The 124445-nt window shown below is 32.0% G+C and overlaps 2 protein-coding genes across 15 annotated transcripts; both read left to right on the forward strand.

The window, feature by feature from the left end:
- The first annotated feature begins 10477 nt into the window (after positions 1-10477).
- Positions 10478-90657, forward strand: LOC143046249 (uncharacterized). Of its 14 annotated transcripts, XR_012969108.1 has the most exons (28): positions 10479-11014; positions 14114-14195; positions 30074-30099; positions 34979-35014; positions 37462-37485; positions 38686-38721; positions 39294-39362; positions 40268-40339; positions 40648-40677; positions 43084-43209; positions 52378-52404; positions 53258-53284; positions 57609-57680; positions 58364-58480; positions 59491-59553; positions 59918-60007; positions 63476-63529; positions 66020-66052; positions 66495-66530; positions 66794-66829; positions 68422-68466; positions 69186-69248; positions 72105-72182; positions 73663-73716; positions 73928-74005; positions 76036-76103; positions 85863-88670; positions 88724-90657. XR_012969108.1 is itself a non-coding variant. In XM_076219300.1 (27 exons), the coding sequence occupies exons 1-26, from the start codon at positions 10751-10753 to the stop codon at positions 76087-76089; spliced, it is 1692 nt and encodes a 563-aa protein (XP_076075415.1). In that variant the 5' UTR covers positions 10478-10750; the 3' UTR covers positions 76090-76100; positions 85861-90657. The 14 variants fall into 14 exon arrangements, 13 of the variants coding, with proteins under 13 accessions (XP_076075415.1, XP_076075414.1, XP_076075422.1 ...); XM_076219300.1 differs by having other exon boundaries at positions 10478-11014; positions 76036-76100; positions 85861-90657; XM_076219299.1 differs by having other exon boundaries at positions 85863-90657.
- Positions 90658-94205: 3548 nt separating this feature from the next.
- On the forward strand, positions 94206-97019 carry LOC143046250 (DNA damage-inducible transcript 4-like protein). Its single transcript, XM_076219313.1, has 2 exons — positions 94206-94516; positions 96289-97019. Exons 1-2 carry the CDS (start codon positions 94348-94350, stop codon positions 96762-96764), a joined length of 645 nt encoding a protein of 214 aa, XP_076075428.1. The 5' UTR covers positions 94206-94347; the 3' UTR covers positions 96765-97019.
- The last annotated feature ends 27426 nt before the right edge of the window (positions 97020-124445 follow it).

Here is a 124445-nt window from a genome sequence, read left to right on the forward strand (position 1 = left end):
GTTCAGCAAGAACACCAATAGTTGTCATTGTACACGAAGAACACCAATAGTATACACCTATTGACTTGGTGTGAGGGTAATAGCAAGTTTGTTGTCCCTGAGATACCAACTATTGCTCGATGCGAAGCTGAGGGCAATAGTTGGTATGCGAATGGACAACAAACTTGCTATTACTTGCACAACCAGTCATTAGGTGTTTTATTATACTGAACAAATCAACTTTATAAAAAGTTTACATAAATCATCTGAAAGAAAAGAAAAATGTAACATAAACATGCACATGATGAACTATATTTTTTTTTATAGTTTTGGTTGTATTTATAAATATTTCATTTACTTTAATCAAGAGTCAAGACTAGGAAAAACTCCCATGCATAAAATAAATTCTACTAGACTAGCTAAAGTACTGTACACAGACCCATATAATACAATTTACTATATTTTATTAGTTAGATCTTTTAAAAATTCTTCGTAAAGATTTTCTCATTCTTTTTTGTTATTGCTTCTGGTAAGTGATATATTAATTTTAAACTAGAACAGACACAAACAGATTTTAGAATAATACGATATCATATTGATGTTGCCAAGCGCAAAAATTCAAGTGAAAAAGTTAGTGACATCATTACTGTCCAATGAAAAATAAGTATGAAAAAGTACAGGAAATATGTTGATGAAACTATTAACCGAGGTAACAGTCTTTGAAACTATTAACTGGCAAATAGTTACTTTCATTACTTTTTGTATAGAAAAAACATACTGAGGTATAATAATATTTATTGTTCACCAAGAACACACCAAAAGTTGTCATTGTACACCAAGAACATCAATAGTTGTCATTGTACACCAAGAACACCAATAGTTGTCATTGTACACCAAGAATACTAATAGTAGTCATTGTACACCAAGAACATCAATAGTTGTCATTGTACACCAAGAACACCAATAGTTGTCATTGTACACCAAGAATACTAATAGTAGTCATTATACACAAAGAATACAAATAGTTGTCATTGTAAATAAAGAACACCAATGGTTGTCATTGTACATCAAGAACATCAATAGTAGTTGTCGTTGTACACCAACAACACTAATAGTTGTCATTGTACACTAAGAACACCAATAGTATACATTCTTTACCAAGGACACAACAAAAGTTGTCATTGTACACCAAGAACAACAAAAGTTGTCATTGTACACCAAGAACACAAATAGTTGTCATTGTACACTAAGAACACCAACAGTTGTCATTGTACATCAAGTGAACAAATAATTGTCATTGTACAACAAGAACACCAATAGTTGATATTGTACATAAGAAACACCAATAGTTGCCATTGTTCATCAAGAACACCAATAGTTGTCATTGTGCGTCAAGAACACCAATAGTTTACATTCTTTACCAAGGACACAACAAAAGTTGTCATTGTACACCAAGAACAACAAAAGTTGTCATTGTACACCAAGAACACAAATAGTTGTCATTGTACACTAAGAACACCAACAGTTGTCATTGTACATCAAGTGAACAAATAATTGTCATTGTACAACAAGAACACCAATAGTTGATATTGTACATAAGAAACACCAATAGTTGCCATTGTTCATCAAGAACACCAATAGTTGTCATTGTGCGTCAAGAACACCAATAGTTATCATTGTACACTAAAAACACTAATAGTTGTCATTGTACACCAAGAACACCAATAATTGTCATTGTTCACCATTAACACCAATAGTTGTCATTGTACACTAAAACACCATAAGTTGTCATTGTGCACCAAGAACACCAATATTTAAAATTGTACACTAAAAACACCAATAGTTGTCATTGTACACCAAGAACACCCATAGTTATCATTGTACACCAATAGTTGTCATTGTACATCAAGAACACCAATAGTTGGCATTGTACATTAAAAACACCAATAGTTATCATTGTGCACCAAAAACACCAATAGAAGTCATTGTACACTAAAACAGCAATAGTTGATATTGTGCTCCAAGAACACCAATAGTTATCATTGTACACTAAAAACACCATTAGTTGTCATTGTATACCAAGAACACCAATAGTTGTCATTGTGCACCAAGAACACCAATAGTTATCATTGTACACCATTAACACCAATAGTTGTCATTGCACACTAAAAACAGTAGTAGTTGTCATTGTTCACCAAGAACACCAATAGTCATCATTGTACACTGAAAACACGAATAGTTGTCATTGTACACAATGAACACCAATAGTTATCATTGTACACCAAGAATACTAATAGTAGTCAATATACACAAAGAATACAAATAGTTGTCATTGTAAAAAAAGAACACCAATGGTTGTCATTGTACATCAAGAACATCAATAGTAATTGTCATTGTACACCAACAACACTAATAGTTGTCATTTTACACTAAGAACTCCAATAGTATTCATTCTTTACCAGGAACACACCAAAATTTGTCATTGTACAACAAGAACAACAATAGTTGTCATTGTACAACAAGAACACCAATAGTTGTCATTGTACACTCAGAACACCAATAGTTGTCATTGTACATCAAGTGCACAAATAGTTGTCATTGTACAACAAGAACATAAATAGTATATATTGTACATCAAAAACACCAATAGTTGTCATTGTTCATCAAGAACACCAATAGTTGTCATTGTACGTCAAGAACACAATAGTTATAATTGTACACTAAAAACACTAATAGTTGTCATTTTACACCATTAACACCAATAGTTGTCATTGTACACTAAAACACCAATAGTTGTCATTGTGCGTCAAGAACACAATAGTTATCATTGTACACTAAAAACACTAATAATTGTCATTGTACACCATTAACACCAATAGTTGTCATTGTACACTAAAACACCAATAGTTGTCATTGTACACTAAAACACCAATAGTTGTCATTGTACATTTAAACACCAATAGTTGTCATTGTGCACCAAGAACACCAATATTTATCATTGTACATTAAAACACCAATAGTTGTCATTGTACACCAACACACCAATAGTTATCATTGTACACCAAGAACACCAATAGTTGTCATTGTACCTCAAGAACACCAATAGTTGGCATTGTACATTAAAAGCACCAATAGTTATCATGGTGCACCAAGAACACCAATAGTGGTCATTGTACACTATATAACGACAATAGTTGTTATTGTGCACCAAGAACACCAATAATTGTCATTGTACACCAAGAACACCAATAGTTGTCATTGTACACTTAAAACACCAATAGTTGCCATTGTGCACCAAGAACACCAATAGTCATCATTGTTTTCATCAAGAACACCAATAGTTGTCATTGTACACTAAAAACACCAATACTTGTCATTGTACACCAAGAACACCAATAGTTGTCATTGTACACTAAAAACACCAATAGTTGTCATTGTACATAAAGAACACCAATAGTTGGCATTGTACACCAAGAACACCAATAGTTGGCATTGCACACTAAAAACACCAATAGTTGGCTTTTAACACCAAGAACACCAATAGTTGTCATTGTACACCATTAACACCAATAGTTGTCATTGTACACTAAAACACCAATAGTTGTGATTGTGCACCAAGAACACCAATATTTAAAATTGTACACTAAAAACACCAATAGTTGTCATTGTACACCAAGAACAACAATAGTTGTCATTATACATCAAGAACACCAATAGTTGTCATTGTTCATCAAGAACAACAATAGTTGGCATTGTACACTAAGACACTTAAAACACCAATAGTTGTCATTGTACATCAAGTGCACAAATAGTTGTCATTGTACATCAAGAACACAAATATTTTTCATTGTTCACCAAGAACACCAATTGTTGTCAGTGTACACCAAAAACACCAATAGTTGACACCAATAGTTATCATTGTACACTAAAAACATCAACAGTTGTCATTGTACACCAAGAACACCAATAGTTTTCATTGTACACCAAGAACACCAATAGTTTTCATTTGATACCAAGAACACCAATAGTTGTCATTGTGCACCAAGAAAACACCAATAGTTATCATTGTACACTAAAAACACCATTAGTTGTCATTGTACACCAAGAACACCAATAGTTGTCATTGTACACTAAAAATACCAATAGTTGTCATTGTACACCAAGAACACCAATAGTTGTCATTGTACACTAAAAACACCAATAGTTGTCATTGTGCACTAAGAGCACCAATAGTTGTCATTGTACACTAAAACACCATTAGTTGTCATTGTACACCAAGAACACCAATAGTTGTCATTGTACACTAAAAACACCAATAGTTGTCATTGTGCACTAAGAGCACCAATAGTTATCATTGTACACTATAAAACACCAATAGTTGTCACTGTGCACCAAGAACACCAATAGTTGCCATTGTGCACTCAGCACACCAATAGTATTCATTGTACACCAAGAACGCCAATAGTTGTCATTGTACACCAAGAACACCAATAGTTATCATTGTAAACAAAGAACACCAATAGTTATCATTGTAAACAAAGAACACCAATAGTTGTCATTGTAAACTAAGAACACCAATGATTGTCATAGTACGCCAATAACACTATATAAAATAACACATATCTGAGAGGGTGATAGAGCAGATTGTTACCCCGAGAAAACATTGTCAACCGCGGCGAAGCCAAGGTTGGCAATGCTTTTTCAATGGGTACCAATCTGCTCTATCACCCTCTTAGCTATGTGTTATTTAATTTATTATACTGAATGTCCTATCATTATTGTCTTTTACAGATTACTTTTATGTTAAAAGTAGTTTCTATGACGTCACGTACATAACTATGGCAAGCCGTTCTCGTCAAAACTATGTTTAAACCATTTTTCGAGAAATTTACACACTGAGAATTACAAAAAAACACACTGAGATTTAAAAACTTGAAAACACACACTGAGAATTAAAAATTACACACTGAGAATTAAAAATTACACACTGAGATTTCATAAAGACGCACTGAGATTACAAAAATGAAAAACACACACTGAGAATTGAAAATTACACACTGAGAATTGAAAATTACACACTGAGAATTGAAAATAACACACTGAGATTTCAAAAAGACACACTGAGAATAAATAAACTGAAAAACACACACTGAGAATTGTTAATTACACACTGAGATTTCAAAAATACACACTGAGATTAATATGCAAATTACTAATGAATATTCATGAGATGAATAATTCAACAGATTAATATCTTGATCTCAAAAACTCTTGTCATTATAGTGAAATGCGATTCCTTCAACCAATTAACATTCGTAATAAATTTCATGACTTAACATCGCTCATATTCACAAGTTTGTTGCCTATAATTCATATCATTACTACCAGTGTATCGGGACTTAAAACCGTTTTAGCATGGGTCCCTTTTAAAAAGTCTTCCAACTGTTACCCTGATTTCGCAAGTTAATCTTTTATATTTTTGTTACGTTTATATGCTATTATAGACACTAGAGTAAAAACTTCACGGCATTATTTGTTTTTCAGTGCAAATTGTTCCAAGTTTTCTTATAATTTTAATATAAAGTTTTCACCATTTGGTATAAATATTTTGTAATAAGAATAAGCGGGTATTTTTCTTGTCCTTGTATTTCTAAAGTTTTTTTATGAATAATTTGGAACCAAATCGAAGGACTAACGAGTTCTGTCCCCTAGTTGCTTTAAGCTTGTAATAGATTCAGATTAAGTATGCTAATTAGATATGTGCGCATAAAAAGTGCGCACAAATCTCAGTGTGTCATTTTAAATTCTCAGTGTGTAATTTCAAATTCTCAGTGTGTGTTTTCAATTTATTTATTCTCAGTGTGTCTTTTTGAATTCTCAGTGTGTTATTTTCAATTCTCAGTGTGTAATTTTCAATTCTCAGTGTGTAATTTTCAATTCTCAGTGTGTGTTTTTCATTTTTGTAATCTCAGTGCGTCGTTATGAAATCTCAGTGTGTAATTTTTAATTCTCAGTGTGTAATTTTTAATTCTCAGTGTGTGTTTTGAAGTTTTTAAATCTCAGTGTGTTTTTTTATAATTCTCAGTGTGTAAATTTCTCGAAAAATGGTTTAAACATAGTTTTGACGAGAACGGCTTGCCATACATAACAACGTTACGGGTATAAGAAGAAAAAAAAAAGTCAAGCAAGATGTTTTATTATTTTTATTTTAACATTCAAATAATAAAATCTGAGCCAACACGTAGAAATTAAGCATTGTATTTAAAAACTTAATGTAAGTTCCATTCATTGTCCTTTAAATTATCGATTTCTGATTTGTCTCACTCTGGACGAGAGGGTAACATTCAAAAAAATTGTCACCCTCTCAGTCATGTGATCGAGTAAATTAACACCCTCGTATTAGCCAATCAAAATATGGTATTCTAACGTTAAGTATAATAAAATAAGTTGTTATTGTGTACCAAAATCATCAATAGTTGTCATTGTACAACAAGAACACCAATAGTTGTCATTGTGCACTAAGAACACTAATAGTTGTCATTGTACACTAAGAATACCAATAGTTGTCATAGTACATCAATAAAAACATTAGTTGTCATTGTGTACCAAGAACATAAATAGTTGTCATTGTACACCAAGAAAACGGATAGTAGTTGTCATTGTATACCAAGAACACCAATAGTTGTCATTGTACATCAAGAACACATCAATAGTTGTCAATGTACAATAAGAACACCAATAGTTGTCATTGTACATCAATAGCACCAATAGTTGTCAGTGTGTACCAAGAACACCAATAGTTGTCATTGTACACCAAGAACACCAATAGTTGTCATTGTACATCAATAGCACCAATAGTTGTCATTGTACCCTAAGAACACAATTAGATGTCACACTACGAACAAAATTAGTTGCCTTTTCCCACTAAGAACGCAATTGGTTGTCAACATGCACAATTACATACCATTGCACACTTAAAAACGTAAGTTACAATTACATACCATTGCACACTTAAAAACGTAAGTTACAATTACATACCATTGCACACTTAAACACGTAAGTTAACATTAGTTGTTTACACCCATCCATTCTAAGTACGACACTATAGTTTCCAAAGATAAATCAACTAATAAATATATATATATAATACTTAAAGAAAAAATAGAAAAATGGAATGAGTTCTATTCTCGGAGTCTCATTTCACATGATGATGATCAACACAAGTTTCTGGCATTCTTATTGTAGCTTAATCTTGAAGTTTCCATTATGATGTAAATAACGTATTCCAAGACGATTCTGAAGCTGTTCTATGTCCAACACTCAAGCGTGACAACATTGTGTGCCATTAGACATGTAGGCAATAGATGGATTAATAACAAAAGAATAATACATGTATATATCATTATGCATATTTTTTTCAAAGTAACATAAGTAAATTATTTATCGCCATGTTTGATATGTGATTTAGTTGTCTTCCAAAACTAAGTTTATTAGTTCCCATCATTAGTTGCCATCACCGGCATTCTATAATTACTTTATTATTCCTTTAGGACAACATAAGATGTCCTTACACCATGTTAAATACTACATACGTTGCCATGTTGTAGTAGATCATTAGTTGTCATCAAATCCTGAGGTTGATATAAGCAGTTCATTGGATTTTTTTGATAAATAAAAAAAAGGAAATTGACGTTTCAATGAACATAGTTGTGGTGTATAGTTGTTTCGCTGGCAATCATACAACATCTCCTTATTTTTATGTAGATCTAGACGTTTATCAAATGTTTTGTTGTTTTCAAATTAGTAATTATATTTCAAACAAAATACTTATGTATGATAATAATGTTTTATATAAAAACCACAATGACATCTATTGGCACAGTACGTATTACCACAAATTGAAAAACAGATTTATATTTGAATGATGGTCGATGTAGGCGAGAAGCTGAGGACAAACAGTACATTTGTTATTGGAAACAAGTTTAATCCTTTTTACAGTCCTATTTTGAGAGATAAGGGACACCTCATCAAATCATATAAAAGTCTTTTGCCATAACCTTTATTTCCCAACTACGGAATGTTCTTATTTTTTGAAATAAAAACATAAATGGTACCAATCTGTCTGCATCAGATGCGCATTTCGACAACCAATCATCATGCGGCTAGAGGCCAAATTTGAAAATCCAAAGCTTATCAAAATGATGAAGAGCTATAAAACAAAAAGGATAAAAAAAAAGTATAGCCAAAGTCGGGCATAGCTTTGCATGAGGGAGATACATTACATAATTTTAAATGATTTCAAAAATGTTGTAACAGCAGTCTACTGGCATGTTGATACCCTCGGGGACTAACAGTCCAACAGCATTGGCCTCGACCCAGTGGTAGTAATAACATAAAAAGTAAAATCACAAAAATACTGAACTTAGCGGAAAATCAATTCGGAAAGTCCATAATCACATTGCAAAATCAAATAACAAAACGCATCAAATACGAATGGACAAGAACTGTATAGTAGTAACATAAACGGTACTATTTTTCAGCACCAATCTTTCAGATCTCCCTTGAACTAACATTTAGGTTGTTGTATGTAGATCAATTTAGTTATTTATTTATTGATTTAATTAATTAGTTACCTATTTATCTATTAATTTTAACCATGCTAGTAGCAGTACCATAGCGGATGTTTTGTACCATGCTAGTAACAGTACCATAGCGGATGTTTTGTAACATGCTCCATTGACAATATATAAGTGGGCTGATATCTGATATGATAAATGGCGTTTAGGCAAACGGATAATAGATTAGTGATACAAACAAAATGAAAGATGTGGAATAACTACAGAAAAAGGATGAATGAAAACAAATTAGTCGTCATGTAGATGCATTTAACAGTACCAACTGAACTGTATGTTAATCCCATCACTTAGGCTTGTAAATCCTCAGTCTTGGCAGCTATTACCGCCAATAGCTGACGTAAGAATGACATAATATAGTAAAAAAATCAATGATATTTATTGCTTTTGTAGGTTTTTTTTATATATGTATCATTACTTTTCTTTTTCCTGTATGACACTACTTTCCTCGATATTTGTATTCTCGAGGAGAGATGTCGTCCTCTGACCTAGTCTTGGTGGTTCCTGAGGGTGGTTCAACGGTGTTCCATTTTGGACAGTGATTAATCGGTAACCATGTTAACACATTTTTGGCACTTTGTAACGGAGACATCGTCCTCTGAAATCAATTTTTTGTCCGTGTTTGTTGTTCAACAGTGCTTCATTTCGGACAGTGCTCTATCGGTGTTTTTGTCCGTCTTAGAACTAGTCTTGGCCGTTCAACATTGTTTAAATGTTAGCCAAAGTTCTCTGGGTTCCCATGTTAGCAATTTTTTAACACTTGTTGTAACGGTTCTAAGAACATCTCTCGTCAGATATGATTACGTTGGAAGGTTCAATCACCATGATAGACAATGTCGGTACATTATCTATTTGTATGTACTGGTCATTAGTGTAATGGCTTGACATCACAACAACATACTGTACTAATGAAAACAAGGCACAAACATATTTATATACATAATTATAGGTTTAAATGAGGATTCTGCATGCTTTATGATCAATCATCCTGGTATAAAACGATCAACGAACAAATACTGTTCGTTAGACAGAAAAAAAAGTATGATTGCTATTCATTGAAGTTTGAATGACATTATGTAAAAACATGATTTAGAGCATAAAATATAAAAACAATCATCCTGATATGAAACGATCAACGAAGATATACTGTTCGTAAGACGGGAAAAAAAGTATGACAGTTTTCCATGATTGCTGCTCATTGAAGTTTGAATGTAAAAACATGATTGAGTATAAAATATAAAAACACACCTGTAAATCCCTTAACATTTATCAGCATACCGTGTAAATCAGATAACTTAATTTGTTTTATAGAAGCTGCATACTTTTCTATAGAATTATAGCTGTATTTTGATAGCTTTCCGAGATTGTGATTTTCAAAAAAAAAATTCTGACCAGTCACGTTGGAAAAAAACCGGCTTCCAGCTCTTGTAGTTTTAAACCTCAAGTATGGTATAAGTAAGACTTACGTTGTTGTCATTGGTTTTTCGATCTAAAATAATAAATTCTCTTGTAGGTTTTTATTAATGTGTCTGTGTCTATGTCTTTTTAACAGTTCTCGCACCATTCAGTTCAAATATTTGTCACAGACGCTGTATAAGTTAACTAAGAATCAGTCATTGAACTATCATATTCATTTATATTTTATGAAAACTTATTTATTTGAAATCAGTTTTATACTTTCTTCTGTAAAGGATTCTGTTGAACCTTTTCGTATCTATACTGTATAAAATTTTGATCTCCCGACACCCATGCAGCAAATCGTCTGCTGTCAATATACTCGTATAAAACTTTGATCTCAACACACCCATGCGGTAGTCGTTGATGTAAATACTGTGGTATTATAGTGTGATGATGGATCTTAATAGCAAATAAATAGACGTGACATTTATTCATTTAATGCACATTTTAGTGAAATAAATTATTCCGATTAGTGGCGATATGATATACATAATGATGTATATTGCGTATCTCCTGCACGCGACTTAACCATCGTCTGCAGATAAAGTTTTGTACCATAATCCAACTGCCTCGCTTCACTTGTTAGTATTTGTTAGAGTCATTCACACGTGGGGTGCTATTGTAGTGTTATAGATATGAGTTAAAACGCAGATTTTATTCTATTTTGTTAGGAATTTATAATGGAAAAACATGCACAATTCCTTCAAGGAAGTGTGAAAAAGAAATCCGGTGGCAGGATTAAATGTACTTTGTGGATAGTAGCCACTGTTGCCACCAGTTTTGTAATTGTTTTACTTGGATTTTTAGTATGGTCATTAGTTTCATATCATCAACATGTTGTTAATCTAAATTCTAGAGTGGAATATTTAGAAAATGAATTCTCAAACTATAAAAATGAAATAAATGTGATAGTAGAAAGACAAGTAGAGGAATTATTAAATAAGGTAAGTAATGAAATTAAAAAGGCTATCAAAATGGGATACATTTTTCATTTAAAAAAAAAATCTGAAGATGAAGAACTGATACTCTTATCATAAGTTTATGCCGAATATTGAAGTAATCAAAGGATATACAACCATTTTTGTTTATACTACACGACTAAGTACTGTTACGAGACTTATATAGATATGAGGCCTATTTGAGAAAAAATGTTTACTTAATAAAACGACTAAATAAGTAACTTATATCAATCCTGTCTATTGATTGATTGATTGTTACGACCAGTGGCAAATATTTGTGTCTTTTACATGAAAACAACACTTTATAAATTTAGAACGACTGAATCGGTTTACTGGATGAAACCGTCATCTGGACCCATCATCGGGAACGACTGAATCGGTTTACTGGATGAAACCGTCATCTGGATCCATCATCGGGAACGATTAGAACGACTGAATCGGTTTACTGGATGAAACCGTCATCTGGATCCATCATCGGGAACGATTAAATAAACCGTCATCTGGACCCATCATCGGGAACGATTAGAACGACTGAATCGGTTTACTGGATGAAACCGTCATCTGGACCCATCATCGGGAACGACTGAATCGGTTTACTGGATGAAACCGTCATCTGGATCCATCATCGGGAACGATTAGAACGACTGAATCGGTTTACTGGATGAAACCGTCATCTGGATCCATCATCGGGAACGATTAAATAAACCGTCATCTGGACCCATCATCGGGAACGACTGAATCGGTTTACTGGATGAAACCGTCATCTGGACCCATCATCGGGAACGACTGAATCGGTTTACTGGATGAAACCGTCATCTGGATCCATCATCGGGAACGATTAGAACGACTGAATCGGTTTACTGGATGAAACCGTCATCTGGACCCATCATCGGGAACGACTGAATCGGTTTACTGGATGAAACCGTCATCTGGATCCATCATCGGGAACGATTAGAACGACTGAATCGGTTTACTGGATGAAACCGTCATCTGGATCCATCATCGGGAACGATTAAATAAACCGTCATCTGGACCCATCATCGGGAACGATTAAATATAAAGATTAGAACGACTGAATCGGTTTACTGGATGAAACCGTCATCTGGACCCATCATCGGGAACGATTAAATATAAAGATTAGAACGACTGAATCGGTTTACTGGATGAAACCGTCATCTGGACCCATCATCGGGAACGATTAAATAAACCGTCATCTGGACCCATCATCGGGAACGATTAAATATAAAGATTAGAACGACTGAATCGGTTTACTGGATGAAACCGTCATCTGGACCCATCATCGGGAACGATTAAATAAACCGTCATCTGGACCCATCATCGGGAACGATTAAATATAAAGATTAGAACGACTGAATCGGTTTACTGGATGAAACCGTCATCTGGACCCATCATCGGGAACGATTAAATATAAAGATTAGAACGACTGAATCGGTTTACTGGATGAAACCGTCATCTGGACCCATCATCGGGAACGATTAAATATAAAGATTAGAACGACTGAATCGGTTTACTGGATGAAACCGTCATCTGGACCCATCATCGGGAACGATTAAATATAAAGATTAGAAAGACTGAATCGGTTTACTGGATGAAACCGTCATCTGGACCCATCATCGGGAACGATTAAATAAAAATTTAAAAACCATACATGTGTAAATACTTGAATAACTTGCTAGTCAACTGTATGAAAGGGACAAACAAAAAGTAGCCAAATTCATCTAAAATCAACTCTGCGATAGTTGGAAACTTATTCTTAAATAATTTATGAAATCATTAACAATTTTGGGGTTATCAGGTTACTCACTTCGATTTTTTGTAGACAAATTTCTATATCACATGATATTTCTTTGGAAAAACCCGTTACTGACCAGTTAGTTTCAGATAAGCATAGGAAGACTCACAGTGGAACAGTAGGCCCACGGCAACATACATAAATACATATTAACTTTATTTCCTTCTGATCATTAGATTTTGCAACATACAACGCACAACTTTCTTTACTGGTTATTTCTTCGTATACCAACAAGATGAACAACAAACAATGAGAGCGACTTTACATTAAAATATTGCCCATTTCTTAGTTCTTCGTAGAAGATTTGTCTCGCGTACTTTTGATGCCATTTGATCGATAGAGATGTTTGATTAAGGACATTAACATTATCTATACAGGACTTGAAGGGTTACAAAGTCAGTATACGAACACTTTGCTGACGGTGTTTGTCCGTAAAAGTCAGCAGCCGTTATTTATTGAGGTGACAATTTATTTTATTTATTTTGGGTTTTCCTAAGAAGATTTATTGGAAGCGAGTAGGAGTTTGTTTTTTTAAATTTAAGGAAAGAATATATAGTATTAGTTGTGTATTTGCTGTCTCATTATGAATGCGCCAATGTCATAAAGTAATTTCATGAAATGAATTTATCCTGTAGTTAGAATTGGCGCACTACGTTTGCGCGCATTTGGGGATTTAAATGTTTTACGTTTGCGCGCATTCATTTTACAGGTAATCTCAGGTAAAAATATAAATAAAAATTATATTAAATTATTAATGACTATATATTTTTTTTGTATATTCATAACGGATATGACTATCAATTATTAATTAATAATTTTGAAAATAGTTTGTTAGTTCAAGTTATGTATTATTCATATTGAATTCTAAAACCAGGTATAAACTCCGCTATAGCTTTAGGTCAAGTTACAATTAATGGGCTATGTCACAGATTTTCTTAAAATTTTGCATACACCTTTTACTTGTTGAAATATATATCTGACAATCGAAAAAACATGCGGCTTTATCTCTTTTTTCCCCTGTCTTAGGAGACTTAGACTAACTGAAGGGGTACTGATACTTGTAAATAATTGAACAAATTAATAAATGAATAAATATTATTACCTGTATTTTACCTGAGTTTACATGTCAAAAAAAATAAGTTATCAATGTAATCAAAAGCTGCGCGCAAACGTAATGATTTTTGCGCGCAAATGTAATGGCAATGCGCGCAAACGTAATGCACCGGTTAGAATCTGTTCAGTTAATCGGTGATCTTTTTTTTCTTTTCCAGAAATTAAAACATGTAGGATATTTACCTAACAGTGAAGAATATGATCGGGTCAAACGTCAGAGTAATTGTATTTGTCCGCCAGGTAAGATATTCTGACTACATTTCCCCAGGTTATAGCTTCTCGTTTTACAACATATTTAAATTCCAGGGTGATAATACGCCTTTGTAATTGTGGGTTTGTATTGAATACATAGAAATTGAGGGCATGGGAAAGCTATTCATACTGCGGGAGGAAAACTACTTTATATACAAAACTAATTATTTCTAGTTTCAGTTTTCAGTACTTGACGATGTAATGTTTACAAACTATATGTAAATTATTTCATTTGATTGATATACTGACGATAGTTTACGGTTTCCCTTATGTTTATGGATATTTGATAATGACAGGCTATAATTGCTATAGAATAGAAAACCACTCTCCCACAAAGCAAGATGTAACACAATACCAGTAAACATTCAACTTCAACGTAAACAAACCATATCTATCATAACGTTTGGGGAGATAAAATTCGGTCCTGGCCCTACATTCAGGCCCAATAAGCGCATTGGTTTGTTGGTTGCTTAAACTTTGATTAATAAGAGTTGTTTATGAGTATTCAGGACTGACTCCAATAAATCATTGAGAAGAGGAACTTTTTTGTACTCCACTCGCAAAAATTGGAATAAAGTATTGGTTTATATTGTGCGAGAATTAACTTATCTGTGGGGTATGCGAACAAAGTTCCTTTCTCAATTTCTTGACCCGTCACGCTATCTGAATATGTGTACTTGAAAATCAATTCTTGGTCTCAACGCCCTTCAGTCCTTAGAAGAAAAATCATCCCTACTAATACGTATATTTTGATTTTTTTAAATAGCAGAAAATAATCGGTATAGATCTTTACTGAGATGTGCAAATTTTGAGAGAAGAATGTAACTCATTTGTAAGACTTTAAATGGAAATAAAAAATAAAATAAACATTATCTTATTTTTACGTTAGTTATTTTAAAAACACAGAGTACATATTCTGTGATTCAGTTTTCTCTTTTTTCCATACTTCTATTATTTTCTATAATGAGATAACTCTCATTATGTAACTTTTATAAAGAGGTGTGTAGTGAATTAACATACATGGTTTACGTTTACAAATTGTGACTTGGGTGGATAGTTCTCTCATTGGCACTGATACCGCATCTTCTTATATTTACGCATTTTGCTTTTAGCCAGAAAACGTTTCTTATTACCGCATTTTTCCTTCCAATTTTTGAAAACAGATTACAAGAGCTCTATTCTCATACTTTTTCATGAAGCTCTTTAGATTTCTTTTCATCTCACAAAATCAGGTTTTCCATGTATTATCTATACAAAATGTTATAATTTTACACAGCCTTTAGTATGAAGAAAAGCCCCAAGACCCATGCTTTTTGTTTTGAAGGCTTGTGTATTTGATAGATTATTGTTTGGGAATGTCAATATTTTCTTCTGGACTGCAATTTCAATTATGTGTCGCATGTCCTCTTTTGGTATTATTTTTTATATTATTTGTTTCGATATGCAGATGTCTATTTTTTTTAAAGAGTTCATCTCTTGGCCCTTTTCGTATTACTGTTTCTTACGGTATATGGACAATTTTATAGTATTTAGCTTTCAGTATTTTTGTGGATGTCCTTCATATACTAGTACACTGTATAGTTTTTAATTCTAAAAACGCATAATTATATGCGAAGTTCGTTTTCTTCAACATTTCGGAATTCTTTACTATCTATAGTATATATTCAGTGAGTACTTTTAAGTAACTTTGTAATCATTATTAGATATATTTACGATTAGTTATCTAACTAATCGAAAGATCCCGTCTTTTTATTTCCTAGTAAACACAAGTTAGTTCCTGTGACTTATACAGATTTTCAGAAGTATATTAAGGAGTTTATTAGTAAGATAGGCAGGAATCCACGACTATTTTCTACCCATAGTTTCCGCCGAGGGAGTGCGACGTTTGCCTTTGAATCTAAGGTGCCTGCAGAGTTAATACAAGTTCATGGTGATTGGGCAAGTGATGCCTATAAATTATATCTTCAATTTTCTATCCTGGGCATTGAATACAAATATAAGTAACCATTCAAATAATTCTAGAATGGATCCTTTAAGAATAAAAAGAAGAATATGTATAGCCAATTAGACAAACCTCAACTGTAAACCAAATGATGTAGAAGATAAGTAAACGTACGACCTTCAACAATAAGTCTTTAACAAGCTTTAAAGGTATCGACATGACAACTGTAAAACATTTCAAACCACAAAACTGATGGTCTGTATACATCAAAACAATAAGCGAAAAACAAATATGATACACATCAACAAACGACAACTAATGCACATGCAACATCTGGTGGGTGGGTGGGGGGGGGGGGGGGTGTTTGCGGACGCCCATTACAACTCTTCAATAACATAGAATAGTAGTGTAGCAAACCTAATGAACTCATGACTTTATACTTGTTCTGAAGATTTCAATAGAAAAACAAAGGATATGGGTCATCCATCCAGCGCATGCCGAGTAAAAAAACCCATATAAAGCAAAGGAACAGCGCTTATATTGGTGTTCTTCATCTCAAAGTGATAGTAGTGAGGCCTTCAACACGAAGCAAAAATAACCAAACACTCTCATCTCACTGCATGTTTACGACAGCCCCTAGCACCGGTTTGAGTTGATTTTTTTGCAAAAATAATTTTGATTGACTTTGTTAGATGTAACACTACCTAATCGGGCCAGCTCAAAAAGAACATCCGGGAAAGTAGTACATATTCAAAACCAAATAGTTCCTACGCATAAGAGTATAAATCTTAAACTATGTACATGTAGTAGAAAAAGAAGCGTTTTCTACAAATGAATGCAATTTGTCTACTATAAGATAGACAACATATGATCTGTGATAGGCTATCTATACAGGGATGTTTAATGATCAAATCTGACTTTGAAAAATGAGCTTGCCAATGTTCAACAGCTCTGTGATAAAAATCAGATGCAATAACATCTATCTCATTCAGTTTGAATTTCAATTCTGTCCAAAAATACTAATTTCCCGTTTACAAAAACATATAAAATGGAATTATATTCATAATGAAAAATCGACGAATCAAATTGAATTGATTGCAGTATCTATTTGCGAAATTATAATTAAACTTCTGGAAGATATCCTCGGAATAACTAATGTACAATTATTGTGGTGAGAGTAGGATGTAGTGTGAAGGGAGAGACAAGAAAAGTCATTAACTTCAAACAAATCAAACACCACATCCCTCCCCCTAATGAAAATAAAAACTGTATTTCATGCAGCAATATCCTTACATATTGTTTTCCAGGATTTAAAGATGTTTTTTGGGTATTTTTTTTCTCAGTGATTTTCAAATTTTCACGAAAAAAGTTTAGGTAAACCTAAACGTTTGGTCTCTTTTTTATGAATGTATGTGCGTTATAATTTGGAATTATTCTTATATATGAGATAGCGCATGTCATACAATACGGCGGTCATCGCATCACTAAGCATATGTAAACTGTATTATTGAATACAATTACAATTTGGAGTATGTTTAGGCATTCCCAGCGGATTGATAAAACTTAAGAGAAATGGGAGAATTTATCATTTTAATATCCATGATGCTTGTATCTTTAAAAATCAGATCGGTTTCATTTTTTTTTTCGTAGTTTTTTTTCCCCGAAGAATGGTCATCGCACTTTAGTGATCGGAAAATGAATTGACGTCATTATACCGATTTTTGATTGTATTTGTAACAGTTAATAAATTTGACTTGGTATTAAGTATACTGACTTATAAAACGTTGATTAATCTCCAACAGATGGATCTAAACATCTGCCATGTGCTGTATCTAGTCTATCTTAACTTTCTTACATTTGCCAAATTTTTGTTTCAGTGATATGAAATCTTATAATATTCTGGTTTTTACTTAATACTATCGAAATCGTTCACTTTTCTAAATTAAAGTTATTTGCTTCTTTTAACATGAATCTAGTTTAAGAGTTCATGATTATTTGAAAACACTCGTAGAACAAAATGTCTCGGACTTTGGCCCTTTTATTTTTTGGATGATCTGCTTTGCTTCTTCCTTTTATATGGTATATCTTCAAAGTTACTTTTACTCGATTGTATAGAATATACAGTGGAATATACGGTCCTTCAACCTCTCAAAATTATTTCAAACATCATTGGTATGTGTTCGATTCTTATCTAATCCGAAAATGTTGCATTTTTTATCCTTCAATATAAAGTTCTTTGTTTCATTTCATTCTTTAAAAATTAAACAACTTACCGAAAAAATTAAAAAATGAGAATATTTTTACAAACTCCCGTATATATTATTAGGTCTTGGATAAGAAAACTGGACGCTCATAAAAGTTCTTAGTCAGGGTTCTTATAAAGATTAAATGCAAACGATTTACCATGTAATTATTTTCTCTGTATCCTTTCAAACTCTGACAGTTGACATTTTATTTTGAATATGTTAAGCTAAGAATTGCAATACGCTTTATTGCAATTGGACACAAAACGTAAACGCCACTGTCTTGTCCTGCGTGTTTTAAGATGTACCAGTCTTTGAACTTGATCTTTTGACTCTTACAGATAACTTAATTGTGAACAATGTAATTATATATACTCGAATGTTACGGACAAATGGGTCTTCGAGTGTCTTTCCATATCCTCGATGCAACCATTCTTAAGTATTTTTATATCTGCCACCCATGGAGTCGAACTATTTCGAAATTAGAAAAACACGTATGTCTGACTTTTTAAAAAGTGCACAATGAATCGATTGGTTAATCTTCGGATTAGTTGAAAAAAGCCCTTTGACGACCTCTTTTTAAACACAAAACGTTATTTTTTGGTGTGAATTATTAGTGCACAGTTCAAGATTTGTAGGTTTTCCGTAGACGGTGAAGCCATCTGGTCTTTGATACAATTACAAATGTTGTTATCCAGTATTCGGTGTATTTGACTGTAAATTAAGCATCTTTACTACACACCTTTGAAGTGAAATAAAATATAATTCGGGTTTTACACTTTCACATGTGTTACGGGAATTTATATCCGTTTCAATGCTGTCATAATTAAGCATATATATACATGCGTATTCTACATGCTCTTGTACTTTCTGAATTTGATTGCAACAAACACAACCAGGTTGATTGACTTAAATTCGAATGAAATAGTAACTCTTAGTTCACTCATAATAGGCGAACTGTATGCAAGTCGTTTCCTGTATGACTAGTGACTTTTAAAAAATGAAGGGTGTAAGCATATAAACAAGTGCTGCAAGTAGATATAGGAAGATGTGGTGTGAGTGCCAATGAGACAACTCTCCATCCAAATAACAATTTAAAAAAAGTAAACCATTATAGGTCAATGTACGGCCTTCAACACGGAGCCTTGGCTCACACGGAACAACAAGCTATAAAGGGTCCCAAAATTACTAGTGTAAAACCATTCAAACGGGAAAACCAACGGTCTAATCTATATAAAAAAACTAGAAACGAGAAACACGTATAAATTACATAAACAAACGACAACTACTGTACATCAGATTCCTGACTTAGGACAGGTGCAAACATCTGCAGCGGGATTAAACGTTTTAATGGATCCAAACCTTCTCCCTTTTTCTGAAACAATAGTATAACATCACAACATATAAAAACACACGATAAAATATCAATTGGCAGGCCTAACTCAGTCAAAAAACGTAAATTAATACACTATGAACGAATAAATTTAATTAAAAAATTAAAGTTCACCAAATAACACCCGCCCCTTTCAAATTCCATGATTTGTGGGAAACCTTAATAAAAAGCAAAATTGGAGGTACACACTCGGCTGCACAACGGCATTGTATATATTTCATAAATGATAAAGGTTCTGCGGAAATGTCATTAAATCACAATATAGGAGTATTTAGCGTATCCAAATGAGAACTATATGGTGTGCAGATATGTAGAATTCAATGTCATCCCAAAGTAAACCCCAAAAATCATTCAGATAAAGAAACGAAAATGTACATCGTATAAGTAAGATTCTATAAAAAGTGGAACAAAATTATGTCAAGCAGTTTAGGAGCACTGAGTTCCTAATAGAAAAGTTGAACCGTAAGAAGGACGAACAAACCAACTCCCTGACCACTATACTTGGGCACCTTTAGACAGAAGGACGAACAAACCAACTCCCTGACCACTATACTTGGGCACCTTTAGACAGAAGGACGAACAAACCAACTCCCTGACCACTATACTTGGGCCACTTTAGACAGAGGGACGAACAAACCAACTCCCTGACCACTATACTTGGGCACCTTTAGACAGAAGGACGAACAAACCAACTCCCTGACCACTATACTTGGGCCACTTTAGACAGAGGGTTATGCTAGGAAATATAGTATGAGTGTATATGAATAATAGAACAATATACTATAGTACAAGAACACGGAAATTTGGACTTTACCCATAATCGCTTAATTATAATTCTTTTACACTTTATTAGAATATAAAAACGCATGTAACTTAATAGTAGTCCTCCATGGATTTTGTACTGTGCACCTTGATCAGACTATATTGTCTGCAATTTGAATATATTATATGTATATGTAATGTAAAGCCTTTAATGTGGAAGCTTTCATAAACAAACAATCCGAAGTGAAATAATAATGGTTATTTGTGTGTCCTGGATATCAAAATTCTACAATAACCCATGCCAATACACCTCTTTATAGTCAACTTTTAGTTTTCTTGGTTTAAAAAAAAATCATTTCCAACAAAGATCGTCACTTCCGATCTTTACTCTGTTATGGCTGAAGTTTTACAGTTGCTTCTGATAGAAGTATTTTTATCAGCTATGTACATTGCTACTAATTGACTTTACAGTTCAGTAAACCGTACAAAGTTTCCAAAGACACAAAGTTCAGAATTTAGGTATACGACAGACTCTCGAGACTGCTCAGTGGCATCCAAATAAAAATAGATAAAAGGCAAAAGGAGCATTTGGATATTGCATTGGTTATTAGCTGATTATGAACGCGAGGCTATTGCTCACATCCTATTTTGTCATCTGTGAGATGTTATAATCGGGATTCTTTCATGCTCAATTTGTAGTTTGAAAATAAACATTACCGGTCATGGATATCGGTATGTACCTCATTATCAACTACCATAACAAATATTTCATGCACTGACAGCCAATTGTTAACCTGTCCTAAAATGGCATCGCCTGATAGCACACCTGCATAAGTCAATTCAAGGTGCAAGGTACTTTTTTTTTATATTCGCCCCACCTAATAGTACAACTGTATGAGTCAATTCACAGTGCACGGTACTTTTTTTATATTCGCCCCGCCTAATAGTACAACTGTATGAGTCAATTCACGGTGCACGGTACTTTTTTTTTATAAATGCACCGCCTAATAGCACGCCTGTAAAAGTCTGTTAAATCTACACAGTATAAAATCAATGTAGTGCGAATATTCAGATTTATGTGCATTTTATTTACCCATGAAGTATTTCAGAATTTAGAATAATTTCCAAATATTGTGCAATAAAATAATCAGCGTTACAGGAACCTTACAGAAACATTTTATTACATTTTTTTTCTCGGTTTTCCTTATCCTTTCAATCATTGATCATTCATAGCTATAATTCTATAGCATGCTAAACTAACCTAAGCATGTAAACTAAACAAAGTATGCAGAAGTTGTAAAATTAATAAATATAAAATGTTCAGTGTTCATTCCACTATCGATATAGTCGGTGATTTCCTCCTCATCAAGGAAGCATCAAGTCGTAGGAACATTAAAAGATAATGTCTGGCTGGTGTGAACAAGATAAACACCGATTATTGTCTAATTTATTTTTTATTTAAACCATGTAGCTAAGAGATACGTGAATTAACTTCTGCACCCAGTGTCAGTTCGATAGATCTAAGAGATGCACCAAGCAGTTAATAGTTTTCTTAACTGCAGTTAGACTGGGTAACATCAGTTTAATTGTTGCCCTTTTAGTATGCACTATAGATTCATGACATTGAAAAATTGCAATTTGTCAAAAATATACAGAAGTAAATCATGAATGTAATTTTGTGTACTCTATATAGTATCTTGATCAATGACTTCGATGGTAATGTAACATTCCACGTAGAGCATGAACACTACAATTCTTCGCTTTAAGAAACTTCACACAGTCTAAAGATAAACTGTGTTTCCTTTTTTCATCGTCACTTAGAAGTATATATAGATAAAGGAATGAGTGGATTTTTCCGATTAGCCAATTTAAGCGAGGTATATAACTTGTATGGGAGATCAAAGTTACCCCGAGTTGAAACAGGTGCAAAGTGCATACCTTTATAAGATTGCCATATATACTGTCCGGACATTTGGCTATTGTTGAAGACCTTGACCTCAGCATTACTATTGGGTTGGTATTTTGTCGCTGTTGGGTTTCTGTATCATTAACGTGTACCTAGTCAGGATGTGTCAGTTGTTATCCATTCGTTTGATGTGTTTGAGCTTTTAATTTTCCCTTTGATTAAGGACTTTCCGTTTTGAAGTTTTCTCGGAATTTATAATATTTTTGTGATTTTACTTTTAACTGCACATTTTCTTATACTCTCAATGGCGAATGTAGAGTATTTTTTGTTGTTGCTGAGTTTAATTATCAATTGATCGTTACCCTTAGGTGTAAATCAAGATACGGACCAGACATAACTGTGTATATGTGTCTTTTTGGTATGCCTCCTTTCAATTTCAAACGTACAAACAGACTTAACTGTATACATGTTTCATTTGGTATTAATTATAATCTAAGTTTCATTGGAATGAACAGACATACATATATACATGTTATACCTTTGGATGGTTTTACACTAGTCATTTTGGGGCCCTTTATAGCTTGCTGTTCGGTGTGATCCAAGGCTCCGTATTGAAGACTGTACTTTGACCTATATAATGGTTTACTTTTACAAGTTTTGACTTGGATGGAGAGCCATCTCATTGGCACTCACACTACATCTTCTTATATCTATATACATGTGTCTTTTGGTATGCTTTTTTCAGTTTCATTGTATGAGCAGACATTAAGAAGGGATATAGTTACGATACTGTTGTCAGGTCATTAAAGATTGCATATTTTGGCGTTAATATTGATTGACTTATAGGGTCTTTGCATCGGAACTAAACACATTTATTCAAAAACCAGTTGTTGGCATGACACGGGTTATGTTCTTCTCATATATGTTATGATGGTATGATACTAAACCCCTAACGGGAAGGATTGTGCCTGATGTTCATATGATGAAATCATAATCTTTCAGTCAGTTTAATTGAAGTCTGGAGCTGGCATGTCAGTTAACTGCTAGTAGTCTGTTGTTATTTATGTATTATTGTCATTTTGTTTATTTTCTTTGGTTACATCTTCTGACAACAGACTCGGACTTCTCTTGGACTGAATTTTAATGTGCGTATTGTTATGCGTTTACTTTTGACTACATTGACTATGGTATAGGGGGAGGGTTGAGATCTCTCAAACATGTTTAACCCCGTCGCATTTTTGCGCCTGTCCCAAGTCAGGAGCCTCTGGCCTTTGTTAGTCTTGTATTATTTTAATTTTAGTTTCTTGTGTACAATTTGGAAATTAGTATGGCGTTCATTATCACTGAACTAGTATATATTTGTTTAGGGGCCAGCTGAAGGACGCCTCCGGGTGCGGGAATTTCTCGCTACATTGAAGACCTGTTGGTGACCTTCTGCTGTTGTTTTTTTTTCTATGGTCGGGTTGTTGTCTCTTTGGCACATTCCCCATTTCCATTCTCAATTTTATAACTGTATATATGTGTCTTCTGGTATGCTTCCTTCCAGTTTAAATGGTATGAACAGTCTTGACTATAAACATGTGTCTTCTGGTATGATTCCTTACCTTTTCTTGGTACAGATCTATATGATCAATATTCGCCAATCTTTGAACTATTTAATGAAAGACATCATCTATGCCTCGCACCGTATTAAGTATACGAATAGTTTTGGTTTCTATTTTTTCTTAAAGGATAATTTTAGTTTCTAATTCTTCCTAAAGGAATTTTGCCTCATACGATCTCTCATACGGATACAGGAACAAGTCTGTTAGAAGGGGAACACGTTGGTACCCATATGCATGTCTACTGTCTGTAGAAAACACCTTTTTCAAACAGTATGTACCAATTTAGGAATATGACAGTTGTTTTCCATTCGTTTGGTTTTTGAAATTTTTGATTTTGCCATTTGATAAGGGACTGTCCGTTTTGAATTTTATCTTGGAGTTCGAAATTTTTGTTATTTTACTCTTAGTAAATAAAAGAATCCAACATCTTGATGATGCCATTTTCATATTTTCAAATTTGGTTCATATCCAATAAAGAATAAAAACAAACGTCGAATGATAAAATCGTCCAAATAAGTCTTTTCAAAGCAAAACATAAATAACAAGAATGTGTTCATATTACACGGATACCCCAATCGCACTTTAACCTGATCTTCACACTATCATTTTCTATGTTCAGTGGACCGTGAAATTCGGGTCAAAACTTTAATTTGGCATTCAAATTAGAAAGATCATATCATGGGGAACATGTGTACTAAGTTTAAAGTTGATTGTACTTCAACTTCATCAAAAACTACCTTGACCAAAAACTTTAACCTGACTCGGAGAGTGGGACGAACGGACGAACAGACGAACGGACGCACAGACTAACAGACGAACGAACGGACGGACGGACGGACGGACGATCGGACGCACAGACCAGAAAACATAATGCCCCTCTACTATCGTACGTAGGTGGGGCATAAAAATATATTCGAAATTTTGTAAATATCTCTCGAAGGAACCTGAATTCGTCAAAGAAATACCTCAAATCTCTCTTTTTACATTTTTAAATTTCGAATGCTCTGGAACCCTATCTAAATCGAACAGGAGTTTGTTTTCATCTCGATTTTCATAGAACCGTATATCCGGCGTGACGAACGAATGAAAAACAAACTATTTTATGTTTTGCCTTAATAGACTTTGCATTTTTTATTAGCTATTACTAGTGACTGCTGCTATAACGCATCTACGGATAAAACACTTGTAATACTTTGTAGTATTTTATAGTTTGTTACCGAATCTTTATACTATTCTTAAGTTGAAATCAGCGTTGTAATTGCATAATAAAGTCACCATTCTATCAGTAAAATTATGTAATAATTATAATAATTCATAAAATCATTAACAACAATGGGAATCAGGTGAAACAATGGAATAAAATCCTGTCGGTTATTACTGTTATTTGATTAATGACTTCTTTGACTAAGAATTTAGTAGAAATGTTACAAAATCAACAATACTCCTAAATACCATCTGGTAATACGTGGCAGCAGTGCCAAAAATGTTGTAACGTCGTGCATCATTTCCTTCTATTTACACCTTATGTACGCAATGAAGTCAATCAGACAGGTAATTCGCCGTGCATTCACGCATGGGACAATTTTCAAATTATTAATGTCAACATAATCCGTAATACTGATTGTGAAAAGCTATTATTTGATGTAAAACATGGTAAACAAACATGCCTTGGGATCAGTGAATGTGGTATCAGTGACAGAACCAATTTTTGAAGGGATCCGGGGTTGGAAGCCCTCCCTTTTTTGACGATCAATGCTTTTGAAAGGGAACATATGGTTAAAACCACCCCCTTTGTTCTGGGTTGGATCCCCCTGGATATGATTGTCAATGAGACAAATATCCGGCTAGAGCAAAGTACGAGGATGGAATCATGTAACTACTAGTAAAAGAATTTGCTTCTTAGGGTCTCTGTACATTTTTAATATAATTATAATATATATTTTTGTTTTACCTAAAACGCACCTTTGTAAAAGAGGGACGAAAGATACCAGAGAGAGAGTCAAACTCATAGATAGAAAATAAACTGAAACACCATGGTTAAAAATAAAAAGCCAAACAGACAAATAATAGTACAGAAGACACAACATAGAAAACTAAAGACTAAGCAACACGAACCCCACTAAAAACTGGGGGTGATCTCAGGTGCTCCGAAAGGATAAGCAGATCCTGCTCCGCATGTGGCACCCGTCGTGTTGCTTATGTTATTACAAATTACAAATTACAATTACAATTACAAATCCGGTAAATAGTCTAATTCGGTAGGTCAGGACTTTGTAGTAACGACATAAGGAACATATCCGATATCTGTGACACGGTTCTTCCATAACGGCCAACCAACTTGTGATGGCGTCCGAAAAATTTACGAAGGCACTTCACCATTTGGAACTCTTGGTTTAATATCTTCATTGTGAGTAGCAATCCTCTATAAAAGAAATCGTGATAGGAAATACAAGCCCGGGAATATCGTATCAATTGGGAGATATATATACTCCGTATGCATGCGCTGCTGGAATGTTGCTACATAGAAATGGAAAGTTCACAATTGGGAAGCTGAAATCATCTTCTTGTTGTAAGGTATTAAATAAACACAAAAAGCATACGTACAATGGCCAAGTTGTAGTAATTGCAATGGAAATGTACTCGATGAAATGTTTATAACATTTTGCATAAAACTTTGGCATGCAAGTCTCTTCTATTTTATTGTACCTACACAACTGAATCGGATGGATGAATCAAATCCCCAGTCATTCGATAGGAAATGAGAATTAAACAGATGTTACACGATGTTCTGTGTTCTGTAAGACAACACACTGATGTTTGTCACATGCTTAAGATGTGCATATCTGTTTGAAGTGTTTTAGTATTGCAATACTTGAAGTTTGTAGTTAATGTAATGAGGTATAATCAAGATACAAGATAAGATGTCGTCTTTTTACTACAGTTATGATTTATTGAAGAGTTGAAGTTCTACCATCAGGGGTAATACTTACTAATGGTTACTGACAGATACATGGTTCATAATAGTTAATTAAAACTCAATACTACTGCTACATGTTTTAATCATTTCACATATTAAAAATAACATGGGTTTCTATGAATGAGCGACACAAACACAAACAATTGTCTGCCGGAAGAGACAGTTTCAGACTTATTATAGACCAGGAAATGTGTACGACAAATGGGCTATTCAAGAAATAGTTGATCCTTCTATGGAAATTGCTGGAATTCCAGACACATATGGAAGATTCTGTATTTCATAACAATTGTTTAACTCTTTCTCATACCCTGTGGAAGATGCTGGAATTCAAAATATTTGTATACGCCCGTCAAAATTTTGACGAGACGAATTATGGTATACAAATGTCCGGTGTCCGTCCGACCGACCGTCTATTTGTCTATCCGTCTGTTCGGCGTAAACATGTCGCACCGTAACTTGAGAACGACTCATCAAAATTTCATGACACTTAATATAGTTGTTCCTTGATATGATGGTCAAACAATCTGTATACTTTTTGGTGAAAATAAGATTAAAACGTTTTGAGTTACGGGACTTTGTAACTAAAACAGGGGTGTGTTTTTTTTTTCACATGTCGCGCTGTATCTCAAAAATGATTTATGATAATTGCTTAAAACTTTACACACTTCTTAGTTATATTAATCTAAAGATCTGTATAATTTTGGCTCAAAATTTTATTTTAGAGTTATTGAGCTTTTTATTAAAAAAAGTGGGTTTTCACATGTCATGCTGTATCTCAGAAACTATTTGTGATTATTGCACACAAGACAACGGGCGTATCATGTGCTCATGGCGCAGCTGATTATTTTTATTCTCATTACCTATAAAAGATTTGTTTTAGTTATGAGTCAAATGTTTTGTCAATTAAAAGGGTGGAAATCAAGTTATACTTTTGCAAAATATGTATAAAATGATTCTATGGAATCATTTCTCCAAAAGGGAGGAATAAAAAAGTTGTGGAATAGCCTAAAATCACTCAAAAGAATTACGCAGAAAACGTTAATTTGATATCGACGTGACATCTTCATGCCATATATACATGAAAATGTATAAATTTATATCGTGTGACTGTTTGAAGTCGGTTTCTGTGTTTTTAGGTGTAATATTTTGTAATGTATGTTCGTTGTTGTTCTCATTGAGTTAGGCTGAACTATTCAAAAGACTGGGCTGTAATAAAACTCTCTAACTTCGTACTTTATTCGGCCTTTTATTTTTTTAACTCGAGCGTCACTGGTGAGTCTCTTATATAAGCCTGGTTTCTAATTGGAAAAATGTAATCCAAATTCCTATAGCCCATGCAAATATTTTTCTTTAAACAAAGAATTAATTTCGCTATTTTACTTTTGGCATCATTTTGGGTGAGAAATTAGTATCTCCACGATTAAAGCATACTTGAAATATGGTAATAATTTTACAGTGTAACAGCGTAGGTAAATAATTTGGTACATGCTATTTTTATAATGTAAAAGCATTCGGAATATTTTTATAATGAACTGTAATGTATAGTAAATGTTATATCTCAATTATATTATGTTATCATAATAACCTCTAACGATTTTACACGCTGAGAGTAAATTGTTATGGTGTTCATAATGTATTGTTTTAATGCTGAAATTTGACAAGTGCTAAAGAGGAAGGGATTTTCCTTTGGTTAATTTAATCAAAAGTATTCCAGTATAATGAATAAAGTTTGGATGTCATAAGGATTAATTTTCTGTAAAGACTTTTTAATGATAACATGGGTTTGACAGAGATAGGATATTGATCAAGGAACATCAGTGGCGAAGGAGTAGACCGGGGAAAAGTGGGGGTATGTTGTGCTGTTACAGCACACTCCCAAGTTAGGAGGGGGTTCACGGTTGAGCAAGAATAAACAAGACACATTATATAATTCGTGGTTGTCGTTTGTTAATGTCTGGCATGTTTTTGTAAATTGTAAATTATAAATTAGGCTGTTAGTTTTCCTGTTTAAATTGTCACGTTTTTAATGTCGGGCCCTTTTATAGCTGTCTAAAAGGTATGAGTTTTCCATCTTACTGGAGACTGTATGGTGACCTATAATTGCTTATATATCCCTGACCAGTCATTTAAGATAGTTGTATCATTGGGAAACATACCGGTTCTTCTTAGGTATCCTTATTATATTATTGTCATCATGGCAAGGACACTGCAGTTTTAAATGAAAAAGACTCCAAAAACAAACAACTGATCATTACCGTGAGACAATTGTCTAAGATGACATAAGGAAGACAATAGTCCTAGCTACTCCTGATGTTAGATAGATATAAAGATACAGTACGCCATGTATAAAAACACTAATGTGAGGATAATTTGTCCTAGATTTTTAATATATTTTTAATTCTTGTCTAATGCGTTTTTACAAGGATGATCTCTTTCCCCTTATCATTTTTTTCTTAAAGCTTTTAAGTCGTGTAAATCAAAGTTGTTTTAGTTGAAACAATCTGTACGTGTCTGTACCGAGAAATATATAAACTAGTGTGGTAATTTGGAACATAAGACTGCACTGAAGAAGAAATATTTGGATCATAGAATGGCCGGAAACGAATTTGATTTTACAATAAAGAGATCCGGTTATGGAATTTACGTACATGCAATGTTATAAATGTTCATTTGATCCTAAGGCAGCAACCATTTGATTTTCTGGGGGGGGGGGGCTATGGTTTTTTTTTCTGTGCAAACTTTTTTTTTCAGGGTCCAAAACAAATTATTTTTTTCACCAAAACCTGGAAACAAACTTTTTTTTCCAAAAAAAACCATAGCCCCCCCCCCCCCCCCCCCCAGAAAATCAAATGGTTGCTGCCTAAAAGCAGACATTCAAACAAGTTAGAATTGAATTTAAGCACAAAAACAAATACTCACACAAAAGCCATAGAACATTTAATCTTGATATACTGAAACACGTTTAATAGATTTATATGATTATGCATATTTGATATCCTTCTTTATATTTTGTAATACATTGTTAACTTTTTTTAACAGGTGCCCCTGGACGGAAAGGAGATCAAGTATGTATATTTACTGCTCTTATCTGTTGTCTGTTCAAAATTTGCATATTTTAAATAGCACTTTGTTTAGATCTGTCCTTTTAGAGAAGAAGAGGAAAGTTTTTGTTCCATTTAATGTATTTCATATGATTTTTCTGATATGAATAAAATACTAAATATTTCCTAAATTTTTTAAAAGTAAATACAGCTCATAGGATTATACATAGATATATGATAGGATTATACATGCATTCTTACCACACACATAGAATAGAATAGAATGGCAATTGTACAAAAGTATAATAGTGCAGACCTTGGATTTACTTCATATTGAGGTAAAGCTATATGATAAAACTATGTTTACCCTTTTTGAAGTTGAAAATTAAAATGTTCAAACCTTTTAATTTTGAAGCATAATGACACAAACTGTCAAAATAGCCTCATTTTGAGATCTTGTCACTAATATTTAGGTCAAGGTCTTCAATACCTTAAAAGATGCCTTGTACAAAGATTGTATTCATGGTAAAATATCTTTGCTGGTAAAGGCAATGTAGAGGGTTTCAAATCATTTATCTATAAGCTTACTTAAATTTTTGACAAAAGTTAAGAAGTTTATTATTTTTGCAATTTCATGAGCCAGATAGTAGTTGTTATCATACCCCTTCCTTTGAGTAAAATAACAAACCATTTAAAAGACCCAATTAAAAACTCAGATTTTGTAGATTTATGTATAACAATATCTGCTTGTTTGAAAAATGTTATATATTAAAAATATCAGGCATTTCGTCTTCTAAGAAATTTATTTTAACATAGTTAACCTTGAAAGAATAATTTATTTCATCCTATAAATTAGAGGAATAGTGAATAATTTGGTTAATCTACTAGTTATAAGATTAGAACATGATATATGTATAGATCTATGTTTTATGTCTGTCTACTGTACTACAGGGTATCCAAGGAAACAGCGGCTTTCCGGTACATTTTTTATTCAATTAATTTATAGCACTTATATTTTAAACACAACATGTTTATAAATAATGTATTAAACTAAAACAGCTTCCCTATTTTTAAACAGAACTCCTTAATATGCTCTTGTATATGATGAATATAGCTTAACATATATAATTATAGCTTCACTAATACTTGTCAAGATCACTTGACATCTATGGTACATGTACTTACATTGCTGCTCCTATTGCAGATTGCTTATACTTTACAAAATTCACACCGTAGATCTATTTTCATTGATGATGAAGGTCAGAATTGAACAAACAAACAACAAAGAAGTCAGTCAAATCAAATGTCTTATCAAGTAGTTATTGTCGGACAAATGGGGGACAAGTATTTAAAACTTTTTTTTTGTCTGTCTTGTCTGATCATAAGGGTTTATAAAGAAAGACATGGATACATGTATTACTAAACCAATCTTTTGCATACATGCAAGAGTTAATGAACTCTAAAATATTGGATTTATTTGGAGAAGGTTTAACAAATGCTTTCATATTGCTATAGCCTAATAACTTCATGTTCTTTAAAAAAATCATAGAAAAATATTTACATTTCATTGCAGGCAAATCATGAACAAATTAGTTTACCTTAAGTTTATTTAGTAAACAGATTAAGAAAGTTGTTTTCTTTGTGCATTTTGTAAACATACAAATTATTGTGTTTATTTTATGTAATGTTTCAAGAAGTAGAGTGTTAGAAGATTTTTGGATTAAAATCCGTTTTTCTCTAAAAAGCAGACCTAGTGTTACATAAACATTACGAGTATTAAGCAGATGTTGCACCGTCCCTAGTGACTTGGTAAATATTTACAAAAGAAAGTTTGTTAATAAATGTATCATTCTGTTTTGTGTCTGATGGGCCCACCGTAAATTGGCATATTCTAATAAATGGGATGTCTTTTCAAATGGAGTACATTAAGACATAACATAGCAAAAGATCCATTGCAGCAATTTTTTATTTTCTGTTTGTGGGATGATTTATGGTATACTGTTGTCCGTCCGTCGTTAGCATGTCTGATAGTAACTCAAAATACTTAAACCAATTTGCATTAAATTTTTGTGATTTTTTATATCTATTTACATGTGAGAGCTCCCTTTCAATTTTTTGAGATTTGAGATTTTATTTTTATTTTTATTTTTTATTTGGTTTTAATCATTAAAAATGGGGATTTTCTAGTTTACAATAAATCAAAAATGCATTTAGCGCTTTTTGTGAAACTTTGGTGACTGTTATATATCTGATAAAGTAACCTCCATTTAACTTTTTTTTTTAAATAAATTTCTGATATGACATGAGGGTTTGGATGGGGTTAAATGATTAAAGAATAATGCCCATAAAAAATGAAGATTAGAGAATAACGGGCAAAAAAATGAAGATAAGAGAAAAAAAGAGGTTAATTTTTTGAAGATAGAGAAAAAAGGGGTTAACTTTTTGAAGATTAGAGAAAAAAGGGGTGAAAATTAATTGTTTACAGAATAAAAGATCCCCCCATCCAGACCCTCATGACATAGAGGAGTTATAGAACTATAAACTCTGAAAAAGCAGCAGTAGTCCAGTCAATCTAGCACAAATTTGACCCTAACCTGAAAGTAATTGCAACAGAAGATTTTTTAGTTTTAATCTTTAGCATTATACCCCAAATATACACAGAAAAAAGTCCCATAAAATCTTACCTGAGGAAGACTAAAAAAAAAATCACCATTTAAAATTCCTATGGAGATTTGCATTGAAAAGGGAGATAACTCTTGCAAAAAAGGCAGAAATATCAATAAAAATTGATAAAAAATTATTACTTTACTGCTTCTATTCATCAGAATGTATTGATTCTTGATTTTTTAGCGGTCTTTAACAAATAACTCTAAAGGTGTTTTAATATACTTTATCAAGCTTTAATATAGATTTCGTAATTCATTATTTGACAATTTATTGAATTTTTCAACATGTCAAGGTAAAGAATCTCAAATTTAATAAAAATAATTAAGCATGTATTCTTCTTTTTGTGGTTTAAAGGTTCTTTAGATAAGTAAGATGCTGAAAAATAAAATATACAGATATAAACAATACCAGATTTTCACATTATTTTTTCAAAATGGTCACAAAGCTTCAAATTTGCAATTTCCTAAATGAAAAATGCTCAAAAAAAATAAAACTACCCATAACACTTCGGTTTTGTACATTTCATGAGCAGAGGATTATATGATTTAGTCAAATACAAACTTATAACCCCATCAAAGTATCATACTTTACACAAATTTCCAGAAAATCAACCAAAAACTGACCAAAAAAATATATATTTGCAGAGTTATCTCCCCTTCCAATGTTAATTTCCATGGGAAATTAAAAATGCTGATTTTGAGTTTTCCTCAAGTTAGATTTTCTGGGACTTTTTTCTGTGTATATTTAGGGCATAATGCTATAGATTAGAACTAAAACATTTTCTGTTGCAGTTAGTTTGAGGTTAAATTTTAGTTTGACTGGACTACAGGTGTTTCATGTGCTTATGGCAAAGCTCTAAATTATAACTTACAATTAAGAAAAAATTAGATGGTCTTTAATGAGGCCAAATCAGATGGTTATTCCAAAATCAATTTTAAAAAATATATTTGATATATTAGTGAACATCCTTAGAGTTTCATCCAGACAGTTTTTTGTAAGCATACCAGTTTGTGTATTACAGTATGCCATAGATATCATATCTTATTTCATCTGTACAAATTATAGTCGATGATTAGATTTTTGTCAATTGATTGTGTAGATAGTCAGTTCATCAGGCGATTATCATCTTAAAAGCTATATCATGTTAGAATGCGATCATTACATACAGATGTCTTATTAAATTCACAACTTTATTTGAAATTTTCCAAATTACTGCACTAAAATTATAATCATCTGACCTTATCTTTGATTAATATATAGTAAAGAAGATTTTCCTTCCAGAAATATTTGGCAGTAGATTCTAAGCATGCCTTTATTATCTTTCAGTGGTGAAGAATTTACTATTCATTTATTGTTTACGAGTTGAATAAGTCTTTATGTTTAATATATAAAAAAGAAGATGTGGTATGATTGCCAATGAGACAACTATCCACAAAAGACCAAAATAACATAGACATTAACAACTATAGGTCACCGTACGGCCTTCAACAATGAGCAAAGCCCATACTGCATAGTCAGCTATAAAAGGCCCCGATAAGACAATGTAAAACAATTCAAACGAGAAAACTATCGGCCTTATTTATGTAAAAAAAAATGAATGCCTGCCTCAGATTTTGAATCATTCTGAATATGCGTGACATATTTTCAACTGGAAGTGCTGCTAGCAACAATCAATCAATCAAATTTAAAAATGTGATATTAAAGAAACTATTTAATGAAACCTGCTGTTTGTTGGATATTTTTGTGATTGGTAATTTTATGAGAATTTCAGAAAAAACTTACTAATAAAAACAGCAAACATACAGATAAAAATTAAACATAACATGTGTTCAATTGTACTAAAGTATTAAAGTAATACTTTAAGTAATACCTGAAATGTTTTAAAAAAGATGGTCCTGTACAGAATTACTTTTTATTTTAATTCTAACCTTGTTTTTTTTTACAGCCATAGTTTAGGAAGTAAATTGACAAATACCTGTGCACTCGCTTTAACATATTACTATTTTTGCAAACAAACCTTAATAATAGAAAAACAAAGGATATGGGGTATCTATCCATCAGAACATGCACAGCAAACAATCACACAAAAAGCATTGGAACAGTGGTTTTTTTTCTGTTCTTCAACTCAAAGTCTCAAACAAGCCTATAGCTCATATTTACTTTTGGCCTTTTACTATAAGCAAGGAAGAGGTATGATCAGTATTCAGAACTTTATTTTAAGAGTACTATATTTCAGGGCAAGACAGGAGACCGAGGTTTCAATGGTTTCCCGGTTGGTGTTTTGTTTTAGCACCTTGGTCTTTATCCAAAAATCCATAATCATATACAACAAACCAATTTGTATACAATGTATATGCATGGCAAATGATTTTACCACTAAGAATGTTGATTCACCACTGGGAATGACTATTCAATAAGTTATATACACTTATCATGTATGCATATCACTTAAGAATAAAGCTTAGTATGAAAAAAAGGCATATGAAAAAGAAACTGAAGACATTTTGAAAATGTTAAAAAGTGAAATGTATTTGAGAATAGGAATTTAAATTTTTCACTTGATTTTTGTATTATAACAGCTTATAATGAAGATAAATTCAAACTTTAATGATTATAGAATAACAATCAAAGAATTCAAGTATAAATTATGTAGAAAATGTAAGAAAGTAATATCTTTTGCTAAGCACTGCTTTATTGTTTTAAACATAACGTCATCAACAACATCTTGACAGCAACCATTGTTGTAACGACGTCAGAGAGATCGGTTTTAATTTTACTGGGAAATCACAGCAATACATTACAACTATAGTAATAAGTCTGTTTGTTATTGTCTAATTAATTTGTTGAAGTTTATGTTTGTTTAATAGTGAAACGGTGGAATAAAATTGATGGCAAAATGATAGAAAAAACCTAGAATTATTAAAATGATATATAACTGGTTATAATATGACGTTCTTCTTACGGATGGAAACAAACCAGGTTCTAAACAAAACTTAGGTTGCACTTATTTGACATCGCTGAAATTACGATGTCAGTTGATCAACACCGCAGATCAAAGTGAACATCTAGTGGTCTTGAATAATCCATGGCCAGTTAACCTTTATAATCTATTATGCATGCTTCGCTTATTTCATCAACTTTTGCACTATATATACACACACATATATTTATATATAACTATATATAGACTAAGGTTGCCTTCTGCATTTGTATATACCTCTTTATTGTAATCACCCTCCATCTGTTGCCAGGTCCAACATTTATTTCTATCACACTTTTATCAGGAACAACTTCATATTTGGTCAGCTGCTTGCCATAATGAGTTTTTAATATGTGAGGAAAAATAAGTTGAATATCATGACATGCTCAATCAGTTTACTCATTTTATTGTGAAATGAATTAACAAACATGTAATATAGGTTTACTGAAATCCTTCTGTTGATGAGAAATATTTATTACAATATCTACATAAAATGTTGTTTTTTTAGAAAAGTAATTGTTCATTTCATCACTTTATGTTGCAGGGAAATATATTTTTCTTTAGGTACATGTATCTACTGAAATGTTGTATTTTAAGATTGTAATCATGCATGCTGGTATACTTGAATGTATTTATTTTGTCACCAAGGTTAAGCATATAAAAAGTTGTCACATGAACAGTTAAAGCATATAATAAGTTGTCACATGAACAGTTAAAGTATAAAATAAGTTGTCACATGAACAGTTAAAGCATATAATTAGTTGTCACATGAACAGTTAAAGCATATAATAAGTTGTCACATGAACAGTTAAAGTATAAAACAAGTTGTCACATGAACAGTTAAAGCATATAATTAGTTGTCACATGAACAGTTAAAGCATATAATAAGTTGTCACATGAACACTTAAAGCATATAATAAGTTGTCACATGAACAGTTAAAGCATATAATAAGTTGTCACATGAACAGTTAAAGCATATGATAAGTTGTCACATGAACAGTTAATTTGTTTCATAATTAGAGCATTTATTCCATATCCTTTCTTTTCCTATTCCAATTATATGTTGATCAACTTAATTTACATGAACCGTTGATAATATTTTATATTTTGGTTCATGTAGTTTATAAATTTAGATATCAACTCAATGTTTTCATGATAAGAATGTATTTTTGAAAGTTATAATATAAAAGTGATTTTGTAATTTGTAATTTATGTACTTTAAAATAAAGAGAAATTCTAATTATTTTTAATTTGCTCTAAAAGGTTTGAATATTCACAATCTAAGGCACCATGTTTAACTAATCCAATTCATGTAAAAATAAGGAGATTTGGTATGGTTGCCAAATTAAATGATTTTGAGTTTCAAAGTCAAATCTCATTTGTGGTTGTTAATATGTTTTTAGCCTCTAAGAAATTTCTTAATAATCTCTGGTCTTTTGACTCATTGAGAGTATTCACATCTAGCTATGAACCATTTTATGAGGCTGTGTCAAAAATAATGCCAGAAGCCAACAACAATGGCGAGTGACTGAATAAATGTGTTAAACTTAAAAAATGGGCATATAGAATGTAATTGAATAGTTAAGTTAAAGGAGGAGGGGTGCCAGTTCCACCTATAAACCTGAGAATCCCATTACAGGATTTGGATAAATGTTTGCTTTTGTTAAAGTTGTATCATTTTGCTATGCACATACTGTTTGTTGACTTTGTTTTGGTGACAATTTAATTTATCATTTTAGGGACAAATGGGCGAAGGAGTACCAGTAAGTATATCATTTATATTTTTTCCTGCAATGGCTAGTTTTGGTTCAAATTGATAATAAAACAAAGCATATTTAAAACATCATGACAAATATGCCTTGTTTCAGTGCTTTTATTGGTTCCTTAGATCATTTACTTATTGTTGTTACTCTAGTCCTGATGGTATGAGCTGAGTATGTCTTCAAAAGTGTTACTTTGGGCCAAATTCCAAAAAAATATTTTATATGTATTAAAAAATAAGAGGATTTGGTATAATTGCCAATGAGACAACTGTCCACCAGAGACCAAAACAGGTAAAAGTAAACAACTATATGTCACTGTACAGCCTTCAGCAATGAGCAAAACTCATGCCCCTAAATGGTAAATGTATAACAATTCAAACAAGAAAACTAACAGCTTGACCCATTTATATTTTCTTGGTGTTTTTTTATATTTTTAAAATTGTCGTATTGTTATATACAATTCCACAAAATTGGAATATTAATAATTTTGATTTAGTAAAACAGTTATACTATTTGTGCGTATTGAATTTTGCTCATCAGATGCTTCAATACTGTAGGTCTGTTCTTGACTTTGTTATTAATCGTAGCTTTGAAAAATGATAAAAATGAATGGTGTTTGTAAAGCTAAAAAATAAGTAGGCTGAATGATGTATGCAAAAATTAATTGAAATCTCTCACAGGTGCCAATACCTTTAATACACCTGTTATATGTTTTTACAATTAATTTGTTGTCTGGCAACTAAACAGGTGTCAGTCAGAAAGTTAAGTGTTTTAATGTTGCTAATAAATAACATATATTGAAATGATTTTTTTGTACATTATCAACCTTTGGAACAACTGGATCAGTTCAGTGCATTCCTTAATGAAATGAATGAACAATCTGGCATTGTTGGTGGCAAGTTTTTAAACTTAATGGTTCTCAGACACAACGCAATATCTCCAAAACATTCTGTTTTTTTATTTTATTTTAGATGATACTATTTGTTGACTATGAGGGGCTTCATAGAGGTCAATGCCCCTTCAAAATAAGTAAAGGAAAAAGCTTGTGATTTTTATTTGGGGGAAAATGTGAAACTTCTTATTTTATGACAAACCTTAACAATTATTTGGTCATCAAATTTCAACTAGTGCACTCTAGTTTTTCAGATATATAAATTTTTTTTTAATTTAAGTTAAACAGAAGTTTATATGTCATTTCAGGGACCACAAGGACCAGCTGGACCAAAAGGAGAACCAGTAAGTCCATCAGTTACCTCCCCTTCATTCCCCTTTTTTACACTCCTAAATTATGTATAATACAAATTCTATATGCATTAAAACAGGAATTTAAAAAAAAAAGTCTTTTTTTTTTTGGTTTTTAATTTTTTCTATCAATTTCCAATGTATAACATGTTTGTATATAATCTTAGCTCAGTTCAAATCTTACACATTTATAATCATTTAATCATATGTTTTTACATAACCTTTGGCTAGAAAACACATTTGTTTTGTTGTGCATTTCTTTTGAATAATTATTGGAATGAAAAAATCACACCAGTGCTTTCTTAATAAATAATTTATAATGGGATGTACTACTTTTGGGACAAGTAATCAAAATTAACGAATCTTATCTTCTCTAACTCAAAGTATGGACAATTTTATGTCAGGGAGATCATCAGCAGAGTTTGACAGCTTCAGACAATTTTTTAAAATTGTTTTTTAAACTGGACCAAATCAGTACATTTCATTTTTACTTATAATCTAAGTTATCTCCCTTTGTTCAAACCTAACCCACTTATAACCATAGTTATCTCCCTTGTTATTTTTAGGGTAGAGGAGAGAAGGGAGAGAAAGGAGAAACTGGATTACCTGGATTTAATGGACTCCAAGGTGAAAAGGTGAGATATCATTTTGTTATTAAAACATTTATACAGTTTAGTCCTAACTTACATTTAGGAAATAACTGTATTGTATTTTAAGATCTGACGGCATCAGTTGGTGATTTGACGGTTTCAAATTAAGTATACTGGTGAAGTGTTAGCCAATTGATGCCATTGGAGCTTATAATTCAACACAGTTATCTCCTAAATGTAAGTTAGGACCAACCATTCTAATGGAACTGATACAAAACAGTGTTAAAACATACATTTAAAATCTGTCATAAGTTGTCTACGCTTCCAGATACGTTTTTATAGCATCAATTTAGAATTGATTCCATGAAAAAAATTAAGATATCCAATCAAAATGAACGTAACTAAGGATGTTGCATTACATTGACAATGAGCCACGTTGATTTTCCAATTTGCTCTGCAAACTTATCAACTTTGCTCTACAAAATTTAGCTGTAATAGGAAGGGAAGACTTCAGTTGCTTTAGCTACATAAGTAACAGCAGTACATGGTCATGTACTTCAAATTTGCCAGACTTTAAATTCAAAATTCACATGATCCTCAACCATCTCTTTAAACAGGTAGACTTGCTTTTAGCAAGTCAGAGAATCCTGGGATATAAAAATAGATAAATCCAGCAAAGCACTTTTTGCCACTGTAACGTAAGAACCAATTGGCCTTTATAGCAGCAACAGAGATTATATGTCTCTGGCAGCAACCAATGCCATAATTGAACATGAAATTAATTTTTTAGATTTTGGTGATATATTAACATTAAAACTGTTTTATATTTTCAGATGATTTCAAGAAAACTTGTATTTGGAACATATATATTTAATGAAGAGATTTTTTTTTAATTCTGAGATACCATGTATTTAGATATTTGTGATTATTCATTATTATATTCTATACAGGGAATCAAAAGATCTTTAAGACGATTCCAAGATACCCTAGATTCAGAATATGGCAATTTAATATCATTAAAGGTAGAAATGCATGTCAGCATGAATGTTGTTTTTGTATTACATTGTGTTTTAATATGAAAGAAAATTTAATTGCAAAAGTTTGCTTAAAAACACTTGTTTAGTACATAGATATGAAAAGATTTAAATGATTCGATAGTATGCAAATATACCAAAATAAATCTATTTTTTTGTAAATTTAATTTGATATTTTTTTTTTAAGTAATTAAGTAATTGAAACAATTACATTTTATTTGTTTTTTTAAAACAATTTGGAAAATGATTTTTCAAGTATATTTATTTTTTGGTAACAGCTTTTATGTTTTCAATAGGGTTCAGATTTTGAAGTCATAACAATAAAGGTTTGTTCTTATATTTTTTATGTTTGAAATTTCCAATTGTTATTTGCCCTTTTCTAAAACATTTGCATGATACTGCTGACATTCATGATCTACAATGTAACATGGATGATAAAATGTATCTTGGATTCATTGCTATTCATTGAGATACCAATTTTTGTGGATTTTGTCAACCAGGAATTTAAATATTCAATGTAATATGCATACTTTGACAAAACCACACAATTGAATATCCACTTACTTACAACTTTTTCTCAACCCAAGAAAATTGGTACCTATGAAATATAAATGAATCCATAGTTGTATGGACTGATTGCCATGTATGTATACTCTGTGTAGTAAGGTTTGATTGGTTCCTTTTTTTTTTACATAGTGAGCAAAAAAATTAATATTGTTTATGTCAGTCCAAAGTTGAGGTTTCTTTTCTCTATCTAGTCCTTACAAGATTAAAGAAACTTTTTTAATGGTTTTAACATATCAAAAGTTGAATTATGAAAAGGGCCTATTAATTGTTCTATGAAATTTAAAAAAATAAGAAAATTACTTCTAAAATTATAATGTTTTAGCAATAAATGCAAAGGTCAATATAATGTGGTCATTTTAGTGCACATGTGTTATTTATGATATAAATGTAACACCCTTGTATGTCAAAATAGACATGTTTGACAAAAATAAACATTTTTCATAAATATATTTTGGTTAAACCTAATATGAGGAACTGTCTTACCCAAAAAAACATTTCCTTAACATAAACATCTTTGTATAAAAATCTTGTGGCAGAGTATCTTTCTTGGTATAATTTTTGCTCATTTTTAGATGAATAGGAAAGTCTGAAAACTATGCCATTTTATGCAGTTTTCTGAATTTCCATTCAATGAAAGAAGTTTGAAGCAAACATGGAAGACACTATTCAAATATATTATTTTTAATATCTGACCAATACATGACTTGCAAACATATGAAGCAGAGGCGGATTTAGGGGGAGGAGGGTCCTTTTCTATGAAAAATTTGGTAGAATATATAGGGAATTTAACTTAAGCTTGACCAGAATGGGCCCCCTCTTATAAAAAAATTCTGGATCCTCCACTGTGAAGGATGATATTTTTTATAAACTTTTGATTTCAAAGGACCAAAATAATTGTCTGATCAATCTATTTCTTCTTTTGTAAGTTTGGTTTGATTCTATAAGAAACCTACTTTGGATTGACTTAATTGTTATTATACTGTGATGTATTGAGTGTTACTGTTGTGCATGTTGACTGCATGTTTGCATGTATTATACAGGGTGGTAGAGGTCCTCCCGGTACTCCTATAACACTTTCACCAGAACAAGAACTTAAACTGGATTTCTTAAAGGTTTGTTAATACATACTTTGATTAAATTCAAATGTAACATGTGTCCTATGATTTAGAATTACCAATACATAAAGTTACCTAAAAATAGATTAACTTATAATTGATTTCATGTAAAATTATATAGGATTATTATAAGAATGTATGCTCTTATAATAACAATAACAAATGCTTGCAATAATATCTGAATTTTAGTAAAGATAACTTGTTTTTTCTGCTGTTTGAACCTGATGTTTCATTGCTTGGATTAATCCCTGATGTTCAGTCTTAACAACCATACAGTGTTATTATATGTACAAAGTACATTTTTGTGTTTTTTAAAGGCACTGTACTAAATTACTTCACATTATAAGAATCTTTATAAGAAAACTACATAATATTAAGGATTTTCAATAAAAACATGTTTTCCTGTGTGGTAATTGAATCCAGAGTTCAAAAGGGTCAATAATCCTGGATACTTATAACTAATTGATTATAACTCGTTTGATTTGCATTATAATATGTTTATGTTTTGATGTATATGTGTAACGTAAATACTACCACTTTATAGTAAATGATGTAAGATGATGGAATGAAATATTTATATCCTAGTGAATTACAAGATGATAATATAATGTGAAGATTTATAGGAAACAGGTATTACAAATTGTACTGGTTAATCTCTTCATAACTAAGTACACTTGAAAAAACAATAATTCATAATCATTTTGGTTAAAAAAAATGGAAATTATTATGTTAGGTGTTATCTTTGTATCTTGATGTAAGAGCCTAACCCTGTTGATTTAATTAATATATTTCAACATTACTCTCAGTTTATACAGCTATCATTTGTTTTATTAAAGGATGCCTCAATTAAAACAACAAACTTCACAAGATATACTAAAGATCAGATTTTTCATAAAGTTTTGAATGGACATGCAATACAATAATTAAAACAACCATTGAAATTTGTGTCGAAATCAACTTGTAGCTTAAAATTGTATGAAGTATGGAAACATTTAATTAGATATGATGACATAGAGCTGTTTATTGAAGTGTTAGTTTGTCTGTTGTTAGGGAGAGCCTGGAGATCCAGGAAAGAAAGGAGACCCTGGAGAACTGGGACCTCCTGGTCCGAAGGGGGACACAGGGATAGATGGAATGCCAGGATTTGATGCTTTACCTGGACCTACAGGGCCAGCAGTAAGTCAAAGTAATAAAACTTGAATGGAAAATGAAGAATGAAAATGAAAATACATTTCTCAAATTTTTGTGCTATTTTTACATTTCTTGAGTGGTGTGAGAAAAATATTTCGCCTCACTAGTGAAAATATCTGTTCTCAGCAGACTACTGGTCTAAATTTAATTATGATGTTAAGTTTTCTTGATTTCTACTGTTTTTTTTATTGTGCCGTCATGAATAAAGGTGACCATGCCTGATGATGTCACCTTTAAAGAACACAACCAGGGCCGTAACTATGGTTTCGAATTCAGGGGAGGCAGGGGTTTGGGGGCCGCTGATTTTTTTCTCTCAGTAAAATGGCTAAAATGACCAGTTTTATTTTTTTATTTCCTAATACTTTAAAGTCATAAGAAACCTTAATTAAAAAAAATAATGCATATGTTTTTTATAACTCAATGGATAGATTTCATTATAAAACTTATGTACATATACTTTTTTCTGAAGAAAATTCTTTAATTTGTTCATATTAAGAAGAAGTTTACTTTATTTTAATTGTTTCCTGGAAACAATTCCCTGACATATTTTCTGTATGCAAAGTGACCTCTGTGTGACCTATTTCATAAAAACCTAGTGATTGCAATATGCATGGATGTCCTTAAAATAAACTATTATCTGATTGTACATGTTAAACACGTGCTCAATATCAATGCTTTTTGTTGATTGTTGACAAACAGGTGACGATCGTTAAACTTTGGCTTCAAAACACAAATATGAACAAATTAAAGAATTTTCTTCAGGAAAAAGTATATGTACATAAGTTATCGAGGACCTTGAATTTCAATATTGTTGAAAGCTGAACAGACATGTATATAACTACAACCAGGGACTTTCTATACTAGTATATACTTAGTATAGAAAGTCCCAGCTACAACAAATGGGAGTGTTAGACTACTCAGGCATTGACCATAATGTTCTCATACGATTGGGAGACGTTAAAAAATTGACCCATTCAAAGCTGATTTTCCGATATCATAAAAGATTCACAATTAAAAGGGAACTTCCTCTGCTTAATAGTCAATTTGCCAATTACCGATTTGATTCTATTATTACACACTTTTTAAACAAATTACTTCCCTTTGTCATCTTAGACTGTTTCCATACTGGACAAAATTGGCTTTTGCCAATGCAAAGTATGATGAATTGAAAGTGATGTATCGGCAGTTTAACTAATTTTTCATAAAAAAATATTTCTGATGTCAAAAGTATTTAGATTAACAACAAATTAATGTAATTAAAAGATTTGAAAACCTTAAAGATTACTCACATTACGCACAGGTAAAGTTGCTTGTTCTGCTAGCTTTCCATTATAAATGAAAATCAATGTCCCTCATAAGGGAGACAACCGAAAGAGGATCTCTAATTACAGGGTCAATGTCGGGAATTGGCAAATAGCCTATTGAGCCCCTAAATAAATGTGAATAGTTAAGTTTTATTCAAAATTGTAGAAAGCAAAGTTTCATATGTGTCCTCGTACGAATACTGAATAACAGATGGACGGCCACACGAAAAAAAAAAAATACTACAGATATGATCTTATTGTCATAACCCCAAAAATGCTGAACCGGTTCACTTTCGATAAAAAATATGGAAAATGAGATACATCATGTATCATGACAACACTGTTAAAACTGTAAACATGTGTTGTTTTAAATATAACTTCAAGTTCTTTGTGTACATACTGTCAATATTTCGTTTTATTACTTCAAAAAAAAAGATTGGTGTAAAATTCAGGGGAGGTAGTTGCCTCCCATGCCTCAAAGGTAGTTAAGGCCCTGACAACAATATGCAAAACTTTGAAAAGGAAGGATAAAAATCATTAGAGAAACAGATTCCGCCACTATAGCTTGTGTATTACAATATTTCTCCACTCCCAACGGTTAAAATTTACTTTTTTAAAAAGCTCAGCAAGCCTCACTCTTAAAATATTAAAATTTAACTGTCTGAAGTGGAGAGATATTGTAAAACACTTGTTGCCGTGGTGGAATCTATATGTATTAGGATCAAATTTTTGTGTGTATATCCCAAAGATATCAAAGTAGTATCATAGAGAACTGCATGTAAGGAGAAAAAAGAAGTCAAGTATTTAGTATACTACTAGTAAAAATAGTCTGGGATGTAAGGAGAAGAAAGAAGTCAAGTATTTAGTATACTACTAGTAAAAATAAGGCTGGGATGTAAGGAGAAGAAAGAAGTCAAGTATTTAGTATACTACTAGTAAAAATAAGTCTGGGATGTAAGGAGAAGAAAGAAGTCAAGTATTTAGTATACTACTAGTAAAAATAAGTCTGGGATGTAAGGAAAAGAAAGATGTCAAGTATTTAGTATACTACTAGTACAAATAAGGCTGGGATGTAAGGAGAAGAAAGAAGTCAAGTATTTAGTATACTACTAGTAAAAATAAGGCTGGCATGTAAGGAGAAGAAAGAAGTCAAGTATTTAGTAAACTACTAGTAAAAATAAGGCTGGGATGTAAGGAAAAGAAAGAAGTCAAGTATTTAGTATACTACTAGTAAAAATAAGGCTGGGATGTAAGGAGAAGAAAGAAGTCAAGTATTTAGTATACTACTAGTAAAAATAAGGCTGGGATTTAAGGAGAAGAAAGAAGTCAAGTATTTAGTATACTACTATTAAAAATAAGGCTGGGATGTAAGGAAAACAAAGAAGTCAAGTATTTAGTATACTACTAGTAAAAATAAGTCTGGGATGTAAGGAAAACAAAGAAGTCAAGTATTTAGTATACTACTAGTAAAAATAAGGCTGGGATGTAAGGAGAAGAAAGAAGTCAAGTATTTAGTATACTACTAGTAAAAATAAGGCTGGGATGTAAGGAGAAGAAAGAAGTCAAGTATTTAGTATACTACTAGTAAAAATAAGGCTGGGATGTAAGGAAAACAAAGAAGTCAAGTATTTAGTATACTACTAGTAAAAATAAGTCTGGGATGTAAGGAAAACAAAGAAGTCAAGTATTTAGTATACTACTAGTAAAAATAAGGCTGGCATGTAAGGAGAACAAAGAAGTCAAGTATTTAGTATACTACTAGTAAAAATAAGGCTGGGATGTAAGGAGAAGAAAGAAGTCAAGTATTTAGTATACTACTAGTAAAAATAAGTCTGGGATGTAAGGAGAAGAAAGAAGTCAAGTATTTAGTATACTACTAGTAAAAATAAGTCTGGGATGTAAGGAGAAGAAAGAAGTCAAGTATTTAGTATACTACTAGTAAAAATAAGACTGGCATGTAAGGAGAAGAAAGAAGTCAAGTATTTAGTATACTACTAGTAAAAATAAGGCTGGCATGTAAGGAGAAGAAAGAAGTCAAGTATTTAGTAAACTACTAGTAAAAATAAGGCTGGGATGTAAGGAAAAGAAAGAAGTCAAGTATTTAGTATACTACTAGTAAAAATAAGGCTGGGATGTAAGGAGAAGAAAGAAGTCAAGTATTTAGTATACTACTAGTAAAAATAAGGCTGGGATTTAAGGAGAAGAAAGAAGTCAAGTATTTAGTATACTACTAGTAAAAATAAGGCTGGGATGTAAGGAAAACAAAGAAGTCAAGTATTTAGTATACTACTAGTAAAAATAAGTCTGGGATGTAAGGAAAACAAAGAAGTCAAGTATTTAGTATACTACTAGTAAAAATAAGGCTGGGATGTAAGGAGAAGAAAGAAGTCAAGTATTTAGTATACTACTAGTAAAAATAAGGCTGGGATGTAAGGAGAAGAAAGAAGTCAAGTATTTAGTATACTACTAGTAAAAATAAGGCTGGGATGTAAGGAAAACAAAGAAGTCAAGTATTTAGTATACTACTAGTAAAAATAAGTCTGGGATGTAAGGAAAACAAAGAAGTCAAGTATTTAGTATACTACTAGTAAAAATAAGGCTGGCATGTAAGGAGAACAAAGAAGTCAAGTATTTAGTATACTACTAGTAAAAATAAGGCTGGGATGTAAGGAGAAGAAAGAAGTCAAGTATTTAGTATACTACTAGTAAAAATAAGTCTGGGATGTAAGGAGAAGAAAGAAGTCAAGTATTTAGTATACTACTAGTAAAAATAAGTCTGGGATGTAAGGAGAAGAAAGAAGTCAAGTATTTAGTATACTACTAGTAAAAATAAGACTGGCATGTAAGGAGAAGAAAGAAGTCAAGTATTTAGTATACTACTAGTAAAAATAAGTCTGGGATGTAAGGAGAAGAAAGAAGTCAAGTATTTAGTATACTACTAGTAAAAATAAGTCTGGGATGTAAGGAGAAGAAAGAAGTCAAGTATTTAGTATACTACTAGTAAAAATAAGTCTGGGATGTAAGGAGAAGAAAGAAGTCAAGTATTTAGTATACTACTAGTAAAAATAAGTCTGGGATGTAAGGAGAAGAAAGAAGTCAAGTATTTAGTATACTACTAGTAAAAATAAGTCTGGGATGTAAGGAGAAGAAAGAAGTCAAGTATTTAGTATACTACTAGTAAAAATAAGTCTGGGATGTAAGGAGAAGAAAGAAGTCAAGTATTTAGTATACTACTAGTAAAAACAAGGCTGGGATGTAAGGAGAAGAAAGAAGTCAAGTATTTAGTATACTACTAGTAAAAATAAGTCTGGGATGTAAGGAGAAGAAAGAAGTCAAGTATTTAGTATACTACTAGTAAAAATAAGTCTGGGATGTAAGGAGAAGAAAGAAGTCAAGTATTTAGTATACTACTAGTAAAAATAAGTCTGGGATGTAAGGAGAAGAAAGAAGTCAAGTATTTAGTATACTACTAGTAAAAATAAGGCTGAGATGTAAGGTGAAGAAAGAAGTCAAGTATTTAGTATACTACTAGTAAAAATAAGGCTGGGATGTAAGGAGAACAAAGAAGTCAAGTATTTAGTATACTACTAGTAAAAATAAGTCTGGGATGTAAGGAGAAGAAAGAAGTCAAGTATTTAGTATACTACTAGTAAAAATAAGTCTGGGATGTAAGGAGAAGAAAGAAGTCAAGTATTTAGTATACTACTAGTAAAAATAAGGCTGAGATGTAAGGAGAAGAAAGAAGTCAAGTATTTAGTATACTACTAGTAAAAATAAGTCTGGGATGTAAGGAGAAGAAAGAAGTCAAGTATTTAGTATACTACTAGTAAAAATAAGTCTGGGATGTAAGGAGAAGAAAGAAGTCAAGTATTTAGTATACTACTAGTAAAAATAAGTCTGGGATGTAAGGAGAAGAAAGAAGTCAAGTATTTAGTATACTACTAGTAAAAATAAGGCTGAGATGTAAGGAGAAGAAAGAAGTCAAGTATTTAGTATACTACTAGTAAAAATAAGGCTGGGATGTAAGGAGAACAAAGAAGTCAAGTATTTAGTATACTACTAGTAAAAATAAGGCTGGGATGTAAGGAGAAGAAAGAAGTCAAGTATTTAGTATACTACTAGTAAAAATAAGTCTGGGATGTAAGGAGAAGAAAGAAGTCAAGTATTTAGTATACTACTAGTAAAAATAAGTCTGGGATGTAAGGAGAAGAAAGAAGTCAAGTATTTAGTATACTACTAGTAAAAATAAGACTGGCATGTAAGGAGAAGAAAGAAGTCAAGTATTTAGTATACTACTAGTAAAAATAAGTCTGGGATGTAAGGAGAAGAAAGAAGTCAAGTATTTAGTATACTACTAGTAAAAATAAGTCTGGGATGTAAGGAGAAGAAAGAAGTCAAGTATTTAGTATACTACTAGTAAAAATAAGTCTGGGATGTAAGGAGAAGAAAGAAGTCAAGTATTTAGTATACTACTAGTAAAAATAAGTCTGGGATGTAAGGAGAAGAAAGAAGTCAAGTATTTAGTATACTACTAGTAAAAATAAGGCTGGGATGTAAGGAGAAGAAAGAAGTCAAGTATTTAGTATACTACTAGTAAAAATAAGGCTGAGATGTAAGGAGAAGAAAGAAGTCAAGTATTTAGTATACTACTAGTAAAAATAAGGCTGGGATGTAAGGAGAACAAAGAAGTCAAGTATTTAGTATACTACTAGTAAAAATAAGTCTGGGATGTAAGGAGAAGAAAGAAGTCAAGTATTTAGTATACTACTAGTAAAAATAAGTCTGGGATGTAAGGAGAAGAAAGAAGTCAAGTATTTAGTATACTACTAGTAAAAATAAGGCTGGGATGTAAGGAGAAGAAAGAAGTCAAGTATTTAGTATACTACTAGTAAAAATAAGTCTGGGATGTAAGGAGAAGAAAGAAGTCAAGTATTTAGTATACTACTAGTAAAAATAAGTCTGGGATGTAAGGAGAAGAAAGAAGTCAAGTATTTAGTATACTACTAGTAAAAATAAGTCTGGGATGTAAGGAGAAGAAAGAAGTCAAGTATTTAGTATACTACTAGTAAAAACAAGGCTGGGATGTAAGGAGAAGAAAGAAGTCAAGTATTTAGTATACTACTAGTAAAAACAAGTCTGGGATGTAAGGAGAAGAAAGAAGTCAAGTATTTAGTATACTACTAGTAAAAATAAGTCTGGGATGTAAGGAGAAGAAAGAAGTCAAGTATTTAGTATACTACTAGTAAAAATAAGTCTGGGATGTAAGGAGAAGAAAGAAGTCAAGTATTTAGTATACTACTAGTAAAAATAAGGCTGAGATGTAAGGAGAAGAAAGAAGTCAAGTATTTAGTATACTACTAGTAAAAATAAGGCTGGGATGTAAGGAGAAGAAAGAAGTCAAGTATTTAGTATACTACTAGTAAAAATAAGTCTGGGATGTAAGGAGAAGAAAGAAGTCAAGTATTTAGTATACTACTAGTAAAAATAAGTCTGGGATGTAAGGAGAAGAAAGAAGTCAAGTATTTAGTATACTACTAGTAAAAATAAGGCTGAGATGTAAGGAGAAGAAAGAAGTCAAGTATTTAGTATACTACTAGTAAAAATAAGTCTGGGATGTAAGGAGAAGAAAGAAGTCAAGTATTTAGTATACTACTAGTAAAAATAAGTCTGGGATGTAAGGAGAAGAAAGAAGTCAAGTATTTAGTATACTACTAGTAAAAATAAGTCTGGGATGTAAGGAGAAGAAAGAAGTCAAGTATTTAGTATACTACTAGTAAAAATAAGGCTGGGATGTAAGGAGAAGAAAGAAGTCAAGTATTTAGTATACTACTAGTAAAAATAAGGCTGGGATGTAAGGAGAACAAAGAAGTCAAGTATTTAGTATACTACTAGTAAAAATAAGTCTGGGATGTAAGGAGAAGAAAGAAGTCAAGTATTTAGTATACTACTAGTAAAAATAAGTCTGGGATGTAAGGAGAAGAAAGAAGTCAAGTATTTAGTATACTACTAGTAAAAATAAGTCTGGGATGTAAGGAGAAGAAAGAAGTCAAGTATTTAGTATACTACTAGTAAAAATAAGGCTGGGATGTAAGGAGAAGAAAGAAGTCAAGTATTTAGTATACTACTAGTAAAAATAAGGCTGGGATGTAAGGAGAAGAAAGAAGTCAAGTATTTAGTATACTACTAGTAAAAACAAGGCTGGGATGTAAGGAGAAGAAAGAAGTCAAGTATTTAGTATACTACTAGTAAAAATAAGTCTGGGATGTAAGGAGAAGAAAGAAGTCAAGTATTTAGTATACTACTAGTAAAAATAAGTCTGGGATGTAAGGAGAAGAAAGAAGTCAAGTATTTAGTATACTACTAGTAAAAATAAGGCTGGGATGTAAGGAGAAGAAAGAAGTCAAGTATTTAGTATACTACTAGTAAAAATAAGGCTGGGATGTAAGGAGAAGAAAGAAGTCAAGTATTTAGTATACTACTAGTAAAAATAAGGCTGGGATGTAAGGAGAACAAAGAAATCAAGTATTTAGTATACTACTAGTAAAAATAAGGCTGAGATGTAAGGAGAAGAAAGAAGTCAAGTATTTAGTAAACTACTAGTAAAAATAAGGCTCACGAGAAGAGAGGGGAAAGATACCAAAGGGACATTCATAAGACAAAAATAAACTGACAAACCCAAGGAATTTAAAGATTAAGACCAAAAGACACATTACACAAAATAGAAAATAGAAACTAAAGACACAAGCCTTACAGAAAAAAAACTAGGGTATTCTCAGGTGCTCTGGAAGGGTAAGCAGATCCTGCCTCACATGTGGCATCCGTCATGTTGCTCATATAAGTACAAACACTGTGATAACTCTGATTTCTTAGGTCACTTTTGGGGAAAAGAGGACTGGATTGGGGTTATGACAATAGGATCATATCTGTAGTCATCTGAAAGAGACAATCCAAGCCACTAGACTTCCTTGTGGACTGTTTGAAAATCATAATAATCATCAATCTGAAAGTTCATGGTAAAATCATAATAATCATCAATCTGAAAGTTCCTGGTAAAATCCTAATAATCATCAATCTGAAAGTTCCTGGTAAAATCCTAATAATCATCAATCTGAATGTTCCTGGTAAAATCCTAATAATCATCAATCTGAAAGTTCCTGGTAAAATCCTAATAATCACCAATCTGAATGTTCCTGGTAAAATAATCATCAATCTGAATGTTCCTGGTAAAATCCTAATAATCATCAATCTGAATGTTCCTGGTAAAATCCTAATAATCATCAATCTGAAAGTTCATGGTAAAATCCTAATAATCATCAATCTGAAAGTTCCTGGTAAAATCCTAATAATCATCAATCTGAATGTTCCTGGTAAAATCCTAATAATCATCAATCTGAAAGTTCCTGGTAAAATCCTAATAATCATCAATCTGTAAGTTCCTGGTAAAATCCTAATAATCATCAATCTGAATGTTCCTGGTAAAATCCTAATAATCATCAATCTGAAAGTTCATGGTAAAATCCTAATAATCATCAATCTGAAAGTTCCTGGTAAAATCCTAATAATCATCAATCTGAATGTTCCTGGTAAAATCCTAATAATCATCCATCTGAATGTTCCTGGTAAAATCCTAATAATCATCCATCTGAAAGTTCCTGGTAAAATCCTAATAATCATCCATCTGAATGTTCCTGGTAAAATCCTAATAATCATCCATCTGAAAGTTCCTGGTAAAATCCTAATAATCATCAATCTGAAAGTTCATGGTAAAATCCTAATAATCATCAATCTGAAAGTTCCTGGTATTATCAACTAGAATTAATATTACAGTTCTGGTATTTTATCATTTCAGGGACCACCAGGACCAAGAGGCCCACCTGTAAGTCCTTTTATTATTTATCTCTTGTGTAGGATATTTCAGTTAATTATCAAATACTCAAGATTTCATGATATTGGTTTCAATACTGTTTACAAATAATGTTAACAAATTGAGTTCACTATTAAGGTTGCATAATAAAATACTTTTTGTCTTTCCTGACTAAAATTTATCTGTATTTGCCAATGTCGATGGTAACAGTTCCATGTATTGCTGAGAATGTCAGATATTATGAAGTTACAGGTTATAATTGTTGTATTTTTTTATTTTACATATTAACAATATTTGAATAATGTCTTGGTAATTCTGATATTGTATATACTAGAAGGTGTGATAACTGGCCTATTTTTTTCAATGGTATTTTTACTCGGGTTTCACTGTTTACTAGTATTTATTAGTTAAAGGAGTACTTTATAAAAATAAAAAAAAAATATTTGTTTTGTTTAAATATGTAGTTTAACCATATACTTTGAAGAACCAAAAATTAACACTTCACAAAAAAATCATGAAATATCAAACCTGTGTATAAGTTTTGTAATTTGAAAATATCAACCACATTGAAAGAATTTCTAAAACATGTTTCCTCTCAATTATCTATGTTAACCCACTATTTATTGTGGGTTTGAATGAGCTTTATGTTTTTTAATCAAAAATGTATTTATTTACTGTAAGACAAAACAGTTTTGCCATTTCAATAGAAAAAAACAATGTCTTTTTTAGACTTGAGATCTCTGTGAATATTCATAATATTTGAAATATTTTACTTTTTTCTCATACTAACCTGATTATATTTTTTTACAATTGTTGTACCTGATAAAATGTAGTTTTAAATACACTACTTTATGATAACTTCCAGGGAAAAGATGGTCTACCCGGTCGAAAAGTAAGTTTATGTAACATTTTTAAAGAGAATTCCTTAGATCAGAATATAAGTCTTTGGTTTTAAAAGATTATTTTGAATTTCAATCACATCCTACAACCAACGCTTATGATTTTCTTTGTTTTCAAAATTCCAATAGTGAACATACTTTTTATATGATTTTGTTTGAAACCTGGCACTGCTATTGTTATTTCAAACAAGGAAGTCTATTTTGAATTGTTTTTCATTTCTTCACTGCTTGAATGAAACAGGCTGTTATTGTTGAACCCTTTGTTCTCTTTTTTGCACTTAAATAAAACAGTAACATGCATGGAATTACAATGGTTATTTTTGTGTGAATTAAAATGCTCATACTTTTCATGTTAACTTGTATAAATATTTTAACTGTTTGCTGTAAAATAGTAGGATGTTTGCTTATTGTTACCGAACAAACATCATAGAAATCACTTTTTGCCAAAGATCATCTTTTCCATTTAAAACGTTGTTGTTGCATTATAAAATTGATCATCACACTAGATATATGTTATAGGGTAGAAGAGGCCCTAGAGGCCATGGTGGTACTCTGTTAGGTGGTAAAGCAAGTACAGCCCCACAAAATTCTGGAATGAATAATGGTTTTCCAGCTGGTTTTATTCAGGGCCCTCAGGGTCCAAAAGGGCCAAGGGTGAGCCTGAAATGGAATTAAACAAACAAAAATTTTTAGAACTTTCTTGATTTACAAGCTTTAAGTTATTTAAATGCAAAATATATTTTAAGTGATACAACAGAAAACAATTTTTGTCTTTTACTAAAAAATATTTCTTGGATCCAGTCCTTGGAATTTTTTTTGGATACTTTGCTCCAAAATTAATGACTTTCGTGTATTGTCTGCAATTGTATCACTTAAAATAGTTTATCATTGCTGCAGTCAGTTTGTGGATGTATCATTGCTTTGTATATTTGACTGACTGTAGCAATGATACTCTAACAAACCATGACTGCAGCAGTGTTTTTTTCCACATACTTGGGAAGGAGGATATAATGTCAAAGAAAGTAGGGATTTGATAGATGTATTCCCACACCCCTCATGGATGCTACAAGGTGTCAAATGTTTTAGAAAAATAAGTTCTGCTTAATATTTAATTGAAAGTAAGTAGTAGTGGTGTTTTATTATCTCCCCTTGAAGCAATCGAGACGATGTAGAATAGAAGTGTTATCAAGGTATAAGGGAGCTATTACAACGGCAGCTCCTGAGGTTAAGGGTGAAACACAAGAAGATGAAGACGATATTTCAGGCAGAAGGAGACGATCAAAGAGTTCTTGTCGTGGACCAAGGGTATTGAGTTGTGGTGGTGGTGGGATTGCTGCAGTCATGACTCACATTTTATATCTTTGTTAGATTGCTGACTGCAGTAAAATCTATTACTACTGTACTTGTACTTTTTTTCGCGGGTACTTATTTTCGCGAATTGTGTATTTCAAACACGTTTGTGGGTATTCATTTTCGCGATTTTATACTTATTGCCTTTCAGGTGAAAGGTTTGATTTAGATTCGCGTGTATTTATTTTCGCGATAATAAACCAATGCGAAATTCGTGAAAATAAAAAAACCGCGAAAATTAGTACAATTACAGTATATACCATACATCTTTCATGACTGCAGTAAAGAAATAACAAGAGAAATATTTGAAATAATGGATGAAAGTACAAATTATTTGAATATGAATTAAAATCTGAGAAAAGAAATGGGTTGAACATTGAGGGCTTGGAAAAAAATGGAGAAAATAATCATTATTATTCCCCCTGAAAGAACAAGTGGTGAACATGTTTATTGGAGATAAGGACATGGGAGGTCGAAGGAACCATCAACTGTGATACCTCAAGACTGGTGATCCTGATAGGAATAGATGATCTGATAGTATTTGTAAATGTGGACTCATTTGCTGTAATGATGGGATAACTTGCTGCAGTCATGATTCATATATAATCAAGAAAATTAATTTTGCTTTACGAAACCTCTGCAATATTTTTACTAAATTTACTACATACTTTTTTTTTTTATTTTTTTGCGATGCTTATAAAAACCATAAGCCTGTTATTTTGAATATTTATAAAGATTCAAAGAAATTTAGTCACAGATGTATAATTTTACAAGATGCAGAGGTTTCTTTTACGTATATTCACTAATAAAATTTATAACTTACAGAGCAGACATTTTGTATAGCTTTGATATAATTTATCCATATTTTATATCACATGAAAGTTGCAATTTTATATCTGTACACTAATGTCGTTTTGTAATTATAGGCAAAACCACTGTATATATATATATTTTGTTTTTGTTTTTTATATTTTTTGTGTCGTAGTGGAATTTAAATTATGAGATTTATGTTTTATAATTTCAGGTACAAAAAGCATGCATATGAAAACCACATTGTTATATATGATTTTATAATATTCAGGAGTAGAGCCAAGATTTCTGTTTTAATGATGATTTTTATTTAATTTTAAAATTTATGAAATAAGTGAGAGAAAGGCTTGTGATTGTCATGGTAATTATATTTGTTTACATACATTATGTTTTATATTTATATGTTTGAGATATGTTTCTCAGAAACCTTGATTATTTATTGAACATTTTACTGCAGAAAAGGTTATTTTTACATTCTGGTATTATTTTTTCAAGCCTCATCATCTTGGGTAGATTGTCCATAAACATGGTATATTTTTTTCTCTGAATTATATCACACTTTCAAGGATTTATTAGTGTATTGTTCTAGTCTTTTTGACTTTAGCATTCAAAGTACAAATGCTGCACTGCACATAACAAATGTTCCTCCAATAACTGTATCAGATGACCAAAAACTTGTATAAATAACAGAAATCCATGTGAAACATTTGATAGCATTAAAACCAAAAGGGCATATATAAAACAACCAAATACTCTAATGTAATTATCATTTATAGAACTTTTGCATCATCATGGTTGGATAAACTTTAAATATCTCTACTGTGATTGGAAGTTCAGGTGGGTATAGTACACTTTTAGCTCACCCTTCCCGAAGGGCCAAGTGAGCTTTTCTCATCACTTGTCATCCGTCGTCCATCGTCGTCGTCCATCGTCGTCGTCATCCGTCGTCGTCCTTAACTTTTTACATTTTGAACTTCTTTTAGAGAACCACTGAATGGAATGAAACCAAACATGGCATGAATGTTCATTGTGAGGTGCTGACCAAGTGTTGTTACTTTGTAGCCGATCCATTATACAAGATGGCCGCCAGCATGGGACTTAGTTTAACATAGGACCCTATGGGAAATGCATACAAATGACTTGTTTTAGAGAACTACTGAATGGAATGAAATCAAACATGGCAAGAATGTTCCTTATGAGGTGCTGACCAAGTGTTTTTTCTTTGTAGCGGATCAATAATCAAAGATGGCAGCCAGCGGGGGGGCTTAGTTTAACATAGGACCCTATTGGAAATGCATACAAATGACTTCTTTAAGAGAACCATTGAATGGAATGAAACCAAACATAGCATGAATGTTCCTTATGAGGTACTGACCAAGTGCTGTGACTTTGTATTGATCCATCATCCAAGATGACCGCCAGCAGGGGACTTAGTTTAACATAGGACCCTATGGGAAATACCTACAAATGTCTTCTCTTAGTGAAACACAGAATGGAATGAAACCAAACATAGCATGAATGTTCTAATGGGATGCTGACCAAGTGTTGTTACTTTGTGGCCGATCCAACATCCAAGATGGCCACCAGTGGGGGGACTTAGTTTAACATAGGTCCCTATTGGAAATACATACAAATTTTTTCTTTAGAAGAACCACTGAATGGAATGAAACCAAACATAGCATAAATGTTCTTTATGAGATGCTGACCAAGTGTCAATACTTTGTAGCCAATCCATCATCCAAGATGGCCGTTAGCGGGGGCTTAGTTTAAGATAGGATTTATGGGGAAATGCATACAAAGGTCTTCTTCTAGAGAACCACTGAATTGAATGAAATCAAACGTAGCATGAATGTTCCTTTCCGTATGAGGTGCTGGCCAAGTGTTACTTTGTAGCCAAATTTTATCTTTTTTATATGATTTCAAAAACCCAAGTAGAGTCAGGTGAGCGATACAGACTCTTGAGAGCCTCTAGTTTTTTACCCCCAAAAAGTAGTAGTTAAACGGGTTTTGGAGAATAAAAAATTGATGTGTTATACACATCTGCATACTATACAAGGCTAAATTATAGATACACAGGGACAAAAAAAAAACATAAAAGGACAATGCATAGTAATTGTTGACATTTTGATATTAACTACACTTTATTTGATTTTGTAGGGAGAGATAGGTTTACCTGGTAACCATGGATCTCAAGGAGAGAAAGGTCAAAAAGGCAGCAGAGGTAAAAAGGTAATAATATATATATGTTTGTATGGTTAAACCTGTGCATTTAGTTAGAATATACTTTGAAAAATTAATAAACTCCTTATATCTTATATTTGTTTAGATTTTTCCTGAAGACTTTTTACTATTTAATTATCATTTTCCATCTATGTCCTAAACTTCAAGAAATTAATTTTCATCACATAAACTAAGATATACTGTTCAAAGACCAGTTACTGTCACCTTGTATTATATTCAATAACAGATGTGTTGTGTAATTTGGTATACTGCTATTATCTATTAAAAATATTCTTACCACATCGTGGGGAGATGTGTGTCATCCCTCTATGACACTCTCAGTTTTAGAAAACTGTTCAATTTCTGATCAAGTAATAGCAAAGCTTATTTTGGACATAAAATTTCCTTCAAAGGAATAGAAAAGGGTTTATTAATTTTAGAATAAATTTCTACGATCCCCTTCAATGCAGTGTAACTTGTTGATTTCAAGTGACATAAGTTCAAGATCAGTTCAGGTTTAGCAAAAGTCTGAGGGATTCAGAATTTATATATGGAATGACAATATGGTTGATTCATTTGAAAATCTCCATCACTGTTTGCCTCAAAACAGCAAAATATGACAAAATTTCCTTTCTTTTTAAAAACAATGGCGAATATAGAAGATTTTTTTTATTATTTTTAAAATAATTCAGGGTAAACGAGGTAGGAGAGGCAAGACTGGTAGACCAGGAGCTAATGGTTTACCTGGACAGGTGGGAGAACAGGGAGACAAAGGAGACATGGGAAAACCAGGACCTAAAGGAGGACAGGTAATTCATTCAGCTAAGGAAAGAACAAAATAATTGTCATATCAGTGCAAGAGAACAGGTATCTGTTGGTCAAACTCTTATTACTAATGTTTTAAATTTTTCTATCAGTTTTTTTTTCATTTTTACCTAACTTTTAAGGTAATTTTTTTATCGCATTTTTTTACAAAATTTTGTTTCAAAGTCATACCTGTCTCAGTGCTTCTGCTGCTTGGGAATTCTATCCAGTAATTTGGGATTGAAAGTTTTTACTGTGGATTCATTTATTATCGTGGGTATCATTTTTTGTGGATTGATGGATACTTGATTTCGTGCTTTTCGTCAAACTTTGCATGCATAGCCTAAATTTAGTATATGTTGAACATTTAAATAATGAATTTGCAGTATAACAATAGATCAAGATGTCTTGTAAGGAAATCTTTTTATTCTTTACTACTATTATGATATATTCATAAATTATTTAAGAAGTGAATGCTTCTTTTTGTAACTTCATTGGGGTGTTAAAGTGTTGATGTTTTTCTGTTACAAATCATGATGTATTGTTTTATGTGTACATGTTATGCTGCCCATCAAGGGCCCTTGATTGGAATAATAAACATTCTTATTCTTATTCTTATTTGTTGACCGAAGTACAATTTGTATTAATAGGGGAAGCGCTTCATTCTAAAAATGTGCGCATGGTCAATGCTTTTACAACCCTATGAAGTTACAAAAAGAAGCATTCAATACTTATAATTACATTTTTTTTTAACTAGGATCATGAAAACACGATTTTTATCAAGTTTTTATTAAATTTACCTGTGCACTTTATTGTGGGACCTCATGTCATCATAAATGGTAAATTTTATTGTGTAATGAAGTTGATTAAGGAATAACGCGAGATTGCAGTGTAGCCAATCAGAATAACGACATACATCTAATGTAATTATTGACTTGTGCAATGAAATGCCTAAAGTATATTTGATTATAAGATTTATGTATTGATATTTGTATTTGGTATATTTTTGTTCCAGGGTGACAGAGGAACGCCTGGTGTATCAGGAAGTATAGGCAAGCCAGGACCAAGAGGTTTATCTGTAAGTTCACAAGCTGGGTAGTACCTATTATATAGTACGTAAGAAGGCATAGAGTATTACTGTTAATTACCCCTTGAGGTGCATATGTTTATTGGACAGGAGCCCAAATAACCTCCATGGGTCAACATGGATCTTCAGAAAAGAAAGGAGTCTATACATTATGTTTAAATTAGGTCTAAATTTTCCCATGTCTATGCAAAAAATTCTAATGAAAACATAATTCAGAAACTATCAAAGATCAGCCATCAGCACAAAGATACCCTAATGCACAAAGATACCCTAATACCAAAAAAACATACCATATGACAGGTTCATCCATCGTTAAAAAAAAACACATAGCTTAACAGTACGTCTTATTTTGTAGGGACTGATAGGTAAAAAAGGTGATTTAGGACCAGTAGGACCACCAGGTTTAGATGGTCTAATTGGGCCACCAGGATTACCTGGACCACCAGTAAGTAATTTAATTTAATTCTTTATTTATTTAAAGAGGATTGCCAACAGCCAGAGGCTACGCGTGGATCTCCTCAACATAGATATATACAGATTCACAATTATCAAAGTTTTGAATACAAACATGTTAAACACAAGACAAGACCAGTAAGTAATATGTTTATTATCAAAAGTGAATTAAGACCAGTAGAACCACCAGGTTTAGATGGTCTAATTTGGCCACCAGGATTGCATGGACCTCCAGTAAGTTATATTGTCAGTAGTAATTCACTAAAACACATGAGTGTCGCATATAAATCCATAGAAATAAAATAATATGGATGTTTGTACTCTAAGATATTGGACCAATAGTGCAACCTAATTTTATTTATTATATATAAAATGAAGATGTGGTATGATTGCCAGTAAGACAACTCTCCACAATAGACCAATTGACAAAGAAATATAGGTCACCATACAGCCTTCAACAATGAGTAAAGGCCTCACCACATAGTCTGTGATAAAAGGCTCTAAAATGACAAATGTAAAACAAATCAATTGAGAAAACCAATGGCATAATATATGTACAAAAAAATAAACAAAAAACAACCACAGAATTACAAGTTCTTGACTTAGGACAGACACACAGAATGATGTGGGGCTAAACTAGTATGAAGGCGTGAATATTCCCCCTAACCTGGGACAGTGATTTAACAGTACATTGTAAAAACAAACTATAAAAATCAGTTGAAAAGGCTTAACTCATCAGATTGATACAAAAAAAAAAATACTGCTAACAAAAACACAGGTGGACATGAATGGGTATTTGTACATCCATCATTAAAAAGACAGATACATAAAGATATGGTATGTCATAATGAGATCTAATGAGTACTAAGTACAGATCTGAGAGTACTCTCAGTTACTTATAGCTAGTTCAAAGTCAATAACAACTAATAAAAACATCTAAGACGAAAAAGATATTAGCAGTTCACAAACACAATCAGTTAATCAGTCAAATCAATTAAAACTGTTTTAAACTCAACTAATATTGATCTAAGTGCAGTTAGGCACAACAAATTTCTTTGTAAATAAGGAGTGAAAATGTTTGCTGTGTCAGCATGTTATTGTATTCAGTGGGGGATTATATTGATTTTCTTTTTCAACATACCTATCTGCTACTGAAAAAAACAAAATGAAAAATATAATCATGGCCAAATAAATTTCGTTAAAAGTATAAGACAGTTTATTATCTTATTTAAAGTGTTTACCCCTATATCAATTAATTTAAAGCCTTCTGACAAAAAAGATGAGACTATAAAATGAGGTTAGTTTTTTTCAAAGAGACAATAATTAATATGATATTTATTATAGTAATACCATAGACTTTATAATTGGATAATAGGTGATGCATGCTGCTTGAGGGATACAAAAGTACAAAATCTTTAAAATATTCATAAAAATAGCAAAAACATTGAAATCAAAGTAAAAAAAAATGGGAGTTTTGCTATAATGGTTGTTTGTTGTTGATAAGTTTGAGTAACAGTATGTTACAGATTTGATGATAAATAGATGATTTATAATGTGCATGGCATGGAGTTGAACTTTGTTTTGCATTAAAACTGTGTAACATGCAGCATGATATGAAATGATAGCTTCAATACAATAAAAAAAAAATGAGAAATTACAATAAGGCTAGTCTGAATAGTAGGGTAATAGTTACCATCATTACATAATTAAATTGTGCACAAAAAATATTTTGCTGCATTATTGCCATTAAAAATGCATGCCCTTTCAGTCCCCTCACTTCTTTTTGCTATAAGAACAAACTGAAAGACTGACCACTGGATTAATGATTTTAATTAGTATCCACTAATGCCTTAGCTGAACTTGTTGTAAAATGGTTTTGTTTTGGCTGCATTATTTGATATGGAAATTATTTTCTTATTTGGTAATTAATTTGAAGGTAAAAGTTATTCTAAATTTTCATTACTACATGTAAAATACTAAAAGCATCATGGTCATACTCTAAAATTTAGTTCTTAATTTTCTAATTTGGTATTTAAATGAATGTAATGTCCATTCTGTTGTGTACCTCATTTATACTGAGTACTGTTTTGGAGATATTTTCGATAAAGTTTATTAGTGTGTGCTGTAAGGGAGATAACTTCATCAAAGTCTTGAAGCCAGTACTGTAAGGGAGATAATTGTGGTAAATGATTCATATTGTGTGCTACATATTTGTTCTACTTGCATTATATACATAATTTTTCAGTTGTTGTGTACATTATTTTATAAACTAATTGATCCATCTCAATATTTTATTTCATTTTAACAAAGACATATCTAGATGATCTAAGAATTTTATGACTGTTTGTTTGCATGTTGCCAGTTCATACAGACCAGAGCGCTATGTGCATGATGAATGTTACATTTAGATACAGGACAAGACAATGCTGATTACTCTGTTTTGCATGTTCCCTTTTTAAAGAGGACAAGAAAAGCTTAGCATCATGTGAGTTTATTAGGATATTTAAAAAAGTATTAACAATACAGAAATAGCAATATATTGCGAAAACAGCTGTAGTCTAACTGGTTCAAAGGCAAATTTGAATTATTGCAATCAATTGAATCAAATCATTTATTGACATTTATAAACTTCTTTTAGTCTAGCCTGCAGATCTTTTTAAAATTCTGTCATTGATTCTGCCAAGTGACTACAATGAATTTATGAATATAAATTCTATCCCTTTAACCAAAGGGATACAGCATTTCACAAATAGTTCCATTTTTAAACTGTACAGTTTTTGGATTGAAATATTTTCATTATATGATAATTATATTGAGAGAGAAGATTTAAATGATGATGGCCTGGATCTACTACTAAAATTAATTATCCACTTATGGACAAATCTTGATATCCTTTTTCATGTTATCAACATCATTTTACAAGGTAATTTGAAATGTCATTAGACATGTGTTGATATTTATGTTCAATCACATACACAAAGTTTGAGAATGCAAAGAATGCATGTTTGGATACAAATTAGGAACTAATAAGATAAATGAATTAAGCTAAAAATAACATTACAGTCTTGCTTGCTATAGATATCATCTCTTTTTCAAAAGTAAAAACCTGTCTTTGTCAAGTCATAATCTTCTTGTCACACTGTAGTAGTATCTATGTATTTGGAATCTTAGTTTAAAGGTCATCGATTGTATACAGTGAGTTTTTTCTGGTTTAGAGGGTGACAATTACATACAGGTTGGACTGTTTAGAAATATAAGAGAAACTGAAAAAACAGTTCAGCTGATTCTGAAAATAGATATTAGCCACTTAACAATGTAATATTGACATTTCAGTATTTCTGACTAAAGATAATCCTGAATTTTGTATTTTCAGAATTTGTACCCGTCAACGAAATGAAATTAAACAAAATTTTTTTTGAACTGTTAATATATATACTAAAAGTTGTCCTTTTATTTATAGGGTGAACCTGGCATATCTGGAGGAACATTAGGGGATGACGGGAAAAGTTTGATGGTAAGATTTGTCTTTGTAGAATTGACAAACTAAATATTGTGTTTTATCTATAAAAGGCTCTCCAAATGTAAAATGCAGGAATCATTTTTGTTTTAAAAATGAGCTAGCTGAAATTTTTGCAATTCATTTTAAATGTGTGTGACATTTGAAGTGCTCTCAATCTTGTGTACAGAAGTCAGTTGCTAAATGAACAGTTTTAGTCTCACCTTGACAGAGTCTAAAAGCGAAACATAGGTATGCTGTTTCTGACAATGTCAGCGCCAGCGTCAACATTGAATTTGTTTATGATTAGGTCTAGTTTATTGTTAACCGCAAGTGGTAGGTTAATCAAAGTTGGTATGCAGTTGTATAAGCATTGGCAGTATCTCATTACCATGGAGATATATGGCCCTTCCCCCTCAGTTGTGGTCTATGAAACTTTTGCTTATTTTACATGTATTAGTTTGTGATTAGGTCAGTTTATGGGGAACCACTAGTGGAAGCTGGTCAATGATATTTGGTATGCAGTTATATAAGCATTGGCACATCTCATTTCCATAGAGATTGTTTAGCCATGTACCTCATTCATTGTTCATTGACTTTGAATATTTGCAAAACTTATGTAAGATGTTAAAGTTGCTATTTTAATTTCAACATTTGCATAATCAAAATTACAAAAAGGTGAGACATATCTGTGTGATAACAGTTTTTAAAAGGAAGAATGTCTTTCTCATCATTGTTTTCTCTTATATGATTCATTCCACTATCTTTATTTTGATCTCATGATGTAAATCATGTAATGGAATTTTGAAGAAATGTTTCAGCATTTCACAAATTACTGCATTCACATTTTGAAGTAAAGTCATTGACACAGAGAGGGACGTCATTTGAAGAAAACATACAGTTCAGGAAAGTCAGAGTGAAAACTGTAAACAATGTTTTGAGACAAATAACAAATAAACCTTGTGCACAACTGTGCTACATTGGAGTAGAGTTGTCTCCCCTCCCCCAGTGACTTGATTATTTTATAATGATTTGCTTAATAATCAGCTTAATAAAATGTATATCTCTATAAAATATGTCTTTCAAAGATGCTGTAGTACTATAAAAAGCATCCAAAATATAATGTTAATTAAGAAATAAAAGAGCTATGTCCCTTCTGTCTGGTTGCAACTGCATAGATTTTTACTTAACATTTTTAAGCCCCACCTACGATAGTAGAGGGGCATTATGTTTTCTGGTCTGTGCGTCCGTTCGTGCGTCCGTCTGTCCCGCTTCAGGTTAAAGTTTTTGGTCAAGGTAGTTTTTGATGAAGTTGAAGTCCAATCAACTTCAAACTTAGTACACATGTTCCCTATGATATGATCTTTCTAATTTTAATGCCAAATTAGAGTTTTTATCCCAATGTCACGGTCCACTGAACATAGAAAATGAAAGTGCGAGTGGGGCATTCGTGTACTGAGGACACATTCTTGTTGTTAATTAAGGGAATCCGCTATTCAGTTTCAAAATAAATAGCTTTTCAAACACTAGTATGTATTGATAGGGGACTAAAAAAGGAACCACAATAGCAAAAAATAAAATTAGATCAATGTGCTTGTTTTCGAAATATTAGCCATTGAAATTTTGGTGGGAAAATATTCTCTCTTGATTTATTCATAGCTTTATCATTGACAAGTTTATGTTCTCAAAATCTTTTAAAAAATAACAACGATTTTATAAGACTTCAACAGATGGCTTATAATTATACATATAAAAGATTTTTAAAAGAAAAAATGGGGGTGAATGAGCAAATTTTTTTAAGGCATTCAAATGGATAAAACCAGAGGATTCCGAAAATCTGACAAAAATTCCAAAACATGACAAACAACACCCTTAATTTATATTTATGTTGTTTTGAAAAAATATCATAAACATAATTATACCCTCTTTAAAAAAAGTGGGTATACTGTTTTATTATACCCCCGCTTTAAAAAAGTGGGGGTATAGTGCTTTACCTCTGACTGTCCATCTGTCAGTCCGTCCGTCCGTCCTATGAATATTTCCATCGCATTTTTCTCAGGAACTACTATGCAAGGATTTCTGACATTTGGTTTCAGGGTTTATATAAGTCAGCTATACCGTGTGATGAGTTTCCAGATTCATCGCTCAACAACTTCCTGTTTAACGAACACTTGTATCATTTTACACATGATAGCCAAGTTGAAAATTTTCGTCGCATTTTCCTCAGGAACTACAATACAAGTATTTGGTTTCAGGGTTTTTATAAGTCAGCTACAATGTGTGATGGGTTTTCAGAATCATCACTCAACAACTTTCTGTTTACCCAAATATTTGGGTGGGGGTGTCATTAGTGAGCAGAAGCTCACAGTTTTACTTGTTTTATTTGTTTCTTTCAGTTACATGGACCACCAGGTCCCCCAGGGCCAATGGTAAGTAATTTTGTTTCTTTCAGTTACATGGACCACCAGGTCCCCCGGGGCCAATGGTAAGTAATTTTGTTTCTTTCAGTTACATGGACCACCAGGTCCCCCAGGGCCAATGGTAAGTAATATTGTTTCTTTTAGATACATGGACCACCAGGCCCCCCCAGGGCCAATGGTAAATAATTTTTTTTGCAATCTTCAACCTTTGAACTGTATTTTTATTTGGTTTTTAGTACATTATTTACATAAAATAACCTTAAAAAGAAACATTACCTACAAACAAAAAATAGACCAACAATGCCAGAGCAAAGGAAAATATGCAGTGAACAAAAAATAGTAAAAAGAAGGCACAGTCAAGAAAAAATCAGTATGAGAAATTTGAACCTTATCTGAAACAAATTTTACCGTAAGCGGTTTCTCCTGTACTACAAGAAAAACTATAATTTATGAATGCCACTCTATTAAATGTTACAATTAATGCATGGCTGTCTCTTAAGAATTTAATTTTATATATAGGACCAATTTAATAACTTTATTAATTCTGATAATTTTTTCTACAGGGACCTATGGGATTAAGAGGACCTCCAGGAATCAAGGTATTTATATTTCTATATATTTGTAGGAACTGTTGTTCTGTACTACAAAAAAAATAGATCTTTGGAAGTATATAAGTCAATTTTATCAGGCAGTGAAAAAAGATTTTTATAGGCAGTCAAACTTATATATTGTCCTGAATAAATGACCAATCGTAAATATAATTGTTCCAATACCTGTTAACCAAAATTAACTACTACTCACACAAACCAAACCTCACAGTAGGAGAAGTTAAAAATGAGTTACGGTTATTTTTTTATTTTAGGGAGACAGGGGACCATCAGGACCCAAAGGTGAAACAGTAAGTCACAGTAGGTTGTATAAAGGTACCAGATAATAACATCTAAACAGCATAACATCATAACACATACATACATTCACTCAAAACAATACAAACATAAAACTTCTCACAGATGTGCTGCCTGATGATATGCTTCACAACAAGCTGACTTCTCACAGATGTGCTGCCTGATGGTATGCTTCACTACAAGCTGACTTCTCACAGATGTGTTGCCTGATGATATGCTTCACTACAAGCTGACTTCTCACAGATGTGCTGCCTGATGATATGCTTCACTACAAGCTGACTTCTCACAGATGTGTTGCCTGATGATATGCTTCACTACAAGCTGACTTCTCACAGATGTGCTGCCTGATGATATGCTTCACTACAAGCTGACTTCTCACAGATGTGTGGCCTGATGATATGCTTCACTACAAGCTGACTTCTCACAGATGTGATGCCTGATGATATGCTTCACTACAAGCTGTGATCTTTTTAGTTTAAATTTTGTAGAGACTACAACACAAAAAAAAGCATTTGAAGGTCAACATTCAGTGTTCAACAATGGACATATAGATTCCCTCACTGAACAAATATGTTACATTATTTCTCTAGTCGAGACAGTTAAATTTTAATATTTAAAAGGCGAGGCTTGCTGAGCTTTTTAAATATGTAAAATTTAACTATTGATAGTGGAGAAATATCGCAAAACACAAGTAGTGTTGGAATACATTTCTCTAATGATTTTATTCTTCCTGTTCAAAGATTTGCAGAAAGTTCTTAATATGTGACGTCATCAGGCATGTTACCAGTAAATATACATAAGCATTTTGATCTTTAAACTCTTAGAAGTTTGGGGCATATAAACCTTTAATATATGCCACACAACCCTATATTTTGACCTTGGAAAAAAATTGTAGTGCATATGAACTTTCTATTCTAGGATATATTTTTTTTCAAAACTTCAAATTAAAAGTGGTACAGTTTTAGCCGTATAAGGAGTTCTATGGGAAATTGCTTTGTCGATATTTACAGAAATGCAACCTATAGCACAAAAATTAGAGAAAAATGTCTATCCAACCTGTAGCACTCTAAATAGCTCTTGAGTTTATAAAATTAAATACAAAGACTGTAAGATCTGTCATCATCACTAAAGTCTGACATTGATTAGGTTTTTTTCATTTGATTTGTTAAAGCCCATCTAAGACGGGACATATTATTGTATATCAGCCTGTTTGGTATGTCTGTCTGATGACTCTGATCGTCAACACAAATTTGCGTACTAATTTTCTAGTCATTGCCTTTATTGTGTGAATCCACGAGGTTGGCTAAAAACCACCAAGATGATAAATTGATGCCATTGTTATTCTTCTACATTCACATTTATTCTTGTTAACAAATGTTCCATGTTCTAAACAAAAAGTGTTGTAGATTAGAAGTATGTTTTCAACATTTTTCAAAAAAGGTTAAAAGAGTAGAAAATTGTGTTGACTCAGATTTGTTTTTAAAAAGTTTATAAATATTCTGCTTCAGTTCCTGAGATATAATGGAGTTACCCATGATCCATGAAAATTGTATTTGAAGTATACTAATATATATAAATATTACAGGGTGAAAAGGGAAAAACAGGCCTCATTGGACCAATTGGATTACCTGTAAGTTACTTAACTTTCAATAATTTGGTCAATGTTAGGGTGAATTACAATATCACATGGGGAGTTTAATTTTTCCTATTTGAAACAGTAAATGAGTACAACCAACCTTATCTGAATTAGGAATGAAGAATTTGAAAATATAAAAAAGAAGATGTGGTACGATTGTCAATGAGACTACTCTCCACAAGAGACCACATGACTCAGAAATTAACAATAAGGTCACCATAAGGCCTGTAGCACTGAGCAAAGCCCATACCACCTAGTCATCTATATTGTAATTAAAGCTTTGCCTTTGTAAATCAAAGGTTTTCCTGTTGCAAATTTGAAATACCTAGGAAGAATTAAAGAAACCGCCTATAAAATTTGTTCATGAATTTAAAATGGGGGGCCCTTGTTCTCAAAAAAAAGATTTTAGCTATTCTCTATACAAAGAGATCCATTGATACCAAAACATTGCATTAGAATGACATCTTTCGTTCAAGTATGGAAAGTAACTTGTTTTGCAATATTCATTTGAAATTAGTTTTACCTTTAAAATGGATGTATATCTGTCTATTTATCATACAGAGAATGAATGAGCTTTGCATTCTGATAACAATCCATGTTTGTTTCGTCTCCAATCAAAATTTTTCAATCTTAATATTTATAAAATGTGAGTTGCATGAATAATTTTTTTTATGTTGCTAAATTCATTTGTTTGCTTGCTATGTATGATGTAGGGAGCGCAGGGGCCTCTAGGAGATTCTGGCCCGGCGGGCGCTGATGGACACCATGGTCCAGTGGTGAGTCAATGTTACAGCATGAATGTTCATATAAATGCTGCATCTCAAGTTTGTATGTTAAAGTTAGGCCATGTATCTTAAGTTGTATGTTAAAGTTAGGCCATGTAAAATTAATTATCTGGTTCTATGTGTCTGTTGAACATCAACTATGACAATGGATAAGTTAAATCTGCTGTCATTACCAGACCTTCATTCTCATACTTTTGTACATGGTTTCAACATCTTTTCTGTAGCGATGTAAAAACGATGTCTAAGACCATAAAATACAAGTCAAGTTTGATGGGGGGGGGTATAAAAAGTTTCAAAAGCCAGATGATTAAATTTACCAGACCTATACAAGTATTATGATTGAAGTATGTCACAAAGTTCTATGCAGTTGTTGTCAAGGGAATGCTTATCTTTTTTTGCCATTCAGCATTTTCATATTTTTATTGAAACAAAACTTGAGAATGGCATATTTTAGTTTGAACCATCCAGAAGATGACCCAATATCATGATGATTGATGAAAGCAATGCTGATTTATCTATTTTAGCTTTTATCTCCTAGTGTATTTAGAGTTACTGTTTTTGTACCTTCGTGTATAAAAATGTTTAATATTATGTTTCTTGTTCATGACTTGCAACTTTCATGTGAAGTATATCAAGTTTACTAACAATGGCTATATTTTAAATCATTATATGTTATTATGTGTTATTTATTGTTTATTAAAATTAAAATCTTAGTTGCTCTGTACCTTACTAGCTCGCTTGTAGATATGAAAAGTTGTTTGTTTTTAAGTTTAATAAAACAATGTCTTTTTTATCTTCTTTTCTACTGAATTTGTTTGTTTTATTTGCTATAGATGATAAAAAAAAACTAGGTTGAAAGTTGATTTTTAGCTCACCTGGCCCAAAGGGCCAAGTGAGCTTTTCCCATCACTTTGTGTCCGTCGCCCGTCGTCTTCGTCGTCCGTCGTCCTTAACTTTTACAAAAATCTTCTCCTCTGAAACTGCTGGGTCAAATTAAACCAATTTTGGCCACAATCATCTTTGGGGTATGTAGTTTAAAAAATGTGTCCGTTGACCCGGCCAACCAACCAAGATGGCTAAAAATAGAACATAGGGGTAAAATGCAGTTTTTGGCTTATAACTCAAAAACCAAAGCATTTAGAGCAAATCTGACATGGGGGTAAAATTGTTTATCTAGTCAAGATCTATCTGCCCTGAAATTTCAGATGAATCAGACAACCTGTTGTTGAGTTGCTGCCCCTGAATTGGTAATTTTAAGGAAATTTTGCTGTTTTTGGTTATTATCATGAATATTATTGTAGATAATGATAAACTGTAAACAGCAATAATGTTCAGCAAAGTAAGATTTTACAAATAAGTCAACATGACGGAAATGGTCAATTAAGGAGTTATCGTCCTTTATAGTCAATTTTTAACAATTTTCATAAAATTTGTAAATTTTTATTAACATTTTCCACTGAAACTACTGGGCCAAGTTCAATAGATAAAGATAATTGTAAGCAGCAAGAATGTTCAGTAAAGTAAGATGTACAAACACATCACCATGAATCCATCTGCTTCCTTTGTTTAATATTCACATAGACCCAAATGAGCGACACAGGCTCTTTAGAGCCTCTAGTTTTTTTATGCCCCACCTACGATAGTAGAGGGGCATTATGTTTTCTGGTCTGTGCGTCCGTTCGTCCGTTCGTTCGTCCGTTCGTTCGTCCGTTCGTTCGTCCGTTCGTCCGTCTGTCCCGCTTCAGGTTAAAGTTTTTGGTCGAGGTAGTTTTTGATGAAGTTGAAGTCCAATCGACTTCAAACTTGGTACACATGTTCCCTATGATATGATCTTTCTAATTTAAATGCCAAATTAGAGTTTTGACCCCAATTTTACGGTTCACTGATAGAAAATGATAGTGCAAATTTCAGGTTAAAGTTTTTGGCTTCAGGTTAAAGTTTTTGGTCAAGGTAGTTTTTGATGAAGTTGAAGTCCAATCAACTTGAAACTTAGTATACATGTGCCCTATGATATGATCTTTCTAATTTAAATGCCAAATTAGAGTTTTGACCCCAATTTTACGGTTCACTGAACATAGAAAATGATAGTGCAAATTTCAGGTTAAAGTTTTTGGCTTCAGGTTAAAGTTTTTGGTCAAGGTAGTTTTTGATGAAGTTGAAGTCCAATCAACTTGAAACTTAGTATACATGTGCCCTATGATATGATCTTTCTAATTTAAATGCCAAATTAGAGTTTTGACCCCAATTTTACGGTTCACTGAACATAGAAAATGATAGTGCAAATTTCAGGTTAAAGTTTTTGGCTTCAGGTTAAAGTTTTTGGTCAAGGTAGTTTTTGATGAAGTTGAAGTCCAATCAACTTGAAACTTAGTATACATGTGCCCTATGATATGATCTTTCTAATTTAAATGCCAAATTAGAGTTTTGACCCCAATTTTACGGTTCACTGAACATAGAAAATGATAGTGCAAATTTCAGGTTAAAGTTTTTGGTCAAGGTAGTTTTTGATAAAGTAGAAGTCCAATCAACTTGAAACTTAGTATACATGTTCCCTTTGATAAGATCATTCTAATTTTAATGCCAAATTAGAGAATTTATTCCAATTTCACAGTCCTTTAAACATAGAAAATGATAGTGTGAGTGGGGCATCCGTGTACTGTGGACACATTCTTGTTTTCTTTCTAATTTTGTATTGTATTTTTATCCTTTCTTTTTCTTAAAAGCAATTTTCATATTTTTCAGTTTCTTATTATTTTACATTACAAAAAATAATTGTAAAGTCATTTACTGTTTACATAAGATAACTTGAAGAAAATTTGTGTTTAAATATTTTCCATTTAAATTTAGGGGCCACCAGGACCTCCGGGACCCATGGCAACAGTTGATGGTGTATGTTCTTGTGAAAAGGGAGACAAAGGAGAAAGGGTAACTTATTACTGATATTTTTATATTTCTGCAATTCAAAAGGTTTATGGTCAAATCAGGTATAATTTGGTTTTACTTCTCTGAGAGAAGGTTTTGGTGATAAAGAGGGAGCCTGAACACGGACACACGTGATATAAAAATCGCAAAAATGTTGCACAGAAACTAAAATCTGGAAAAACGAAGGACGAGAAAATTGAATCATAAATATTAAGGAAAAAACTTCTAGAAGTTATTACTCAGCAGTTCTTGGAGATAAATTATTAATGAACATGAATTCCTTGGGTCACCTTTTAGGGTCCACTAGTTGCATCTGATTAAAAAAATAAATATTACTCCTAGTAATTTGATGGACTTGATTATATACCACACATAAACAATATCTGGTCTGACTTTGAATAAGTCCTGGTTTACTTTTAATCAACTGTGGAACAAGCACAAGAAATTAAGAGTACAGACACATAACATGGAAAATAAATAGGTGCTAACACAAGAAAACGAAAAATAACACACCAAAACACAAAGATATGTCTAATTATAAAGGTTAAACGTCTGATAAGCTAAGAATGTGACTACTATATTCCACCAGTTTTGGCTTAGTTTGCTAAAAGTGGCATATTTATTTATTCTTCAGTTCTTTTACATTTAAGGAATAACTGTAATATTTTTTCTGTCTATGAAGAAATAACATAAAAAATTTGGTGCACATTGAATAACGCGCATAGCGGGTTATTTAACAGTGTGCACCACATTTTTTATGTTATTTCGAATAGACAGAAAAAATATTACAGTCATTTCTTATAATTTAATTCTAAATTCCATTTTAAACCGTAGAAAACCATGAAAAATCGTTGATGACGTCACTGTCACATGACTAAATTATGTCTATGAGCTAATAACAAAATAACGTCAGCCAATCAGAAGACGCGTTGCATCCAAAATTAAATTATTCTAATTTGTTACTACCATAGAGTTTTAAAAGTATGCTTGTAATTTCTCCAAATTCTTATAGTAATCTTAACTTAAATGTGACATGTGACATGTCAGTTACTGTCATCACTAAATTACTCTACTCTCGACAGTGTTCCTGTTGATGGAGATTCCACTATATGAAATTGGTAGCATATTTTTGTACAATATTGGTGCAGGATTTTGAAAGACATAAGTTTTATTTAGAATATCAATAAATGTCTATTCTTTTAAATAATAAAACTGCAAATACATCCCATGACAATTGATAAAGTATAAAAACCAAATTGAAATGGACAAATACAATTGAAAAAACAGCTATTGAGAAAAAAGTCAATGACCCTCCCAATAACAGAATACAATTACATTGAGTTAATACATAATGACTTATCTCCCTTTGATCAAGATATACATGGTAGATTGTATGAGCTTTACATTTTATTTAAATTTCTTTTATCATGCAGAACAAGTTTTCATGAAAGGTCATAATGTTTTTTTATGTTTTCATAAACAGGGAAGAAGAGGAAAAAGAGGAAAGAAAGGACCGACAGGAGACAGAGGACCTTCGGTAGGTTTATCTTCTTTAGTCTTTGATTTCAAATAATACTCAACTACCAGTAATACTTAATTATATATGTTCTAATGCTATGATAATATTTTAATTTAGCCTTTCTATTTATTATTTGAATTTTTGTTTTTTTCATTAAGAATGTTGACTATGTTTTGTTTTTTGTTTTTTTTATTTTTTAACTATAATCTGACACAATTTGTCAAAACAGGGTAGTCCTGGGTTAGATGCCCCCTGTCCTGTTGGAGACAACGGTTTACCTCTACCTGGCTGTGGATATGGATTAAAGGTAGCACGATATTCATTGAGTTTTAAAATGTTCTTGTATCTGTGGCATGCTGTTTATTTGAGTCTGTGATTTTTGTGGTATATTGATCCTTCTGTGCATTATACTGGCTTTAATGTGGCATGCTTTGTTTTTCTGGTTGACTAGTTCTTATTGGAGAACTTACATATATATATTTTAATCAGGTATTCATTATATTTCGTAAGTTTCAAGCATCACAGTTATCTGTCCTCTACTTTTACAATATTCTAGAGACATTTCCTTTAAAAAACAACTCTTGAATCAAAAGAGAGACAATTTGGGATAATATTTTTTTTTTATTTGGTAGATACCCCAGTACTGTTTCTTCTTTGCTCATGTTTTCTGGTGACTGTTTAGTTATCCAGTCATAAAATGTAGTAATCTATAGCAAAAAAAGAGGTAGTAATCCAGTACTGTTGTGAGTTACAACCCTTTATCATTGTCACTGAATCCATATCTGTATTAACACAATAACTGCAACTCTAGATGTTTTCCCATATCTACAAGTTATTCTCATTTTTGGTTAACTGTCTTCACAGTTGATATTAATTATACCCCACGCAACAAAGTTGTGGAGGGTATAATGTTTTATACACCACACAACATAGTTGCAGAGGGTATAATGTGTTTGACCAGTCCGTTTGTCTGTCTGTCTGTCTGTCAGTCCTGTTTCTTGTCATCGCAATTCCTCTGAAACCACACAACAGAATTTCATGAAACCGTTTTAGATAACAAGGACATACTACGTAGATGTGCATATCGACAGAAATTTACAATTTAGTTTTTTTTCTAGGAGTTATGCCCCTTGGAACTTATTTACTTCAATATACCTCTGCAACAGTTTGTCATCTTAAATCCTCTGAAACCACACAACAGAATTTCATGAAATTTTGTATATAATAAGGACATACTATGTAGATGTGCATATTGACAGGAAATTATGATTCAATTTTTTTTTCTTATACATTTTTTTCTTCTTACAGTTATTTTATTTCTCCAGTGACAATGTGGGGATGTGGGGTATGTGAGGGTTCCTTAATTTTTTGCTAGTTTTGGAAGAAGTTACAGTCCATTATCATTTTTTTGTTTGTCTATAAACTTAATTTGAGTGGGTACCTAGAAATCCTGATATCAAACAATATTATGTAGGATGTATCTGTGACCAGTGATGGTCCTTCAACACCTTTATTTGAGAGTAGTGTTGTTCAATTGTAATCATCAACAACAGTTTGATACTGTATTCTGTCAGTGTAATCTATTTTTTGTGTTAACAACTTCAGATAGTGAATGCACTGGAGTGTTGATCAACTTATTGACATGCTGCACGTCACATAAACAAAATTTAAATTTTTTTGTAAAGTGCATGAATATATGTATCCTTAAGATCATATTGGAAATGGTCAAATATCATTGTTATGGAAGTATTTATTAACTACTATAAACCAACTCATTCCTGAGCAATTTTCACTGTTGCTCAAGCAGAAAATAACATGAAAATATGAACCAAACTTGCATCTTTTTTTATATGAATACACAAAAATTATAGAAAATCAAAAAAATAAATGCCCTCAAAATTTACCAAAAGGGCTAAACAAAAAAAGGGTTCTTCCAAAAATGTTGATTTACTGTATTTGTTATGTATCCAAACTACCTGACAATTTATTTGCATTTATTTAAATAAAGATATATATACTGTCAGTGTTTTTGGTATATAGTGATCATATCTTATTTTTTTACCTCTGTATTATGTCCCTGATTGTAAAGAATTGATTGAGTAATTGAAATTTTGCTAAAGTTTTGTTATGTTTAATATTCATTCTGCGCTGCTGAGCAAATTATTTACTGCAGCAACTCAACAGAAAACTACATTTTTGAATTTGGAAGTAAGTTATCAATTAAAAAAAAATCATAAATTGTTTTCAATGGATTTGTGAAAATGAATAATTAGAATGGTTTTGCAGTAAACTGCAGGCATGGCTTCACTGCATGTAACTGTTGCTTGTATTTTGTAGGGACCTTGCCCAGTTGATAAAGATGGGAAACTGCAGTGTGACAATAAACCATAACCTTGAAAAAAAAGGTATTAGTATAAACCAAAACCTAGAGAAAAATATTAGTATAGTACAAAACCTTGAACAAGGAATCAGTATATAGTCCAAAACCTTGAAAAAGATATCAGTATAGACCTCAACCTTGAAAAGGATATCATCTTTTACCAACACCTTGAGAAATGTACAGTACAAATTACTAAAAAACAATAAAATGAACTTGGTTGACTAAGAAACAGCAACATCAAAAACAATAGTAAATTGTTTATGATATAGATATTTCATTTTAAGTGTCACAAAGCAGTAGACAAAAGATTTATAAAGTTTATTTTTAAGGCTTCTACATTACCTAATATATAGTTACACATTAAATATGGCAGAAGATGTAGACAATAAATGACCTTTCCATAGATACCTGATATGTTTGAAATTTCAATATTTAACATTTCCCTATAGCTATCAGCTCACACTGCTTCTGCCATTATTTCTACAGTTCATCCAAATTGTAGGACTCTCGTAATAGGTATTAGGGGTTATTGAATACTTTAAAAATAGAAAATTCCCTCCCTTAATCATCTGCAGTAAGGTTTATTTATAATGTTATAAAAGAAAAAGTGGATAGAACAGATACTTACTTGGTGGTTATCCATTATCTACTAAATGCACATTCATATTATTGTGGACTGAAAATTTGGAGAAGTTATGGAAAAATTCATATAAAGTATTCCAAAGAACGTTGTGTCTTGCCTGTGACTGCTCTATGTGTTATAAACTGCCAAAATTCTGAGTCCGTTATTAAAAAAAAATCATGATTTGAGTGGTAAGTTAAGGAAATTGTAATTAAAAAAGAAAAAGCTTTTCTTGGGGTGGTATCATTTTTTTTATTTACTCTGAGGAAGATATACAATTATCTCAAGTTACAACCAAGATTCAAAGGGATATCAAGTGAATTGGGAATGTGTATACCACTATTTTAATTCTAATTAAAGAATTTGTAATTAAATTTTGAGAAAGGTACATTTCCATTAATTTTCAGAACTGAAATAAGAAAGTTTTAGTCCTTTTTTCGAAATTTAAAGCTAACTTGAAAAAGAGAGAATTCCCATGAGACTTGAAAATATATTTGAGATGAAATACATGTTTCTTGAGATGTATAGTGTTTTCAATAGTTCTATTGCTTTTTGTTTATAGAATAAAAACAAATAGGTGTTTATAACCTTTCCATCCATAAAGAATGATATCTTTCAGAAAAAAAGGTGGAGCTTCAACCATGGAATGATGATATCTTTCAGAAAAAGGGGTGGAGCTTCAACCATGGAATAGCATCACAATGAACTTATTGTACCATAGCTAATTACCACCTACTTTCCTCTTAGATTCTTGTTGGGCTTTGTGTGTATTTATCCAAATAATGTACAACATGAAATTGCAGATTATAGACCATATTTTCCCCCCAATCTACTTTTTATGCAGCTGCACCTAAATATTGACTGCAAAAGTCCCATTATCAGTAAAAATACAGATTTATCTGATCTTGACCCTTTTTTCAGTGCAATCCATATCAGTTTGTCAGTAAACTAGTTTTGATGTTTTGTTGTGAAATTGTTATAGTTGAAAACTGAAACACGGGACTTGCACATATTGAAAATCATTTTTATATGAAAACACTGGATGCAGTTTAACTAAGAAGGTTTTTACTTGCACTTAATATCATTTATAAATGATGTTCTTTCTGGATTTATTTTTCCAGGAATGCTAAAACCTAAAATTATAAATCAATGAAGAAGTATGAATACTTGTTTACTAGAGGACATTTAGAGCAAAAAAGGACCTAGGGTGAATACTTAAATCCAACAAATTTCAACTTTAGCTGAGGGTCAGAACCATAGTATCAAAATTTATCATCAAAATATGAATAGAATTTTATAAAGCATGGCAAAGCAATGAACACATCCAACTCAGTAGCATTTTGCTTGAATCTCATTTTTTAGTGGTGGCCAAGTCATTTACTTTGATTTAAAAAAAAAACACCAAATATAAGTTGAAGTCTTGTTGTACAGAAATTAATGTACTGGTTAAAGAAATTGCAACATCTTTTATCAAAAATTAGAAAATATAGCCTGACTGTTAGTAAATTAACTAGCTTAATAAGCAACAGATGACAGTTTCACATTGTAAAACATTATTAGTTTTTAGTATAACTTTATCTGACAGGTGTACACAAACCTTATCACAAGTTTGTCTTTGATAATTGTATATTTACTTAGCTTAAATTCATATAACATTTGATTGTTCAAGGCCAGATAATTTTTTTTATTGATAAAGGTTTTTGTCAGGGACATGTATTTGTGGACTTTTATCTTTTTATTGCCATATCACAGTTCATATACACCTAGTTTATGGGACATCAACTTATTCATGAATAATTGATTTCTGAATGTCAGTTTAATAACCAGCTAATATAAATGTCTTTGATAGGAACAAATCAAATGATTAATTTCCTTAGTACTAGTTTAAGTGTATATGTTGTGCTTGCAAGAGAAAGATGTAAGTGAAAAAACAATGAGACAGCAACCCAAAATTATAATTTAAACAAAGTCAACATCTGATGGTTACCCTACTATCAACTGTGTACATATGCCCAAACTTCATTCTTGATAGACAAAGAAACAAAATGTTCTAGCAAGAAATTTAGATAAGATTCCTGACTTTAAACAGGAACATACACATTGACAGGGATTAAACTAGTTCAAAAAGCTCAACCCTCTCCTTGTAATCTTGCAGACAGTGAATAAACAAACCATAGCATGCACAAAGAAATCAACAATTATATTGTATCTATTATGTAGAACACCAAATATGCATTGAAAGGAAAAATAATACCATACATATTAAAATTCATACAATATATGTACACTTGTGGTGATATCTGAATTATATTGTAATATCTGATTGTTGTCTTAAAATTACTTCAATTATTGCACCTGATTTATATGCTCTGTAATTTGGAAAAAAAAAAATATTCTATTCAATTTATTCTATTTTACACTAATAAAATATAAAAGCATGTTTGAAATAGAATGCTAAAAACGAAATGCTCTATTAAACTAAGATCGGAACCCCAAAATTTCCCTTGTACATATACTGTAGATTCATTATTATTTGTTGGAGACCAATTTTCATGGATTTTGTGGGTACAGGTGAACCACGAAAACAAATGTTCAACAAACATCAAATTTTCTATAGGTTTGTATGCAGACATTGGCAAAATCAGACCACACCATATACATGTTTTTCTTTATCCACAAAAATGGGTACCCATGAAAATAAATGAATCCACAGTATTGTATATAATAATCAAAGAAATGTTTGATGTTGTTTTTTCATTAGTTTAAAAAGCATGCATGATTGAAACAGTGTCCTTAAAGCTAGAAAATAATTTTTAATCACCACAAAATAGGAAGCATGGATAAAAATCATTAAAGATTATTTTTTAATTAAAGGAATATAAAATTATCTAAAGGAAAAGAGTATAAGGAAATAATCTTTATTTCTCCATTCTTCCTTTTTCCTGCAGGCTGACTTGTAAGAGGATTATATAATGTCACAAAAGTTAAAATTCTCTCAGGGATGGGCAGTGAGTGAGAGAAAAATGACAAATAAATTTCTATTTCACCTGTCAAATACTATTTGTTTTTTCTTCTGACATTTGTTAATTTTGTGAAGTCAGCAGTTTATTATGTCATAATGTCATGGTCCATGTGATTGTAGGTCTAATGATATTTAAATTTGGGATTTTATACCTCTGTCAATGAAATAAGTGTTAATTATTGACCTGTTATGTGAATAGACAGTTAATTATTGTCTACATGTGAGATTTATCTTATTCATTTCATTATTACTTATTTAAATTTCCCACTTGAAAAAGACAATAAAACTTTCTTACATTTCAGACCATTTTGCCTTTTATCTTTAAATTATAGGCTTTATTTCTATTCAATTTGAAGATTTTAATATAAAGATTATTACTATAGAAGTTAACATAAAATATATTCAATTTTATGATGAAACATCTTAGATTTCTGTATGAAACATTTTGCAGAATACAAGTCAAAAGAAAGTTACAAAAGATTTTTTTTTTTGGGGGGGGGGAGGGGGGGACTGAACCTAAAAGTTTCTATCTGCTAACTTTTATACTGCCCTTATGAAGAAATGACTTAAGTATGTCGGTTATCTGGATTACTTGGGAGGAGGGAGTATTTCAAAGGTGTTTTTAAGTTACATACAATGATGGTGTAACTAGAAATTTTAATTTTAAAGATAGAACCATAGATGTAATAACCAGGTATTACATCTATGATAGAACCATTTATTTCCCCTATGAAGTTGTCATCAATTGTTGTGAAAACTTTATTATTATCAGTTTTGTACAAATCAAGTGTTTTTTTCTGATTCTATATACCATAATTTCTTGTTGAGTAGAAGTACATCAGCTGATATTTTTAAATTGTCTTTAGTTATAGATTTATTATATGAAGATCATACACACAGACCTAGCATCTGATGCAATGGGTTGGATTTTTTGTGGTTTTGTATTTTCATCGTTTGTATTAAACTAAGTGCTTTTATTTTGATTGAACCTTTTGACCTTTTGACCTGTATAATTTGTTGTTCCACTGTAAGATTGAACCTTTTGACCTGTATAATTTGTTGTTCCACTGTAAGATTGAACCTTTTGACCTGTATAATTTGTTGTTCCACTGTAAGATTTAATGAGAGAGGTATGCCTGGCTATAAGTGTTAAAGTACTGGGCCATACTAGTGGTTTCGGAGGTATCCTATACAGATCTTAAAATCTTAAGTTGTTTCTCCATATTGACATATTGTTTAGACTTTAAAAGGACTTAAAGGTTAAGATAGGGCATGTCATATTAATTTGGCAATTAGTAAGGTTGTTGCTGAAAATGATAAGATGACACTACAGACATTGCCCTCTATATTTATTTTTTTATGAAATTGTCTTATATTATTAAAATTCTTTTTTTTTTTTTTTTTTTAAGACATATAAACATTTTATTCCTAAATATTTCCTGTGTACAATTACCTTAGTCGTCCAGGATCAGGCTAAGGGTCCCTGTTTACAAAGTGAAACCATCTACTATTATTCAGGGGAAATAGAAGGCAATAAAAGAGTAGTCCACTTTTAACCTTGGATTTACATTTAGTGTAAAACATATAACCATATAATGTTAGAAGCATCTAACAGTTCTATACTTTAATACAAAATAGTAAGTAAATAATATAAGATACCCACATAAAAGATGTGCATTTACTACAATAAACATGATAAGCTAATTCTTTTTTATCACTTTTTTTATGTTTATATAAATTGATACAATCGATATTCTAATACTATAAACCATAAAAAATGTACTTTGACTCAAGCTATTAATACTATATTAAATGTCTAAATTTTCTTTATTACAGACTCCAATTTTGTCTTATCAATGATATCAAGGCCTTTCAAAAGAAGAACAAATTTAAGATTAATTTTCAGGTTTTGTTTCCAGATTTTATAAATATCTTGTGGTGTTTTAGGCGTTTTGTTAAATTTTATTGAATTCCTAATTTTCCATAGTGTCCTAATTTTCCATAGTGTATTAAAATTCTTAAATTTAAAGTCAGACAACTGTATTTTATCATTGGTACCAAAAATATTATAAAAGTTTAATAGTTCAAACATACACTGTATGGGTGTTTAATGTTTAATGGACATGTTGTAGCCTTGTTTACCTTTCCTTGTTCTCAATTCTACTTCCTTGCTGGTACTTAAACACCTGATATGTATTACTGTGTCCATACATCTGAGGCATACAGATAGAATGGTGATTTTCTACTGACAATCTTGCAGATTGACACTTCAATCTAAAAAATTAACCAGTTAACTTAAAAACATTTGTGCAAACATATTTTTGTAATTTTGTTAGTTGCATGTGTAGCAATAATCTATTAAAGTCTATGACAGTGTAATTTTAAAGAATATACATGTACTTGTATGGTCAAAACAAACTGATAAGAGTATTCAACACAGTTACCAGAAAGGGTTGAAGGTCTTTTTTACAGTCTTTGACACACTGGTGATATTCATTTGTTGAAGTTAAACTGAATACATTTTCTTTGTAATGTGTCTTCTCAGTAAATGACTAAAACAGACTTTCAATACGAAGAGCTTGGTCTAAGAGAGTCGCAATCATGATTTCCAAATAATGCTAGCACGAAAAGAAATCCTACAAAAAAAAGTGTAAAAAGTTAACTGTCTCCGACAATCACACTTTTTAAACTTCTAAAATATTGATATTGCATGCATATAGCGTTATATCCACAATATCATTGTTATCAAGGTTGTCTCCAACTAGTGAGAAAAAAATCTTTAATAAATACTGTTTGATAATTCACATTTCGATTTATTTAAGAGTTTGATGTAATTGTCAGATTTTTCTTCTGCTGTCAGTGTTGAATGCTTTGGAAAAGGTGAAGTATTCTAGACTAGATGATTTTGATTTGACACCTGTCCAGTTTTAAAGACACCTGTCTAGACTCTAGAGTATAAAAAAAACAAAGCATACAAAAATGAAATAATATTGTTTTAAAAAATATGTCAATATTAGAAAAATGGACAGAAACCTTCACCACTTGTCACAGTAGTTTGAAGTCGAGGTGAACTTTTTGACAAAGTACTTTTATTTACCAAGGTTAGATAATGACAGTCGTCGTTCGGTTATTGACCAAATTTAGTAAGCTGTTTATCATAATACGGTGAATGCCTCACATTTAGATAATTATCCCAATGTCTCTGACTTACATTTAAATCGGACTGATCTCAGCAATTTTAATAGCATTTAGTTGACAAAATAGACAAATTGGTACTACATTGTTTAATTTGATACAAAATATATATATATATATGTGTTTAATTTGATACAAATATATATATATATATATATATATATATATATATATATATATATATATATATATATATATATATATATATATATATATATATATATATAAGTTCTTCTTTGATACTTTATCAAAATGCTTTTAAAAATTAAAAAAAAAAAGAAAAATTTTAATTTACCCAAAACAGTGTTTAAGGGGTTAAAATAGAGTCCCTTTGTCATCCCCTATTATGGGTTAGAATGAGCGAAACTAAGAATCAACCAGTAATGACTTCAGCAATTCAAGATAAAATTAAAAATCCTTTATAAAGCAAAACTGTCATGTTGACGTAATATTAATGCAAACAAACTATATAGATTGATACTAAGCATTAGTCACTCCTTTAACATACTGAATGAACTTTTGTGTATATTGTATGTGACAAAAAGCATGTATGTATATGATGCTGTGACAATAAACATACTTATGCTTAGTTTTAAATCAGAGCTAGAGTTTTACATGATTTGCATCACATTTTACTGAAAAATAAACATTTTTATGTTTTTAATCTTTATCCTTAAAATTCTGGATTTAATACAACAGCAGTTACTATACAGTGTAAAAAATACAGAGTAAATTAAAAGTTATAATGTTATCTATCGATTAACACCTTTGATCTAGGTCTACAAGGTAGATATCAGGTGTGTTATGTAACTTTACATGGGGACTGTTTGTTGACCATTATTTCCCAGCTCGTCCTCCAGGCTTGTTTTTATAGCCACATATCATTAATGCCACTTCTTGATATAGGTAAACAAATGTAGAGTTAATATTGATACTTATCTGGACAAAAACTTCAATGAACTTTTGATGTTTTGTTTTTACAAGTGTTTAGTCTCCTCTTTAATGTAAAAAGAGATAAACAACGGAAAATTTTGGGGACATGGAAATTTTGGACAAAAATTACATGTGATGATTTGAATTATTCATGAACAAATTGTAAAAAAATTTGTAACATGTGGTCACTGTTCTTATAAGGCAAAATAATGCTGATTAAAAAAAATAATGATTTAAATATTCCAGTCATTTTCAATATGCATATTTATTATAATTGGGAAAACCAATGGCACATGAATTCAAGAATGTCTCCAAGATAATTCATCTAGTTCTCAAGGGTCTGGATAGAGAATAATGGGCCAGAAAATGGACTAAAAAGACAAAAGTTAAAGAAAGTACACCCCCCTCCTTTCAAAAAAATCAAACAATCTTTAATAGGAAATATTTTCTTGGATAGTAAAGACTTCTACACAGTCTTTATAATTATCAAAAGAAACAACATAAGTTCTATAGTCACAAGATGATAAATTTGTCTCATGATAAAGCTATGTCTGTAACAGCTTGCAGTAATGGAAAGTCATTCTATACTTGTACTTTCTAAATATATGTCAACCAGCTGAAATGATGAAACAAATAAAGCTGTTATGATATATGACGCAAGTCAATAGTATAAAAAAAAATCTGTTAATTAATTGTATAGGAGAATGTATACCATGTATTAGACATACTGTTTTTTAGGTTGATACTTAGTCTTATCATACTAATTTGTATACATCAAATATTCTACCAGGGAAAAGGCCTCTGCACCTTTCAAAGGTCAGGTACAATAGGAAAACAATGAATCAATGGTAAAAATAGAAGTAGTGCTTCTAGGCTTACAATGTTTCATCATTTTGCTTATGTATGTTGTAATTCATGAACAAAGTCGTTTTCAGTTAGTGATAAAGATGCGCTGTTTCAGCCGCAGATCCAGCCACTTTTTTAAAAGGGGGTTCCAACATATGTCCCCATACAAAAGCATTAGTTGTTAAACAGAAAGGGGGACAGTATGATGGTGTACCAGCCAGTCAAGGTCTTTTAAAACAGAAAGGGGGACAGTATGATGGTGTACCAGCCAGTCAAGGTCTTTTAAAACCACCAGTTAGTAAAAAGTGCAATTCCAACCCCAGAACTCCTCACTGGATCTGTAAGTGTGTTTTGTCCACATTTGATTTGTAAAACCCAGGAATTCTACTTGGATATAACCAAGTTCCTCCTGCAAATTTGAGTGATAAAGTTTTTGCAGTATGGATTTTAATATGCAGTGTATAATGTATCTTATTTTAAAATGCTATCAAGGTTTCATTGAGAGTTTAATGGTACATCTGTTTTAATGTTTCTGGTATGTACAGCTTTAAATGGACAAAATATGTTCATTTTAGAACCAACATGTCCCAAACTTGCCAACTTGAGGTCACAAAATAGAAAAAAAGTTAAAAAAAAAGTGATGTTCTTTAGTCACTAATAAAAGAAAAGTCTTCAAAAGGGACATCTGTAGGTCATCAAGCTGCAAAAAGTCCTAAAACTAGACATTTTTAGGTCAATAAACATTCATGAGTGATGGACTACAACATATATTCTCTATTTATCATAGACCTTAAATAAACTGTATACTGTCATTAGTGAATATATACCTTGAACAAACCCTAAGGATTTATCTGATTAAACGTAATTTGTATTATACAGTTGAATAATCTTATGTACTAAAGTTCACTCAACCATATTAAAAATCAAATTTTATTTTTATTTTATTCCAAATTTTTCAAAAACATACCGGTATTCTATATTTTTATTATTTTTAACGATTAATGAACAAACTACAGTAGTTATTTGCAGTGATGTTGTGCTGTGAAGATACAATGATCATTTCAAACAGAAAAAAATCTTTAAAGATCTTTAAACACAGTGTTAAAAAAGTGTTTGCAATATGTAATGAATCTCATGTGTAATAATTTTTAATTTTTCTTTTTCAGTGAACTGAAGAGATATTGACCAGAAATATTAACCAAAGAGAAATATAATCATTGTATAATCATATAACTGTTAATCTTAATATCATTGTGTTATTGACATTAGAATTCATCAGTCACCAAACTTGACATACATCTTAGACAATTGTTAAAGATTTTTTTGTCATTTTCTGTTATTGTTTAAAGTGCCTTTAAGTTTAGTTTGAAATTCATGAAAAAATTTGTGAAGATTTAAGTTACGATTAAAAGACAACCATATGCTAATGATTCGATAATTACACAATTTTAATATTAACATCCCATGGATATTCAGTTTTAGTTAATACACTAGATAAAATGATAAACTTTATTTGCTGTAAAACGCAAATCAGTTATTTTAAGCTGATAGATATAAGAGATTACTATTATACATTGTGTAAAAGTAGGCTCAGGACTTTAGTTACTGTTTCTTCTCTTGACTATATTTGATGCTAGTTGTTAAACTGAAACAAGAAACCAGGTTTAGGATTTCAATGTAAAGAAATTTGATGCATTTCATTGGATTTATATATTGCTTCCTTTTGGTATGACTGAAAAAACAAGACCTGATGTGTGTTAGGCCTTTTGAGTGTTCTGTACACCAATATAAGATGGACATCATTGAGACGACTTTTACAACACAATAAAAGTCAGACCTGGACCAAGGATATATCAGATTAATTTACTAGTTAATTATCATGACAACTTTAAGGGTCGTCCTCGATAATATTATATCTTTTATACATTGACACCTTTATTAACAACATGTAGACAATGGTTCAGTTAATTTTCACTCATGACTTGTAAACATGAATCAATGATCATGTATATTTCTACCACCAAAACCTTTTTAAATAAAACTATCAAAACTGTTTCAATATTTTGATAAATACGATTGTAAGAAATGAAATTTCAGATGGTCTTCTTTTCTTGAAACAAGAAAGATGTTATGACACGATAAACTAGAATTGATAAATTCACACACTATCTCTTTAAGATTTCAATAATATCAGATGTTAAAGATATTTGTCCCTGTTCAAGTCATGTCCCTCAGACACTTACACAACTTTTATTTCCTTCAACAAATGTATAAAAGAATATAAAACGTGCAGACCTTCAGGGGATCAGGAATATATGATAAAACAGAGAATGAAATGTAAAGTCATCAAATTTGGACTTCATTTGATTGGAAATTAATGATTCAACAAATGCTTGTTTTGTCTTTTGCTCAATTATATTTCATTTTTCTGTTGTGAATTCAGTTCTTCTGTCTTTCCCATATATATTATATGGAATTGTCGTTCATTTTAAAAGGGACAGTAGGGTCAAAAGGATAAAACAGATATTTCTCATTAATATGTACTACCCACCCACTCTAGACAACAAATTATACATTTTATAGGACCATAACTTTGTGTATCACTAACCAATAAACCTGTCATTAGATTTATGTATTCAGATTTTCTGCATGAATGATATTGTATGTTGTAAATAAATATGTAATTTTATATCAAATAGCCATATGATTATTAGAAATATTGTCCTTGTTTGGTATCAAAAACACTAGTATCATTGGATACACAATTTTTTTTTGTTCTAACATAATAAATACATGGAAATTTTTCTGCAAACTATTATAAGGTTATTTACATGCTTTTAGCTACATTTTCATTTATAAGAATGCAAATTTTAGTTCGATTGTCACAATTATTTAGTACATAATATGAAAAGAAAACAAAAATTTGTAAACTGCAAGTAGGTTTATTGTTTTGTATAACCCTTTTTTAGCTCACCTGGCCCAAAGGGCCAAGTGAGCTTTTCTCATCACTTGGCGTCCAGCATCTGTTGTCATCCGTCGTCGTTAACTTTTACAAAAATCTTCTCCTCTGAAACTACTGGGCCAAATTTAACCAAACTTGGCCACAATCATCATTGGGGTATCTAGTTTTAAAAATTTGTCCGGTGACCAGGCCAACCAACCAAGATGGCCACCATGGCTAAAAATAGAACATAGGGGTAAAATGTAAATTTTGGCTTATAACTCTGTAACCAAAGCATTTAGAGCAAATCTGACATTGGGTAAAATTGTTTATCAAGTCAATATCTATCTGTGGGTTGCTGCCCCCAATTGGTAATTTTTAAAGACATTTTGCCGTTTTTGGTTATCACCTTGAACAGCAATAATGTTCAGCAAAGTAAGATCTACAAATAAGTCAACATGACCAACATGGTAAGTTGAAGCCTTAAGGAGTTATTGCCCTTTGTAGTCAATTTTAAACAATTTTCATTAATTTGATAAATTTCTGTAAATTTTTACAAAATATTTTCCTCTGTAACTAACGGGCCAAGTTTATTATAGATAGACAAAATTGTAAGTAGCAAGAATGTTCAGTAAGTAAGATCTACAAACACATCACCATCACCAAAACACAATTTTGTCATGAATCCATCTGTGTTCTTTGTTTAATATGCAGTTTAATATGCACATAGACCAAGGTGAGCGACACAGGCTCTTAAGAGCCTCTAGTTTTTTAATTTTAGTTCAATATGATATGATGAAATTGCTTAATGTCCAAAATCTTCCAAAAATGATATTTAAACAACAGGATAATTTTAAAAGTATGAATTAAAAGAGATTTTGAGTATGACAGAAACAACTGTAAAAATGATTACAAATAATGCATCTTTGATTAAATTTTTGTGATAAGATAGAAGTGTCTTATAATTTTTTTTATGTATGATAATATTTTTTTATTTATTATATTTCTTTTGTGTGTGAAAATGTGCATTCAGGTCTTGAGTTATACAAACTACATTTTAATGTAATGAAACATATTTAACTTCAGGTCTTGAGTTATACAAACTACATTTTAATGTAATGAAACATATTTAACTTTTTTGGGAGGTAAACTGGTAATGGTATACACTTTTTAAAATCTTTTGCATATTAAGAATTGTAAAAAGGGGAGATAATAAAAAATTTGGTTTCAAATAAAAAGTTCAGTATTTTTTAAAATGTTTCTTTAATATCATTGATGGGATAAATTTTGCTCTGAGTGTCGCAAGAGTAATGTTCGCTTTTAATGTCTGCATAGAAGGAAGGATGTTATGTTTTAGTAGAAGGAATTAGAAAAAAAGATGTATTGAATTTTTAGACATATAGCTCTCTAGCTGAGTTGTGATATATAAAAATGTATATGTAAATTTTGTATTCTCCCATATTGAGATGTGAATTTTATATCATCTATATATTTCTTTGTATATAATCTATGTTGTGCCTATTTTTATAAATGAGATAAAAATTTCAAAAAAAGTGACATTTTAGATTAAGTCATTCATTGTTTCTTTGATATATCATGTTGAAACATCCAGGGCAAATCATTTATTTTTTTCACATTAATTAGATATAGGAAGATGTGGTGTGAGTGCCAATAAGATAACTCTCCATCCAAATAACAAATTAAAAAAAGTAAACCATTATAGGTCAATGTACGGCCTTCAACACGGAGCCTTGGCTCACACCAAACAACACGCTATAAAGGGCCCCAAAATTACTAGTGTAAAACCATTCAAACGGGGAAACCAACGGTCTAATCTATATAAAATTTAAAAAAACGAGAAACGAGAAACACGTATAAATTACATTAACAAACGACAACTTCTGTACATCAGATTCCTGACTTAGGACAGGTGCAAACATTTGCAGCGGGATTAAACGTTTTAATGGATCCAAACCTTCTCCCTTTTTCTAAAACAATAGCATAATATAAAATTACTTTTAGAAATCAACAAGAAAAATTAAATCCAGGACTCCATTTTTTTTAATTTATTCATATGAAGTACGTTATTGAACCTAGTTTGTGATTCTGAAATTCTAAATGTTAGATGATGCCATTAAATGATTAATATGACAAGATGGAACAGCAGTCTTAATACCGACCTTGAGATAAAGATGTGACATTTATGTAGGTATCTAATTGCTTTTATTGAGATATAGGCAAGAAAAAGACAAGACAGCAAATTGCTACAACCACTATTAATTGAATATAAATGTATTTAAACTTATACTAAACATTGTAGTATTTTGAAATGTTAAACAGATTCTGTTGGTATTTTTTATCTTTAAAAATAATACATTTTTGATAAACAATAAGCATACTCAAATGTATTGCCATTTTTAGATAATTAAAAATATATTCCTAACTTTAATCCTACATACCATAATATGAACTTGATACAGTGTATATAGTTTTACTATACAGGTACATGTACTTGATAGAACTCTTTCATTTATAATTTACCACAAAAGCCATTTTCAGATAACCATTCTCCAAGGATCAGAAACTACTTGTCTTTCCTGAATAAATTTTCTTAAAAAAAAGGTACATACTAGTAGTTGAAAAAATAAGTTCTTTTTTATATTTATTGGTAGGGAAAATATAAACACATATTTAAATTTCATCTGGGGGGGGGGGGTATGGAGGGCTAAAAAACATGAAATCCCAAAGTCCAGAGTTGTTTACAGAAATTTAAATCCTGCCATCGCGAAATTAAAAAAAAGAATTCCCAAATCGCGAAAAGATCAATCCTGAAGTCCCGAGCTTAAAAACATGCAATTCTGGAGTCCTGATAAAGGTCCTTCGCCCCTTTTATCCAAAATTATCTATAAAATCAATAGCAGCTTACAGACATTAATAGATTTATTTGTTTATATATCAGAACTATTTCATTACATGTATTGTTATTGTTTAATTAACACAAAATAAATTCTTTTTTGTAAGATTTGTGATCTATTGAATGACTATTGAACAACATTATCAATATGTATATACATGTAGTTGATCTTTTCATTTGCTTTGAAAATATAAGAAAGAAGATGTGATATTCTTGCCAATGAGACAACTCTCCACAAGAGACCAAATGACACAGAAATAAAGACTATAGGTCACTGTACAGTTTCAATAATGAGCAGAGCCTATATCGCATAGTCAGCTATAAAAGGCTTCAAATCACAGATGTAAAACATTCAAACAAGAAGACTACAGGCTTAATTAATGTACAACAAGAATGTGTCCATAGTACACGGATGCCCCACTCGCACAATCATTTTCTATGTTCAGTGGACCGTGAAATTGGGGTCAAAACTTAAATTTGGAATTAAAATTAGAAAGATCATATCATAGGGAACATGTGTACTAAGTTTCAAGTTGATGTAACTTTAACTTCATCAAAAACTACCTTGACCAAAAACTTTAACCTGAACTTCGCACTATCATTTTCTTTGTTCAGTGGACCATGAAATTGGGGTCAAAACTATATTTTGGCATTAAAATTAGAAAGATCATATCATGGGGAACATGTGTACTTAGTTTCAAATTGATTGAACTTCAACTTCTTCAAAAACTACCTTGACCAAAAACTTTAACCTGAGGCGAACGGACGCACAGACGGACGGACGAACAAACGAACGAACGAACGAACGAACGAACGAACGAACGAACGAACGAACGAACGAACGAACGAACGGAGGCACAGACCAGAAAACATAATGCCCCTCTGCTATCGTAGGTGGGGCATAAAAATGAACAATAAACAAATATGTAAAACAGCAACAAAGGACAACCACTGAATTACAGGCTCCTGACTTGGGACAGGCACTTTCATTCAGAATGAGGCGGGTTAAAACCTGGGACAGTGGTGTAACAGTACAACATACATACGAACTATATATTCAATTGAAAAGGCTTAACTCATCAGATGGATACAAATAGAAATACATATACAAAAATTTTAGTGAATGAGGCCGGTACTTGTACATCACAACAAGGAAAAGACACTAAGTACAGATCTGAGAGTACTTGCAGTTACTGACAGCTAGTTGGTTGTAATTTTTTGCATACAGAATTATTGCATGTCCATCTAACAGGGTTCATCTAATTTAGACCTGACTTTCCTTATTAGTTGACTATTGTCCATCTGACCTCAGTTTTATGGTTAATTGATTAAATTAAGGGGTTTTATGAATTTTAAAAGGTGACCTATACATTGTCTTTAGATTTAATGTAAGGTGAATATGTTATTCAGACTGCTATTACAAGATCAATACTTTCATTTTGAATATGTTTTTCTGTATGTCTCCTGGCAAAGACCTTATTTCCATGCATCATTGATACACATCAAATTTATCATGTAATTTTGGGTCAGTTTCAAAATACCATTTTGGTAAGATCTTATGTTTATAGTTGGACCCCTTTGATGATGATAATAGATTGTTGTTTAACATCTATATGTATATCAGAAAGAGAACAGGATAATGTGATTTGAATATGAACCCTGGTTAATGCTACAGACTGAGCCATATTTTTAACTAGCTAGTTCACAGTCCCCTGGATGAAATGTCAACATTATTATTGAGCATGAGCCGACCAATCTTTGCTCAAACTCCTAAAATTGGAGCATGCTTATTAAAGAAGTAGAAAATACCAATTCTCAAGTCTGGTTTGACCCAGTTTGTATGACCTCTTGTAAGTTTGATGCATGTTGTAAGACCTTGTATACTTGGTTATAATCAGGTAGGCAGTTGAAATATGGGTGCACAACACCAATAACTACTTGGTTGGAAACAATGGATTAATAACAGAGCCTCCATACAAGGTGTAAAGATACTTAAGGGACAACTAAAGCCTGCTTTCAGTTGCAGACTTGTCTTGCTGCATTGAAGACTCATTGATGGTTATAGCTTTTTTTCTGATATTTGGTCGGATTGTTACTTCTGACATTCCTTTTTCCATTCTCAATTTTTTTAATACATGTACTACAATATATGAATAAATCCTATAAAAATGAAAATTTTCACCTTACTCAAGTTCACATTAACATAAAATCTTACTTATTTAATCAATTTGTCGACAGGATGTTGTTTGCCATGAAGTCTAAAAATCTTATCAGCAATTGATGGCTATTAGGAATGAACTCAAATTTCATAAAAGGTCAAATTATCAACTTTATAATATTTTATATAACTTTCATGAATTTGTATGAATGGATTTAAAGGAGAATTTTGGCTATTGTCATGACCCAACAAAACAAATGCAGAATTAAATAAAAAAAAATGCTGTCATAATTCTTTGATCCTATGAAAGAAAATTTAATAATAAGTAATTGAAAACCTACAAAAACCTATCCCTCGATCTGCCTTTGAAGAGTACTCAGTTCCTTATCCACTAGTGGTTGGTTATCCTAAGTCCAATTATATGATCATTTGCATATATTGTCATCATAAGCTTTTTTCAAAAATGAAACCAATAAACAAGCATTGAACAGAGTGATCCTTTATTTCTGTCCTGGGTTAAGAATCACAAAGTTTGTGTTTTATGTTTCTTCCAATTGAAATAGAACATCAGGGTAAAAATCATTTTATTGTCTAATACCTTGATAATCTTATTAAATGTGGATTCATTAGTTTTCATGGTTAACAATTTTGGTGGATTGAGAAAAATTGTTTTTCAAGGATATTTGATTTCCTGTTTTGACAAACTCTGCATAGGAAAATTGACTAAGTAATAAATTTTTGCTTAATATCTTGACAACTGTTAAGATAAGTAGGAAGGGAAAAAAATATCATCCTTACCAAATCTATAAAAATTCTGAAAGGAAAGAAACTATCACCTTTTAGCAGTAATTGCCATGAAAGGATTTAATTTAATTTTTATTTTTCCTTATATTTTCAAAACATCAGAAACTGTAAATAGGAAAAATGATCGGCAATACAATATTTACAAGAACTCAAATGACTGAATAATTTGAGGACACCTTACTGTATTGTAGTAATCCGTCTTAAAAGAAGTATTTTTACTAACTTTTGAGTCTGTCTATTATCTCTTAAAGGTAATAACTGAACACACAAAAAATGATCAGCAATACAATTTGTGCCAAAAAAAAAATGTAATTATTTTTTGTTTGCAATAAACAAAGTTAATAGAACACAAAACTGGCTATTTACACAGTATAAAAGAAGTCTGCATAAATCAAAACTTGCATTTCTTTATGAACTGTATTTTTAAACTAAATTGACATATTTCTAAAGGGACCTAAAATCTTCCATATTTTTTTGGTGTGTTTTTTATTTTTTTTAATATTTAAAAGTCTGCTTTTGAATTGCATATTCGATGCATTATTTTCTTTTTAAGTTTTATTTCCCGTTTGTATTTAAAACGTGAATCAAAGCCTTCACGTTGAAATGTGAATCCTTGTGTGACCTTAACCTTTGGATCATACCAAATATAATGGAACAGTCTCATGAATATTCAAATCACAATGGAAAAAAACAGCTGATTTAGAAATGACAAGTGCAGACGATCAACACACGTCCTGTCGTTCGCATCGGTTAGTTTAGTTCATTAGTGCTAGGTGTTAATTTGGACGACTAATTTAATTTGCAACTTACATTATTTTCATTTTTAATTAACAAATGGAGTTCGAATCTCGGGACAGTTGTTGTCATTTGATTGATCAAAATTCAATCAACAAGACAAAGGTGGACAAACTTTTGCAGAAACTAAAGTTTTTGATATTCAGAGATGTGGAAAAGAATGAACAGAAAGGAATATTCGAAAGAGACACTGTTAAGACATGTCAAAGTAAGTTTAAAATGCAATTTGTGTAAATTTGTATGATTAATGGTATGTATTTCACTCGTGACTTGTGATCGATTTTCAGTTCAATCATAAGATGTAAGATGGACAGATCTATAAAGAGTCGATTTGTTTTATAATTATTAAACCAAAGCTTATGAAAGAAGTTTATATATTACTGCATTTGTGCTTAACAATTAAAATCAAATTATAGAGGTATATTGTTTAAATTGGCTCATTTCCCAAAATAGATTGTGATGTACTAAAAATAGAAATTTCCTTTAACTGTAAGCCATCTTCAAACTCCTGTGCATACATGTACAAATGTATATTTCAAGATTCAAAACATCTACTGTAATTTTGTGATACTTCACATTGCTTTAACACTTTAAACCTGGTGATTTTTTTACTGAAAAAAATCCTATGCAAATCAAGTATGTTAAAAAAAATCTATGCAGGAAAGGGTTAATAGTAAAAATTCATGGCTTCACAATCAAAAACATGATAATTATTTTTTGATAAATATAATTTGTAAAGCTCCATGCTTGCACTATGGCAATTGCATTTCTCATATAACCTCCTTGGTATGATTTAGCTCTCCATAATTCAATGAGTGAAGAAAACAAATTTGATGTTATATTTTCCTGTGAAGAATGTGATATTTTACTTATTATTGTTAACTATATAAGTGAAATGTATAATGACAGAAACAATTATAATGTCATTATATAAACTGTGTAACGAGCTGTGTAATTGACGTCTCAACTTATAATATTATATATAAGCATAATATTTGAATTAATAATTTTAAAGAGGAGGCATGCTGTCAAAAAAAGTATTATAATTAATATTAATAATCTATAAAAAAAATTCTTTCAATGCTACATGTTTGTAGTGTTTAATGTCTATTGTTTTGTAATTAATATGCCTGTCCGTCTGTTTGTTTTTGTTTTGTATTTTAGTAACAATCCTATTGTTTGGATTTTATACTAATAAAACTTATTCTTATTCTTATTTTTATTCCATGTGACAAACCGATGAATTAAAAAAAAAATCTTAATTTTGGCCATCAATTGTTGTTAATTTCTGTGTCATTTTGGTCTTTTGTGGATAGTTGTCTCATTGGCAATCATACCACATCTTCTTTTTTATATTGTCAAAAGTAAAACATGAAAATACTGTAGAAGGAATTTCTTAAGAATAGATAATGCATCATTGACAATCATACCACATCTTCTTTTTATATTGATATTACTATTAGGCATAAAATATTTCATGTATTATCAGGACCAATTGTTGTTAAATACCATTTTGAGCATGCAGCATCCACATTATTCAAAACTAGGACTTTTGGTATTTTTCCAAACAACATAAAGTAATTGCTGAAATTGCAAAATAATGTTGCATAATCATACTAATGCAAATAATATCGGTTAATCACTGAAATAGATGCACAGCGTAAACAACTATGTGTTTACATGTTGATATGAAAGTTTGTAGCTTAATTTGATAATACAATGCCTAGTGTATTCTTTTGTGTTTGAGGTACAATGTAGTAAAAAAATTAAAATTCTTTTTGTTGAAGGCCGTACGGTAACCTATAGTTGTTAATGTCTGTGTCATTTTGGTCTTTTGTGGATAGTTGTCTCATTGGCAATCATACCACATCTTTTTAATATATTATGATGTTTAGAAGTCTTAGGATTCTACTTGATCTTCATTTTTGAGTTCTAATTTTGGAAGCAAAATTGTAAGTGTGTGTTCATTTTTTTTTTCAGATGAAATCCCAGAAGTTACAACAGAAAGTTATGGCAGCATTGACTCTCTGTCAGCGTTAGACGTAAAACAATGTGGTTTATTGATTCAAAGACTTCAACAAACTCTTAGAGAAGTTCGTGAACAGCAATTTAAATGTGAAATATTGGTGCCATGTGGACTTATAAAGAAAGTAGCTCAGGACATAGTGTCAATGTCCTATTGTGAGCCCTGTGGACTTAGAGGGTGTACACTGTATATAAATCTGGAAGAGAAGCAGCAGTGTAGACGCTTAGCCAAGCTATCTTATGATCCAAATACAGTTGATACTTTTGAATTGCATCTGACACTGAAGGAAGAGACCAGACGTTGGTGCTTCTTCAAAAAACTATTTATATCACTTAGTGGTTGTATGAAAGAAATTACATGGAGTTCATCATGGAAACTCTTGTGTTCATCTTACCGATTGGAAAAGAAAAAACTGTACAGAAAAAATTAGATTCCTAGAACTATTTTCTGTATTGATAAACTATTGAGTTGTGATGTGTTCAATTTTTTAGAACAGTCAAGAATTGGGGATGTCATCCAGTGTGCATGTAAATTTCAATTTTATTAGTTATTATTTTTTCGTTCTAGTTAAACTTGTATGTATTACAAAATGTAGTTATCTAAAACTGTTAAAGATCCCTGTCATCTCTTTAAGATGAAAAAATCTTTCTGAAAAAAAATAAACGAGCAATTTTGATCAACTGTATGAACACATTTTCATATAAATATATTGACATAATATAAATGATCTCGGTGACATTAAGGTGCAGTGCAATTTTTTAAAATTCTAGTTGTCATGTGATATAAAGGTCAGTAAATCATTTTCATCACTTGAAGAGGACTGAGTGCAAATGTGGTTGATGAGAGAATTTTTCTGTGTTTGAACGTTGAAATATTTTTATATACACAATTTCCCAATATACATGTTCAAATTTTGGGGGGATACATGTATGTATGATATTAAAGCGATAAAGAAGTGATTCAATAAAAAAAAAAAAGAGTGCTTATTTTCCGTTACATTCCAGTTGTGTATACATGTACATGTAATGTTTATTTTTACCTTTTCAAACAAAATATTTTTATTTCATGTATTTGTTTATAAACCTTTCTAAAATAGAAATATTTGAAATCATAATTTAAAGAAATCCATGTTTGATAATTTTTTTTTTAAATTAAAAAAAAAATTAATAATTTTAATTTGAAAAATGCAAATTTCTTGATATAGTGCTGATAAAATGATATAATGGTGCAACATTAGGTAGATAAGAACTTCTGTTATTCACATGTTAAATTTTGATTTAATCTTTTTAGTAGCAGAATAAGCCTTTAAATTTTTGATAAATTATATGCCATGGCATATTTCTAACATGATAGGAGTTGTACTCCTATTTGAGAAAAGACCTATGTTTAAATGGAAAATTGGCACATTATTTACTGTGGAAATAAAGTTTGAGAATTTCATATTCATAAACATCTTGTCAAACACGATTGTCATGTCATGTTTTTTTATTACATTAAAATGTATTTTGAAATCCTGCCAGCATCCACTTAAGAAAGACTGGCATATAAAAATTAAGGTGCATATATATTTGTCTTATAAATGCTCTTTATAAGAGCAATGTTTATTACAATATGGATGTAGCGAGCAAGATTTAGTTCAGATGACCATGGTTATTTTATGTATATGAAAAACTCATTGAAATAATGTACATGCAAAAGTGCTTTCATGCAAGTTTTACTGCTTCCATTTGATTTGTGCAATGACCACATGATTTTTTACATGCATGTAAAAATACTTTCAGTTTCATATTGAAAAAATACATATATAAACATGTGTATACACTGTGTTTCAGTGTTGCTAGTCAAAACTTCACCATTGCTAGTATTGATGATATTTTTTAATGTTTGTGTTGAGAATTTTAGTATTTATATTGCACATATGGGCAAATCTGTCTTATATGTACAGCATTTGTTTTCTGACTTATCAGAATTTGTGATAGAAACTTGAATCCATTCTGTTTAATAAATTTATTTTAAAAAGAAAATGTGTCAGCTTTATTACGGTTTCTCCCTTTTTAGCTCACCTGGCCGAAAGGCCAAGTGAGCTTTTCTCATCACTTGGCGTCCGGCGTCCGCCGTCGTCGTCCGTCGTCGTCCTGCGTTAACTTTTACAAAAATCTTCTCCTCTGAAACTACTGGGCCAAATTTAACCAAACTTGGCCACAATCATCATTGGGGTATCTAGTTTAAAAAATGTGTCCGGTGCCCCGCCCAACCAACCAAGATGGCCGCCATGGCTAAAAATAGAACATAGGGGTAAAATGCAGTTTTTGGCTTATAACTCAAAAACCAAAGTATTTAGAGCAAATCTGACATGGGGGTAATATTGTTCATCACGTCAAGATCTATCTGCCCTGAAATTTTCAGATGAATCGGACATTTCGTTGTTGGGTTGCTGCCCCTGAAATGGTAATTTTAAGGAAATTTTGCAGTTTTTATACGACCGCAAAATTTGAAAAATTTTTCGTCGTATATTGCTATCACGTTGGCGTCGTCGTCGTCGTCGTCCGAATACTTTTAGTTTTCGCACTCTAACTTTAGTAAAAGTGAATAGAAATCTATGAAATTTTAACACAAGGTTTATGACCACAAAAGGAAGGTTGGGATTGATTTTGGGAGTTTTAGTCCCAACATTTTAGGAATTAGGGGCCAAAAAGGGCCCAAATAAGCATTTTCTTGGTTTTCGCACTATAACTTTAGTTTAAGTAAATAGAAATCTATGAAATTTTGACATAAGGTTTATGACCACAAAAGAAAGGTTGGGATTGATTTTGGGAGTTTTGGTTCCAACAGTTTAGGAATTAGGGGCCAAAAAAGGGCCCAAATAAGCATTATTCTTGGTTTTCCCACAATAACTTTAGTTTAAGTAAATAGAAATCAATGAAATTTAAACACAATGTTTATGACCACAAAAGGAAGGTTGGTATTGATTTTGGGAGTTAAGGTCCCAACAGTTTAGGAATTAGGGGCCAAAAAGGGACCCAAATAAGCATTTTTTTTGGTTTTCGCACCATAACTTTAGTATAAGTAAATAGAAATCTATGAAATTTAAACACAAGGTTTATGACCATAAAAGGAAGGTTGGTATTGATTTTGGGAGTTTTGGTCCCAACAGTTTAGGAATAAAGGGCCCAAAGGGTCCAGATTTAAACTTTGTTTGATTTTATCAAAAATTGAATAATTGGGGTTCTTTGATATGCCGAATCTAACTGTGTATGTAGATTCTTAATTTTTGGTCCCGTTTTCAAATTGGTCTACATTAAGGTCCAAAGGGTCCAAAATTAAACTTAGTTTGATTTTAACAAAAATTGAATCCTTGGGGTTCTTTGATATGCTGAATCTAAAAATGTACTTAGATTTTTTATTATTGGCCCAGTTTTCAAGTTGGTCCAAATCGGGGTCCAAAATTAAACTTTGTTTGATTTCATCAAAAATTGAATAATTGGGGTTCTTTGATATGCCAAATCTAACTGTGTATGTAGATTCTTAATTTTTGGTCCCGTTTTAAAATTGGTTTACATTAACGTCCAAAGGGTCCAAAATTAAACTAAGTTTGATTTTAACAAAAATTGAATTATTGGGCCTCTGTGATATGCTGAATCTAAACATGTACTTAGATTTTTGATTATGGGCCCAGTTTTCAAGTTGGTCCAAATCAGGATCCAAAATTATTATATTAAGTATTGTGCAATAGCAAGAAATTTTCAATTGCACAGTATTCAGCAATAGCAAGAAATCTTCAATTGCACAGTATTGTGCAATAGCAAGAAATCTTCAATCGCACAGTATTGTGCAATAGCAAATATTTTCAATTGCACAGTATTCCACAATAGCAAGAAATATCTAATTGCACAATATTGTGCAATAGCAAGAAATTCCAATTGGATTTCAATTGGAGTTATCTTTCTTTGTCCAGAATAGTAGTTGAATCAACTTAAATCATTGTTTTATACAATATACAATGTATATTAACTTTTACTACCAACTGATAGATTAAAACAATCTTTACCATTCAGTGATAACAAGCACTTTTTTTACATTTTAATATTTTATGATGTATTTAAATGAGTAGTTATTGTTGCAAACTTCATTAGAAATTTGAATTGAGATCAGTTTTGAAATAAGGGAAAGGGGGATGTGAAAAAAAAATTGGAGGGTCAATTTTTTTCATTTCAGATTTCATAAATAAAAAGAAAATTTCTTCAAACATTTTTTTGAGAGGATTAATATTCAACAGCATAGTGAATTGCTCAAAGGCAAACATTTTTTTTTAAGTTCATTAGACCACATTCATTCTGTGTCAGAAACCTATGCTGTGTCAACTATTTAATCACAATCCAAATTTAGAGCTGAATCCAGCTTGAATGTTGTGTCCATACTTGCCCCAACCGTTCAGGGTTCAACCTCTGCGGTCGTATAAAGCTGTGCCCTGCGGAGCATCTGGTTGGTTATTATCTTGAATATTATTATAGATAGAGATAAACTGTAAACAGCAATAATGTTCAGCAAAGTAAGATCTACAAATAAGTCAACATGACCAAAATGGTCAGTTGACCACTTTAGGAGTTATTGCCCTTTATAGTCAATTTTTAACCATTTTTGTCGAGCCTGCAACTTTTGTTGCAGAAAGCTCGACATAGGGATAGTGATCCGGCGGCGGCTACGGCGGCTACGGCGGCTACGGCGGCGGTGTTAGCTCACTTCTTAAAAGCTTTATATTTTAGAAGGTGGAAGACCTGGATGCTTCATACTTTGTATATAGATGCTTCATGTTACAAAGTTTTCGTCAGTCACATGTCCAATGTCCTTGACCTCATTTTCATGGATCAGTGACCACTTGGAAAAAAAGTTCAAATTTTTTGTAATGTTGAATTCTCTCTTATTATAAGTAATAGGATAACTATAGTTGATATGTGCGTACCTTGCAAGGTCCTTATGTCTGTCAGACAGTTTTCACTTGACCTCGACCTCATTTCATGGATCAGTGAACAAGGTTAAGTTTTGGTGGTCAAGTCCATATCTCAGATACTATAAGCAATAGGGCTAGTATATTCGGTGTATGGAAGGACTGTAAGGTGTACATGTCCAACTGGCAGGTGTCATCTGACCTTGACCTCATTTTCATGGTTCAGTGGTTATAGTTAAATTTTTGTGTTTTGGTCTGTTTTTCTCATACTATATGCAATAGGTCTACTATATTTGTTGTATGGAATGATTGTAAGGTGTACATGTCTAGCGGGCAGATGTCATGTGACCTTGACCTCATTTTCATGGTTAAGTGGTCAAAGTTAAGTTTTTGAGTTTTGGTCTTTTTATCTAATACTATATGCCATAGGTCAACTATATTTGGTGTATGGAAATATTTTATGATCTTTATGTCAGTCGCCCAGGTTTTATTTGACCTTGACCTCATTTTCACGGTTCATTGCACAGTGTTAAGTTTTTGTGTTTTGGGCTATTTTTCTTAAACTATAAGTAATGGGTCAACTATATATGTTGTATAGAAGCATTGTTAGCTGTACATGTCTGCCTAGCATGGTTCATCTGACCTTGACCTCATTTTCAAGGTTCATTGGTCTTTGTTTAGTTATCTTGGTTAATGTTAAGTTTATGTGACAGTTGTAATAAAGCTTAGCCATATACTTAGGACTATCAACATAATATCAATGATTAGTATAGAAGGCGAGACATTTCAGCGTGTGCACTCTTGTTCGTAAATCTTAGTAATCTTTTAGAAAAATCTTCTCCTCTGAAACTACTGGGCCAAATTTAACCAAACTTAGCCATAATCATCATTGGGGTATCTAGTTAAAAAAATGTGTCCGGTAACTCGGCCAACAAACCAAGATAGCCGCCATAACTAAAAATAGAACATGGGGGTAAAATGCAGTTTTTGGCTTATAACTCAAAAACCAAAGCATTTAGAGCAAATCTGACAGGAAGTAAAATTGTTGATCGTTCATCAGGTCACGATCTATCTGCCCTGGAATTTTCAGATGAATCGGATAATCGGTTGTTAGGTTGCTGACCCTGAATTGGTAATTTTGGGGAAATTTTGCTGTTTTTTTGTTATTATCTTGAATATATTTATAGATAGAGATAAACTGTAAACAGCAATAATGTACAGCAAAGTAAGAACTAAAAATAAGTCAGTATGACCAAAATAGTCAATTGACCCCCTAAGGAGTTATTGCCCTTCATAGTCAATTTTTAACAATTTTCTTAAAATTTGAAGATTTTCAATAACATTTTCCACAGAAAGTACTGTTATAGATAGAGATAATTGTAAGCAGCAAGAATGTTTAGCAAAGTAAGATCTACAAACACATCACCATCACCAAAACACAATTTTGTCATGAATCCATCTGTGTCCATTGTTTAATATTCACATAGACCAAGGTGAGCGACACAGGCTCTTTAGAGCCTCTAATTAGTTTGCTATGTGACCTATGATTTCTAACAAATTACTTCACTGACCCTTCTCTTGGAATTTAACATTAGATGAACCATAGAACTGTTACATGACTCAGTATGCATGCTGATCTATGATGACTGCTACAATACAAAGAATATGCTCAAATATAATACTTATTAAAAAGTCTTGAAAGGAGTGTTCCAAAAACTGGATGCAAGTGGAAAGGGAAATTCATATTACAATTTGTATTCAATTTGGTTTTGTTACTGCAAGCCCCTCATTCTTGACTTCTGATTTTCCATTCCCAATTTGCAGACTTTCAAAGTTCTTGAAGACTTTTTTCTTATTTCACTGGCCTTGGCAATTTGAGCTTATGCTGTAACAATTGTCAAAAACGTTTTAAAAAATCTTCTTTGTATCCACACAGCTAAATGTTTTGAAACTGGGCAGAAAGGATATATTGCATGTCCTCTACAAATGATTATCATTTTGTTACCTAGCAAAAGAAAACAATTTGTTAAGGGCAGAAATATGGCATAGGAGGAAAACTGCAGTTTTTTGTCGAGCCTGCAACTTTTGTTGCAGAAAGCTCGACATAGGGATAGTGATCTGGCGGCGGCTGTGTTAGCTCACTTCTTAAAAGCTTTATATTTTAGAAGGTGGAAGACCTGGATGCTTCATACTTTGTATATAGATGCTTCATGTTGCGAAGTTTCCGTCAGTCACATGTCCAATGTCCTTGACCTCATTTTCATGGTTCAGTGACCACTTGAAAAAAAAGTTCAAATTTTTTGTAATGTTGAATTCTCTCTTATAAGTAATAGGATAACTATATTTGATATGTGCGTAACTTGCAAGGTCCTCATGTCTGTCAGACAGATTTCACTTGACCTCGACCTCATTTCATGGATCAGTGAACAAGGTTAAGTTTTGGTGGTTAAGTCCATATCTCAGATACTATAAGCAATAGGGCTAGTAACTTTGGTGTATAGAAGGACTGTAAGGTGTACATGTCCAACTGGCAGGTGTCATCCGACCTTGACCTCATTTTCATGGTTCAGTGGTGATAATTAAATTTTTGTGTTTTGGTCTGTTTTTCTCATACTATATGCAATAGGTCTACTATATTTGTTGTATGGAATGATTGTAAGGTGTACATGTCTAGCGGGCAGATGTCATGTGACCTTGACCTCATTTTCATGGTTCAGTGGTCAAAGTTAAGTTTTTGTCGAGCCTGCAACTTTTGTTGCAGAAAGCTCGACATAGGGATAGTGATCCGGCGGCGGCGGCGGCGGCGGCTACGGCGGCGGCTACGGCGGCGGCGTTAGCTAACTTCTTAAAAGGTTTATATTTTAGAAGGTGAAAGACCTGGATGCTTCATACTTTGTATATAGATGCCTCATGTTACGAAGTTTCCGTCAGTCACATGTCCAATGTCCTTGACCTCATTTTCATGGTTCAGTGACCACTTGAAAAAAAAGTTCAGAATTTTTGTAATGTTGAATTCTCTCTTATTATAAGTAATAGGATAACTATATTTGGTATGTGCGTACCTTGCAAGGTCCTCATGCCCGTCAGACAGTTTTCACTTGACCTCGACCTCATTTCATGGATCAGTGAACAAGGTTAAGTTTTGGTGGTCAAGTCCATATCTCAGATACTATAAGCAATAGGGCTAGTATATTTGGTGTATGGAAGGACTGGAAGGTGTACATGTCCAACTGGCAGGTGTCATCTGACCTTGACCTCATTTTCATGGTTCAGTGGTTATAGTTAAGTTTTTGTGTTTTGGTCTGTTTTTCTCATACTTTATGCAATAGGTCTACTATATTTGTTGTATGGAATGATTGTAAGGTGTACATGTCTAGCGGGCAGATGTCATCTGACCTTGACCTCATTTTCATGGTTCAGTGGTCAAAGTTAAGTTTTTAAGTTTTGGTCTTTTTATCTAATTTTATATGCCAAAGGTCAGCTATATTTGGTGTATGGAAATATATTATGATCTATATGTCAGTCCCGCAGGTTTATTTGACCATGACCTCAATTGCACGGTTCATTGCACAGTGTTAAGTTTTTGTGTTTTGGTCTGTTTTTCTTAAACTATAAGTAATAGGTCAACTATATTTGTTGTATGGAACTTTTGTTAGCTGTACATGTCTGCCTGGCATGGTTCATCTGACCTTGACCTCATTTTCATGGTTCATTGGTCTTTGTTTAGCTATCTTGGTTAATGTTAAGTTTATGTGACAGTTGTAATAAAGCTTTATACTTAGGACTATCAACATAATATCAATGATTAGTAAAGAAGGCGAGACATTTCAGTGTGTGCACTCTTGTTGAGTTTTGGTCCTTTTATCCAAAACTATATGCCATAGGTCAACTTTATTTGGTTTATGGAAATATTTTATGATCTTCATGTCAGTCAAAAAGGTTTTATTTGACCGTGACCTAATTTTCACGGTTCATTGCACAGTGTTAAGTTTTTGCGTTTTGGTCTATTTTTCTTAAACTATAAGTAATGGGTCAACTATATAATATGTTGTATAGAAGCATTGTTAGCTGTAAATGTCTGCCTGGCATGGTTCATCTGACCTTGACCTCATTTTCAAGGTTCATTGGTCTTTGTTTAGTTATCTTGGTTAATGTTAAGTTTATGTGACAGTTGTAATAAAGCTTAGCTTTATACTTAGGACTATCAACATAATATCAATGATTAGTTTAGAAGGCAAGACATTTCAGCGTGTGCACTCTTGTTTGGCCATTTTGGTGATGCCCATGGACAACTGTTTTAAGTCTAGTAGCAAATCAAATATATTCAGAAAGAGAACATGTTTATACAAAAATATGAACACTGTTTTATACTAGATCAACATGCTGAGCTGAATTTTATGCTATTTCACACTTGTCCTTGGCAGCAGTCTTCAGAAAGAAATGTTACCCTACACAGACTCTTCATTCTGATTTCAGCTACACCAGTAATCAGTTTTGTCTCAACATAGAGATTATAATGTGGTGGTGTTGTAAACTATATGTTAAGCTTAATATAATAGAGGTGAGAAGACCTGGATGCTTCAAAATTTGTAAATTTATGCCATATGTTGTGAAGTACAGTCTATCATATGTTCCGTTCTTCAGGGTTCAACGACTGCTTGAAAGAACAGTTTAGCATTTTTGTCCTGTAAATTTCTCAGTCAGGATTATTATATTTGGTATATAAGTTCCTTGAAAGGTTACATTTCTGCCAGGCAGACAGACCATTTTGGCCCGTGACCTGGACCTCATTTGAATTTTCATTGATTAGTGATCAAGTTAAAGTTAACTGATAGTTATTTAAAAAAAGAAGATGTGATATGAATGCCAATAAGGCAACTCTTCACAAGAGACCAAATGAGGTCTGTTTCTCGGATATTGTAATTAGTATGTCAATTTTAATTGTTGTATTGAATGACTGTAAGGTAAACAAGTCAGTCTGGCTTTTTCTTCTGACCTTGACCCCATGGCCATGGTGAAGTGTCAATGTTGAGTTTTTTTGGTCTGGTTTAATTATTATTTAGGCAATAGATAACTTTGTTTTATGGAATGATTGTAATGCACACATGTCTTTCTTGCAGGGTGAAGTTCCATGGTTGATTGGCCATTCAATGTAAAATTTTAGTAATAAGGTCCTCTTCTAAGATACATGTGTGTTGTACTATAAGAAATATGTCAACTATATTTAGTGAATGGAATGATTTTAAGTCGAACATGTCTTGTCTAGCCGGGTTCAGTCAATGTTTAGTAATTAACGTTACTGCCGTCTGTTGGTTTTTTGTTGTTTTAAAACTATATATAAGCCACAAGTCAATTTTATTTGATGCATGGTATGACTGTAAGGTGTAAATGCTGGTCTAGCAGGGCTCCGCTGACCTTGACCTCATTTTCATGGTTTATTGGTAAATATTACGTTTTCATGAATTGTTTCTTGTGTACTATGAGCTATAGGACAACTATATTTGGTGTGTAGAATGATTGTAAGGAAAACGTATCTGTCTCACTCTTGCTTGGTTATTTGACTTTGACCTTGATTTATAATTGATAGTGTCAAGTTAATGTGATCCTTATAACAAAACTCCAGGAGCATTAACATAAATAAACATTATATAGTAAAGCAGTAAGCAATATCTAAGTCTTTTATTTCCCCGGGCCACAGTGCAGTTATTGGACCAACGACCTCCATCACTTTATCCCATTTTGTCGGTACTGCCCTTGAATTTTCCTAGCTTTTAGCTGTAAACATGAAAATTGATATAGGTAGAAAAGAAATGTGGTATGATTGCCAATGAGACAACTCTCCACAAGAGACCAATAACTTATATTACCAAGGGGCATTATTCCTTCCTTTTTATTCAGCAGCGATTAAAGAATTTGTCAACAAAACATCCTGATATAAATCTTTTTATAGATTTAATATGTTTTTTTTTAACAAGAATGGTACATGTGAGAGCGCTTGTAAACACTACCAGGTGGACTGAAAAGCAGACGCCCAATATTTCTGTAACAAACAGTTGTGGAATGCAATTACAAATTCATATATATTTGCCGTTTTACCATTTTCCATATTTATATCCTGTACGTGACACTTATTCTACTTAACTGCTTCCTCATTTGGAGCGTTATCATCCCAAAGGACCAACACAATAACCAATGAGAGCTATACCCACTTGTCTTCGGAATTCATTTCCGCCCTTTGTATCCTCGGTTAATTGGAACACCATTTTGTATATATCAATTGTTAGGCGGCTTCTTTTCAAATTATTTGCTATAAGAATAAATATTTTGAGTATACGTATACAAGACAGCAACCCAAGTGTCATGGTACTGCATACATGTTATCTTGTATATTAGTCATTGAGAGTGCAGATTGTAGTTTAGTATTTCAGAAGCCCCCTTTCAAATGTCTACCCCTACGCCAAAGAACATGTATACTTTAAATAAAATAGTCACATATGCATCACACGATAAATATACCAAGGATTTACAAACAACCAAAATACATTTAGAGGTCAGCATAGTCTTCGTCAATATACAAGTATCTATACAATATTTCAAGCTCTAAATCGTCCAGGGTATAAACTGATCGATCATTTTGAGAGAAGACTACATATAAGTTTGATTAACTCGTGTCTCATCCCTTTTGTATATTTTAACTGATCAATTGTTACTGTTTAACACTATATCTAAACAAGATGCTAATATGACACTCAGATATTTTTTAAAATCCTCTCTAAATTATTTTACCAGATGAATCTAAGGATTTTTCAGGATACGTACATTGATAGTAGATTGCACATTGCTAGTGAAAATAATGGTGTCAACGTTAATATTATAGTGCAGGAGATAGAAATAAAAACAAAGCATAGCGATAAAAAATTAAATGTCTGCTAACAGGGTGCAATGTTATTCATTTTGTGTATTTGAAAGAAGAGATCAGATAGATGGAAGATCTTTCATAGTCTTTGTAAATATAATTCTCAGTAATTCTCAGACTTTGGTGCCCAAACAGGCTTGACATTTTGCTCAGACACTAGTCTTGTCTATTAGAATGGAAGACTGTATATGTATGTTGACCTAAAGGTGTCTACTTGATCTATTTGTACGGAAGAACGCATGTTGACCTTTATGTGTCTTCATGATTTTTTTTTTTTTTTGTGTGTGTCGGTGACGTATATCTGACATCTGGTTTTATTCTTTCCCAATCTCCTTTTATCAATATGAAGCACTGACATATACTAAAAAGTAAAAACATATAAATATAGTCTACATTACAGGCAAGAAGTCTGAATCTTAAAAGTAGAGAAGCGGGTAAGCTGGTTGGTGCTATACATGATTTGAAATTTTGATATTTTCGCAGAACTGATACACAAGAAACAGAATGATTCAGAACTTTTGAATCAAAATATCCTTAATATGTGACTTATCACCTTACAGTGAAATGCAGTGAAGTTTAGCATTTGATAGTTCATTGATAACATTCTGGCGTATCATAAACAAACAACTTGTAACGTCTCATTTCATTGGCCGAAAGATTCAAATACAACAACAATGTAGTCAGTGTGCACGTGAATTGACACAGGTGACCGACGATGGAATGTACTATGTTACTACGAACGTATGGGCTTATTATTGAAAGCCGGTACGGTGATCTAAAGTTGTTAATTTCTGTGTTATTTTGGTCTCTTGTGGAGAGTTGTCTCATTGGCAATCATACAACATCTTCTTTTGTATATGTATTTATAGTATACAAGCTAGGTATTATCCCGCAGTTAAGATTGGTCACTTTTTAAGAACACATCCGTAAAAAAACGGACGCCCACCGGACAGAAGGGATCAGAAGGGCAATCATACCACATCTTCTTTTTTTAAATATAAATGTACTGTTTTCGATTTTAAATGGATGAACATTTAATTTTTAATTTTATACTGTAAGAATAGAGCTGCGTAACATTGTTGAACTATTCGCTAAAGTACATGTAGTATGTATTCGTATTTAACATGAAATACAAAACGAAACATGATGTATGATAAAATGATAAACAAAATATCAAGAAATTAAGGATGACTAAATGCATGTACAAGAAGAAACTCACCTTTTTATCAAAACATTTTATGAATAAACACTTTTTTAAAAAAACTGATTGTTCCTATGTACATGTACATATTTACAATATACAATTTACGTTTGTTTTTCAGCCGAGAATAGCAAAACCTCATGAAGTATATCGCTGGAGTTTATTAACTACATTTAATCCCCCTGTGTCATGGTTTGCCATCTCCGTTTCTTTTTAACAAAGCATGGTTGGTTACATGTTAAGAATTTACTTACAATTTCGGGATTTTTTTTCTCAAGTAAACGGAATCAGAAAAAAAATCACCATCCTATGTCGAAGACCTAAAACTTGTCAAAGAATATGAAAAGTGTTTGTAGAAAAGTACGGTTTCATTTTTCAAGTACAACGCTAATTCATCGAGTCCATTGAGTGAAAAAAGGCAGGATGAGCAACTTGGGGGGGGGGGGGGGGGGGGGGGAGTGGGGAGTCAATGAAAAAAATATGTGGATTGAGTTTTTTTTTTAATTTTTCATTGAACTTTTGATGTCGTCCCTTGATTCAGAGGACAAATTTGAATTATATATTTCGATGTGAAAACTGTTAAGATTTTAAAGTTTAAAATTTTACTATCAATTGCAGAAAATTATAAAACCAATGAATTTCACATGCACATTTATAAAAGCTAGAATTGTGATTGCATAATCAAAAACACAATCATGTACGCAAATACGACGATGGAAGCTTTAAACGACCTTGACAGCTACGTGAATATTGATAAGTCCATTCAACGTTATAGTACGCGTGTTCTATTTTCGCAGGTGAGAGGTCGAAGGTTTGAATTGACCAATGAAAACGATGGTTCCTTAAAGAGTTAATCTAATAAAGTTTGTTTGACTGATTACGTCTCAATACCTTTCGCTAAGCTTTACCGCATATGAGTATATTTCGCCGGTACAGCTTGTGACACTTGTCTTACAAAAAAGAGGATTTCGACAATCGCTATAACCACCGAGGCATATACATTCTTTAATTCTTCATATACCACTGACTTTTAATTTCAGAATTTACTTTTTTAGGTGGCGGTTATTTAGTTATTCGGTAATTCGGGGGGGGGGTGGAACCCCCATTTTTTGGCCGATCAATGCAGTTGAATTGGGATATATAGTTAGACCCTCCACCCCCTGTCCGGGGTTGGGACCCATCCCCCTTTTTTAAATGACTGTATCCACCTCTGTTATTACTCTATAAATGTGTAATCTTAAGAAAAATTAAATAGAATTCTATTTTTGATTCATTGTCTGTGTGAACAAACAAAGCGAGATAACTCAAACATTATTATTCCAATGTCGTTAATGTGATATATAGCGCCGCTAATTTGTATGTGCGTGCGCGCGCCAACATTTTTAATGTGCGTGTTTTTATTCATTTTTAAATTTTATGATGATAGGGTTTTTTACAGGCTCCTTGTCCTGGGAAGGCACTCGTATCGAAATAAGCGTTACGCCATCTCATTGTAAACAGAAATTTTTGTTGACGATTTTCACGACCAACTAGTTAACAGATTGGTTGTAAAGTGTGATTTGATTGTTTTGAATATAAATCTATTATACGCCTCTGATTCAAGTTATCTAAATGTTTGGCAATAGGTTTTTCATAAACGGGTCAATGTTATTTCAACATGTGGAAAAAACACAAATTATCATATCAAATTCTGTACAATTAGAGATCTGCTCTTAATTTAAAAAAAAAAATTTTCTGTAACTTTTAAAAACGCATTACACTTTATTTTTTTTTTTTATAAAAGTCTACCTAAAAATTTCAACAAATATATCGGAATGAGAAACCACAGCATACTGTGTGGCATGTTTTATTCACTATTAACAATCTATGGCGTATGGTATCTCAATAGATTTATAGCGAATGCTACCATTGTTATGTTCAAATCATTATGGATTTTTATGTTAGACGAGGAATAGTGGTTTTAGAAGATTCCACATATATATGGTTTAGAATCCTTGTTAATCTTATGAACAATTCTATCGTCGAAAAGGCAGATGTGCCGGTGTCCTATACAATACAATACAATACAATACAATACAATACAATACAATATTTTTATTTTCCAAATTAAAGGGCCCATTAAGAGCATAACATTAATTACAACATGACATAAACATTACAGAGTGATTAAAGAAACATAAAATAATAATTGAAATTCAAATGCATGAAGAAAGGATCAGTGGTCAAGGGGAGATAATTTTGATATATTTTAGAGTATCTAACTAATTTTCTGATTTTCTTAGTTGCAGGCCTTTATCCAGGTATGCACATAAAATAGATAGAAATCTGCTATCTTCATTAATCATGATCCATGAAAAAAGATCATTTATATTTAAACTATCTAAACTGGGGTATTTTTTTTATATAATCAGTGATATCTCTTCTGAGGTTATTGTAAAAAGGGCATTCCAGAAGAAAGTGCATTTCATTTTCAATACAATTTGTATTACAATATAAACATATCCTCTCATGTCGAGGTAATATTTCATATTTACCACATACATTGGTAATTCGTTCATGTCTGCCAGTTTCTATTCTTAAACAGTGATTGCTAAGTCTGTATTTTGTTAATAAATGTTTTTGTGGGTGCTTTAAATCTAAATAATTTTCATAGTCAAATGACTTTTTGAATGAAAAATAAGTGTCCAATTTGCCTTGATTCTGTAAATAAAAATCTCGCATTTTCTCCCAATCATTTTGAAAATTTAATTTGAGCTGTTTTTTCAATAAGTTTTTAAATTTATTTTTTCCTAGATTTTTACATATATTTAGGTCAATACCCAATTTTTCACTGTAGAAAATGATATTAGAGAGCCATGAATTATTGGAACTGGTTTGACCTTTACTTTCTATCATTTTTAACTCAGCATAAGCATTTTTCAATAAATCAGATGGAGAATTCTCTAGTCTATGCCAATACATAAACATATGTGTTAGCAAATTTATATAAAGAGGATATCTACCCAATTCAGACAGGACTGCTACATTTGTGCACATCTTTGTAACACCAATAATATACTTACAAAATTTTAAATTTAGCTTCTCAAACTCCCAATCTTTAAATATGTCATAAAGGGACAAATTTTTCCTTTTAGAAGTAATGTTAATAACACCCCAATTTTCACAACCATAAGTTACAATTGGCTGTATACAGTGATCAAATAAATGCAAAAGAGTTTTAATAGGAGGATTAGATGATTTCAAATCTTTATAAAGTTTAAAACTGGCCTTTTGACCTTTTTGGAATAATTGTTTCCTGGCTTCATTAAAGTTTCCAGTATTTTGGATGACTATGCCAAGATATTTGTATTGTTTAACACATTCAATAGAATTATTTCCTACATTGAAATTTTCATTAAGGAGTCTACCACTCCTATTGAATATTATAATCTTGGTTTTCTTCACATTTATTTCCATACACCAATCTTTGCAGAATGTGCACAAAGTATCAAGTCTCTTCTGAAGCCCTTCTTTTGAGTCAGATATTAATACAAGATCATCAGCATAAAGTAGACATGGTATCTTTTCATCATTTAAATTGACATCATCATAATTGTTAGATAATATATCTGGCAAATCATTAATAAACAGTTTAAACAATGTGGGACTCAAAACGTCACCTTGTCGTACACCAACATTATATCTAAAAAAATCAGTTATTTTGTCTTCTACTTTAACACACACTTTGTCGTTACTATACATAGATTTCAAAATGTTATAAAAAATACCATTATTTGTATGCTGTAATAATTTGTATAATATACCAATATGAATAACCTTGTCAAAGGCCTTGCGAAAATCTACAAAACATACATACAATTTACCTTTGCCTCTTTTAACATATTTTTCTATGAGACATTTTAGTACAAAAATGTGATCCGAAGTGCGAGCTTTCTTAGAAAAACCAATTTGAGTTTTGTTTATGATATTATTATCAGATAAAAATTTATCAAGTCTGTTATACAGAATGGTATTGAAAAGTTTGCCAAGACTATTATTGATGGCAATACCTCTGTAATTTTCAGGGTTCTGCGGGTTATCAGATTTGAATATAAGAGTAATGTAGCTCTCAGACCAATTACTGGGATAAATGCCAGATAGAAGAATGGCATTAAAAAGTTTTAGAAAGCAATCTTGCATATAACTCTGTGAAACTTTTAACATTTCATTTGTAATAGTGTCTAGACCTGGACTTTTCCCAGATTTTAATTGCCTCAGGGCTTTTTGGAGTTCACCAGGGGTGATTTTAAAGTCAATCTCACTGAATCCAAAGTTTTTCTTTTCTAATAGTTCAAGTTTACTCTTTATCTCTTTTATCTTGGACTTTATGTGTTCATTTTCAGGAATGGATGACAAGTCAGAGAAATATTTATACCAAATGTCACCATCTATGTTGTTTTTAGTTTCTGAATTATTTTCAAGACGGAGTTGATTGACAAGGTTCCAATAATCCTTTGGATTTTCTGATTCTAGATTGCTTAAACGGTCCAAAATATTTTCTCTAAATTCTCTTTTCTTTTTCCTCCTTAGTTTGGCAAATTGTTTATTAAGTTTAAAAAAAGAGCCACGCACTATCGGATCTTTCGGAAATTTTGACATTAATATAGCTTTATCATTAACATGTTTTTTCAAACTTTTTAAATCTTGGTCAAACCATTTTTTATGATTACATGTTTTTACCCTTTTCTTCTTCTTTTTTAGTGATACTTTGCACACTTTTTCGTATATTGAATGAATACTATATGTGGCATCATTCACATTCTTTTTGTCTAAGATAATTTTGTTATTTAAAAAATATTTTAGCTCATTTTGTATGACAGGATGTGTAAATGATTCCTGGAAATTTTGAATACTTTCTGTGTCCCATTTATACCTCAAAGGAAAGTCTTTCATATGACCTATAGCCATTCTTCCTTAATGCCAATTGTTCCGAGGGTAAAAAACTGGATCGATCCAATTTTCCCCCACCGGAAAAATTGGCATGAATCAACTTTCCCCCCTCAGTGTCAGTATGGGGGAGGACCAGGATCAAGCCAATTCCCCCCCCCCCCTAATAGCACGAGAAGCTAATGTTTCCCCCTTGAATTATAACGTCGCCGACGTCAGTTCCAAATTATTATCCAAAAAGAAAATAGCAACATTTTTTTTTATATTAGCGGTACGAAACTTTCATTGTATTAATATACATTTGTTATATATACATGTTTATATTTTATTGTTGTCTGTTTGGTATTAAATTAATAATTAACCAATATTAACCAACAACATAATTGTACTACATGCTCCTGGCTTCGGAATGGCACATAAAAAAGGTGGCGGCTTCACACTCCCAAATAATCCAGCCTTGGACAGCACACCATTAAAAAAAATGCAAAATATCAGTTGGCAGATTGATGGATACGTAAACTGACTGGTAAACATGTAGATAGACTATTGAACACGGAGACACTGGTGGACATGTAGACAGAATAGAAGACACAAAGACGGACTGGTGAATATGAACACTATTGAAAAGGTATACAGACTGGTGGACACATAGACAGACCGATGAAAATTTGGACGGACTAGTTGAAAAGAAACAGACTTGTGGAAACATATCCAGACTGTTGAGAATGTAGACTGTTATAAAAGACTGGTGGACATAAAAACAAACTAGTTGACACATAGACAGAATGATGAACATGACTTGTGTTAATGTAAATTGACAAAGAACATTTGTCAGCGTAAAAATATAATTCTAACTCTGTTGGGTTTAATTTTCAGACTTGTATAAATATAGTGAAATCTATACGGGGGGAGGGGGGATTTGGCATGGGGGAAAAGTGACTTTTTGAATTTCCGCCCGGGGGGGGGGGGGAGAACGGCGATGATTTAAAATTTCCCCAGGGAAAAACTGGCATGGGGGGTGGTGGGGGAGAATGGCTATATAACACCGACCATGTATCGTTGTTTGTATGGAATTTTTGTGAAGCTTAGGTATAAAATTCAAACAAGGTAAGTCCTCCGTGTAATATAAAAAAAGAAGATGTGGTATGATTGCCAATGAGACAACTATCCACAAAAGACCAAAATGACACAGATATTAACAACTATAGGTCACCGTACGGCCTTCAACAATGAGCAAAGCCCATACCGCATAGTCAGCTATAAAAGGCCCCGATAAGACAATGTAAAACAATTGAAACGAGAAAACTAACGGCCTTATTTATGTAAAAAAATGAACGAAAAACAAATATGTAACACATAAACAAACGACAACCACTGAATATACAGGCTCCTGACTTGGGACAGGCACATACATAAATAATGTGGCGGGGTTAAACATGTTAACGGGATCCCAACCCTCCCCCTAACCTGGGACAGTGGTATAACAGTACAACATAAGAACGAACTATAAAAATCAGTTGAAAAAGGCTTAACTCATCAGATGGACAAAAATATAAGTGGACGTGGCCGGGTACTTATACATCCCGACACAAAAAGACACAATGAACAGATCTGAGAGTACTCACAGTTATCTGACAGCTAGTTCAAAGCCACTAACAACTAATAAAAAAATCATGCATCTAAGACTAAACTATCAATCCGTACACATCCAACATCCAATGGATTTAGTGTTCATTGAAGCCATGAAGAACTTATAATTCGCCAAAATCTCATCCTTGTCAAATAATATGTTTTTATATGAGGGATTACATGAATGCTCATTTATTCCTACCACTTTTATCAGACACTCGTAGTAGTACGATTTGCACTGCATACAAATACAAGTCAGCGATAAGTAAAATTGGTTTAAACGGATTTTTCTTCGTAGTCAGTTATAGTAGGGTGCCCAATCAACAAATTTGACGGATTTGCCTCAAAAGAATAACACACGGCTATATTTTATATCATAGGAAAGAGGAGAACACGCCTCATCGAAATATCGTTGTCGTCGTTGTCTGCCGTGGTCACGTTTTTTTTTTAATCAAGGTCAAAGGTAAAAGCAAAAATTCCAGAAAAATGCAGAGCCACATTTAGATAGCTTGTTTCTCTTACAAATATGCGTTTGGAGCAAAATAAAAACAACTATTTTATAGAAAAATATCTTTTGTATCTAAATTTAAAACTTATTTTATATCTTTATCGCCAAAAAAGACTTTGGATTGACTTTTTTGCAGAATGGGTGCAAATTTGAAATTTTCAAACAGCTGTTAAATAACAGTGACCTTGACCTATTTCAATTTCTAAATTTGAAATTTTAGTATTCAATTCATTACAAGTAAGAACTTAAGATGTTTTATAGATCTTAGCTTTAATAATTTGTCGAAAACAAAATGTATTTTAACGTCGTTTGATAGTAAGGTGTTCGTCAATTTCTAGGTAAATATCAAATTTCTGTTATTGGGTTTGAAAGAGTACATATATATTATATGTTATTCAGGTCTCAGACAGGGTATATACTGTGACATTCCCGGCTTAGAGTTTATATCAGATATAAGCCCTAAGCCGGGAATGTCACAGTATATACCCTGTCTGAGACCTGAATTACACATATATTACGGATTACCCCTGACTTAATGTTATTTTCCAGTGCAGGTATTTGTTGACAACACAAATATATTGAAAAACCCAACCTGATATGTTCGGCATACGTGAAGGATTTTCTAATTTGCTGTGAACATAATTTTATCGTGTATGTAATAATTTATAATAACACTTTTAACATCAAATTAAAGTATCAAAAGTGTTAATTGCGTGATTTTGTATCAAAAATGTATTATTGACTGAAGGACGTCATTATTTTCCCTCTGTGAACCTCTGACAGTCTGATAGCTTATGACTACGTCACATAGTAACCGGTGTTATGATGACGTTTTTGAGGTTCCAATTGGGGATAAAAACGTCGTATATACCCCGGCAGTTTCCTGAATATATACTGACATCTCTGTGTTGTTATCCAATCAGAAACCTCGACACATTTGTAATCCGTAATATATATATATATATATATATATATGATTTGTTTCGAAATTTGTGTAACATTAACGTCGAACTTGATTGAAAATAAAGCTCTGTTAATAGCTTTGCTTTACCGAAGTAAAAATTACTGCAAACGGAGAAAAAAGGGGGGTTAAAGTTATGAAAACAAAACTTCTATTAGAAACAGGTAAAACAACCCATCCTACATACACTGAAGACTAAATTAGCAACAATTGCCTATAATGGTCACAAGTATTCCAAAAATATAATAAGGGAGGGGGTTATGTACAGCACCGATATATTTTACAAACAATTACAAATGAAAAAGGCGTGAGAAATCATAGGGACATTAAAAACTTATAAAATGAATACAAGCTGACAACAGCATGGCAAAAACACGAAAAAAAGACCAAATGCAAATAGAAAATTATGATCGAAGCTTATAAGGTTTCAATTCCCTCAGGCAAAGTTGGCTTTAGATAGATTTGGCGAATTATTTTAGGTGTTTTTGACATATAGCTCTTCAACGGTTTCGGTACTTATACATCTTCGGATTTCAAATATTTGGCTTTGAGCATTCCTGATGAAGGTATATCCAGAAAATCGCTTCGGACGCAAGAAATTATTAAACGTGTGGTTTTCAATTTTTTATAACCTACTGCGTTCTGTGGTCTCCTGTAGTTTATGCCCACCATCCACGTCTAGATCAGAGACCATATGGCATGGGTTTTTTTTTTTTGTTGGTTTTCTTACATATATTTCCCAACTAGATAGATTATTACTATATTTCCCACGATTTTAAAATTGAGTAGATGTTTTCTTTATTGTTTAGAAAATAGTATGAACTTCTTAATTTTCAGTCGATAGCTATCAAACAACGATTCATAAGGTACAAACAGAAAAATGAAATCCTATACAGTGCCATCGTCGTCGTCATCAATGTTTTTAACTGCAACCAGACGAGTATTGATATTTTGACATATGTCATTTGCCTGACATGAGCATAAATCTGTAAATGATAGATTTTGTTCAAAGCAAATGCAACCCTTTGAAAACACAGATTTCCTTTTCAAGAAAAAAATTAAATGATGCTGAAAGATCGACAGGAACAAGTCATTCTTCTTTTTCCATCCGAACTGAAGTGAGAATGTAGGGTAGTTAAATTGCCATATGGGGAGACATCAAATTTATGTCTTTTAAGTGAAGCTCAGTGAAGTAAATGTTGTTTAAAAGTAGATTCACAAGGGAGAAATTTATTTAAATTGTAAAATTGAGAATGGAGATTGGGAATGTATTAAAGAGACAACAACCCGACCATAGAACAGAAAATTTTAGCCAATTTTACGCTCAAGTTGTTTAGGTCACAATGATCTATTTTACATATTTCGTGGATAGGTATATAGCGGCGCAAATCTTGTGTGCAAGTTATAGTGTCTGTTTGAAACCATAGCTCATGCGTATGCTGTATGGAGGGGAAGTAATGAACGCAAAAGATCAGTACATCTGTATCTTGTGAGTGTATTATTAACCTATCCCTGTTCCTTTTACACCGAACTCTTTGTCTACACGAATAGCATGTAATATCATGCGAGTATGTACTTCATCGGGCATACAAAATAATTCTGAAAACCTGAATACTCCTTCTGAGCAGAATTAGGGTCCTTGGAAATGCTAGCTAGATAAATGACTTCCTCATGTATAATAGTAACTGTTGATCTACCAGGATGCTAAACAATTAATTTGCCGCAAGAAATCTGATTATGGTCTTCTGGTTCTCACTGACTCAAAGAACTTTTTCCCGTCAGGAATTTGACGACCTTCTATATATGACCGGAAACACTTTTACAAACGAACAAAACCCTTATTCAGTTTTAGAATAACTTCAGTTGCGTCTGCTAGTGTAAGATTTATAGCAAGAATGGTGGTACAATATTTTGTAATCATGAGTACGAAGATGGTCTAGGTCTGAAGCATCATGTAATATATTAAAATATACATGATCTTTCCGTGTTCCCATACCGTCGATAAAGTTTTTTGTGAATGTCAATTCCTCGCATATAAATAAGCAATTCAGAAGAACCCTGACATATAACACACTCATCCCATTGTATTTCACTCCTACTTCGATAGGGCTTGATGGACATAGTTTAACAGGACTGTGAATGTGTGCCATATTCCGGGTCTGAAACGTGACCATAGGATTTGATTTGTATATTACAATTATAATAAAACTATCAATTAAAAAAAAACAATAAAAGTTATAAAAAACAACGAAAAAAATATTCCTAAAACAAAACAATGATCTTCAAACCAGAATTATCACTAAATTTGTGTTTTAAATTGCTATTTTTTTCTCACCGATTAACATTACACGAAAGATATTTGGCATGTGCACATATGAACCAGGTCATATTGATGTAATCAGAGAAAAAATCCGTGCAAGTATCAAGCAATAAATTTTCTTTCGTTCAAAATGTGGTAAATTTCAGCGAAAAAAAATAGTCTTACTAAAATTATGAAATATATATATAAATCTTTTCAGCTTACGTTATATGATAAATTTAGTTTCTCAGCTGAATAATAAATATCATTTGAACAAATAACACAGAAAGCAGTAATTTTTATTTTTCGTGTTGAAGATGGCCTGTATGAGGAGGTATTTTTGGGTACCCTAAGAAACCACAAAATTTTGAAAAACGTGACCACGGTAGCTTACGACGACAACATTCATGATTGGAAAATATAATGAATTTCCAATAGTTTGCATGTAAATATAGCCGTGTGTTATCCGTTAACTTAAACTCGTTAACCAGACGTCTTTTTCGATACTGGGCACCCTACTATTGGTAAATTGTGTTACTTCGTTTAATTACGAGCGCCTTCAATCAAACTATCAATATAATGATCCATTAAAACGTTTAATCCCGCTGCAAATGTTTGCACCTGTCATCTGATGTACAGTAGTTGTCGTTTGTTTATGTAATTTATATGTGTTTCTCGTTTCCCATTTTTTTTTTTTTTTTTTTTATATATATAGATTAGACCGTTGGTTTTCCCGTTTGAATGGTTTTACACTAGTAATTTTGGGGCCCTTTATAGCTTGTTATTCGGTGTCACGGGAGCCAAGTCTCCGTGTTGAAGGCCGTACATTGACCTATAATGGTTTAACTTTTTTTTAAATTGTTATTTGGATGGAGAGTTGTCTCATTGGCACTCACACCACATCTTCCTATATCTATGAAACACATTAAATATTAAATTGTATCTAAACATGATGAAGAACTTGATCAAAACCATGTGACGAATTTCTAGAACCATGTCAATTGCTTGTTCAGATCATAGCAAGTTTCGATAACCCAACTGCTGAGTACTCCCTAAACGGTTTGATTTGTAGCCAACGATCGGTGAGATAATTTTGAAGTAATTTCACTGATTTTAAAGAAAGAAAGATCATTTATCTAAAAGAATGTCATGTGGTCAACAGTCAAAAGCTTTAGAAAGATGTAACTGTAAAGTACTAGTATTGCTGCTTCATACACATACCAAAAGCTATTATCCAATCTTAAAGACGTTGTCCGACATGCATGAACTTTGTCTAAATGCACATAAAAAGCATAAAATATATTTAAAAAAAAATGATTTAATTGGTCAGACATAACCATTTCATATACTTTTTAAATAGTAGGTAAAATGCCCACAGCTCTATAATTCTTTTTATCAAGTAGATCTATCGTTCCTATTGTGTCGTAGTACATGTACAACCTGAGCTTGTTTAAGTCTGTAAGGAAACCCACTTGTTTCCATAGTACTATTTATAAGTGTTGTTATAAATAAAAGAACAAGAGGCTCTCAAGAGCCTGAATCGCTCACCTGAATTTTTTTGGTTTAATCTCTCATCAATGATTATTTTGGCTTTTCAATTTATTTAAATGTTCTTTGAATCGTCCTATTTTCTTCAAAAGCAAAAAAAAAAATCATGTTCTCCTATGTTCTATTTTAGCCATAGGAGCTATGTTTCTTGACATACAAGGAAATGAAATATAAAATTTATACTAGATACTAGATACTCTGAAACTCTAAAACTCATTTAGCCTAAGTTTGGCTGAAATTGATACAGCAGTTTCAAAGGAGAAGATTTTTTTAAAGTAAGTCAACATGATGAACAAATTGTGAAAAAAGTCTTTAAAGGGCAATAACTCCTTAAGAGGTCAATTGACAATTTTGGTCAAATTGACTTATTTGTAGATCTTACTTTGCTTAACATTTTTGCTATTAACAGTTTGTCTGTATCTATAATAATATTCAAGATAATGACCAAAAACTGCAAAAATTCCTTAAAATTACCAATTAAGTGGCAGCAACCCAACAATGGTTTGTTTGATTCATCTGAAAATTTCAGGGCTGATAGATCTTGACCTAATGAACATTTTTACCCCATGTCATTGCATGTCAGATTTGCTCTAAATGCTTTCGTTTTTGAGATATAAGCCAAAAACTGCATTTGACCCCTATGTTCTATTTTCAGTAACGGCGGCCATGTTTTTTGACGGATCAAAAATCAAAGCACACACTTTGTGCAGGATAATCTAAGGAACAATCATGCTAAGTTTCATCCAAATCCATTCAGCAGTTTCAGAGAAGAAGATTTTTTAAAGTTAGCAAATATGATGAACAAATTGTGAAAAATTGTCATTAAAGGACAATAACCCCTTAAGGGGTCAATTGACAATTTTGGTCATATTAACTTATTTGTAGATCTTACTCTGCTGATCATTTTTGCTGTTTACAGTTTATCTTTATCTATAATAATATTCAAGATAATGACCAAAAACTGCAAAATTTCCTTAAAATTACCAATTAAGTGGCAGCAACCCAACAATGGTTTGTTTGATTCATCTGAAAATTTCAGGGCTGATAGATCTTGACCTAATGAACATTTTTACCCCGTGTCAGATTTGCTCTAAATGCTTTCGTTTTTGAGATATAAGCCAAAAACTGCATTTGACCCCTATGTTCTATTTTAAGTAACGGCGGCCATGTTTTTTGACGGATCAAAAATCGAAGCACACACTTTGTGCAGGATACTCTAAGGAACAATCATGCTAAGTTTCATTCAAATCCATTCAGTAGTTTCAGAGGAGAAGATGTTTGAAAAATTGTTAACGACGACAGACGACGACGACGGACGCCAAGTGATGAGAAAAGCTCACGTGGCCTTTTAGGCCAGGTGAGCTAAAAAATGCGTAAGGGTTCCCGTGTCTCGCCTTCTTTTGCTGTAAATCTCAGGTTCAACAAAAATGAGGGAAAAAATCAATAAAAATATTCCTCTTGATACTATCTTTTGATTGTAAGAAGCTTCTGTCAAAGTTTGGTAAAAATCCAGGATTAGTTTATGAATCTAATAAATGTTTTAAACTTTAACTGCAGACTGTGTGTAATGTTAACTTGAAGAAGCTCTATTTATAAGTAAAATACAGATATATAGGTACATAATTTGAACAAAATTTCCTTCTAAACCTTTAATCATAAACAAGCTTCTGTCCAAGTACAAATCAAAAATAGTATAAGAAAGTTGTTAAAATTTTAAAAACTTTAACCACAGAGTGAATGTGTTGTTTGCTAGCAGAAAATCTAAGTCCATTTAAAAGGAGAATGGATTTTTTTTTTTACAAAATTTACTTCTGGTTACTATTTAAGGATCATAAACAAGCTTTTGTCCCAGTTTGGTACAAATCCAGGATAGTTTAAGAAAGTTAAGCATGACTCTTGAGAAGTCAGTCACTTATAAACATTTCTGGATTCGCCCCTGGTCTAAGAACAGTTTTCATGAGAATACTTTAAAATATACCCATTTATCACAGTTAGCAACTACATCAACATAATCAAGTTGTAATCGAAATGTGTTATAAAAACTGAATTGACATCGTTATATCAATGAATATCAGCCCCTCTTAACTTAGCAAAAAATTGACAGGTATGGGTATATGCGTTTTGCTGCAAGCATAAACTCAATCACAAGAAAAACATAAACTGAAACAGCAACCTCACGCTTGACTGTTTGACGATTTTTGCTTTAACCTTCATATCGGTCTTTTGATCATTTGCTTTCTTAATTCTAACACTCGGAACCTGTATACCGTATGAGACCATAGTAGCGTCGGAAAAAAAAATTAAAACAAAATTAGAAACAGGGTCAGGGAAACTCTCAAAAGGCACGATTTTGCGTCATTTTTACTAGAGCTTAAAAAAAACTCGCGGAATATTTGCCTCACTTTTAAAACTGAAGAGTCTAGTTATGGTCTGGACATCGCGAGCTAATTCTCAAATTCTTCTTTGGTACAATTAAACTCGTTGATCAGTACTCTGTGTGTGTGTGTGCTAGTAATGTCGATTTACCATGGTCAAAAATAAGGTGCATGATACATGTACAAATCTATGCGTTGGATAAATTTCATCCCATCGACGACGTACGGGCAATGGTTAAGTTTCCATAGTGGGAGCTGATTGAAACTCCGTCTTACTGAGCAAGAGCTACATTTGCACATGGATTATTTATTTAACAAACGTCACATAAGATCTCCTTTACATTTCCAAGTGTGTCCCTCAGAAAAATCCAGACGGATCAAAATGAAATTCATTTTTTGTATTCCGGGGAGCAAGTTTCAAACGGGATTGAAATAGACCGTGCCGGCGTTAGTCAACCCGTTTTTTTTTATACCCAGTTTGGGCGTGCATTGACAGTAGATGGACAAAGCAAGTCAGTCATACTAAACATGTCCATTCTCAATTTTATGTAAAGTCTTTCAGGCGTTAGAAGACTATCCCATATCGTGGCTTGGAGTAAATCAAATCAATCAAATAATTTTATTGGTGTAAATTCCTATACAGAAATGATACCAGCCGACATTTACAAAATACAAATACAAAAAATAAACAAACAAACAAACAAACAAACAAAAAAACAACCAAACATATTTTCTCAATGATCATGATAAGAGATACATATTTTATATTTACACTGCGTGGAGGTGTTATTCATACAATATTA

The sequence above is a fragment of the Mytilus galloprovincialis genome, chromosome 9 (assembly GCF_965363235.1).
Source record: "Mytilus galloprovincialis chromosome 9, xbMytGall1.hap1.1, whole genome shotgun sequence".
Lineage (NCBI taxonomy): Eukaryota > Metazoa > Mollusca > Bivalvia > Mytilida > Mytilidae > Mytilus > Mytilus galloprovincialis.

What these genes read in the sequence shown, in the direction of transcription:
- LOC143046250 (XM_076219313.1), top strand. Translation starts at nt 94,348, where the DNA reads ATGGAGTTCGAATCTCGGGACAGTTGTTGTCATTTGATTGATCAAAAT. An exon ending in CACTGTTAAGACATGTCAAA is followed by an intron (nt 94,517 to 96,288) that starts GTAAGTTTAAAA and finishes TTTTTTTTTCAG; the next exon opens with ATGAAATCCCAGAAGTTACA.
- LOC143046249 (XM_076219300.1), top strand. Translation starts at nt 10,751, where the DNA reads ATGGAAAAACATGCACAATTCCTTCAAGGAAGTGTGAAAAAGAAATCC. An exon ending in CAGGACCTAAAGGAGGACAG is followed by an intron (nt 58,481 to 59,490) that starts GTAATTCATTCA and finishes TTTTTGTTCCAG; the next exon opens with GGTGACAGAGGAACGCCTGG. An exon ending in CAGGTCCCCCAGGGCCAATG is followed by an intron (nt 66,053 to 66,494) that starts GTAAGTAATATT and finishes TTTTTTCTACAG; the next exon opens with GGACCTATGGGATTAAGAGG.